We start from the raw sequence: 143449 nt of genomic DNA, 5'->3' as shown, positions 1-143449 counted from the left end.
GCCACCCGGCTGCTCAGGGAGCTGGAGCACAAGCACCGAAAATGGATGAAGGAGTGGACCTTGGAATGAGTCTGGAGGAGGCCACAAAGATCTGAGGACTGAGTCCCTCTGCTCTGGAGGCAGGCTGAGGGAGATGGAAGTGTTCACCTGGAGAAGAGAAGGTTTGAGGGAGACCTCAGAGCCCCTTCCAGTGCCTAAAGAGGCTCCAAGAGAGGTAGAAAGGGAATGTGGACAAGAAATGGAGTAGCAGGACAAGGGGGAATGGCTTCCCACTGCCAGAGGGCAGGGTTAGATGGGATATTGGAAAGGAATTCTTCCCTGTGAGGGTGGGGAGGCCCTGGCCCAGGTTGCCCAGAGAAGCTGTGGCTGTCCCATCCGTGGAAATGTCCAAGGCCAGGTTGGATGGAGCTTGGATTAACCTGGGACAGTGGAAGACGTCCCTGCCCATGGCAGGGGTTGGAATGGGATCATCTTGAAGATCCCTTCCAACCCAAACCATTCTGTTACTCTGTGATTCCTCTGGAGCTAAATTTCATGGGACCAGGGATGTCCATGGTCTCCTTGCTGTCCCCAGATCCTCAATCTTGCTTTTCTGGAAGGCATCACCAGAGCTGGGCATAAAGAAATGTGTGAGACCCCAAGTAAATGGCCACACCAAAGGTTTCCATGAGGACATCGTGGACTTCTCAACACAAACACAAAATCTTTGAGTTGAGCTCCAGAAAAAATGGCTTCTATTTGGAAAAGGGCAACAGATTCCAGGAGATTTTGATAAATAAAGCTCAGCAAAAGCCAGCTGGAGTTCCCTTAAGGAGATGATAATGCCAGTTGAAAAATGTTGATGTTGATTTTTGTTGATGAATAAGAACCTGTGACACTGCAGGAACTTCCTTAGGCTGCTGAGCTCTCTGGAAATTGAGCCACAGCCACAGCCCTGGCCAAGAACTCCCTTGGGAGAGCACTAATAAATTGTACAATCCACCACAAATTTATTCAGTTCCTGAGAAGTCCAGATAACAGCAAAGTGCTGACACAATTTATTTTTTTTCTTTCAGATTCTCGGTTTTATTGCAAATACGTTTCCTCTTTATTTTAGGAGAGTTTCAAGAGATAAAGGCAATCCCAAACTTCACTTTGGGAAGTCATCTTGACACAAAAAAAGTATCTGCAGGCTGATCTGTCCTCTTGTTCTACTGAACAACACATTTTTGCACTTTTGAGTGAAAAGAGAACTGATTTTGGGATAAAATTCACAGAACTTCAATACCCCGAAATGCTTAAATCACTGGAGAGACCTTGCTTTATTATAGTTTGTGTGTGGGACATGATTCTTAATTTTCACCTGCTTTGTGCTCCGAAATACCCCAGAGCCCATTGAACCAGGCTGAAATTTTGCAATGGCAATAAAGTAACATAATAATAAAAAAGGTGCTGTTTCAAATGATAAAATAATTAAATACAGCTAAATTTGAAGCGGCTCTGGCAAAGTGTAATAGCAAAAGGCCATTAAATGAGCTGTCCATTTATAGAAAACATAAGCTATAAAATTCATTTTTAATGGACTGTTTCCATGGAAATGTTCTTTAGGAGGGCCGTTTTATAGGATATTAAGCAGCACAAGGAGTTGAGCTGAGTGGAGTGGTGACTGTAATGCAGGGTCTATGGTTTGTAAAAAATTGAAGCTGTTAAAAGGTTTATGGCTAAGAGAGTGAGGAATAATTCAGAGCCGTTTATCACTCACCCGGCAAAATTAAGTGCTGAAGCTCAGCACACCTGAAGTGGAATCCCCTCATTAGCTCCTTACCCAAATGTCTTGGAAAGAGAGGGAAAATCTGTTCCCTGATTATGGAGGCAATAATAATTATAGGTAATTTGTACATCCTCGTTCCGTTAATTGATGGAATCTTGAGGTGTTTTTTAAATATTAATTAAATAACTCGCTCTGCACGATGAAATCACTCTGCACAATAAACCCTTGCTTTTATTTGCAGCCTGCTCCTTATGCCCAGGCCTAATGGCTGTCATTTAATGTTGGAATTTCATTAACGTGCTGCTGAGCCTGTGGTCTAGGCAGAAATCCATGGCTGAGGTCCAGAAGCAACTTGCTCCCTGTTCTAGGGACTGGAAAATCCAGGTAAAAATGAAAAAGGCTGGGAGGAAATAAAACCCAGAGGCTCAGAAGGGAAGATGTTTACCTGTAATTTTGAGGCATTTCTAGACAAAGAAGATCCCCCAGATACGTTCGGTCAGTATTTATTTTTTGGTGAGTCAGAAAGCTGAAATGGGTTGAGCTGGGAGGGATCATGTCATTTTAGACATCTCAGACTGCGAAACTGGGATTGTCCCATCCCTGGAAGTGTTCAAGACCAGGTTGGATGAGGCTTGGAGCAACCTGGTCCAGGGGGTAGTGTCCCTGCCCATGGAAGGGTTGGAATAAGATGATCTTGAAGGTCCCTTCCAACCCAAACCATTCCGTGATTCCATGATTGAATTCCCCCTCCATGTTAGGGCAGAAGGTGCAGAACTGAGGAAAAAAAAAAAAAAAAACAAACCAAAAACCAAAAAAGCAAACCCCTCAAAAAAAAACCCCAAAAAACCCCAAAACCAAAACTAAAAAAAATGCCTAAGTGACAGAAATGCATTTAAAATGCAGCCTGGCTACATCTGACTGTACAGGCACGAATCAAATCTGGAGAAGCTTTTCATTGATTCTCCAGTAAGGCCTAGCCATTACAACATTTTGGAAATACTCTGAAACACTCAAATTCTGGCACAGCAGGAGCATCCCCTCCTGTTCTGTCTGAATATGGATGAGGGCAACCTCAGCTGAGGGTCTGTGGGTTATTTCAGCCTCTCACACATGGGTGAGAGCTTTTCCTTTCTCCATGGCCACCAGCACACTCCTTTGACACAGCTGTCCCCAACCAGCACAGCAGGAATTTAATCCAGATGTCAAACTGCTGGGAGTTTGGCAAGCAAAGGATCGTCTGGAAATCCACAGGGAGGCTGCATCCAAAGCCACATTTATCCAGAACCTTCCAGCCTGTTCCACAGGGAGCCACTGTTCTGGAAAGATCTGTGACAAATGACCCTGCTCCTTCCTCCACACAGCAATGGGAAGGATTTATCTGGCAGCCAGCTGGCCCTGGTTAGTGAAAGATTCTTACCAGTGACCCCAAGGGGTGCTCAGACAATTCTCTGATTTTGTTTTTGCTGTTGTTTTCCCTCTCTGGCGCTCAGAGAAGCAGAAGAAAGTTGCTTTAATGGGAAGTGACAACTCACAACTGAGACCATTTCTTTCCATCAATGGAGGTAAACGGCCAGGGAGAGCCTTCAGGTCTGCAGATGTCCAGCCACAGGAGTTTGCTCTAATGTCACTTCTTGTCCCTTCTCTGAGAGTCAATTTGCAGAGTTCAAGTGATGCCCCAGCCACCCCCATCCTCCCTGAACCATTCCTGCACAGCCAATTGTGTCTTGAAGCTTTAATCACTTCAAATCTGGGCTTTCATTCTGCTCCAGCAGCATTTTAACCTCTCTTTTAACCAGCTCTTCAAGGATTTTGAGCACTTTAGTATAAACAAACACAAGGTTTTATCATGAAGGGTTTAAAAGAGCTTCCTTCATCTGTTTCGTTTCCCTTTTCATTTAAAAATGCTACAAATTGTTTTTGGTGGTGGGGTTTGTGTCAGCCAGTGATATTCCATGAATTTGTGCTTAATTCTGGATGAAAAGTTTTGGGACTAAACACTGGATTTCTTTTTGGTGGAGATTTTTTTTTGTTTTCGTTTGGTTCTTTTTAGTTTTTTGGGGGGGTTTTTTTGTGTGTGGGGATTCACAAGCATAAATGCAGACCAATCTCTTGCAAAAATTTTCAAGAGGCATGACCCAACTTCTAAAACATCACACACCCTGTGGGTAGAAAAAGTTTCCCAAAATAGCAGAATAGCAGTGAACACATTGCAGCGCTCCCTTTATTAACACCATTACATTAATTTCCCTTCAATATTTGCTCTTTCTGTGGACAAATGGCATTGTTTATGGGTTTAATCTTTCTTTTTTTAGGAGGTTGATGCTGTAGTTTGGCCGCTGAGATACATTTAAATGTCTTTTCCTCCTCTCCTTGACCCTGGTTGTGATTCCAGACAGGACATCTAAGACCCTTGTCCATTAAAAAAAAAGGAGGGAAAAACACATGGCTAATCAGATTACCTCAAAATAAATAAAAGAAAAAAAATTAGGAGGTGAGACAGTATTTTCAATAATACAGGATGCAAAAATATTAGGAAGGGAAGAAAATGGCTTCAGAATGTGATTCTTTGGCCTGGATCCTGGATATTGAATTTGTTTGGTGGGGATAAATCAGAAAGAAATGGAAATAAAGTATCAGGAAGGGCAGAAAATGGCTTTGGAGAATTTATGTCCCACTGGAGAACCAGGAATTGTGAAGGGAGAGCCAAAGGTGGGGAATTAAAATGAGCCCAGGACTGGAGGGCCAGAAAGATGTTCCATCCCTGTTCATTAGAGAGATGAACTCCTAAGGGATCAGAATTAAACACTTGGAACCACTGGGATCATCTGTGGAATTGAAACTGTTGCCTGGTAATGACTTCTAACAGAACCAGTTTTTCTTTTTGACTCTATTTTTTCTTCTCATGTACGCATTGACTTTTATCTAACACGGCAAAATTTACATAAAACAAACAAACCCAAACAAAAAAGACAAACAAAACCACAAACAAACAAACCAAACCCAAATCCAAACCATAAAAACATTAAAAACCCCAACAAAGCATACAAAAATACTCCCATAAAAACACTTAGCATATGGAAACTGCCCACTCAACATACTCGGGGCCACAGACTCCCAAAAGGAAGGCTTAGATCTGAATAAACCCACCCAAGGCACAGTTGCACCATCTAAAACCAGTTAGAAAGAGAAGAGTTTGTGCAATTCTGCCTCTAGGAAGGAAAAATCACCTGAGGAGAGGGGAAAATGGGAAGGTCAGGCTTTAGGCAGACTGTCAGGCACAATCAGGGTTATCATCCTACAGCCCTGCTTTTTCCTCAGTCTCTGTGGAATGCCTTGGATAAAAGGCTGAGAATGGAAGAGATTCAGAGTAAAAGAGGAGGTAGATTGGATATTAGGAAGAAATTCTTCCCTGTGAGGGTGGTGAGGCCCTGGCACAGCTTTCCCAGGGAAGCTGTGGTTGCCCCATCCCTGGAATTGTCCAAGGCCAGGTTGGACAGGGCTTGGAGCAGTGTGGGGGATGTGAGAGAGGTTGAAACGAGATGATGGAACTGGAAATCCGGTAAGGAGAAGTGAAGCAGAACCATCCCTTTCCCTCCTTTGGCCTATAAAAGCATGGATGGCTTTGGGCCAAAGTGAGCCCCAGCACTGAGCAGATATTTAACACCCAATAAATCTTTACCTGCAGCAGGAAAAACTCCAGATTTGAAACTTTCCCCTGCTCAATTTAGCAAAGCTTTGCAGTGACCAGACTTGGAACAGCTTCAGGGTTTGCCAAGTCATTTGGCATCGTCTGCTGTCCTGTCTTTTATCTCAAGTACAGCCCTTTTTTAATAAAGGCTATAAAATATTCCTTTCTTTTATGGCTGCACAAATATACCTCAGCTATCAAAAAAAAACAACCCAAGAGCCTTTCCTCACAAAATCTGAGCATATGTGGGTGACTTGAAACCTCACTGTGAGAGATGATCCAGCCTTGACAGAAAGCAAAGATATTGAAAGAAAACTCTCCTTGGGCTGCCCATACGCCTAATGAGGCTTTTGCTTCCCTCTCCCATTTTATCTCTGCTGTCCCATTAATGTCCCTTCTTCTCCTGGTGGCTGCTCCTCACATGCTACCCATTAAGTACAGATTAAGCAGTGATGGATGGCAGCCTGATTCCCTGGAAGCATGGCTGGCATTTGGATGTGTGGCACAGGAATTCATTAGGAGCAAAACTGGGTTTGGGGATAATAAACACTTCAGCAAAGTGCTCAGAGAGTTCTGGGAATCCCCACCTTTCTCTTCTCTTGGGGCTGCAAACTGTTCTTCCAGGCAGAGACATGGAGGGTAAAATTGGAAAAGAAAAAAAAAGGGGAATAAAAAGGAAATACAGGACGAACTCAAACTGTTTGGTGGGTTTGAATGACAAAAAGATTAACACTGAGAGGAACTATGAGGGGAAGTAATGCAGTGCTCTGTTTAATGAGAAATCGGTGTTGTGGGATGGAAAATCATGGAATAGTTAAGGTTGGAAAAGACCTCCAAGTTCATCAAGTCCAACCTTTGACCAAATGCCACCATATCCGATGAACCACATGGCAAAGTGCCAGGTCTACTCCTTTTCCAAGCACTTCCAGGAGTAGTGACTCCACCACTGTCCTGAGGGTCCTGTTCCAATGCTTACCCACTCTTCCAGTGAAGAAATGATCCCTTATATCCAACCTGAACCTTCCCTGGATAAACTTGACGCTATTTCCTCTTGTCCTGTTTGTTCCCTGTGAGAAGAGACCAACTCCCATCTGGCTGCACTCTCCTGTCAGAGAGTTGTGGGGAGTGATAAAGTCCCCCCTGATCCTCTTTTTCCATGCTGAACATCCCCAGCTCCCTCAGCTGCTTTCATCACTTATGTTCCAGATCGATCTCCAGATCTGGGAATTCCCATGGGAAGTACAAAACTGTGTGACTTCCAAAGGCTATTTCTTCTGCTCAAGCCTAGGACTGACCCTGAAAGGTCTCTCTCCAAGGAATAATCCCACCAACTTAAAGCAGGACTGGGAGGAAACTGTTTGCTCCACTGGGGATCCACCTTTAATTCCCATAAGGATTAGTTTGTTTTCCTGATGTTGAAAAAGAAAATTGGAGGTGTGGAAGGGGATGAAGCACTAATTAACCTTGCCTGGGATGGAGAATTAGTGCAATTATTTCCCAACACGACTCCAAAGAGGGGAGCACTGGTTTTGCACATCCTGCATCTCCATGATTACAAACTGGAGTAGCCCTGGTGTGGTGTGGGATTATCCCACTCATGGTGTGCGGAATGTTCCAAGAAGGAAAAACAGCTGGAGACACAGAGAGGGCACTGAGCTCTCCCTGCAGCAGGGCTGCCAGAATCCAAATCGCCTCTGCAAACTACATTTATTTTTAACCAGGGGCTCCAAGGAGCAGCCACGAGCCGTCTTCAGGGAAGTCTCAGGTGGGAAAGAAAAGGAACAAGCATTCACCCCCCGGCAAAAGTTGAAAAGTTGAGCAAAGGGAAGCGGCTTCCATTGGAAGATGAGGATTTGTTCCAATCCAAAGGCTGTGCTCATTTTTCTTTCTTGTTTTCTACCACTGGAAAATGCCAGAGGGCAAATGGCAGCCAAGAGCTCCTTCCTTTATTGTACCCAGACAAAAAGGTTTCTCCATCAACAGCTTTCTTTCTGATTTATCATCAAAAAGAAAAAAGTCAAATTAACCTTGGATACCAGCTCACATCAAATGACTGGGAAGGGAGGGAATGTTTCCAGCTCCAAGGACAAATCTTGTGTGTTGGCTCAAACCAAAGGCAGATTGGAGAGAAACTGAAGGCTTTGGAGATGGGAATAAAGAGAATTTATAATGGCTTGACCTCCTCAAACTCCTGGGACAGTTGCACCTGTAACATCTTGTTGGGAAAATCTTCCTTTCCTAAGGATCAAAGCTCAAGCGCAGGCTGGAGTTATCCCACACAAGCCCTTGCTGTGCATCACCTGGGCTTAGGCAACCCCTCAGCCCAGAGCAAAGGCAGGATGTTGATGCTCCCTAAATAACTCCATGTGACTCCAAGTTAGTCCCAGCATTTATTTAAACCCTTGAAAACACAGGGAGAAAGTATTTATTTTCCTAGGAAATGCAACGGAACTAATTGAATGTTCCCAAGCCATGTGGGTAACTCCAGTGCCTTAAGTTTTCCTATTGTCTCCATTTCATTTGGCATTTTCAAAGTTTTGGTTGAAAAACCAAACCACCTTCCCACTTTTCCTGATCTGTTTAAAGCCCAACTTCAGCATTTTTTAAGTGTCAAAAAATATTTTTCATTGCTAGATTTCCTCAAACACACAAATATTTGATGGTGTCTTAGATCTCTTGGTGGAGTTCAGAATGCAATTCTCAGGAGGAATTTCTCCATGGAAAGCATTGTTAAACATTGGAATGGGCTGCCCGGGGAGGTGGTGGAGTCCCCGTCCCTGGAGGTGTTTAATAAATGACTCCATGTGGCACTCACTGTCTTATTGACAAGAAGGTGATGGATTAGACCTCAATGATCCCACGGGTCTTTTCCAACCTTAATAATTCCATGATTCTGTGCTGAAATAACCACTCTGAAGAGGAGACTGATTTAAGGAGGATGGCAGAGGTCTTTGAGGAGCTGTATTGAAAATCTCCCATTGTCTGTGAGGCTTTTTACCCTCTCTTCTGTCATTTTCCTAAACAATTCTTCTCATTTTCCACTCCTTTTCCTGGAATCATTTGCTCTCCCTTTGCATCCTTGGTCAGCAGACAGCCATGGTTTTCACATCAATCATTTGAGGGACTGAGGTGCAGGGCCAAAAACCAAATTCCTGTGGGGAAAAAGAAATTCAACTTCCTTCCCCTTTGAACTGTGGGAGAAGATGGTACAGCATTTCAAAATTCAGGTGAGGAAATGACTCAAATTTTATTCAGGAGAGGTTTAAATTGGATATTAGGAAAAAGTTCTTCATGGAAAGGGTTGTCAAATATTGGAACAAGATGCCCAGGGAAGTGATGAACTCACCACCTCTGTAAGTGTTCATAAAAAGTGTGGGTATTGCACTTGAGGACATCTTTTCCATCTTTTTCTATGTGACACAGACAAATCCATGCAAAATATGGGAGTTGGGAAGAATTTCAGCAGAACTGTGTCAGCTCAAGGACCTTGTGAATAGGTCAAAGGCATAAACTCCTAACTCAGCTCTCTTTTTCCTTTGCAGGTGTAATTTCAATAACATCAGAATTATGAAGCTGATGAACAAATCCATCATCTTCTCCCTCAAGTGTAGATGACAACTGTGGTTGCAACAAGCCACGTCCTGAAGGACATTCAAGGAGGAAACATGTTCCACATTTTCCAAACTCCAGTGCTGCCTGCAGTGGAAAGGGATTTCCAGTGGTTTGATGGCTTGAGAAAATAAGGACATTAATGGTGAAGAATTCACCGCCTCCAGCTCAGTCCCAGAGGATCTGCCTTGTGCACAAACCCCTCTCTACAAATTCCTTAGTTTTTCCCACCTTGTAGTGGAAATTCCGGCTGTGCTCTCAGTTAGGAAATGCTTTTCCTCTGAATTTCAAAAGGATGGGAAAAAAAAAAAAAAACTACAGGAGAAGAATGAGCCCCACAATCCCATCCCTGAAAAATCCAAGCAGCTTTGGAGTGAGGACATCTGCTGTGCAGGATAAACCATTAAAACAGTGCTGGGATTTGCAGCAAATGTTGGGACTTTTCCACTAAACTGATCAGGGTTTAGTATTTGGTTTAACATTACATTGAATAGCTTATATTCTAAAAAAACACATTCATTGAGTTATTAATAATTTGACTTCTTTTTCACCAGAAAGGAAAATGAGCTCAACAAGTGTTTGGGCAACACTTCAGCCACAGGTTGGGATTCTTGGGCTTATCTGTGCAGGGACAGGAGTTGAACTTGATGATCCTTGTGGGTCCTTTCCAGACATAATTCCATGAAATACTGCTTGCACAAGTTGCTCACCAAATACCTTTAGGCCTCTAAACAGAGGAAAATACATAAAACGATGAGCTATAGATAAAGCAGGAAAGTATTTACTCCTTGAGGGATTTGGTTCCTCAAAATCCTATCCAGATATCTGAACTGCTGTGGTTAAAGATCATGGAATCACAGTTTGGGTTTGAATGGACCTTCAAATTCATCTCGTTCCCACCCCCTGCCATGGGCAGGGATAACTTCACTATCCCAGGTTGCTCCAAATCCCATCCAATCTGGCCTTGGATGCTTCTCTGGACAACTGAGCCAGGGCCTCACCACCCTCAGGGAATAATTCCTCTCTCATATCCAATCTAAACCCATTCCTTTTCACTTTAAAGCTGTCAGGGATTTAGATTTATGCAACCAGACACCATCTGATCCTTCTCAAGTCTTGAACTGCTTCGGGGTCTTAAAACCCAGAGTCTTGCTGACACTCTCAGAGAAGGGTTTTGGGGGACGTTATTTCAGGATACTGGCCACACTCTCTTTTATCCAATGTCTTTTGATTCCCAGTGGAAAGCTGCTTAATAAAATGTGGCAGGAGCCTGTTGACTCTCTTTGCACCTTTATGAGAAGATCAATGTCTGATGGATCAGTGATGCAATGGAAGAAGGGTGAGAGAAAAAAAGAGAGCGGATTAAAAAAAAAGGAAAAAGACGAGAATGAAGTGATGAATCTCTTACGAATCCCCCAAGCTCCGGGCAGCCAATAATTTGACATGAGCTGTGCCTAGGGCAGGCTCATATTTTCAGACAGGATATTAAGACATGCAAGGAGGAAAAAAAGAGGCATAAGTGAGTTCTGCAGATCCCATTGGATGGTGGGGAAGTCCCAAACACATTTTTGTCTCTCCTTCCCCTTTCCCTTTCTCCCTCAGATCAGATAAACCCCTTCCTCATTAAGACTGGGAATATTTGAGTCTGCTTTGAATTTTCTGTCACTCAAGAAATAAATCTGTCATCCAAACTCAGGAGAAGAGGGGCAAGGAAGACACACAGCTGCAAAATTTATTTGCACAAGAGTCTGAGCAGCAAGAAAACTTGCCTTGGGGCTGCTCATTAGCCAGGCTGATGACAAAGGGAAAATAAAAAGAAGGTGAGTTTTAAGGCATCTTTCCAGCCAAGGCACTCAAACATCCATTTCCATCTGCCCAGGATGAGGAACTTTGCATGAATTAGGCTCATGTGCACCATATGTCTCTTTATTTCCATCTTTATCCTCTTTGCAAAGCTGTTTGAAGAAAAGATGCCAGGTTGGTGTTTTAGAGGTTCAGAAAGTTCAGTGCAGAGAAGAAAAAAGCAACAAGCTCAAAAAGCCCTCAAAAAGCCTCCTAGAACAAAATAAAAATGAGACAACCCCCCCTGCCTAATCACTCTCACTAAAGAATTTGCATAATTTGCCTCCACTTTTGCTATTTCTACTGGCAGTACAATTATTTCAGCAAAGCAAGAGATAATTAATTACCAATATTCACTTTAACTGAGTTTAAATAACAATTAGAAATGCATCAATTATCAGCAGACGTGGGGGTATAAACCAGAAACCAAGGGCTGGGTAAACCAGGTCAGTGAGTCCTGAGTGTGTGGGCCTGAAGGCAGGAACAGCTGTTTCCAAGCCATAAAAGACAATGTTTGTCTGCTCCTTTCCTGGAGATTTCTGTTCCTGGCTGGCATTTGGCTCTTGGGAGGCAGCTTTGAGGCACCATCATCACTTCACTGGAAGTGAAATAGAGCACAAACGAGCCCTGTGCACTTTATCTCTTCACCCTGAACTTTGGAAGATAAGTCACGCGTGGATCTTCTTCGAAGTAACAACTTTTGTTTGTGATGAAATCGAGGAATCCAGGCAGGAAAGTGTCCTGGAGTGAAAGAACCCACTCAGAAAAGTGTCCTGAGCATCTGCTTTGGGATAGAAAAATAGAAAGGAAAGTCATGGCAAAGATTTGGACATTGTGAGTCCTTGGAGGGTTGAGATCTGGTCCCTCACAAGTTTAAATGTGAGTTTTGTGCCATGAGGAGAAACAAGCAGAGGAAGCAGAGGTTTCCTAGAAAAATCCACAGGTAATATTTAGATTCTGCATTTTGTTTCCTTCTTTTCACTAAAGAGAAGGAAGAAGAAAACTTCCCTAATTAGCTTTGGTTTTGGGATCATCATGGAATGGTTTGGGTTGGAAAAGACCTTCAAGATCATCTTGTTCCAACTCCCTGCCATGGGCAGGGACACCTTCCACTATCCCAGGTTGCTCCAAGTCCTCTCCAAGTTGGCCTTGGTTGGACACTTCCAGGCATGGAGCAGCCACAGCTTCTCTGGGAAAACCTATGTCAGGGCCTGACCATCCTGAATTTCTTTCTGATATCCAATCTAAATCCACACTCCATCAGTTTGAAGCCATTCCCCCTTGTCCTGTCAATCCACACTCCAATAAATGGTCTCTCCACATCTTTCTTGTCAGCGCCCTTCAGGATCTGGAAGGAATTTGGATAAATTGAGCCTCATTTCTTGGTTCTGAATACAAAATTTTTGCATTCAGGTGGACTGACTTGGCTCATCTTGGTCCCGTTTCCCCCAACATTCAAGTCTCTCTGTAGAATCCCTCTGCCCTACTCAGAGGCAATCATCATCTTTTAGAAATGCTGTCAGCAGTGATTTTATTCTTCTTCCCAAATCACTGACAACAATGCTGAAAATGTCTTGCAGAACCTGATGATCTTCCATTGACAAATTCTTCCTGAAATCTGTTATTTGTTGACCTTTAATTAATTTGATATTTAAATTTCTCTTTTTTTTTTTTTTTTTTGCTTTTAATAGGACTGTTGGAAATGAATCAAACCTGTTAGAAAAGTCTCACACTGAGGCTGTTCCCAGTATCACCAATCTTTTATCTCCTCAGAAACATAATCAGACTGGCTTGACAAGGCTCCCTTCCATAAATCACTTTGACTGACATTAATTGTGCTCTGACCCTCTGGTTTTTTATTGATTGCATCATTTAGCTTCCTTTTTTTCTTTTTTCCCCCACAATTTTGTGTAGAATTGATTCTCAGGCTTAGAAACTGATAATTGCCATCAGCAGCTGATAATTGCCATCAGCAGCTGATAATTGCCATCTAATTTCTTCTGTCCCATGTGACATCAGTTTGAGACTTTCATGGACCTTCTTGCCTGAACTGTGGCACTCTGATGAGCTTTATTTGTTTATTTATTTAATAGGTCATGGAACTAAAAGGTCTTTAAGCCCCTCCCAACCCAAACCATTCCATATTGCCATGATTTAGCAATTGAATGAACACTGAGAGGTGAGGCCCTTCCTCTGCTCCCTGTCCCCATGAGGAAAGTGCTCCTGGAAAGCCAAATCCTGAGTGAAGAGCAGGGAGTGCTGAGTTCCTGCCTAGAAATTCCCCCTCATTCCATGAAATCTGATATGTTGCTGTCTCAAATTTGGTTTTGTTTTGTTTTTTTTTTTTTTTTTTTGTTTGTTTGGTTTTTTTTTGCTTATTTACAAGAAAAGATCTTCCTTTGGGCTTCCCTGTCAAATTCTCCCAGGATAAATCTGGGATATTTCTGTTTGACTGCCCTGAACTAGTAGGAGTTCACAAAATCCCATTTGTGGGCACTCTCGGAGGTGACTGCAGCTGTGTTTTTCCCAGTGGAGGACGGGTGAGAATTTTTGATGGCCTGTAAGGTCCTTTCCAACCCATTCCATGTTTCTGTGTTAAACTGCTGCAGTCTGAGCTCAGCGGAGTGCAGGAGGATGTGAGAGCACAGATCAGCTGCTGGAATTTCTGCAGGGGCTTGTTAACAGCACAGCTGGCCCGTGACTGGGAAAGGGCCACCCCAGGACATGCCCAATGAATTATCTCCTATTTTACTCAACAGGAGAGATTTTTTTTGTTTATTTCCAGGGCACTGGAGATGAGGTTTAATGTTAGGAGTCGCAGAACCCTGTAAAACAGGGAGCTGCCCAGAGATCAGTAATCCCAGAAATATGCACTCCTGAGTGCTGAGCCTGCAAGAAGCAGCTGGGTGGGGGCTTGTTTGAAATTGTTTTATTTTAATTCATGGGGCTTATTTGAAATTGTTTTATTGAAATTCATGTGTTCAACCACTCACTCAGTCCATTACAAAGCATCACTCATGACTGGCTGCATTTCGCATCACTCATGACTGGCTGCATTTCCAAACTGGTTTCCCAAGGAAATGGAATATATGGGATACACCTTAGGAGGTGTTTGTCTCATCCCTTGTACCTTTCTAGCCTCTTCACTGACCCAGAACAGGAAATGGAATTTTTTGGCCAAAGAAACTGTGGCTGGGCCACCCCTGGAGTTGTTCAAGGCCAGGCTGGGCAGGAGCAACCTGGTCTCGTGCAAGGTGTCCCTGCCCATGGCAGAGGGGTGTAATGAGATGATTTTTAATGTCCTTTCCAACCTAAACCATTCTGGGATTTTATGAAGAGGAGTTTGAAGGCTTTAATGTGTGAGTCGCTTGGTGAAATACCTGAGAGAGGAGAGCTCTTGTCTGCATTGCAGGGAGGCAGAGCAGGCTGCCATGGGATGGAGGTGGAGGGAGGACGGAAAGAAAGGAAGAGCTGGCAAGACACAAAAAGTCACAGGGAGATAGATTTGGGTGAATTTTGGATCACACTGGACTGGGAGGATTGTGGAATGGCCTTGGAGAACCAAAACCTGAGCTCTGGTACCCAAGTTGCAGCTCTGGGGCGTTGGGAGGATGGTCAGTGGCCTCTTTGCACCATTAACAACTTGCCCAACTGCCCTCTGGATTCTCATCCCTGATTTTCCACAGTCATTAACACCGGTTCACTTCCAGCATCTCCTTTGGGTGTAGGATCTGACGCGCACTTTTCCAGGTGCATCCCTATTTCCTCAAAAAAGCCACACTTTTCCTTAAATCCACTCACTCTGGACTTGCACACCACTAACAGAGGTCTCTGAGCACTCAGTTTTCTGTGGATGAGTCTGAATCTTCATATTTAATATGCACTTCTGGCAGCTGATTTTTTCCAGGCAGGTGACATTTCCCTTATTTCCCCATTTTTTGCCTTTTCCAGCAGTGCATGCTGGTCAAACTGGGATTGGTTATTAGGAATGATCTCAAGAGGGAGTGAAGGTTGGGAGTATGAATATTCATATTTAATATAAAATTTACTATGAAATCATAGAATCACAGAATGGTTTGGGCTGGAAGGGACCTGAAAGTTCATATTGTTCCACCTTGTCATGGACAGGGAGCCTTCCACTAGACCACGTTGCTCCCAGAACACTTTGAGGGATGGAGCATCTCTGGAAAACCTAAAATAAACTGAAAATATAATTTAAATATAGATGCTGCATTAATTTTCAAAGAAGCATTAGGTATTTCCACAAACCTTGCCTAGTTTTAAGTTCAGCAGACAAAGAAAACACAGGCAGATGCCCCAAAATACACTCTCCAGGCATCTGCACACAACACAGTTCCTGTGTGGGTGTATATGTGAGGAAAAATCAATTTTCTGGAGGTTTCCTGTGGTGCCTGTCACCCCCTCAGCTTAATTAAACACGAAAAATCCATGCTCCACGTCCCATCCATCAGCCTAAAGTCACAGTCATCAAGCTGGCACTCCCCACACCTCCATCCTGTGGGTCAGGGAGGGCTGGAGGGATAAATTGCTCCGTGGTGACATCCTGATTTGGACACACATGATCTCCCTGCATCCAGCTGAACAATATTCCCTGCTCCTCTCTGGATCTTTGCAATTCCCTTTATTTTGAGACTCATATTTGCTCCTGTCTGTGTTTCTTAAACTGGCTGTTTTTTTTCCTCTCTCACATTTCAGGTCCAGACACGGGTTGTTGTCTTCTGACCCATCCTGGCTCCCAGCATCCCAAATACGCGTTCATGCCAGGGATGTCAGGAGGTCTGGAAAGGTCGGACAACCGCGCTGTTCCCATCAATTTTCTTGCTTCTGAGGCTCAAAAGCAGCACAAACAAAAGACCTTTTCAAGTGCTGCTGTAAGAAAATCCTGCAAAGCTTCCAGAGCAGGGGAGGGATGGAGCAGCTCAGCAGGCACTGAGGGAGAAATGAGGTTATCCAGGAGTGAAGTGCTGTGATCCAGGAGAGCTGAATACCTCTCCTGGCTGGGTATTGATTTCTGTGCTCCCACTCAAATCCAGGCTTGTCTGGAGGAGCTCTGAGGGCAGCGTGGGGTTCTCCACTCCCCCAAGCCCTGGGCTGTGGTGAATGTGACCATGGCCAGGTGGGGAGAGCTCAGATGTCCCTCTTTTGGTGGAACTGGTTCTCTATGGGCAGGCAAAAATAGCCAGGGTGTAGCCATGATATTTTCTGAAAAATCCCTTTGCCAGGATTTTTCTCCTGAGAAGCTGAGAGGCCTCAGAGGAAAAGAAAAACAATAATTATCTGCTGCTGTGGAATGCAACAGGTGCATCTTTGATTGGTGTCATGTGGTTGTTTCTAATTAGTGGCCAATCACAGTCCAGCTGTCTCGGACTGTCTGGTCAGTCACAAGATTTTATTATCATTCCAATTCCATTCCTTTCCTTGCTAGCCTTCTGATGAAATCCTTTCTTCTATTCTTTTAGTACAGTTTTAGTATATAATTTTCTTTTAATGTAATAGATATATAATAATATATATAATAAAATAATATTTATAATAAAATATATAATTAAATTTTAATATAATATATATATAATAATAAATATAATAAATTTTATTTATTATAAATAAATCAGCCTTCTGAAACATGGAGTCAAGATTCTCGCCTCTTCCCTCATCCTGGGACCCCTGTGAACACCACCACATCAGGGCTCCTTGTCTGCCTTGGCGATGAGGGAGACATTGCTCCATCCACAGGACAGTCCCTCCTCACTTGGGATACAAAATAGTTTTCCCCATCTGCTGATTTGCTGGACCACAACCCCCTGAAATCAGAGGAGTGCAGGCCAGGTGTGTGTGAAGGGACAAGGTGACATTTTATCAGAGGCAGGGCAGACTGTGAGGCTTTTGTCCCTGGGTTCCAGCATGTCAGAAAGGAATGAGCCTTTCAGTGGGTAGCAAGTCAATAACATAGATAAAAAACAAGTGAATCACCACGCTTGGAGATAAAAGCTCATTTCAAGCCTCCTTTTCATCTTCCAGAGGAGGATTGGACCGGGCAGGGCTGACCACTGACCACATGTCTGTCCCTTCTCTAAAGTAACAAGTGATGGGACAACAGGAAATGGCCTCAGGTTGCCCCAGGGGAGGTTTGGATTGGTTATTCAGAAAAACTTCTTCCCAAAATGGTTGCTAGGCTGCCCAGGGAAGTGGCTGAATCACCATACCTGGAGGGATTTAAAAGATGTGGAGATGTGACACTTGGGGACATGACTGAGTAGTGGGCTCGGCTGTGCTGGGGCAACAGTTGGATTCAATCATCTTAGAGGGATTTTGGAAAAAAATGCTTCACCAAAATGGTTGTCAAGCCCTGGAACAGGCTGCCCGGGGAAGTGGCTGAATCACTATACCTAGAGGGATTTAAAATGGGTGTGGGTGTGACATTTGGGGACGTGGTTTTGTGGTGGCCTTGGCTGTGCTGGGTTTTACTGACCCTCAAAGCTGGCTCAAGGTGATTTGGCCTTCTGGCCACCTCCTCTGATGCCAAATTTCTCTGTGTTCTCACTCTGAGTGTCACCACTCAGTGCCCAGCCAATTCAGCAGAGTCCGGAGACTGTGGGAGAAGGAGGCAGGGATGGGTTCATCACCCCTGGACAACCCCAAAAAGTGGAAAGGTGCAGGATTTGTACCAAAATGGATCATCTCAGAACAAAGGAAGAGCCAAACAAGCGGGAGTAGCTCGAGGCCAAAATGTGCCATCAGATGTAAGAACAATGCAGCAGGGAAGGAGAGAGGGGAGCAGTGAGGGATCAGAGTCATTTTTGGAGAGATAGGGAAAAGCAGGAGAAGGATTGCAAAGAAAGCTTATCTTGTTCCTGCCTGTTCTCCCACTGCCTTCGGGATTATGCAAATGAGCCATTCAAGTAGATTTCCCTGGTAATTAAAAACTCTGCTCTTTTTAATTAAACTTTCCCTCCAGAGTGAGGGGTTTTTTGTTTTTAGTTCCCCCTTGAGAAACTAATCTTTACAAGGCTTCTTTTCTTTCCCCTCCTCTTCTTTTCTTCTTTCTCTTTCTTTCCCTTCTCCCTCAAACTTGTCAAGGCCTGTCACAAGCTGATCTGAGCACTGAGTTAAACTAGAATTTGCTGGAGAAAGCAACAGGAGAAAACTTTGAATCTGGGTTGAGGCAGCAAGTGGGAGTCGGACTTCAGAGCATGGGAATGACTTTAAGGGCTTGTGCACAGAAGTAGAAAGAAAATATCAGAGGAAATCCAAAGAAAGGTAGGATGGAAAAAAAAATTACACGTTTGAGTGCTTCCAGCTCCTGAGATTTAGCTGGTAGGAGGTCTGCAAGGAGATATAATTAGTAGGAAAGCTGTAATGAACTCGAGGTGCTGGAATATTTAACTGCAGGTCATGAGAAATTGGCAGGGTTAAACCAGATGAACAATTACTGCACAATATCACTTCAGAGAGGTTTTTTTTTTTTTTTTTTTTTTTGCATTCCCAGCAGCTGATGGAATCACAGAATCATGGAATATCCTGAGGTGGAAGGGACCCACAAGGATCATCAAAGTCCAACTCCTTCCCTGCACAGGGGATCCCAGGAATTCCACCATGGAGACAAAGTCTGCATCAAACAGGCTCAAATTCAATGCTGGATTCATGTTCTCCTTTATCCATTGTCTTAGGATGTGGTGTTTCAATGCAGGACACAGGTGCCAGTGCTGCTGTCGCTGTCACCACCATGTCCCAGCCCTCTGAGGGATTTTTTCTCCTTCCCTTCACTGGACCAGACTCTTTGGAAACTGGAAGGCTGGGAGAAGAAAACAAAACAAGGAAAGCAAAGAAAACTCACAGGGCTCTGAGGGACCTGGCCTAGTGGAAAATCAGCCCATGGTAAGGGCTTGGAATGAGATGATCTTTAAAGGTCCCTTGCGACCCAAACCATTCTGAGATTCTGTGATTTGCCACCAGGAGTCATCTGAGCTTTCAATGCCCATGAGGATCTGGTGAATGATGCAAGGCCTGATATAACTTGCCAAGACCCTGATGCTGTGAGGACAGCTCACTTTGTCAGCCTCTGATTCTGGAGTTTGGAGCCAGGTTTTGCTCCTTGTACCCCTGTGAGCACCTTGGATGTCAGGGGAGAGATAAGCAGAACCATCTAATTTGGGTGTTCTCCTTTGAGTACAGTCCAGTGAAGAGGAATCCAGAGGTGGTCAGGGCTGGGTGGATCTCACCCCAAATAAGATTCCTGGATTGGTTTGGGTTGGAAGGGACCTTTAAATATCACCCAGTTCCAAGCCCTTTCCATGGGCAGGGACACCTTCCACTGTCTCAGGTTGCTCCAAGCTCTGTCCAACCTGGCCTTGGACACTTCCAGGGCTGGGGCAGCCACAGCTTCTCTGGAAAACCTGGTCCAAGGTGAGCCCCACACTCACAGAGAAGAATTCCTTCCTAATAACCCATCTAAACCTCCCATCTTTCAAGCAGCTTGCCCAGAAGTCTTCATCTTGTGATGGATTGGTGATTGTCCCCTTGGCTTTAAAACATACCCAGGGACTTGGCACAATTCCCTGCTGCCTAAACCCGGGCTCAGGTCTGCTGCCGCAGCTCAGGTTGGTGTAAAATCTCTCTCCACACAAATTCCTGAGGCCCAGGTGACCTCCATGAGTCTCTGCAGCCCTCGAGGGCAGCACATGGGGTGGGGATGAGGCGCTGGGTGGGCCATAACTCAACACATGACCCTGAACAGGGCAAGACCTCCTTGCAAATGTCCTGAGCTCTGCTCTGTGCTTGGAAATTACAGCCTCTCTCCAGTGCCAAAGGAAGATCTATGGATCCCCTAAGGAAAATTCAGCATTTCCATTCACCACCTCTTTGAATCTGCATCCGTTCCCCATCACAAGGAGGTAATTTTAGCCTTGATGCTTTATCTTCACAACACAAAGGTTCTTGGTTTTAAGTGCTGCACTTTTTTTTTTTCCCTTTTTGGCAAGGAATTTTCTGGTTTAATTTAATTTAGGTTTTTCAATCAATGCCTTAAACAGGCAGATGAGGCAGATCAGGGAGTGTCTAAATGCACACAGACATGATGGGAAGTGGCAGATAAAGACCAGTGGAGATCTGTGCTCCATGAAAAAAATGTATTTTCAGGATCAATCATAAAATCCTAGACTGGTTTAGGATGAAGGGACCTTAAATATCATCTCACCCACACCCCAGCCATTGGCAGAAACAACTTCTACTAGATCAGGTTGCTCAGAGCCCCATCCAGCCTGGATCATCAAATACTTTCCAAAAGTTTGGAGCTGTCAAGTGTAAGAAAGCAAAGGAAAGAGGTGGGAGGTTAGAGTGAGATCATATTTTTAGTGTGGTGCAGAAAATCTTCAGCAGACTTCAGGATGAAGTGAAATTCTGCTCCAGTCAAAGTCAAACAACAGAATGAACACCATTTTCAGCAACAAATGTCAGGTATTGAAAAATTTCTTTACAATGTTGAAAAGGACAGAATGTTTCAGTCCTTCATCTGAAATTGCCTGTTTGGAATTTCTCCTGTTCTTTTATCTGAAAAATTTATTTTAAGAACTGAAAAAAAAAACCAAAAAACCCAACACAGAAATAAACCTCAGAAAGCAAAACACTGTGTTCTGATGTCACTGAAACAAACCTTTGCTTTCAGCTGAAGTTTTTTGTTCTGGTGCCTTTGTTTGAAGCTTTCAGCATTTCAGGGGCTGTTCAATTTCAAAATGGAAAAACCCCGTAAGTTCTGGAATTTCCCAGTAATCAGAAAGTCTGGTCCACTTTTAACGAAATCACTTCCAAGTTGTCAGTTTTGTTTTCATCCACATCATGGTTTATTTGTTCTGAACAAGTTTCCATTGGGATTAATTAAACGGGGATTATTTAAAAAAAAAGAGGGAGAGTGACATTTTTCACAGACAAAGAGTGACAGGACAAGGGGAATTGTTTTTAAATGAAAGAGGAAAACGTTGGGTGGGAAACTGGGGAGAAATTCCTCCCTGGCACAGGTTTCCCAGAGAAGCTGTGGCTGCCTCATCCCTGGAAGTGTCCAAGGCCAGCTTGGATGGGGCTTGGAGCAACCTGGTCCAGTGGAAGGTGTCCCTGTCCATGACCATGATAAAATGATAAAATTGAATGATTTTTACGTCCCTTCCAACCCAAACCAACCCAGAATTTTTTCTCTGTTGATCTCATGTCACCTCCCTGAGTCCAGACGTCAAGAAAAAAAATAATTCCCTATTTTTTTTTTTTTTTTGGGTTCTTCTGGCCTCTCTTGATTAACTCTTGTACATGATGTTCTCTGAGAGGTACCTGCTACTTTCATGAGAAATGAACTGGAATAATTTATTCATTTGCATTCCGACACTGCAGTGGAGACCGGAAAGGCTGACAAATGGGTTCACACCAGCTGGTTAAATCTAGCATGGGAAAAGGAGAAACCCAGGAAAGGTTATTTTGCCAAGGGATCAGAAGAGATGAGGTCCAAGAGAGGAATCTGCTTTAAAAAGAGTGAAACCCCCTGTTCGTGTGTGACAGTAAATAACCAAAATAATTATTCTGTGTGCAAAATAGGTGGAAAGGTTTTTCCCTTCTTGCCAAGAAGAAATCTTGGGTTTCCCTGTGGAAGCCACTGACCCTTGGGAAAGGGGGAATGTCACCATGTCCTCTTTAACAAGGTCATGCCTGGTTCTGAAGGTCGTGGCTGCCAGGGTTGCTGATGGCAGGAGAGCTAAAGCTGATTATTTTGGGAGATTTTTTACTTTCAAACCTGCAATGCTGCCTTTCTATCCCATGAATGATTTAGGTTTTTGGATTTTAATTTGGTTCTTTTCTTTCTTCCCAGTTTAAAGATTCAGGACCAGAGGCAGAGACAAATAATCAGCTGATTAATCTCACAGAAAATCTGAAGATTTTCTCTTTTTTTCTTGTGACAAAATTAATGCATGCTGTGAGTGAGCCAGAACCCAAAGTCTGGCAAGGCACTGACTTGGAAACTCATGAAAAAAGGGGATAATTTCAGGTGTGACCTTCAGAGTTTGGGTCCCAGAGGAGAGCCCAGAGTGGATGAGAATGAAGAATGTCCAGCTGGGAATGTCCATCCTGGAGAAGAGAAGGCTCCAGGGAGACCTTTGAGCCCCTTCCAGTGCCTAAAGAGGCTCCAGGAGAGCTGGAGAGGGACTTGGGACCAGGGATGGATGGACAGAACAAGGGGGAATGGCTTCCCTTCCCCAGAGGGCAGAGATAGATGGGATTTTGGGAAGGAATTCTTCTCTGTGAGGGTGCTGAGGCCCAGGTTTCTCAGAAATCCATGGCTGCCCCATCCCTGGAAGTGTCCAAGGCCAGGCTGGACAGAGCTTGGAGCAACCTGGGATACTGAAAGTTGTCTCTGCCCATGGCATGGGTGTGGAATGGGATGAACTTTTAGATCCTTTTCAATCAAACCATTCCATGATTCCATGATTTCCTGATCCATCTGTTACCCACAGCTTGTGGGCCCTCAAATGTCTCTTTCTTGTACCTTTGATTTCCTGGGATAAATGATGTCTGGTGCTCCTCTGCTGCTTTCTAACAGCTCCAACCCCAGGATTCCCACTGGCAAAATTCAAATTATAAATAGAATTATAGGATGGTTTTTATGTTATCCTGCAGAATTTTTGTCATCTTTAATTTCGTGTGGTTACCCTTAGTTACGTTAATAAAGTTATTTTTTCCCATAGAAATGCCATGTATTTCTATTAATGAATCTTTTGCTCTTCCTCTTGGGGAGAATCAAACAGATGGGATTTATTTTTTGAGCATTAAAACGTTATCAAATTTTCATAACAAATAATTGCTTCATATTTAAACAGTGTTGGAACAAAAAAAACAGGTACTGGGGCCTTCCATCCTCCAAACACAACAGTGGGACTTTAAGTCCTCATCTTCTTGCAAGGTCACACTACAGACACACATTACTTAAATTAGTGGGTCCTGAGGGTACTTTTAAGATGCTGGATTGGTGGCATTTGAGCTTGGAAAATGAATGTAAGAGGAGGGTCAGGAAGTGCTTCTCCATTCCCTGCTAGATGGTGACACCTCATTTTTCTTTTCTAAAAGCCTTTTCTGGAAATCAATGAGCTCGAGCTCCCCATTAGGAACTTCTGTGGGGTCGCAAAAGCTGTGACTGCAAAGTCCAGCTTCTCCCGGGGACTGAGGGAAGGTGAAAGCTGAGAACTTGCCCTTGGCAGTGACTGGGATCAGGCACTGAGGGACTGGAATGAAAGGGGAATATTCCTGGTTGGGAAGGACTTTGGTGGAGGGAGGGAGGAGGACTCAAGCCTTTTGTCTCTCATAAGAAAATACGTTGCAATAAGAAACAAAACCCTGTCACTTTTGTCAAGCCATCTCCTTCTTTCTCTTCCTTTCTCCTCCTTTCTCTTCCTTTCTCCTTCTCCTTCTCTTTTTTCCTTCTCCTTTCCCTTTTTCCTTTCCCCCTCCTTTTCCCCTTCCCTTTCCTCTCTTCCCCCTTTCCTCATCCCTTCCTTCTTTCTCCTCCATTCTCTTTCTCCTTCTCCTTCTCCTTCTCCTTCTCCTTCTCCTTCTCCTTCTCCTTCTCCTTCTCCTTCTCCTTCTCCTTCTCCTTCTCCTTCTCCTTCTCCTTCTCCTTCTCCTTCTCCTTCTCTTTTTCCTTCTCCTTTCCCTTTTCCTTCTCCTTTTTCCTTCTCCTTTCCCTTTTCCCTCTCTTTTCTCTTGCTCCTTTCTTTCCCTCTTCTTCTCTTTCCTCTTCCCCTTTTTTCTCTTCCCTCCCCCTTCCACTTCTGCTCCTCCTTCTCTTCCTTCTCCTTTTTTCCCTTCCCTCTTTCTCTCCCTTTCTCTTCCTTCCTTGGACTCCTCTCCCAGCAGGAGCAAAGAGGACAATTGACAACAGATTGGTTTTTTTCCCCCTTGTTTTCTTTAGAAAGAAATTATTTATCCAGAATTAATCTTCATCTGTGAACTTTCCTCAACAATTACTGGGAGAAGATGAAAACTGGTTCCTCACAGACTCAGTACCATGGTCAAGTGAGATGTTTCAAAGTGGTTTATGTTGCTAAATTTTTGGGTGATTTCACTTTTAGTTTTCATTATTGGGAAGAAACAGCTGCAGAAAAAGGGAATCCAGCTGTTTCCTCCCTGTGCCTGGTTCTCCCTTTTATTTAGATTAGCTCTGAAGTCCTGCACTGAATTCAGCAGCTCCTTTAAGTGTGTGCTTCTTTAATACTCATTTTTAAAGAGGTCTCTCATTTTTCTCCCCAGAAAAAGCTCTTGGGCTGATCTCTGTGGAAATTTTATCTTCTCTGTGCTGCTTGGCATCAGGTCTGATATCAATAACTCAGAGCTGGACACTCCTTGGGTTCAAGGAGTCACTGCTTGAATAACAGCTGCGCCTAGCTCTGATGTTACATCCCAGATGTGACATGGATAAAATCCACTCTGGGCTTGGATGAATCACTGGCTTTTATTGAGGAAACCAGTAGAAGAGAGGTGGGAGAAGTCTTTATGTGCTACAGAGAGCAAAGCCTTACTCACTGCAGATCCTCTGGCTGAACAAATGAATGAAACAGCCAGAAGTCAAATAATTTACAGCCACAAGCCCTGCCCTGACTTGTCCTTGCAGTGAGTTTGACTTTGGCTCTCTCTGGGCAATTCCACGAAGTTTTGTGCTGGAAAAACATTCCCACTGTGGAATAATTGAGATGGCAGTGGGTAAATCTGCTCTGTGGGGATTTTACGCAGCTGCTCTGAAGGATCCTCCCAGCTCCCATCCCATCTGTGTCCTGCCAATCAGTGGGGTGGGCACTGCCCAAAGCAGATGCTGGTGCTCCCATCCCCTGTGGAATTAGTGACAACGCTGTCCTAGGAAGGTGATAAATCAATAATGTCCTCTCTAGCAGTAGGGAAAACAATTTGGAGTGGAATTTGGTCTGTGCCGTGGGAAGCAGGGTGCAGTCTGAGCAAAGCACAGATGATGGCAGCAAAGTATAAACCCAGGAAAATATCAGTCCTATTTAATAAAGAGCTGAGGAACTTATTAAGAAGTTTCTGGGAAGCTGATCTTTGGGATCCCTACTGGAAATAAATCCTTACGAATACACCTGCCTGCAGGAACACCAAATTTCTGTCATTACAACAGAACCAAGAAAAATATTTTACAAGAAAAATATTTGCTTGTAACAGGAGCTCACAGTGGATAGAGAGGTGTAATTGCTCCCATGTTAATTAATACAGTTCTAACACAGTCCCCAAGGAACTCATTCCCGTTTTCTTTTCTTTTGCTAAAAGCTTGTGATTGTCAAAATCCGCTTGCTTTCAGACAAGTTACAACTTTGGGAATACATCTGGGATCACTGGGAATGCGTTTATTCATGGACAGCAGAGTGAATTGGTGTTATTTCTCGCCTGGGTAACTTCTCCTGAGTTCCCCTGCATTGGAAGTGTTCAAGGCCAGACTGGATAGGGTTTGGAGCATCCTGGTCTCATGGAAAGTGTCCCGGCCCATAGCAGGGAGCTGGAACTGGATGTTCTTTAAGGATTTTTTGGGTTGGAAGGGATCTTAAAAAGCATCTTGTTCCACCCCTCTGCCATGGGCAGGGAAATCTACCACTATCCCAAGCCCCATCCAACTTGGCCTAAAACACTTCCAGGGATGGGACATCTACAATTTCTCTGGGATACCCGTGCCAGGGCCTCACCACCCTCACAGGGAAGAATTTCTTCCTAATGTCCAATCTAAACTTACCCTCCTTCAGCTTAAGGCCATTCCCCTTCTCCTATCACTTCATGTCCTTATCCAAAGTCCCTCTCCTGGTTTTTAGGAGCCCTTTAAGCACTGGAAAGGGCTTTAAGGTCTTCCTGAAGCCCTCTCTTCTCCAGGCTGAATATCCCTGACTCTCCCAGCCTGCGAGAATCAAAGGAACTCTGCTCCTCCAGCAGCACAGCCTGACTTTTTTTGGGGGACAATTTTCCAGAGATGCAGAGCCTTTGGTGCATTTATTCCTTGCTGGATGAGCAGTCCTGTGGCTCAGCAACCTGCACCAACTTCTCGAGCTCCACTAACAGATGTAACAGAGCCGCCCTGGAGCTGTCAAGTCACTTTTTTGCCATCTCCAGGATGTGGAATCATCCGAGAGCTTGCTCAGTGCCTGGCAACCACAATAGGTGTTAAGAGCTGCAGTGAAAGGGCTGCTTAACTTGACAACCAACAACACCCCCTGGCCTTTCTGTGTCTGTCACTGTCTGAATAAAACATTTTGTCAACAGCCTGATTTCTCTCGGAACAAGTTGCCGCTGTCACCTGCTCGGAGGCAAAGCCGAGGGGAAGCGCTGGGAGACAGAGAAAACTCCTGCTGGAACAGGAGCTTAGTCAGCTTTAATTCTGACAAGACAGGGAAAAATCCCTGTGAGAGTGAAAGCTTTTGGCAAAACATGAGAGTTGTGTTGGTATGGGATGGATGGATGGATGGATGGATGGATGGATGGATGGATGGATGGATGGATGGATGGGTGGATGGATGGAGGGATGGATGGAAAAAGGCATGGGCTGGTCCAAGGAGAGGAGCAGAGGGCACCACTTTTCAGAGGAACAGATGGGTGCCATCAGTGATGCCACAGTGGGAGGGTGGCACTGGCAGTGGGATGCTCAGCCCACCCTGTCCTCCCACACTGGATCATTCCTGGGGTGCCTCAGATCTGAGCTGCTCTGGCTGCTCCAAGAGATGCCTTGTGAAGGCTCACCTAGAACAGAGACTGGACAGAGCTAAAGAATAAAGTAGGGATTTATTAGAAGGCCTCGTTGGATCCACCTTGGGCAGCACAAGAGCCCAGCCAGGGCTACACCCAAGATGAATCCAAAATGGTCACAAAATGCACGACTGATCATGAGGTCTCTCATTTTTAGAAGTTCTGCTCCATTTGCATATTGGAGTTAATTGTGCAATTACAGCTTTAGCCCATGAAGTCCCATCCTTCTTGTTTTATCTCTTCAGTCCACATTATTTATACTCTTGGGCCTGAGATTTGGATCATTTGTCCTTGGTCCCCAGCTAGAAAAGGAATTGTTTTGTCTCCCTACTCTGTGAGGAGAGCTCACCATCCCCTAATATGAAGCCCAGACCCACACAGTAAAGCAGCACAAAATCTGAAAAATATAAAAGATGAAACCTGAGGTATCACAAGGACCTCAGGGATTACCCCAGACCAGTCCAGATCCATGGTTCAACATATCAGGGGCCGAGACTACGATGAGAAGAGTTCATGTTTCTTATCTCCATTGACACCAGACAATGAAATCCAGCTGAAGGCCACCCTCAGTCCCAGGTGAAGGCAGTCCTGGATTTAAAGTTGGTCTTGGGTCCCGCATTTATTTCAAGGCAACAGTTGAAAACTAAGCCAGAGCAACTTTCCAACAGCCCTCTGGGTTCCTCATGGAAGGAAAAAAAGCAGAGTTCCTGATGGGACAATTGCACACTGCTGGAAATGGGGCCAGCTGAGCATCATGTTCCCAGCAAGCCAGAGCCACACAACAGTTTGTGCTGGAAGAGCTCTAAAAGATCATCTTGTTCTAAGATCCTGCTGTGGGCAGGGATGTCTTCCACTATCCCAGGTTGCTCCAAGCTCCATCCACCCTGGCTTTGGACACTTCCAGGGATGGGGCAGCCATGGATTTCTGAGAAACCTGGGCCTCAGCACCCTCACAGAGAAGAATTCCTTCCCAAAATCCCATCTATCTCTGCCCTCTGGGGAAGGGAAGCCATTCCCCCTTGTCCTGTCCATCCATCCCTGGTCCCAAGTCCCTCTCCAGCTCTCCTGGAGCCTCTTTAGGCAATGGAAGGGGCTCTGAGGTCTCCCTGGAGCCTTCTTTTCTCCAGGCTGGACATTCCCAGCTCTCCCAGCCTGGCTCCAGAGCAGAGGGGCTCCAGCCCTCGGAGCATCTCCAGAGACTCCTCTGGACTTGCTCCAGCAGCTCCACATCCCTCTGCTGTTGAAGACCTCAGGGATGGATGCTGTACTCTATGTGGAACACCTCCAGAGCGAGCAGGAGAATCTCCTCCCTCACCCAGCTGGTCCCAGGTCCTTTAGTGCAGCCCCTGACACGGCTGGAGTTGGGTTGACTCCCATTCCAGCTGTCTCTGGGCTGCTGCAGGACATCTGCAGCCTCCCTGCCCGGAAAATAGTGACACCCTGCTGGAGCCCTGGTTGCTGAGAATTTTAGACTTTCTGTGCTGACAGACACTGACCCCCAAGAGAACACTGCATTTGACCTGAGGCCGTAGAGAAGACTTTCAAAATTAAATAATAGAACTGGGACTATGGGTGTGTAGTTTTAATAAAAAGGTGTAATATCACATAGCAGAAAAAATTACAAGTTTAAAGTTTTAAAATATAGTAGTAGATATAAAACAAGATAAAAGTTTTAGAGCAGAAGTTAGTCCTTCTTACCTTCCTCTTCACCTTCTTCTTCATGAGTTTAAGTAGTATTGTATGATTAGATAAAAAAACCCTCATTGCGGAACAAGAGCAGTTAGTTATTAGGTTAAAAGTAAAAATAATTATAGTGTAATTTCTTAATTAGACAGTTTATTCTTAAAAGGCCTTGTAGAGAGAGAGATACAACTCCATTTTCACCTTATTACAGAGGTACTGTAGAACTCACAGCTTGTAAGATTGTAATATAAATAAGAACTAATAAACATCTGAGTCGGAACAAGAAATTAAATCTTGTGATTTAGTCCCAACCTTAACAAAAAAGAAGCAAAACACTTGACATTAATGGTGCCCTATGTGAGGATTGAAGAAAAGCAAAGGAATTGACAATATCCATACTCCTTGGCTACGTTCAGGTTGTAATCATTCCAAGGGAAAGGTTTTTCCTCCTGACAGCTCCTCACCTCAATCCCAGCTGACGTTTCCAGTTTGTAAAAATACTGCTCAGGAAGTGTCAGAAAAAGGTAGAGCTGTGCTTAGGATTTGAAGTTTGCATGGAACCACAAGCAGTGGTTAAAGCTGAAGACTCTACAAGTCCTGCCTGGATAATTCCAGCACTGCAAATGCTCCCCAGCTGTTCAGGAATCTCCATCTCCTCCAAGGACATAGATTTCCATAATACTGGAGAAGGAGATAAGAAAAATCTGTCTGAAGAGATTTTATCCCAACCCTTAGAAGAAGAGAGGAAAAGAGACTCGAGGCCTTCTCGTTTCCATGATGCTGAGAAAGCTGATCTGTGGCAGAGGAGCAGGGAAAGCACGCTTGGAATGAAGAACTTTCTGCTTCAGAAGAGGCCTTTGTCCCAAAATTCTGACTGGAGCAGGACTTGCCTCTTGTCACTTAGGGGAGTAATTTCTGGGGGTTTACAGTGAGCCATCTCTTCTCAGTTTTAGCAGTGTGACTGCTTCCAGCTGAGCTGGCTGGGGTGGAAGGTTGGGCTGCAGATTGTCCAGAGAAATTGTGGATGCTCCACCTCTGGAAGTGTTCAAGGCTGGCTTGGACAGGATTTAGAGGAGTCTAGTAGAAGGTGGCCCTGCCCATCGCAGAGGGGTGGAACGAGATGATTTCAAAGTCCCTTCAAACCCAAACCATTCCACAATTTTATGATTCTCTACAAAGCCAAGGTGTTTCTCAGAGCACCAGGAGCACTTTCTCACCTTGAGATCCAGAATGCCAGAGGGGCAGCTCCTCTGTAGATCCAGCTTTGGAACCCTGGGCAGGAGAGGAGCTGCACCTGGGTCACAGCTCTCCTCCTGCTGTGGATGGGATCCACATTCCTTCCTTTCCCTGTCACATTTCCACAACTCACCATGGAAGGGATTTTCATGGCTGGGAGATGGGAAAGAACCAAGTTAGACTTGCTGCTGATGCTGTGAGTGTGTCCTCACCATTTCCTGAGGTGGAAATTCATGGAAATAAGAGATGGAAACACCATCACCTTTGCTGAAATTGTATCTTTGGACTCATATTTAGGCCCCAGTGTCATTCCAACAGTTTTAACTCTGAACAGCTCTCAACAAGCAAAGCAAGAATTTCCAAGATACCTAATCCCCCTTTTTGTATGGCCAGGAAACACTCACGGCTTTTCAAATCACTCCAAATACTCCTTTCTTTCATTATTTTCCACAAAAAGCCTGTGCTGAGAAACCAATGTGTTACAGGGATCTGATGGATGGCCGAGTGTTTATGGAATGTCACCTAAAATAACTCACAGCAAAGAGGTGTTTGCCTGCTCCTGGGATGCAGCAGGAATCACTTCCACACTATTGCACTGCTAGGAGATACAAATGACAATCATTTAAACCAAATAAAGGCCTTAAATTACATAATACATTTTCTTTTAATCCTTTGCAATATTTTTAAAGGCAAAAATGTCTGAAACATCCAGACTGGATTGGTTGCTCATTATTCCTGAGGAATAATCTTCAAGGCCAGGCTGGATGGGCTTATGGAGGGTGTCCCTGTCCATGGCAGGGGGTTGGAATGGGACGATCTTGAAGGTCCTTTCCAAGATAAACCACCCCATGAATCTATGCAGAGCTTACCTTAAGCATTTCCATAAATTTAAACACACACACAAAAAGAGAAAAATTTAATAATAATAATAATAATAATAATAATAATAATAATAATAATAATAATAATAATAATAATAGAATAATTTGGAAATAATTTTGGGACAATTTGCTCAGATCTTGCCTTCTAGAAACACCAAGTGATGTCAAAGGGGAAGCCTGGGAAAGCCAGATTTCAGGGAAGGGAAGATGAAGTTGAGAATGGGGTCATCAAAGACAGGCTCTTGGTGTTCCCAAGGCTATGGAAAAAGGTTTGTTGGATCAGGCACCAGATTTGGTCAGATCAGGAAGGACTCTCCCCTTATAATTTCAGTCATCTATGTCAAACTGACTTTTATTTTCACGTTCCATCCTGCCCAACTAAAAATATTACAAAAGACAAATAATAAAATTGTCCTTAAGTGCAAACGCAGATTTAATCGGCGACCTCTTGCTTCATTTAGTAATGGTGATATTTAACTTATATAAAATCTCTGACTAAACTGGGGTTGTTAAAATATAGAGGAAAAAAAAATCTCTCTGCATTCCTCCTCCTTTCCCAGCACTGAGTTTGAGTCACAAGACCATTTCAAAGTCATTTTTAGGTTCGTAGCCTGGAGTGTTCCTGGCTCCTGGCGGAGTTTGGTGCATCTGTGAGAGGATAATTTTGCACCCCCAGAGAGGGATGTGATGAAGAGCAGAGCCCTGGTTCTTCTCACAGTGCCAGCAACAGATGGAACCCCCTTGTGAAGGACTCCAAACCTGAGTGATCCACGTGGATGGGGAGCTGGGATCACCGTGTTCTGCAGGAGAGGCTTTGTCACTGTCATGTTTTCTGAAAAATCCTCTTTGCCCAGGATTTTCTCCTATGTTTGCTGCTCTGGAATGTGGTCTGGAGATTGTTTATCCAACATGTGAATTGTTTTGACGTAATGGCCAATCAGAGCCAGCTGTGTTGAGGCTCTGAGGAGCCATGAGTTTTTATTATTCATTCTTGTTAAGCCTTCTGTCTGTATCCTTTCTCTTCCTTTGGTAAAGTTTTAGTATAGCATAATATAATGTAATGTAATATAATGTAATGTAATATAATATAATATAATATAATATAATATAATATAATATAATATAATATAATATAATATAATATAATATAATATAATATAATATAATATAATATAATATAATATAATATAATATAATATAATATAATATAATATAATATAATATAATATAATGTAATATAATATTATATAATATAATATAACATAACAATCAGCCTTCTGAGAACATGGACTCAAATTCTCAATTCCTCCTTCATCCTGGGGACCTCACAAATACCACAAGCCTTGGCTGCTCTGGCAGCATGGTGGCTTCTTGTTGGAATCCTGGATGCTGAGAATTTCAAACTTTCTGTGCTGAAGGGCACAGACCCACAAAAAATTACTGTATTTGACCTGAGGCCATGGAGAAGGCCTCCAAAATTGATTGGTAGCACTGGGATTATGGGTGTGGGGTTTGATTAGAAGTGTGTAATATCACTAGGTGGAGTGAGACAAGACTTAGAGTTTAAGGTTTTAGAATATAGCAATATATGTGAGGCAAGATGGAGGTTTTAGGGCAGTGGCTGGTTGTTCTTCACCTTCTTCTTCATGGGTTTATGTGATATTTTGTAATTGGACAAAAAAGTCTGCATTGCGGACTTTGAGTGATTAGCTATTGGGTTAAAAGTGAAAATAATTTAGGTGCCATTTCTTAATTGGGTAGTTTAGCCTTAAAGGACCTTGTAACAAGAGATAGTCATTAGCCATTTTGTGTCTTGTAAGCGAAAGACTGCAGAACTCACTGCTGTGGAACTGTAACATAGATAAGAAAAAATAAACATCTAAGCCTGAATGCAAACTGTTGTCTCAGGTGCCTTCAATCCCAATCTCAACAGAGGTAGTAAAAAGAAACAAAAAAAACCCAGCAGCTTCTGTTGGGACAGGATTGAATCGTTCCAGGAATGGACCAGGAGGTGGCACAAACACAGAGTGATGAGGTTCCAGCTCTCCAAGTGCCACGGTGCAGGTGCAAGATGAGACGGAAGAGGTAGCAATGACAAAAAAAACCAAAAACCTGAACAAGCCCAAAAAAATCCAAAAAAAAGAAAAAAAAAAACAAAAAGGAAAACCAGAGGGACACCACAAGGAATCCCAGTTAGGCTCTCTTGAACATCATCAGTCACTGCAGGAGTTTGTGGTTGGCTCATCTTTAGAGATTTGGGGTTGGAAGTGATATGAATATAAGGGGACAGTGACAAAATTTTTAAAAAGGAAGAAATTGAGGGGTTGGAGCATGTCCAGAGAAGGGAATGGAGCTGGGGAAGGGTCTGGAGCACCAGGAGTGGCTGAGGGACCTGGGAGGGCTCAGTCTGGAGAAAAAAGAGGCTCGGGGGGACCTTTTTGCTCTCTACAAGTCCCTGAAATGAGGTTGTATGGTCTCTTCTCCCAAGTAACAAGCAACAGGACAAGAGGAAATGGCGTCAAGTTGTGCCAGGAGAGGTTTAGTTGGATATCAAGAAAAATTTCTTCATCAAAAGGGTGTTATAATGATTTGAGGGTGCCAGGATATCTACTTGGGCACCTTGAAATAAAAAGAAATGGAAAAAGCCCCTAAACCTGGTTTATACATTCCCAGATAGAAATGCTTGAATTTAGGTCTCTGTAGATCCAGGATAAAACATTTCCATTTTAAGTGGAAGTGAAACTGTTTCGGAGTGAATTACCTGAAGAAAAAAAAAACAAACCTATTTTTTCAAGTCCCATTGCCCCTAATTTCCCTTCTGCTCCCCACAGTTATTGCTCCCCATGGTGGCTTCTCCCTGAGTCACTGCAATCTTCCAGGAGATCTGTGGTTCCACATGTGAGCTTAAAATAATTCAGGGAGAGCCTCACTAAGCACATCTCGGGCTTGGTACAGAAATATTCCTTCTCCTGGTATTTCTGCTCACTCCCTATCATCCCAAAACTTGGGCTGAGGATGGAATTCATTGTGAGATTTTTCTGTTCAGGCCTTTTCTGTTCAGACTTGTCCATCAAAATCCACGTTAATGATGGGTTTAATTTTGTAAAAATTGTGTGGCTGAGTGTTCGAGACATCTGAGAGAGGGAAGAGCCCATTCCAACTCCCAGTGCTGGGATTTCACAAATTTTGTATGAAAACCTTCATCGCCCACCCCCTCCACCTGTTTCTCTGGATCCATCCCAAAGGAAACCCTCTAGCAGACCTAAGGATTAGGGCAAGGCCAGAAAGCAAAAGGATTTGTCAATTCTTTGACATCAAAGCACTGAGATATCAAAGGAACTAAAGCACTTACAGACACAGAAACAATTTTTGAAGAAGCCTCCTGGGTCTACATATTTATCTTGGCTTCTTTGTTTCTTTTGATAAAAAAGGTGAGTTGTGATCCCCCATAACCCAAAGCTGATCTCCAGAATTTTAATTCAGATTACCAGCCTCTACAAAGAGTTGTCTGGTGGTGGAGATAACCCCAAACCCCCTGGAAAACCAGGGATGGGAAAGTTTGTCTGTGGGTTTGATCTGTGCCGTCTGCAAGTCAGGAGTAACCAGAGGGATTTAAATAAGAATATCTGGACAGGGTCAGGATAAAGTCCCTGTAAAATGACATCAAATATTCACAGGAAATAAGAGAATGTGCATAAGAAAAGCTGTCGCAGGGTGAGTACCACTGAACACCAAAATGGTTTGGGATGGAAGGGACCTTCAAGATCATCCAGTTCCACCCCCCTGCCATGGGCAGGGACATCTTCCCCTGGACCAGGCTGCTCCAAACCCATCCAGCCTGGCCTTGAACACTTCCAGGGACGGGGACGTAGTGATCTATTCCCCTAAAGTGCTTGTCCTATGTCAGGACATCACAGTCCAGAGTCTTTGGACACAGACATGGGATTTTTGTGATGTATATTCCAGTATTAATAGCTCCTCCCTTCCTTCCCCAGGAATTTGTCCTGTTTTTGACCACTTTAAGTGGACACAATATCCTGTGGGAAGAATTTCACATCTTCCCTGTGTGTTGTGTCAGGAAATGGGCACTTTGTGCCAGGGGAATTACCTTTGTGTCATAAGTCTGGGTAAGATTTTAGGTCACAGGGATCATCCACAATAAAATACAAGCAATGCTTGGATATTCCTTATTTATTCCACAGCCTGGATGCTTAACCACAGATCAAAGCCCTGTTGTGCTGAGCACTGTGGAAAAACAAAAATTTCTCCTGCAGAAGGACAGAACACCAGAATGTCTGCAGGGCTTCTCCTTGGCACTGCTCCAAAGGCTGGACAAAGGAGCCGTCTTTGCAGAAAACCATGGAATCATCTGCTCCAGGTCATGATGGTAGAGAGAGGAATGGACCTGGGGACCTTCCTCTCCACCACCCTTTGCTATCCCTGCTGAGAGATCATGGATGTTCCTTATAAATAAGGAACCATAAAGGCTGGAAGCTCTCAGCTCTCACCTTGCGCTCTCAGAGCTCCTCAGCATTTCCCACAGTCCGGGTGGGTTATTTATATTGACATCCCAATTAACAAATAAGACCCAGAATTAAATAATAAATGGGGAAAAATAAAGAATTTGTTATCTGTTTACCTTCCTTCAATCAGACACTTGGGATCAGATGCTTGGGACATGGATTATTATTGGATTATTATTGTGTGTTAAAATCAACCAGAACTGGAGGAGACTCTACAGGAGAATCAAGAAAAATTGTTATTTAATGTGAACCTGGTCAGTTTGGGTAGATTCACCTCAGAGACAGAGAACAGACCCTGCACTGATTTATTTCATATCACAGACAGAGACTTGTTAAGAAACCATGGAATCATGGAATGGTTTGGGCTGAAAGAGAACTTAAAGATCATCAATTTCCAACCCCTGCCATGGGCAGGGACACCTTCCACTATCCCAGGGTGCTCCAAGCCCCATCCAACCTGGCCTTGGACACTTCCAGGGATGGGGCAGCCACAGCTTCTCTGGGCAACCTGTGCCAGAGTCTCACCACCCTCACAGGGAAGGATTTCTTCCCAATATCCCATCTAAGCCCATCCTCTGCAAGTTTAAAGACATTCCCTGTGTCCTGTCACTCCATCCCTTACCCAAAGTCCTCCTCCAGTTCTCTTGGAGACCCTTTAGGCACTGGAAGCTCTCCCTGGAGCCTTCCCTTCTCCAGGCTGGACATTCCCAGCTCTCCCAGCCTGGCTCCAGAGCAGAGGGGCTCCAGCCCTTGCAGCATCTCCAAGGCCTCCTCTGGACTCACTCCAGCAGCTCCACATCCCTTTGCTGTTAGACCCCAGAGCTGGATTCTGTGCTTCAAGTGGGGTCTCATGAGTGTGGAGTAGAAGGGAAGAATCTTCTAATCGATGGCAAAGAATTTTGTGGATCAGGAACATTCCTTGCATCTAAACTTTCCACACCTAAGATGAAGACAAGGATCCTCTTGGGTAGATAAATTCCTTGATAATTGTCGCATCCTTCTATTCTACAGAGCAGGAGATGCCTGAAAGTGGATTTTTTTTTTCTAGTTTCTAAGTTAAAGAAAAGTACTGTGTAATATTGGCAGTGTGTGGGGTATAAAGCCATGGACACAGACATTGGCTTCTCCAAGAGATTTATGGCAGAATTCCAGACTAAAGCTGACTCACATCTGTCTGGATCTGAGGACAAGTGGCAAACTCCTCCTTTGGCTGCATCTGTCACAGCAGGACACCTTTCCCAGGCAGAAAAACTTCCAAACAACACCTGCCAAGTTGGAGCAGGGGAAGTCTCCATTTGTTTTTGGGTGATTTACCAGAGGAATAAAATGCAGACATGACTTGTTTGACTCTGGTGCAGAGTTAGCAAGAAATGAATGGAAAATAGGATGGAACTGTGCTGTAAAACCACACACTGTGGACTCCCTTTTCCCTACAGGGTTTATTCCAAAAGAGAAAGTGCACAGCAGAATCTTCCTGGCATTTTTAATGGGCAGTGGTCATTAGAGCCTTTCTCCTTGGGTGGACAATTAACCTCTCATTTTATGGAAGGTGAAAATGGTCATTCTTGATTTCAAGCATAAAATTTGCCTTGCATTAAGGGGGAAAAATAAATCCTCCAGAGCACAGAACAAAATAATAATGATGAATAAGGATCTGTGAGGAATTGCTCTGCCAAATGATGATGGGACTTCACCAAAGATTTCTAAATGAGTTGAAAAGAAAATCAGTTTTAATTCCTTTCCCAACTCTCAGCACTGTCTGCTGCATATTTGAGTCCTGAATACTCAGAAACAAAGCTCCTTAATTTAGCTGTTTCCCAATTTTTGGTAGATTACAGGTAGAAAACTGCAATGTCAGGTTAAGTTGCTCTGCATCTGTGACTGCAAAGCAGCAGTGGTCAATGAGCATCACCTAATGACAGAGCTGATGATGGAAATCTAAAATCCCTTCCAAAAAAAGGAGCTCACATTCACAGTGGCTCCCTAAAACACCAAAATTTGGGCTTTCCTGCAGAGAAGGGAGGCAAATTTGCCAGGCAAGGTGGCTCTGGAAGTCCTCTGAGGCCAATTTCTCTGGAAGGCTAAAAATGAGCTGATGGTTTATCTCCTCCAGAGATTCCCTTCCTAATCCTTTCCCTTATCAGGAACAAGTTTTCCTTTCAGGTCCCTACAGGGACATTAGTAAAGAGAGACAACAGAGCTCAGCTCTCCAAACAATCCATGCTGGAAATGCATTTTATGCATCCCTTAGAGGCCAAACTGCACCTTCCTCCAAGATATAATTAAGGCTTTCTTTCTCTTTCTTTGCCTTCCTTCCTTCCTTCCTTCCTTCCTTCCTTCCTTCCTTCCTTCCTTCCTTCCTTCCTTCCTTCCTTCCTTCCTTCCTTCCTTCCTTCCTTCCTTCCTTCCTTCCTTCCTTCCTTCCTTCCTTCCTTCCTTCCTTCCTTCCTTCCTTCCTTTTTCTTTTCTCCTCCAGAGAAAACAAAAACAAGGCTGGAGCATGATTACATTTTCATATCTGTACACCACTTCCTCCCTTCTCACTTCTGTAAATTTCCTGGAAGCATGGAATGGTTTGGGTTGGAAGATCACCTCATTCCATGGGCAGGGACACCTCCCACTATCCCAGGTTGTTCCAAGGCCCATCCAATTTGGCCTTGGACACCTCCAGGGTTGGGGCAGCTGCAGCTTACCTGGAAAACCTGTGCCAGGGCCTTACCACCCTCTCAGAGAACAACTCCTTCCCAATATCCCATGTAAGCCCATCCTCTGTGAGTTTAAAGCTGTTCTCCTTTGTCCTGCCCCTCCATCCCTTGTCCCAAGTCCCTCTCCAGCTCTCCTGGAGCCCTTCAGGCCCTGGAAGGGGCTCTGAGGTCTCCCTGGAGCCTTCTCTTCTCCAGGCTGGACATTCCCAGCTCTCCCAGCCTGGCTCCAGAGCAGAGGGGCTCCAGCCCTCAGAGCATGTCCACAGCCTCCTCTGGACTTGCTCCAAGAAATATACATGATATTTCCAACCGAGATACATGAAACCCTGAGACAGTCTTGGCTGAATTTGTGGCCAAAGGTGGAAATCCTGGATTATTTTGGTTGCTCTGTGGTGTGATAGCAGGCTGGGCCATTCCTTGTGGGGCAAAATGCCCTTCGTTCCATGAAAGAAATTTTCAGTTCCACAGTTCCTGGTGTGAACAGCTCAGTGCCAGGATGGTGTGACTAAGAGCTGCTCCCTCCCTTTCACAGTACGTATATTTAGATCTCTGTGTGCATCTCTATCTATACCATATAGATCAGTATCTATAGCTACATCTATCTATATCTATATGACAGAATCTTAGAATGGTTTGGGTTGGAAGGGATCTTAAAATCAACCACGTCCAGCATGTTCCACTATCCCAGGTTGTTCCAAACCCCATCCAATCTGGCCTGGAACACTTCCAGGGATGCGGCAGCCACAGCTTCTCTGGGAAACCTGTGCCAGGGCTTCAGGACCCTCACAGGGATGAGTTTTTTCCTAATATCTGATCTAAACCTATTTTCTGTCAGTTTGAAGCCATTCCCCCTCATCCTGGCACTCCATGTTCTTGTAAATAATCTCCCTCCATCTTCCTTATCATCTCTTTCAGGTCCTGGAAGGCCACAAATAGTTCACACAGATTCTCTTTTCTGGGCTGAACATTCCCAGTTCTCTCAGCCTTCCCTCAGAGCAGAGCTGCTCCATCCCTCTGATCACCTTGGTGCCTCCTCTGGAGTCACTCCAGCAGCTCCAGGTCCTTCCCGTGCTGGGTCCCAGGGCTGAGGCAGCTCTGCAGGTGGGGTCTCACCTGAATGGGGCAGAGGGACAGAATTCCCCCCTCTCCTGCTGCCCAGACTGTGGGATGAGCCCAGGACACTTTTGAATTTCTGGGGACTGGAGCACACATGGCTGGGTCATGTCTGGCCTCTCACCCACCAGCACTTCCAAATCCTTTTCCCCACGGCTGCTCCATCTGCTCATCCCCAGCCTGGATTTAGGCTGGGATTACCCTGGAGTGGCACCAACACTTGGTCTTGTTAACAAAAGCTTAATACAAACACAATATTAATACAATTAATATATTAATATTGGTACAATAGACAAAATACTAATTTTTTAATGCATGCCTATTTCCCACTCTCCTCTTTTTTTGTACTGGGAATGGAGATAAAATCCTCTTAAATCCTTTTATGCTTCTGGACCCTCTTTTTGCAGCAGCTCCAGAGCAGAAAATTAGAAATTTTCTCCCAGTTCCCCCTGTATCTCCTGTAAACCATGACTTGGAAGGCATCCCCTGACACAGCAAATACAAAACAGCATTTTCTTCTCTGTCCAAACTGCTATCCCAGAGATTTGGAGAGTGAAAATCCTGTCTACAGCCGACCTCAGAAAAGGTTTCTCAGCAGGACGTCTAGCTTTCTCCTACAAGCTTCACTTCATAAATTATCTTTTGACAGAAATAATTTGAAACAAAAACAAAACAACAACAACAAAAAGCAACTTTAAAACCAATGAATTGTGTGAATAATGAGAGACGCAAATGTCCTTGAACAGGCTGTCACCTGCCTGTACCTTGCTGAGGCTTTAGCAGGAGTCAGTGTGGGTTTAATTAACACCTTCCTTGTCCCAAAATCACCTCATTGCTCTCAAACAAGGAGTGACACCTGGGTGAGAGCCTCCAGGTTTTTGCTATTTGTTTACTTTTTTGTTATTTGTTATTTGTTGTGAGCCTTGGTTAATCCAGGTTTTGTTCCATTTCCTGGGACAGAAGGCTTGCAGCAGAGTACCTGGTGACAGCCCTTGTCACACCAGGGCCTCCCAGATGTGCCCGGAGTCTCGGGAAGCCCAGGACACGACTGTGCTTGCAAACAGCATCCAGTGGCTTTGCTGGATCTGTGCCTCTGCTCCTCCTCAAGTGCCAGCAACACAGGAGGGAATTTCTCCTCTGGATGCCCTCACAGAATTTTAGTGACAAGAGTGATGCCTCAGGTTTTAGCTTTTATTTTTTTCAGATTTTGTTTTTCAGATTTTGTTCTGCTTTAGAGTGTGGGTCTGGGCTTCATATTAGGGGATGTTAAGCTCTCTTCACAGAGTGGGGAGAAAATTCCTTCTCTATCTGGGGACCAAGGACAGCCAATCCAGATCTCAGGCCCAAGAGCATAAACAATGTGGACCAAAGAGAGAAAACATGAAGGATGGGCCTTCATAACTTAAAGCTGTAATTGGACAATTAGCTCCGATATGCAAATGGACCATAACTTATAAAAGTGTGAGATGCCGTGACCGGTCGTCCATTTTGTGACCATTTTGTGTTGTGCTGTCCAAGGTGGATCTATTTGAGGCCTCTTAATAAATCCCTGCTTTATTCTTTAGCTCCATCTAGTCTCTGTTCTAGGTCAGCCTTCACGAGGTTGAGCACAAAGTTTGCAACACTGGAGCGGAATTGGAGCCTTTTGGAAAGCGAGGGAGGGCAGCAAGGTCCAGATGCTGGGGGAGCCTTGGCTGAACTCTGAGAGCTTTTCCTTTAAACAAATCCTCTTCTTATCTCCCGTTTTCCTGCAAGGTCTGGAAGGGGATTAGACTTTTGATGTTGGCCCACCTGGGAGCAGTCTCACCCCTTATCCATTTTGGTCCATGCTGTAGGATTTGACTTTGCTGTAAGATTCATCCCCTGACTCCCTGCCCTACTTTCTGGGGTCATGGGAAGGACATTGGACACTGGATGGTCCTTCCTGGCTGTGCACAGGATTTTAAACAGATTTAACATCTGCAGTCCCTGAGATCCAGGCTGGATCATTCATTTCTAGACAGGAAAAAATGAAAAAATGGGATTTGAACTAAATTATCCTTAACGTCCCTCCTAACACAATCCAATCCCTGCTACTACAATTCTTAATTGTTTTCAGACCTTTCAGGAATCTGCCTTCCATCACAATTTCCATAGGAGACAAGTTCAGACTGTGTCTTCCAACAAGTCCAAAACATTTTAAGGCAGAAACTTTGCCTTTTTTTAAGGGCAATGTATGTTTTGCCATTTATTTTCAGAGGATGCAGGATTTTACCCGCTGATTTCAGCTTCCAGCAGACTGAGTCATCTCCTCAAGATCATCTTAGAGATTATAATTTCTGAAGGGTGAAAAACTGAGATAAACAGGGAGTCTTGGAAGCCAGATGTTGCATTAAAATTGTGGAATTAACCCAGGCGCAGTCACCTTAACTCTGACCCTTTCCCATTTCTCACAGTCTTGTAGATTTTGTATTTAAGAACCAAGCTCTAGGATGTCATTTTTGGTACAGATGACTGCAAGTCCAAGTGTGCTGTGCTATCTTTATGGCATTTTTAGCATAATAATATATTCTGTTCAAAACTGGTGATGTATGAACATAAATATATCTTATTTGCCTATTAATGTTAGACAGGAAAAGTCATTCTTTGTGCAACATCTGTAATGTGATCATTTCAATTTTATCTTCTCCTTTTAGGTGTCTGAGCAATAAACCTTGCAAGACATTATTTATGGAATTTGGTGCAATACCATCACTGTTATTACAGAATAAGAATTTTTCTACTCAAAAGAAGTTCTAAAGGTTGTTTTTTTTTTTTTATTATTTTTTTCTTGTCCCTCTAGAATTCTGATGTGGGATGATTGTGGTATGTATCAGAGAATGCTGGAATGGTTTGGGTTGAAGGGACCTCAAGGATCATCGAGTTCCACCCCCTGCCAAGGGCAGAGGCTCTCTGGGACACTTTCCACTACCCCAGGTTGCTCCAAACCTCTTCCAACATGACCTTGGACATTTCCAGGGATGGGGCAGCCACAGCTTCTCTGGGAAACCTCTGCCAGGGGCTCACCCCCCTCACAGGGCAGAATTTTTTCCCAATAGCCAATTTAAACCTATTTTCTGTCATTTTGAAGCCATTCCCCCTTATCCTGTCACTCCAGACTCCTGCAAAGAGCCTCCCTCTTTTTTCAAAGAGAAACCTTGCTGCAAGAGAGAGGGAAGGCGTCACTTCCATGATTTTAGGTTGCATTTTTGAACGAATGGGCACCATGGCTTTGAGCATCATGAACAGAAATTAAAACTTTACTAACAAAGAGGAGACTCGTCCTGGTTGGAGACAGCAGCAAACCCAGCCCTAAAAAAATGTACACACTACATTGGGATGAATAAATAAAATATATTTGAGGGGATTTTTTGGCTCCAGGACCCCCTGAAGCAGCATAAATTGCATCCAGGTGTGTGACCTCTCATCCTCATCCCCCTGAAAGAGGGAACACTGCTCCTTGGACTTGCTGGGAAGAACTCCTGGCTTGTGTTGTGTCCAGATCATGACAATTTTTTTTTTTTTTAATCTGAACCTTGAAGAAGGAATTCTTGACTAAGAGGGCTGTGAAACACTGGAACTGGCTGCCCAGAGAAGCTGTGGATGCCCCATTCCTGGGAATGTTCAAGGCCAGGTTGGACAGGGCTTGGAGCACCCTGGGATAGTGGGAGATGTCTCTGCCCATGGCAAGGGGTGGAATAAAATGGGCTTTAAGGTCCCTTTCCAACCCAAACCATTCCATGACTCCACCCTCAGTAGGTTTGATCATTTAATTATTAGTAGACAGATCACCTGTGACGTTCTCACCACACCTGAAGGTTTTTATCTGCTCTCCATGTCCTGTGCAGCTGCACAGCCCAGTCACCAAAAAATCAATGTTTAAGTGGAAATGAATATGAAAATTATTGCTACTGTGAGGCAGGGAATAAAAGACAGAGGAGGAATGTCTTTTCTAGTGATAACATGTGAATAAATCCCTGTGGCTTATTTTGATATCGCTGACATTTTTCATAAAGACATTCTCCAAGGAGCCAAAGACATCTGTCAGCACAGAGTGAAGTGTGTACAAATGAAGCGCAAATCCACCCTCCTGAGGTATGACAGAGGTGTCGATAATTTCAGTAGCTGGGAGGGAGCAGTTCTGATGCAAAACCTGGAGGAGTGAATCCCAGCTCGAGGGGTTCTTAGCTCAAAATGTGATCACAGTGACGCAATCGTGAAACGGCATCACCCTGCCCAAGGAAAGCTGCAATCCCCGAAAATGCACCAGGCGTGTGGAAAAGAGAGGAGAATTCAGGACATGGCATCATGCCTGGCTTCTGCTGTGTTTCTAAAAATTTGTCTTGCAGGTCTCTTTTGGGAAAATAATAATTTTGAAAAGTTTTGGGTTTTTTTTTAAATATGACAGAATTCAGTGAAGCTGCCGAGAGTACCTGGTTCCTGGTGTAGTGAAAAGTAAGGGAACCATAAGGAATCAATCAAAGGAAATTCCAGGGGGACCAGGGCAGGGGTTGTCCCTCTGTGCTGAAGTGTCCAGTTCTGGCCCCTCATGACAAGAAGGACATTGAGAGGTTGGAGCGTGTCCAGAGAAGGGAATGGAGCTGGGGAAGGGTCTGGAGCACCAGGACAGCCTGAGGGATCTGGAGGGGCTCAGCCTGAAGAAAGGGAGGTTCAGGGGGGGCCCTCTCACTGTCCACAACTCCCTGACGAGAAGGTGCAGCCAGGTGGGGCTCAGGCACTGCTTGCAGGGAACAAGGGACAGGAGGAGAGGAAACGGCCTTAAATTGCATTCAGGTCGGACATCAGGAGGAATTTCTTCATGGAAAGGGCTGTTAAGCATTGGAAGGGGCTGCCCAGGGTGGTTTGGAGTCCTCATTCCTGGAGGTGTCCAAGGAAGGCCTGGACATGGCACTCAGAGTTCTGGGCTGCTGACAAGGTGGGGATCGGTCACAGCTTGACCTTGATGGTCTTAAAGGTCCTTTTCAATCTAAATAATTCAATTCTCTGATACTCAATTCTCTGATAATTAAATGTCTCTGTGAACTTGTCTCTTCCTTTGGCACTTACAGCAGTGATTTTTAGCCTGTCTGCCCATCTATTTTTCTGAAGCAGAAAGAAAAGCTCCAGGACAGTGACCTTGACTGCAAACATCAGCTGCAAAATATTTAAGGGCTGTAAACTGGGAAATATTAAACTGCCCCGGGGCAGCGTTGGAGGTGAACAATGCCCTCACATTAACCCAAGAGCAGTGCTGAGTCACACCTGGAGGACTGCAAAACTCAGATTATCTTTTACATCCTCCAGAAAATACTTGGGAATTTTGTTTCCTTTAGAGCAAATCCCAGCACAAACGTGCCAGGCAGTGAAACTCCCACTAGAACCCTTGGGAGATTTTATTGTGGTGTAGAAGGTTCCTTTATCCTTCTGATAAGTCAGAATTTGGGGCTCTGAGTGGCTGGGGACAGCTGCATCCTGCAGGGATGTGTCTCCCAGGGCAGAGCATCCATTGGGGATAACTGAGGGAAATGGGAAATGCTGATGTTCAGCCACCAAAACTGATCCTGTGCTTCCCAAAGCTGCAGGAGAGTTTCACTGGCTACAGGGGAAGGGCTCCAGGATAGTGTTGGTTTCCCAGCTCGTATACCTTGGACATGTTTGGTTTTCAGGGATTAACCACCATGCAGGGATCACAGTGGGAATACAGGCAGCTTCCAGGCTTTCTTCAAAGGAGAAACTTCTTTTCTTGATCTTGGCATCGAGATCTTCAGCCAAGGAATGGAAAATGTTTGGGCAGCTGGGAGAAGTCACCAGCAGGTCCCAACAGGCACCAACTCTAAGGAAGCGAAGTGCAAGAGAGGGATCTCAGGGTTAGAATTGTGCTTTTGTCTGGTTCACTTCACTCTTTTCCATATTATTGTTCTCTCCTTTCCTTTAAAATCAACCCCATCCTGGCACACTATGGGTAATATCCATTTAATTCACCTTTTATGGAGAATCTGCATCAAAAAGGGACACAGGATAGCTTGAAAAGATCATTTAACCCCTATTTCATATAACCATGGGACATTATGCAGCAAAAGGAACCCCTGTGGATAAAAAAACTATATGAAATTTCCTTAAAAAATCTTGGAATTATGTAAATAGCATCGTTCACATGGGAGACCACAAGAATTCAGATGCATTTTTGCATTTCTAAAGGCAACTTTCTTAAAGACCCCTCAAATATAAAGAAGCCTGGGGAAAAAAGGAAAAGTCAAATGTTTATCATTCCAAGCCCAATCCAGCCTGGCCTTGGACACTTCCAGGGATGGGGCAGCCACAGCTTACCTGGGAAACCTGTGCCAGGGCTTCCCCACCCTCATAGCCAAGAATTCCTTCCCAATATCCCATCAAACCCTGCCCTCTGCAGTAGGAATCCATTCCCTGTGTCCAAAGTTCCTCTCCAGCTCTCCTGGAGTCCCCTCAGGTACCAAAAAGCCACAATAAGGTCACCCCAGAGCCTTAAAATAAACTCTATCCCTATTTTTTTCATCTGAACATTAGAGTTGTGGGGTTTTATGATGTGAGGATTGATTGATCGTGGAATCATAGAGGAGCATCATGGAATTGTTATGGTTGGAAAAGACCTTCAAGATCAAGTCCAACCTTTGACTGTCACCACCACTAACCCATGTCCTCAAGGGTCACATCCACAGGTTTTTTAACAATTCCAGGTGATTCCACCCCTGCCCTAGGTGGCCTGTTCCAATGATTTACAAACCTTTTAGTGAAAAAAATTCCTCATATCCAACCCAAACCTTTCATGGTGCAACTTGAGGCCATTTCCACTTATCCTATCCCTTGTTCCCTGGGAGAAGAGACTGATCCCACCTCACCACCGCCTCATTCCAGGGAGCTCTGGAGTGTGATGAGACCTCCCCATGCCAGGTGTGATGCTCAAATTGTTTTTGAAGTTCTGCTTTGCCTCCATTGTGTTGCTCCCCAGGACCATGAAGGAATTCTGGAGTGGCTGGTTGGATGAAAATGTTCTTATCACCCAAGGAAAATCCAGGGATTAACTGAGCACTGTCTTGGAAGTTTTACTTTCCTGCTTTCTTTTTCTTTTTTTCAAACCTCTCATCAGGATCAGCTCTCCCCAGCAGCTCCAGGCTGATGCAAGTTCCAAGCACGCTGGGATTTATCCTTTTTTTAAAGCTCCAGTTTTAGGAAGTGGAGAGGGGCGGCTTTTGCAATTCCTGAATCATTGTGGAATTCAGTCCTGCCTACACACGTAAAAGCTTCTCCTATTTTCCATCAGGGCTTGGCTCCCCTTTTTTTTTTCCAAAGAGTTTGCATGATAATGTGATTGTTATTTTCTCAAGGTTCTCTGTACTGAGATGAATCTCAGACAGAGAGAGGAGAATGGTTAATTAGCCAGACTAATGAGACCTGAGATCCCCAGTTTCAGTGCAGAGTTACAGAGGGCTCATTAAAGCAGAAACCTCATGGAATGAGCCAGCTCCAACAAAAAGGAAGAAGGAGGAAAAGCGTTAACCCTTAAGGAGGCTTTGATTTCCATCCAACATGGATGGAAGAAGGAAATAACACAGGGAATGGCTAATTCCATCCTGAAATGGATTTTCTGGGCTGCTGAATGGGCAGGTTTCCCATGGAAAATAAACCAGCACTGTTCTAGTGACAGTTTTCCCATGGGAAAAGAGGGAGAGGGACAAAGTGCAGGAGGCTGGGTAAGAATCCATTGGGGTTTTTGGAAGGGTACAGAGAGGAGCCCACATACATCAAATGCCAACAAAAAAGGAAAAAAAAATAAGGGTTATCCTTTCCCTGTGAAATTCAGGGAGGCAAGGAGGTCATTCCTGGTCAGCTGGGAATAATTTCTCCAGTGTTCAACCAAATAAATGATGAGACACAAGCCAGTCATGGAGGTTGTGCTTTTCTCTCCTCTTTGCTGCCTTGGTCATTGCAACCTTTGGCACATTTGGGTGGTGATCTCCAGGTTCAGGTTAAATATTAGGAAAAATTTCTTCAGTGAAAGAGTGGTTAAGCATGGAACAGCCTTCCCAGGGAATGGTGGAGTCACCGTCCTTGGAAGTGTCCCAAAATTGAGTAGACCTGGCATTTCACCATCTGGTTTAGTGGGAATGGTGGCACGTGGTTGAAGGTTGGACTTGATGTTCTTGGAGGACTTATCCAACCTTAATAATTCTATGATTCTGTGATTCATTGTCTTCATTTCTGTGGCTCTCAAGCCCTTTTGCTGACATAAACTCCCAGCTCTAAGGGAGCAGTTTTTATGTATTTTATATATATATATAAAATTTTTAAATCTACTCTACTATGTACTAAAGTACCAAGGGAACAACAAATTGATTTACACAAAGCCCAGGAATTCACAGAGCAAAATAAACAGACTGAACCTTTGCCTTGCACTTTTGGTTGTTACACTGGTATTTTCTTTTCTTTTCTATTTATTAATCCCTGTTTTGAAAAACAGAAGGGGTAAGAAAGGAGGGGGAAAGCTGTCCAGAAGTTAATGAAGTGTTTTGTTTTGCTGCTCTTGCATCTTTTTTTCTCATCTGCTTACCAAAAAAAAAAAAAAGAGAGAGAAACACAAAGGGGAGCTGGTCTTTATACACTTTATCCTTTGGAAAATATTCCATAAGCTGTGTGCAAAGCCAAGCTAAGCCTAATTTTTAATTCTGCCCTCATTTACAGGGACACATCTCATTGACGTAAATCCTCGGTGGTGTAGAATCCTTTTCTCTGGGGGCCCTGGAGGATTGGATTCAGCTCTGGGGAAGTGGGTGGGAGCTGCTTGGATCAGCACAGCAACAAAGCCTGAGTGCTAAAGAAGATGCAAAAACATTTGAAGGAGGCAAAACTGGAGGAGGGAAATTGAGGAGTTTTAGAATTCCTGGGAAATTGGGGAGTTCTAGAATTCCTGGGACTACCATTCCTGGGCAGCCAGGGCTGGACATGGTGGTGAATGGCCCTATTTAGGTTAAATGTGATGATAATGGCACAAATTATGCATCTTTTTCTCCTTTTCTGCTGTCACTGGGTGAGAATCAGTAATGGGCAACTCAACTGTGTTAATTGCAGTGTTAATTAATAACACCCTCCCCGTGTAGATCACCTCATGAGGTAGAAATGGTTTTGGTCGTTTCTCCAACTTAAAAGATGGAAAATATTGATATGGGAGTTAAAACCAGCAGCTCTGCTCCACTCAGCCGATGGAATTTCTGTGATGGATGGGATAAAAATGTTATTAATGAGGCTTTTTGAAAGGACAGCACATCTTCAGAGCATCAACACACAGAGGAGCAACAATGATGAACACAAAAGGGATTCCAGTGAGAGATGATGGAAACCACCAAGAATCTCACACCGAGGGATGCTCATGTGCTTGGGGAATGTTAATGATCCAAAATGAGATGGAAAAGTCCTGTTTTGTTATATTACAATATCCTTAAATGTTATATTAAGGAAACTGAGGCAAGGAGCCAAATGGTTTATCTGGCACCCAACAGATCCTTTTGGAGGGGAAAATAATTGGTGGATGTGACCATTAATAAAATACATCTTAGTTTTCAAGAGCTAGGGAATATGTTTGGAAACCTCACAGATTAGAGAAACTCAAATATAATCAAGAAATAGAGAGATTTTATAATGTAAAAGTAGATCTGCCCTGTCTCACTTTATTCATGGATATGAGGATTGTTTGATCATGTTTATTGTTATTGGCCAACTCCAATAACAATTTTCCTTATAAAAAACACAATTGTTGAGTGCCTTCTTTCCAGTTCCGTACTACAGTTTAACATCCAGTAAAATATTTAGATTTGAGTAAATTATTCTGTCCCGAGAGATCTTGTGGATTCCCCATCCCTGGAAGAGTTCAAGGTCAGTTCGGACAGGGCTTGGAGCAACCTGGGATAGTTAAAGGTGTTGGAAGGGGTTGGAACTGCGTGATCTTTAGGGTCCCTTCCAAACCACACCATCCCATAATTCTGTGATTCCCAAAGACAGAGAATCAATGAACATCATAAATAAACTCAACTTCTTGATGTGTTGACCTTTTGCTTTTATTTTTAACAAGTTTTTTCTTGATTCAATTTCAGTGAATTGCTGGTTTTTATACCTTTGTAAAACTAAAAACCCATAGTATTCCCATTTTCTGTCTTCCTTCCTGTTAAATAAGTACTGGAGAATGGGAATTTTTGGCTTCACAGGGAACAGAGTGGGGACAAGGGACAGGAATTGTTAACAGTATAGGGTGGACACCCACTACACCTTTCTTGATCTCTTCCCAAAAATCCCATTAATTCAATGCTAACAGGATGATTTATCCTCTTCAGGTTTTTATGGAAAACTAAGTGCAACCCAATATTGAGCAGATATAAGCCCATTTCAGCCCAGTTTGAAATGGTGCTGAGTTAGCATGCAAATGAGTCACTAAAATTCAACAGGAAATTACAGCCTGGAATATGAATCATCCATCGATCCCACAGCCGTTTGCCAGGGATAAGTGAGAAATTTTGGAGAACAGTGTGGATCCAAGGGAATGATGTCAGAGAAAGATGAAATTGCTGGAAAAGATAATCAGAGTAGTTAAGGACATAATTTTTTTTTTTTTGATGTGCACAGCATGGAAAAAATCATACTTCAACCTGCAGAAATGGTCTCTTGCCTGCTTTTCCCAGGAAAAATGGGAAAAAAAATGGAGATGGGTTAAATACCAATGGTGCTGCCTCCCAGCCAGGCAAAAATCCATATATCCTGAGGAAGTGTCCATCTCTATAGAGGCAATTAAGTTTTTGCTTTATAATTCAGGCTTATCAATAGCTCACGTCAAGACTGCTGCAGCACTATTTAAAACCCTGATTTGTAGATGGGATAAGACATCAGGAAATGTGTTGTAATTTCAGGGCAAGGAATAAAACAAGATGAAAAATAAGCTTTTTTTTTTTTTCCTAAATCTTGTTACTTCAAGAGTAACAGAAAATTGAACAAACTCAAGAAGTAATTAGCAGGTGATTGGGGGAAAATTATTCATTTTGCTTCCTATTTATTTTCAAGGGGAAAAGAGAAATAATTCTTTCTCTGTTTAAAAAAAAAAAAACCCTGTTATTTTGATGGAAAAATTTTAGGAGAAATTAGATATTAATAAATGCAGCCCTAATATACCTATCTCCAAAGGTAGGGTGATGCTACTTTATCTTGGCAGAAGAGTTGAAGGAATATCAGTTCTTCAGGAGACTTAAATATGCCTCAGATCTTGTGTCCAGTTCTGAGCCCCTCATCCACAAAAAAAAAGATATTGAAGGGCTGGAGCATGTCCAGGGAAGAGAATGGAGTTGGAGAAGGGTTTGGAGCACCAGGAGCAGCTGAAGGAGCTGGGAAATGGGCTCAGCCTGGGGAAAAGGAGGCTCAGGGGAGACCAGAACTCCCTGATAGGAGGGTGGAGCAGGATGGGCGTCCGGCTCTGAGAGGACAAGAGGAAATGGCCTCAAGTTGTGTCAAGGGATTGGGTATTCAGAAAAAATTCCTCAGGGAAAGGTTGCAAAGCTTTGGAACAGGCTACCCACGGAGGTGGTGGAATCACCACCCCTGGAAGTGTTCAAAAACCAGGTGGGTGTGGCATTTGAGGACGTGGTTTGATGGTGAGCATGGTGGTGGTGCTTGGCTGAAGGTTGGGTTTGCTCTTAGAGGTTTTTTCAAAATGTAACCATTCTGTGATTTTCTGATTTTCTCACTCACAGCCAATTGTTTCTTGTCCTGGTGTGGGTGACAAGTGCACAAAACCTCAACAGCAAAGAGCTGGGATGCAGTGGTTTGGTTTTTGTCCAAGGTAATGAAGCCAGGTGTGGGCAAATTAACTCAGCTGTAGTGAGAAGGATTTTGATTTCATCTTGGCCTGGCTGGTTGATGGAGCAGTGCAGGAACAACGAGGCTTTCAGAGCTGCTTTAGGTATTTTTACACTTGATTTTCACCTTGCTGTGCCCGACAACCCAACTCAACCAAGCAAACCACTGGAAAATGCAGCAACAGGCTGCATATTGGGTTCAAAATAGTTATCAAACCATCTGTAAAAAGCGAGTAAATACATTTCCAAATAAACAGGATCAGATAAGGAGTTCATATTTATATTGCAGCAGTGTTCCAGCTAAGAAAAAATAAAGATCATCAATGATTTACCAGTAGTAGCTGAGTACAGAAGGAGATAAGGTTCATGGCATGACTTCAGGGCTTTGGAATAACCTGTCCTGGCACAATTAAGAATTTTAGAACTCCAGCATGGGTTTGTTTTTGCTTTTCAGTATCCTAGAGTGTTATTTCTGCCCTTCAGATTGTCAGTATCCCAAAGGAAGACTGCTAACCAAAATCACCACTTTTATCTTAATTAAGACATGCCATGAAAATGAATTACCTGTGTAAATGGGTAAAAAGGAAACAAACCTATTAGAAAAGCTTTTAAGATATTTGTTCTACATCAGAATAGAGCTGAATGAAGATATGAGGGAAATGGATCAGTGGAGCAACTCACAGGGGTGATATGAGCCAACAATGGGTCTAAAAACTTATTTTAGTGAATATATTCCTGATGAAGCCAATAGAGACAGCAGGATTTGAGGCCCTGAATTTTATATTTTTATAGATCCATTAATAAAGGGGATTGAGCACATTTGATGAGGAGCAGCTCAGGGAGCTGGGGGGCTCAGCCTGGAGAAAAGGAGGTTCAGGGGGGACCTCCTGGCTCTCCACAACTCCCTGACAGGACGGGAGAGCCAGGTGGGGTTTGGGCTCTGCTCCCAGAGGACAAGGGACAGGAGGGGAGGAAATGGTCTCAGGTTGCACCAGGAAAAGTTCAGGTTGGATATTTGGACAAAATTATTCACTGGAAGAGTGGTCAAGCATTGGAACAGGAACCCCAGGGAACCAGTGGAGTCACCATCCTTGGAAGTGTCCAAAATGAGCAGATGTGGCACTTGGTGACGTGGTTTAGTGGGAGTGGTGATAATCAAACGTTGGACTTGATGGTTTTGGAGATCTGCTCCAAACTTAATGATTCCATGATTCCCTAAATGCCACTGAGGTCACTCACCAGTGACAGGACTGGGAGTTTACATTGCTCATATCAATTAATCTATACCTTAACCTCCTGCTGATTTCACCCTCAAGGCTCTAATAAAAAATTTAAATGGGTATTAACCACTTCCTTATCTGACTCACACTTTCAAATCAATGTACCACAACTTTTAACCTACAAATGGAACGAACTGATAAACCACACAGCTGAGTATTCTGCAATTATACTTTTTATTCTACTTCTACTCTCTTTGCAGACACCTTGTTCCAGCATTCCCCAAGGGATGCACGGCCTCTCAGTGGGCCTGGGATGCTGCTAGCAATAATTTAAAAAATACAACTATTATTGTAATTTTCTCTTGAGATATAACCTGCCTGCACTGGCTGCGTCTGTCAGACTTTTTCATGTTGGACTATTATTTTCCACAGCATGGAATTATTAAACAAAACACAGGTTTTCCATGGAAAATGAGGGGATCAGTTTAATTGAATATTGTGGCAAGAGCAGATTAAAGGGTCAAGAGCCTTTAGAACAGAAATTGTCTGTTCCTAACAGAGATTTTAGAGTAGACCAAGTGAACTATACCAGAAAATTGCCTGATTTTTGTTAACTGTGAAAGAGCCAAGGAGTGATCTGACAGGCATCTAAAGTGGTACAAACCTCCAATATTTCCCCCAGTTTGGAATTATCTTTTTATCTGTTTCCACTGGCAAGGGGAATGTAAAATTTATGGGGAAGTGTTGAGCCCCCCAGCCCCCCCCCAGCCCAGGGAATGCTCCCCTCTGCTTGGGCAGGGGTTAATGAATGCTTTGTGCACAACTTCCCGTTATTTTCCTGATTTTCCTGTGAGTGGGAACGTGGAGTTAAGCCACTTACTCTCGTGTCTGATAGTGTCAGTCAGGGAAGATAAGCAGTGTGGAACGTGATGAGGTTGTAGGAGTGGTGCACCTGAGTGCAATAACAGGTGGGGTTTGCTGGGATGCTCCTCTGCCAGGATACAGGGAAAATCCAGGGAGCTGCACTGCAGGAAGTTGTCCTTGCCCTACAAATGTTGCTTTATAAGTAAATATATTAATGCTTTATTTTCCTCTCTTTTAATATCAAACAATTAAAAATTGCTGTCTAATTTCCACTTAGGATGCAGCAACAGGGGGTGAAGAGAGAGCAGGGTTTTGTTAATTAGGGGACGCATAATTTTTGGAATTGATGAAGTTTGGAGAACAGTCTGTGCTAGAGATATTGAGTGTCCTGTAAATACAGAATGGATTCAGTTTCCAGCTTTTTCAGGATCATGGAACCACAGAATGGTTTGGGTTGGGGGGGAACTTCAAAATCATCCAGTTCCAACCTATTCCATTGGACCAGGTTGCTGAGGACCCCAAACTGGAGGCTTTTGGGACACTTTATGGCACCTTCCAGCACCTAAAGGGGGCCTGAAGGCTGGAGAAGGACTCTGGATAAGAACATGTACTGACAGGACAAGGAGAAATGTCTCAAACTGGCAGAGGGCAGATTTAGACTGGATATTAGGAAGAAATCCCAATGATAAGGCACTGGAACAAACTTCCCAGAGAAGCTGCGGCTGCCCCATCCCTGGAAGTTTCCAAGGCCAGGCTGGATGAGTCTTGGATCAACTTGGCTTAGTGGAAGGTGTCCCTGACCATGGCAGTGGGGTGGAACTGTATTATCTTTAAGGTCACTTCAAGCCCAAAGTATTATATGAGCCATTTAAAAACAAATAAAATACAAAAAATCAAAAACTTGATGGTTGCTCAAACCAACCCCTGAGGTCGTTATGAGTGAAACCTGCTGCTCAGTTGGGTAGGAAGGAAGCTTCTGGAAGAAAAGCTTCTGGATTTTGATGGATCCCTGCTGGTCAGATCCATAGATTGCTCCTGATCCCAGATCTGGGATCTCAGAGAATAAAGAACAGCTCCAGTCTGACAAAATGCAGTCTCCCAGCACCAATGTCTGAGTATTTCATTACAAGTATGTTTTAGTATTCCAACTGCCTGGTCCCATAAGCTTCAGAGAAGTTAGAGCTACTTGGGATTCCAGAGGAATACTCCCAGACTTAATAAAACTGTCTTGGGGACTAATGAATTATTTAAAGACTGCATAAAGAAAATGTAACCTATGCATTTAAAGTAGGAAAATCCACTTTAAAGTCATCATTCTTCTGTCTTTATCAATCTTACAACGTTTTTTCTTCATATATTGGTATTTTGTTTGTCTAGGATGGATGAATTCCGAATGGGAAGTATTGTCATTTAATTTAGGCCAATACTTGGCTCTGCATAAATGTATACTGATAATAAAGTCTTTTGCTTTATTTAGGTATTTGCCATATTAAACAATAAAAAGTGCTTCATACAAAATTGGAAGGAATAACACAGAGGAATCACACACTCAGGTGTAACTTCCTTCGGGGTGTGGATGTTTTTATCCTGGAGCTCACCTTGACCATGAGGATCGAAGATCTTTTTCTTTTTGCAGAATAATGGGCTTGAATTTCAAGTGGTGAGAAATAGAAGTGTCTGGAGAGAAAACCAAGTAGCTCAATAGCACCTTGAGAGGTCAGAAACCTCCAGTGAGATGAATGTGGAGGACTGAATAGGGAAGAGGGGAAAAAAATAGAAGGCAAAGAAAAACCTCTGAATAATGTGATAGGCATGAAAACTGGAAAATCTGGGCTCTGATCAGGTGCTGAGCCTGCTCAAAGAAATGAGGAGAAAGTGCTGGAAAGGAAGGGAAAGAGATAAAATTCCATACTGGGGTCTGAGATGAAATCGGGAGAGGCCAGAAAGTACAAGCAGCGATGGCATCCCTTCAGCTGGAGCTTTTGAAGCTTTTATTATTTGCAAAACCTTTGGAGATTAAACACAACCTCCCCCATGAAGCAGCTAAAGAGGGTGGTAATGTCCCTGGAGCTGGAGATGTTTGGCATTCTTACATCCCCTATGGATCATGGAATCACTGAATCATTGATTTTGGAAAAGACCCCCAAGATCAACAAGTCCAACTTTTGACCAAACACCTCCATCCCCAATAAAGAACATCATGAGAGCCAAATGAAATCTTTCCTTGAACAATTCCAAGGATGGTGGCTCCACCACTTCCCTGGGGAATCTGGGCACTGGGGATAGAAAAAGAGGGGGGGAAAAAAGTGAGGCAGGTAAAGTAGGAAGCTGAGAAAGAAAGTATATTGTGCGTTATGCACAATTTTCAGCTGTGAGTCCTTCCTGAAGCAGGATTGATTTGGTTTATCCAAAGTTTTTGTTCCTGTGATGGAAACTGCCATGTCCCACTCCAACAGGAACAATCCACTGGGAAACTTTTGCTTGGCAAATCCCCTTGAGGAGGCAAAAACATGAGGAATAGCAGATATTGCATTTCTTCAGCAGGTAAAGGTTTGTTTTTCCAGGTTTTCCAATGCTGGATTGGGAACAAACAGCACACTTGGCAAAGAGCTTTCCCATTCAAGTCTATTAATCCTCAGTGTTTAAGATCTCCAGGAATTACTCCCACGACATCCCTGGAACGGGATGGAATGGGAAGCTTCACCTTTGCTGAACAGAGAATGACTGTATGAGGATAGAACTCCTTCAGGTGATGTCCTGCTCCCCAGAGAGAAATCCCAGGGGGGATTTCTGGAGAATTCAGGATGTTTGGAAACGATGAGCCTCGCTGTCATTTCAAATCCAGCCAGCTGATGGCTGTGTCGGGCAGGAAATGAGCTCCCAAAAGCAGTGGAAACTGCAGTTTCATCCCTGTAGGGAAACTGGGAGGGCGTCTGAACTTTCAGAAACTCAGATTGAAGCTCCAAAGAGCACCCAGAGCCTCTGCTTGGCTCCAAGGGGAGCACGGAATGAGATCTGGGGAAAGGTGAGGAGGGGACCGTCAGGGGAATTTGGGAAAAGGAAGAGAGGGGACAGAGGGAGCATCTGTTTGGGAAAGAGCAGCAGGGATTAGTCCCAAAAGGAAAGCTGCTGAAAGCCTGGGAATGTTCTGGGAAGAAAAGGATTTGCTTGCACTTCTCCCTAATGATGTACAGGACCTTCTAGCGGCAGATTCCCTGCCTGTGGAAGGGGGGGGTGGAACTGGATGTTCTTTGAGCTCCCTTCCAATCCAAACCACTCCATAATTCCCTGATAATTCTGTGATATAAACCACCAGCCCCTCTGCTTCCCACAGCTGTTCCTCTTCTGCTCAGGAAAACTTTTGATTTTGGATTTTTTTTTTTTTATCCTGTCAGAACTCACCCAAAGGTGTCAGTTTTACTGAAATGTGTTCAGAACCACTCCTCCTCCTCCCTGCAATACAGGATTTTGATAATACTGTCAACAACTTTTTTTTGAGCTGGTGCAATTGGATTTTGGGATCGCTTTTTTTTTCTCTAAGAAAAATTAGTGGTTATTTTTGTTACTTTTAAGAGCTAAAATGCAGAAAGAAATAATTTCTACTCAGACTTTTTTTTCTGTTTGCCTAATTTTTAACTTTGTTTTTGTTGATTTTTTTTTAATATTTCTTCTAGTTCTTTCTGTCCAACACATATTCTCTTAATCTTGGAAGAGAAATCACCTTCAAACTGCACCATTTCCCACATTCTGGAAAGTCCTTGATAAACTCAACTGCAATTTAGTGTTAAGGACCTCTAATCGTGGGTGCTGGATTTTTTTCTGTGTGAATTCCAGGAGTAATTCCCTCAACTTGCATGGGTAACAGAGTTGTCTTTCCCTGCATCACTTCTTCCTACAGAGAGAACACTTATTATTTATTTATTTATTTATTTATTTATTTAATTATTCCCCACCTCTGGAAGTGTCCATGGCCAGGTTGGATGGAGCTTGGAGCAACCTGGGATAGGGAAATTGTCCTTGCCCATGGCAGGGAGGTTGGATATGGATGATGTCTAAGATCCCCTCCAACCCAAACCATTCCATTATTCCCTGATAAATGCAAAAATAAGGACTTGGGTGGATTTGGCCAAGTTTTTGCTGCCTTTTAAGAGAAATTTTTTTTACAGCATTCACACTGGATATTCCCTCAAAACCCTGTGATATCTTTATTTGTTGTATTTATTTGGGATAATTTCCTGACGCAAAGCCCTGTTGACCAAAGAGCTCATCCCCAGCAGGAAGCCAACAATTTGCTCTATTGCCATCTCATTCCTCCCCTTCTCCCCAGTCCCAGAGAACAAATGAAATCATCAGGGATTTCAATCTGGAAACATCCCCTCCAGATAATAATACAGATTTCTCTGTGAGTGTTTTATCAGTTCTTCCAGCACGCTCCATCACCACAGGAATACACAGCTTGTGTCTATCTTTATAGATATCACTATATATCAACTTCTTCTTGAATATATATTCATAAACATTATTGAACATATATGCAGATTTATATAAGGATCCTTAAATCAACTTTTCTTTTGATGGCAATTTCGATTTGGCAATAAAAAGTCAATGTGATGGATGTGGCTCTCTTTTCCGTGCAAAAGCTCAATATAGATCTTTCAGTATCAATAATTCCAGCTGTAAAATATGTATCTATAAAACACTCCAGTGCTTAAAACTGGATTAAATTAGTGAGATTAATTCTGATACCTATGAAAATAAGTTAAAAGGAGTTAACTGTAAATTTGGCTCCTGTTTTCCCCTCTCTCCTTGCCCTGGCAAAGAGAGACACATTTCATTTCCCACTGATCCAGCAGCCAGCAGTAATTGGTCTGCAATTTATTGTGAGCGGAATAAGAAAGGCAGGAGAAAGGAACTGCAGAGGAGAGCTGCTCCTGGTTTGCCAAGAAATGTTCCAGGCAGCCTCACACAGCTGGAATTATTTCCTTTCACCTCCTCCAAGCACTTGGAGGATATGGGAATAGAGGAATCCCCTCCCTAAGCCCTGCTGTTGATCCCAGCCAAGGGAAGTCCTACACTCAGATCTATGTAGGATTGGAGAGATGATGCCAAACATGTCCAGAGAAAAGCAAGGAACTGGGAAAGGGTCTGGAGGAGAAATTGGTGGAGCTGGGGGTGTCTCAGCCTGGAGAAAAGGAGGCTCAGGTGCCTTCTCACGCTCTACAACTCCCTGGCAGGAGGCTGTGTTGAGGTGGGCATTGGTCTCTTCTCCCAGGAAAAAAGCAACAGGACAAGAGGAAACCACCTCAAGCTGTGCCAGGGAAAGTTCAGGCTGGATTTTAGGAGGAATTTATTCACTGAAAGGGTTGTCAATCGCTGGAGCAGGCTGTCCAGGGCAGTGGTGGAGTCACCATGCCTGAAGGGACTTCCAGGATGTGCAGGTGTGTCACTTGGCGACATGGTTTAGTGGTGGCCTTGGCAGTGCTGGGTGAACTTGATGACCTTAGAAGTTTTTTCCAGCTGAAATGATTACAGGATTCTCTGGAATTTGCTTTACACAGCCTCTCTTTCAATGCCTCTATCTTTGTGTTTCACAGACAAATCCATCAGGCCAAGCCTGAGACAACAGGACATGACACCAATGGGAAATGACCCACCTGAGCTTGGTGAAAATTGGGCAAGAACCAAAACCTGACTTATTGTACAATTTCCAAGCAGGAGAGGAAAGGGAATTTTAGGGAGTTGTAGCCTCTACAGCCACATATCCTGATGCCATCATCACCAGAGGATAGGGATCTCTCTGGAGAAGTCAAGAAGGTGTTTGTCCTCCCAGGAACTCAGAATCCACCTGCAAAGGGCACTGAGAGACCATGGCTTGGCTCCAGGGCAGGCACAGGAAGAAAACTGGTGGATTTGGGAAACTGGAGTGGGAGAAGAGGAGATCAACAGGAGCGTTTGGGGGGAGGAACAGTCTGCCAGGTGGAGAAGGGATGAAAAGAGCACCTGCAGCACCACTGCCCACATCTAGAGCTGTTCTTTCTCTGAGCAGAAGAAAGCCACAGTGGCCAGGGCAGGCCCGTTTCACATTCCTGGAAAGTTAACATCTTAAAAACCTGAATAATTAACACTGTTTAATCAACAAAAATTTTGGTTTCTGCTCAGGATAGGTGAGGATAGCTCCGCAAGGTGATCCCAGCATAGGAGGGCAGAGGCACTTTGCACAAAAAGGGAATAGAACTCAACCTCCAGGTGTGCTGAAAACAAATTGACAACAGAAGCTGAAAACAGCAGAATCCAATAATTTTATATCTTGGAAATCTGTCCCATGCTCTTCATGAGTCCTGATCCACATCTGTGTTCAAATTCCCATGTCAGTTCTGCCACCCCACAAACCTTCAGCCTCTGGTGTCACATTGCACCAAAGCCATGGATGGGATCTACCCGAGATTCAGCCGCTTCTGCCTCGTGCTGAGCCCTGGGTTTCCTTTCATGGCTCATTACAATAAGTTAGATTAGAACTACAGCTAATTGCTGTTGCTGTAATAGTTTACAGGAGATGTTGTTACTGTTTGTACATCATGGAGTTGGCATAATGACATGTTGTCTTTCCTAATTATATCAGCCAAATAATTCCCGCTAAGCGCTGGCATAGTGTTTTAATTAATATTATTACCCCTGGAACTGTCACAAAGCTCAAAAGTCTGGATCTGGGAAATGACTTCTTTTGTTTTCCTTTGTACCTTGAAGAAAGTTGAGTGGAAACCTGGAGGTCTTGGATCTTTTCTCCAAGCAAGAGTGAGCTGGGTTTGATTGTTATCTTTGCCAAGGGCATAACCATGGGTAAATGAGGCAGAATTTCACTGTCTCTGTGAAAAGGAGAGAGAATATTTAAATTTTTTTTTTTTTTTTGTCTTCAGCATATGGGATTTGAAGGAAGTCTTGACTTAGAAACTGAGGCTTTAGTGAGTTGGAATTAGACAGAAAATGAGCTTGTGCTTCAGGCCTAGGCTCACCTACACTTAGGTGTTTAAATTAACAGTTAGCAATTAGTGATTGGATAAATTAGGATTCAGTTACCCAGGCTGTTTGCAGGTGAAGGGAAGCAGGAAAGCATCTCTGGAGGTGACCTTGATCATTAGTTTGCTGTTTTTCCTTTAAATAGGATTTAAAGTTATTCTATGACACTGTTAAGTGGCTAAAACAAGGTGGGATGAGGTGGAGATCTGAGGAACTTGTGGTCAGAGGTCCAGGACCCATCCACATCCACATTTCTTGTCTCAGGTACCCTCAGGTGGGATTTGTGTTCCTGTTCTGGGAATTCCACTGATGTCCAGACCAACCTTCTACACAGAAATTGTGTAACTGAACCATCAGACATGGATGAGCAACCTGGTGTGGTGGAAAGCGTCCCTGCCCATGGCAGGGGGTTGGAATGAGGTGATTTGAAGGTCCCTTCCAACCCAAACCGTTCTGTGATTCTGGGATTTCGTGATTCGCAAAGTCACTGAGTGGGTCAGGCTGGAAGGGACCACAGTGGAGTCATCTGGTGCCACCTCCCTGCTCAAACAGGGCCATCCCAGAGCACCTGGGACAAGGATTGTGTCTAGAGGGTTCTGGAATGTCTCCAGTGAGGGAGACTCCCACTCTCTCTGATCTCTGCTCAGGGCTTGGTCACTGCACAGGGAAGAAGTTCTGCCTCATGTCCAGGTGGAATTTCCTGGGATCAGTCCCTGCTGTTCCTCTTGTGTCATTGCTGTGACACCCAGAGCAGAGCCTGGTCCATGCTCTGAGCAGACAGGGATGAGGTCCCCTCTCAGCTGTGTCTCCTCTCGAGGCTGAACAGCCCCAGCTTCCTCAGCCTTTCCTTATCAGAGATGCTCCAGTCCCTTCATCATTTTCAAAACCCTCCTCTGGACTGCTCCAGGAGCTCCATGGCCCTCCTGTCCCGAGGAGCCCAGAAGTGGACACAGGACCCAGATGTGCCTCACTGAATGAGTATTTATTTCCCTTTGACTTGTTGGTGTAAGTTCAGCAGTGACAAAACTGGCCTCAAAACCAGAAGGGAACATCCCGAGTGCTGAGGCTGCTGTGACTCCCAGAGTGGAAATGCATTCCCTGAGTGATGGGAGCAGTCAGCTGCAGGAGCTTGGTTTTTCACAGCTTCACAATTATCTGCTCCATAAAAAGCTGCTGATGGTTTTGTCACGGTGTGAGCACTGCAAGATGTGCAGGGGACAGTTCGAGTTCAGGAATTTGTACTGTGGGGATGAAGCACCCCATGGGGCATTAAGGGGGGGGTTTTTAGAGCCAGTCAGATCTCTCTGAGCTTCTCTGGGAAAAGGTCTGTGTTGAAAGGGCTTTGTCACCTCTAAAATGGGGACATGGATACACTGAGAGGGGGAGGTAGAGCTGACATAAGGATGAGAAAAGGGATCTGGTGGGTCAGGCTGTCATGATCCCACTGCTGACACCAAAATAATGTTATGGTAACTGAAATAATGTTATTGTTAAAAGATGCCTCTGCCTGAATTAAGGTGCAAAGGATACCATAAAAATTAAGAGTACAGCTTTTATTTAACAGCAAGTGTGAGGTAAAGGGTGGGGGAGGAAGACAAAGAGAGGCAGATTAAATAAAAAGAGTCATCCCCACATGGGTCCCTGTGGTGTCCAACTGGCCCTTCTTCTTCTGGTCTTCTCAGTGTGGACATCCCCAAATATTCTTCTGGAGGTACCACTTTTAGACAGCCCAAGTCCCGGGTATCCAGAGGCATCCATTCCATTCCCACATCTTGGGATGGGCTGTGTGTAGGCAGTTACTTCCTTTTCCCACAGTTTGGTGGGAATTTTTGTCTGGGTCGCTTACCCAGATCTGCCTCACCAGCCCTGGAATCTTCCCATTGTTGCATCTGCACCGTGGAATTTCATCCAATAGGCAAAGCCCAAGCCCTCACCTCTGTTTAGATCTGTTATTAACACCCTCCCCTTTGACATCTGGGCCTACCTTAAGTTCCTCTTATGGTGGCTTTTCTTGGGGGATTTTCCTTCTTTGGCAGTGCTTTGGGATGAGTTGACTGAATTCTTTAAGTCCTGACAAAGGCACCAGTGGGAAGAAATTTGGGAGGATGCAGTGGCTTCATGCCTTTGCTGACTCAGGTACTGCCTTGGGTCAACACAGACCACATTAAAATAGATCTCTTGCCACACAGAACTCGTCCTCCCTGAGAATATAAATCATATTCTGTGACTGTTTTTTCCCATCTGTCAGAACAGGACAGACAACGGATTTTCTGTTTGTCTAGAATTCTTTTTCCAGTTCTTTTTGAAGCTGCCTGGAAGAGAACCAGGTAGTGGCAAGGTATCACATGATCTTTGGAAGCCAAAAGCTTCAGTTAAATCAAAACATTTCATTTAACCAAAGCAGAAATGGGCTCCTTTGATTTTTACTTTTTAATTTCACTCTTTATGACTTAACAGAATATACAGTCAGTGGAAGGGAAAAACTAAGAATAAAAGTAATTTGGAAATGAAGAATGAAAATGTTACGCGCTGGAAAGGTCAGAGAGGCAGTTTCAGCTTGATTGGAACATTTTACTCTTTTTTTTTTTTTTCAGTTTCCCAATAGATACTTAATCAAAATCCACAGAATGTTCCTTCACCAATGAATCAGCAGGGCAGTTCTAACCCATCTATTTAACAGGATCCACTTTCACACATTTCACACCTGTGCCATAGTCGTGCCACAGGAGGGGACAATGACCCCCTTCTGCCCAAGTGCTTTTAGAGAGGGCACTGCTAGGCCAGGCTGATAGAACAGCTGATTCAGCCAATTAACACTCATTAGTGTGCCTGGGTGAGGTGTTATCCTGACCCTGAAGACTGCTTGCATTTTCCACATTTGCCCTTCAAAATGTTGTGTGTTAAGAAGCCCAAAAACATCTCCCAGGTTGGTACCAGTCCAGATGGAAGCAACACTGGGGAACTTTTCATGGGATCATTTATGTAGGAAAAGGCCTCCAAAGTCATCAAGTCCAGCCCTCGACCAAACCCCACCATGCTTGTCATAAAGTGCCACATCCACTCATTTTTCAACACTTCCAGGGATTGTGATTCCATCATTTCCCCTGGACAGTCTATTCCAATGCTTGACCGTCCTTTCAGTGAGTAAATTTTTCCTAAAATCCAACCTGAACCTCCCCTGGTGGAACTTGAACCCATCTTGTGCCATTTCTTTGTGTGCAAGGTCTTTGATTGCGATGGGTGACTTCCAGTGAAATTGAGTTAATGCACAGTGTGATTTGATAAGAAAACTGCAGGAATGAAATTCTTGAGACTGATGTGTGTGTGCCCATTTACAGAGCTCTTGGAAGCCCATCCAAGAGAAGAGGGGTCTGCACTCGCTGTGGTTTCCAGCTGCAACCAGATGTTCAAAAAGCTGGCTGAAAAGTGAGTGGAGAAATTTGGTTTTTAACTCGATTCTTTACATCTCCATGTGGCTGTTGGACATGAAGATGGCCAGAAAATAATGGAATAATGGATTGGTCTGGGTTGGGAAGGATGTTAAAATTATCTACTCCATCCACCCTGCCTTGGGTCACTTCCCGCTATCTCAGGTTGCTCCAAGCCCCATCCAACCTGGCCTTGGACACTTCCAGGGGTGGGGCAGCCACAGCTTCTCTGGGCAATGTCTTTCAGAGCCTCAGCAACCTCAAAGGGAAGAATTTATTCCCATTATCCCATCTACATCTACTTTCATTCAGTTTGAACCCACTTCCCCTTGTCCTATTTCTCCAGGTCCTCGTAAATAATTTCTGTCCATAATTTCTTGTTGCCTCCTTCAGGTAATGGAAGGCAGCAATTAGATCATCCCAAATCTTTTCTTTTCCTGGCTGAACATCCCCAACACTCCCAATTTTTCCTCACGGGAAAGGTGCTCCATTCCTCTAATCTTGGTTGGTGACCACTGTGCCATTGCTGAGCTCCCCAGGACACCAATTCCCTGAACAACCAGCAAAGAGCTTGATGCCACTAGAAATTAGAAAGTGAAAACAGAATTTAGTTCTTCCTCGTTCTTTTTAACACCCCAAAATTTCTGTCACATTTTGTCCCGTGGGCCTGGGGGGAAACTTTAACCCACAGAGAATTCATACAGCTCATCAAAAACATTCTGGGATATCACAGGCACTATGCTGCAGTTGGAAAAATACTTATTTATGAGTCTTGCATACTGTTAACAAAATAACAGCTTTCATTTTGCTTTCATATCCCATGATTCAGGGTGTTTACAGAATAAGCTGAATCTCATTAAATTTCGAACTAAGAGCTGGCAAAAGCCCAGCTTGGCTGAGGTTCCACTCTGAACAAAAGCTGAGAATGCACCTCAGAGGTGAACAACAGGCCTTGACTTCAGAAAAAAAGAATGGGAAAATGGAATTCTTGCTGGGTTTAGGGGCCACAGATTTCAGCTGAACCAAACAAAGTTCAGTTTTACCCATTTGTGATGGTTTGGAATGATGGTACAACAGACACAGATTCGGAAGATCTGGATTTTATTCCTCAGCTTGTTGGAGATACTCTGTACAAAGCACTTCCCCTTAGCCCAGCCATTAACTGGAAGTGACAGCCCTGATTTTAATAGGGTCCTCTAAAAGCTGCTGTCAGGCAGCCTGGCACTGGGATCCTCCCTGCTGGAATAACTGCTCAGAAAAATAACAGCACCAGGCTCATTTGCCTAAAACAGGCTGAAGGCTTTTATCCCAGCGCCCGAGCCAGGAAATCAATCAGGAACTGATTTCCATCAGGCTGCAGTGAACAGGGGAGTTGATGGATCTGCCACCTGTGTGGGAAAATCCCAGGGATAAAGCTGTTCACAGCTCTTAGAATCATGGAATTATTTAGGTTGGAAAGGATCTTTAGGATCATTAAGCTCTGCTGTTAGCCCAGCATTGCTAAGTCCAGCACAAAACCGCATCCCCAAGTGCCAAGTTTTTAAACACCTCCAGAGGCTGTGACTCCACCACTGCCCTGAGGACTCTGTGCCAGGGCTTAAAAGCCATTTTAGGTCAAGAATTTTCCTAATATTTGACCTAAACTTCCCCTGGTACAACTTGAGGCCATTTCCTCTTGTCCAAGTGCTTGTTACTTGGGAAAACAGCCTGACCCCCACCTGGCTGCACCCTCCTGTCAGGAAATTGTGGAGAAGCAGAAGGTCCCCCCTGAGTCTCCTTTTCTCCAGGCTGAGCCCTCCCAGCTCTCTCAGCCACTTCTGGTGCTTCAGACCCTTCCCCAGCTCCATTCCCTTCTCTGGACACACTCCAGCCCCTCAATATTTTCCTTTTATTAAGAAACCCAGAACTGATCCCAGGATTTGAGCTGGGGCCTCAGAAGTGTCAGTACACAGGGGGACAATCCTTGCCCTGGTCCTGCTGGCCACAATTTTGCTGTCACAGGCCAGGATGTCATTGGTGTTTTGGATGCCTCCTCCATGTCCCTGTTACCCAATGCTCAGCCCTCAGGTGTCTCTACCAGAGCCATGGGGTTGGAATCACAGCACAAGGACCTGAAATTTCCTCATCTCGTTCATCCCAGGTTGGAAAAAAAACACCTGAAATCCTTGGCATGATCAGGATTGGTTTGAAAATGAAATTTGGAAAAGGGTGGGGAGATAATGAGGTTGGTGGGGTGGAGAAGGAGGAGGAGGAGAAGGAGAAGGAAAAAAGGAAGGGAGAAGGAGAAGGAGGAGGAGGAGGAGAAGGAGAAGGAGAAGGAGAAGGAGAAGGAGAAGGAGAAGGAGAAGGAGAAGGAGAAGGAGAAGGAGAAGGAGAAGGAGGAAGAGGAGGAGGAGGAGGAGAAGGAAAAAAGGAAGGGAGAAGGAGAAGAAGAAGGAGAAGGAGAAGGAGAAGGAGAAGGAGAAGGAGAAGGAGAAGGAGAAGGAGAAGGAGAAGGAGAAGGAGAAGGAGGAGAACAAGAACAAAAAGGACAACAAGGACAAAAGAAGAAGAACACGAGTAACAAGGACTTGTAGTGAGAAAATAGGGAAATACAAAAGAATTAAAAATACCAGTGAAGGAAAGAAAACAGCTGCGGGCAAAAGGATTTGCAGAACAAAATGGAGTAGACCAAAAGAAGGAAAAGTTTAACGTTTTTGTGGAGGTGAGAGGAAGGTGGAGAGCAATGGGTACAGGTGAAAGCAAACCAAAACCAAGCAGAGCAACCTTGACCAAATGAGGGAGAAAAAGTTTGGTGTCAGTCTAAAGGACTTTATTTCACCCCCAAATTATTGCTGTGCTTCAATGAGGGCTTTTTACACCCTCTATTTAACCTCTCCACCTTTTTCTTCACAGTAACACTTAAAGGACCAGTATAGAAATCAGAAATCAAAATGTACTCAAACACATTGAAAGGATCCAAACAAAATTTTTCAGCATTCATTAGAATTCATTGAAACACTGGAACACTTTATCCATTCCTCCAACTTTCACCCACCTGCATTTTCTTATGTTGCTTTGTAGAGGAAACCATTGATCCATGCAGGCATAATTACTCACTTAATTACAACCGTCCTGAGCATCCTGTCTTAAACCAAATATGTACAAATTTATTATTAATTTATTTATTTGTTATCAAGTAGAAATTGTGATGTTTTCACCCTCCATCCAAAGGGTTGGACTGGTCCTGTTTAAAGAGGGAGAAATGGGATGTTTCCAAACTGCTCTGTCAGGATGGTGTTGAGGGATACAGAGATTTATGGGTGTCACCTCAGCTGGTGTTAATTGCAGGGCAGGGTAAAATCCAGGTAAAACCCTCTGAACAATTTGGTTTAAAAACCTCTGAACCCTCTGGGATAAATGGGATGGAACTGGATTAAATGCCTGTATTGACACAGCCAAGTAAACAGGACCATGGAATGGGATGAAAAAAACCCAAACCAACAAAACCAGGTGTAGTTTAGGAGTTAAAACCAGGTGTAAACCTTCTGTAAAAGACAGTTGGGATTAATCCACTCTGCTTTATGGGGAAGGGGTGGGAGCATGGAATCAGGCTTCGTCATCCCAGTTGGAGTTCAGGCTGGAGAAGAGCTCCAGACCTTTAAATTTTCTTGTGCTGAATAACTCATGGAGCAGAGCTGACAACAGGAATCCTTCAGGGGCAGGATGTGTTTTTTTGGGGTTTTGGGTTTTTTTGGATTGTTTTTTCTGAGTCTCTATTGCAGACTCTCCAGCCCAGACTTAGCACACTTTGACCACATCCTGACACTGTCTGAAAGAACACAAGGGGAATACCTCCCTTAATATCCCTTGCCCTGCTTTCCTTAGGCAGGGAAATTATGGATATACCCTTGGGATGTCCTGGTGTGCACAACTGCAAGTGAGGCTGGACTGCTCTGTGGAATAATCTGGTGCTGCTGATGTTGAAACAGAACCCCTGGAGATGCTTTTAATGTGAGAACAGCAAAATACTGCGGGAAAAAATCTTGGTGGAGAGCCAGGACATGCACTCCAAACTCTGCTGCTCTTGCAGGAGGAGATGAAGCACAAGATGCCTTCTTTGAGGAATTGCCATCTGTTTTCCAGTGGTTTTTTGTCTGACCTTTGCTTTCAGTTCTTTGGTTTCAATCCTCACTTGTCCAAGCAGGTGCTGGCTTTGCTGACCCCTGGCGTTTCTGGAGAAGATGGCTTTCACCAGGATCATGTTTTCAATCTCTTCAGGGAGCACTGAGTGCAGGCCAGGAGTGGGAGGCTGAATTCCTGGTGGGAGTGAATAAGTGATCTCAATGATGCCAATTTATAGCCTTGGAAAAGCTGCATCAGGATGTGTGGCCCCATCTGGCCTGTGCAAGGTTTGCAGGGTTAGGAGGATGCACAGTCGATTGTCCTCCATCCAAAACCATGTCCAGACATATTGTGCACTTCCCGGGCACAATAAAATTTTAAAAATTCATTTTCTACTCTACTCAACCACTGTGTTTTAATTCTTTTTCAGTGCTTTATGGACTTCAGATATGATTCTGTGAAAGAACTTGTTTAGGAAACACCATCGGGCACTGAACTCACGTGGAAGCGTGACTTGGAAGTTTAGAATAACATTAAACAAGCAAATTGAGATCTCCTTATTCAGAGGGAATTCTGTCCTGATTTATTTTGATTCTCTCTCAGTTTGAACTGAGAAGGCTTGAGTTGAACTCACTAAACCTGTGAACATGAGCTGGTGGTCACAAAACCAATAAAAATAGTCATAGGTCCAGACCTAAGATCTGAGCTGGGTCCTAATTGAAAGACAGACTCTGCAGCCTAAGGAAGGTATTCCCAAGGTCTGGACTCCAATGAGTTATTAATCCATTGTTTCCCACATTTAAGCACCCAAAGTATAAAATCCATGTAGAGGCACTGAAATCTGGGTCATTTATCCTGGTGTTTATTCAAATTTTACCTAGCAGTAATAATGATTAATAGATTGTTTGATACATATTTCACCAGTGGTTCCTGAATTAATTCAACTTCTTATAACCAGGGAGAATAATTGAATACCCTTGTTACTCATGTGTTCACAACCCTCCCATTGTTGTAATTGGGTCACTCCAGTGCTCAGATGAAATCAGGTTTTAAAAATAAGCCATATTCAAATGGGTAAAAGGGAAATTGTGACATCAAACCTCAGCAGAAAGTGCTTGTTAACAATTCAATAAACAGCCTACGTGTCATGCTATTACCCAGTACCTGGATGAGGATGTAAGAAATTATTTTTTGGATCAGAATTCTGTTCTTCTGGCACAGGATTCCCGGTCCAGCACGGAAATTTGGAATTAGGGGGTTGAAAAACCTCATCCCCTTTCTGCAGTTTATTCCCTTGCACCCACAGCTGTTCTATTAGAGGGAACAGTTCAGCCAATTCCACTTTCTGACTGTTTTGAGTATCTCTTGCCCTTACATTTTGTTGTCTGACTCCAGTGCCATGGACAGCAGAGAGTCCCACGTTCTTTCTGTTCAATTAAGAAGCAATCTGGCCTTTTTTCTGTTCCTAATTTTGTTGAAAACCAGTCCCCATTTGGTTATCCCACTCTCTTAAAGATTTTTTAATTCCCAGCCCCATCCTCCACTTCCCCAGATTTCTTCTCTCCAGACTGAAGAGTCTCTGCAGCCTTGTCAGTCTCTCCTCTAAAAGCAGATACTCCACATTCCTGATTATTTTACTTTATCTGGGCTTTCTCTTCTCTCAACTGGGTCTTTTTTGAGAGACAGAGAACAGAACTGCACAGACAACTTAATGTGAGAGGACCTAAAAATTCAGTGTAACAGCAAAATCCCTCCCTCTGTCTGGTTGCCAAAAACCTCCTTGGTGATTCCCAGCTTTTTTGCCAGAATTTTTGGCTGTTGTGGCACAGGAAGCCAGGGATTTCAGGGTGCTCTCCCAGTGATAACCCCAGAATGTCTTTCCTGAGTTTTCACAGACACTTTGGAGCACAGCAGAGTGCAAGCATGGTTTAGATTGCATTTCCATGGACACAAAAAATATTTACTTGCAGTCATTTGTACCAGGTTATTTGGGAATCCATCCAACCTGGGCTCAACAGACGTTTTCCTATTAGTTTAATTCAAATCCCTGTGAGGTTCCTCTGGAGCTCCACTTGGAATTTCATCCCACTCTTCTATATCCTGAGATGCAACCATTCAGTCCTACTTTCCCTTTTAAACTCTCTCTCAAAGGATTGGAACCTCTTCCCCAATCCTCTAGCATGTTATATTTTTAAATGTTCCTTTTGGAAGGAATTTTTGGAAGAGATTTTGGCTTTTTGAAAGCCCAAACTGGATCTCCAGCAGACTCTTTCTCTCCCTGAACTGCTGCTCATCTGCCTTTACAGAGCCACACTGGCTCTTTCCCAACAATCCATATTTGCCATGAACTCATTCTTTCCTACAGAATACTGATTTTCCAGGGAACCAGGCAGGAATTTTCAAGGCATAAAGAGCATAATGCTAATTATCCCGTATTTTGTAGATGGGAATTAGATCAGTTGTTTCAGCCTCTGAGAGCTGTGGCCATTGGTAATGCCAGGTTTTATACCTCAGCCAAAATTTTATATGTGAGTTCCTTCAAGATTCCAGTCCAGAGGATACTTTGGCATTGAACTTGCTTTGTTTAATTTGTGGGTATCAGGAATTAACAGGCAATTACAGATGAGAAAGTGGGATTGATACAGATATTTTTTGGTACAAAGGCAAGAAGTTATTTAAGGGGAGGTTTGGGTTGGATATTAGGAATAGGTTTCTCATCCAGAGGGTTATGGGGCTCTGGAACAGGATCCCAGGGAATGGCCACAGTCCCAAATCAGAGCTCCAGGAGAATTTGGACAACTCTCTCAGGCACAGGGTGGGATTGTTGGGATGGCCTGGGCAGGGCCAGGAGTCGGACTGATCCTTGTGAGTCCCTTCCAACTCAGAATATTCCATGATTCTGTGATTTTTCAGTATCTTCTGGGCTGCTCAGCAGCCAGCCAAATGCAGCAGGACCCTCTGTTCTTAAACTGAATTATCAGTGCATCAAATCTTTGGTAGACAAACATAAAACTGATTATAAATTCATTTAGAGCAAACATGGGTATTTCTATTTTTCATTTCAGCACCAAACAGTCCCAAATAAAAATAAATTCTTACTGGCATGAAAATCTTTACTGAATTAGGCTGAATTTAGAGGCGTTTTCACCCAAAATTGCAAACCATTAATGTGGGAATATGTTTAAATGTCAGGGTAATTCCCCTATATATTTTCTAAAAGAAAAGTTTCACTTTGGAAATGCCAAATCCCTTTGTTTTGACATTTTTCTAAGTTAGACCTTTTCATCCTTAATTTAAAAATAGCAGCTTTTAATTTTGAAAAATTGACTTCAGTATATAATAAATGGTTGATTTTTTTATAGATGGACTAACTTGAAGAAGCACTTCTGAGTCAAAAGAAAGAGTTTAGCTTTATCTCAGGTGCTGTTTCACCTTTTGTTTTTCCCCCATTGTGAGGGAGGAAAGGTAATAGAGAGAATTTTTTTTTTTCCATGCTGATTTTTGTTTCAATTCTCAACTGCATCAATTGCTCTGTCCTATCTGCAATATCTAGGAGGCAGAGTTTGAGAGAAATCCTTCTGGAAAACTCATGTAATGTAATAATCACAGAATCCCAGAATAGTTTGTGTTGGAAGGGACCTAAAAATCATCCAGTTCCACCCCGCTGCCATGGGCAGGGACACTTCCCACTATCCCAGGTTGCTCCAAGACCTGTCCAACATGGCCTTGGACACTTCCAGGAATGGGGAATCAATGATAAATGATAAATGATAAATGATAAATGATAAATGATAAATGATAAATGATAAATGATAAATATCCCAGGTTGCTCCAAGACCTGTCCAACCTGGCCTTGGACACTTCCAGGGGTGGAGAATCAATAGTAAATAATAAATAGTAAGTAGTAAATAGTAAATGATAAATGATAAATGATAAATGATAAATTATTAAATAAATTATAAATATCCAAGATTGCTCCAAGCCCTGTCCAACCTGGCCTTGGACACTTCCAGGGATGGGACAGCTTCTCTGGGCAACCTTGTGCCTGGGTTTCACCTCCTGAGGCACCCTAACACTGCGTAATGTAATCCTTGCTCCTCTCCAAGAAGAGAATTATACCCAAAATTACCTTATTAGTGGCTCCAGGCTTCTATACAACAATTAGCAGGGCTGGAGGAGCTGTCAGAATCTTGCCTTCTCACCTACACCCATTTTTGGATCTCTCTCAGAGCAGGTGAACTGCTGGGAGCTGACGTAGCTCCCATTGTGAAGCCAGATCACCCTCTTAATTTCCTCTTTCTGAATCATTCGTCTGACAATTGTTAATTACAAGATTAATTACCTGTTGAGGTGCACAGGTAGCGACAGCAGCTCCTGTTACATCATCTCTCCAAACCGTTTCCTGCTCCTCTGCTCCCGTCAGCTCCCGGCAGAGTGGGGTACCTATAATTCTCCATGATTGTGATTTAACAATCACATACCTCCCACTCCCACCTCACTTCCAAAGGCATCCTGCAACTGCACCAGCTCCATTTCTGGGGGGATGGACCCTGATTCCAAACCCTGATTCCAAACCTTCTCCCTGCTGGTGAGTCAGAGAGCAGGAAGGGCTGGCAGAAGGGAGGGTGATTTGCTTCTCTTTGCCTCCAGGGAAGGGATGAAACAACAGAGGAATTGCTGAAAGGTGTAATTACAGGAGCGTGCTGTCAGGGAGGGGTGGTTTTGTTTGGATGTTTTGCTGGAAAGCACAGGCTTTGGAAGTACAAACCTCTGGTAATCCCTGATGGAATAAATTTCCTGCAATGTCCTCAAAAGGAAAACGGAACAGTTGGAAAGGCAGGAAAACGAGCTCAGAGATGGGTTTCTGTCACCTGATTTCAGATCTCATCTCCCCACACTGATTTCCTTTATTTTAATAATTAGAAAGAGTTGGTTTGTTCAGCCTGGAGAAAAGAAGGCTCCAGGGAGAACTTAGAGCTCCTTCCTGTTGGGATCTGAAATGCAGGGAATTCTCAGAACTTTGGGCCTGTAAACCAAAGCTTAGAATTGAACACAAGATTTGATTTGAGACCTTGAAAAAGGCTTCGAAACATAGGTGCCAGAAGCAAAAATATGGATTTATAGTTTAAAGAAGACACATGTTAAGTGGAAGAAAGTTTAGAATTTTAAAGATACAGAAAAAATAATAGTTACAAAGGTAAGCAAGAAGTCTAGAATGCAGTACTGTAGATTTGTGTATCATAACATGATTGGCTAAGAAAGCTTACACTGTAGCCTGAGTCCATAAGATGAAATATTTAAGGATTAGGTCAAAAACATAAATATCCTTGTTGGCAGTGTTTTATTAGTCAGTAAATCCTTAAAAAGTCTTGTAACTAGGGGTCTTGTGACCTTCTGAACCATGCAGTAAAGATGTGAGTCAATCTCACCCTTCCTGCCTATGTAGAAGAAAGGAAAAATAAATTGCATCATCAAAAACAATTCAGAGGCCTTGTCTCTAACTCATTCAAAAATCCTTCCAAAATCCTCATACTTCCAATGCCTAAAGTGGCTCCAAGGGAGCTGGAGAGGGGCTTGGACAAAGATCTGGAGTAGGAGGACACAGGGAATGGCCTCCTACTTCCAGAGGGCAGGGATAGGTGGGATATTAGGGATAAATCCTTCCCTGTGACAGCAAACTGGACTCCAGCACAGGTTTCCCAGAGAAGCTGTGGCTGCCCCATCCCTGGAAGTGTCCAAGGCCAGGCCTTGGAGCAACCTGCAATAGTGGGAATTGTCCCTGCCCATGGCAGAGGGGTTGGAACTGGGTGATCTTTAAGGCTCCTTTCAATCCAAACCATTCTATGGAAATAAAGAACCTCCAGAGAAGTTGTTTGTCTCCCCTCGTTCAGGTGCAGAGTAGAGATCACATCCCAAACTCCAACAATCCCATCGCCTTCCTCTCCAGGGGTGGAGCAAGGAACCTCCAGTGATATTTCCCAGCTGGAATCGCATTCATCAGAAACACCCACCCTAAATTGTAGAAAAACACAAAATCTCCAAATTATGGAATAGCCTGAGCTGGGAGGGACCCATGAGGATCATCAAATTCTCATTTCTTTCCCTGGACAGCACCGGACAGGCCCACTGTTGGTATCCTGAAAAAGGAAATATCCCTGGAGCTCAGGATCAATGCGGATCCTCTGATGACAAATCAGGGTGAAGGAATGACGCACCTCACACCTCTTTCTATTCTCCTTTCAAGCCACAGGCCTCACTGATGATATTGAAATTATTTGCTGGCTGTATAATTTATTCAGGAGGAACACAGGAAAAGGAAATAAAGAACAAAAGGAATACGAGGCAGTAAAACCACATCAGGTGATAATGAATAGTTTAAGTTTAGTTTTGTTTGGATTTCATGGAGAAAAAGCAAACAGAGAAAGGTTTTCTTTGAAGTGCCAGGTAGTTTAGCTTTTTCAGAGGGATTTAGTTCAAAGTTAGGCCATTAATTTTGTCTTAATTTTTAAATTAGCCCTTGTTATTTCTCTTGAAAAATGAATGGAATCGAAAGAAGTAGCATTGGCAAAACGTCGTGAAAATCATTTTCATTCCACTTCTTTTTCCTTGTGTTTCCACAGTAAGAAGATGGGAAGTGTGAAGTTAAAAAGTGAGAAATCCAACCTCTCAAAGAGAAGTGAAAATGTTCATCTCTTTAAAAGTCAAAACAAGCTGCAAAACTCTTCATTAAGTTGCTGGTTGGAATGTTTTTCATAACAACATTGAAAATGCCACTGAAACGGGTGTGATTTATCTGAATGTTTACATTTTAATGGAATTTGTCCTGTTTTTTTTTATGGTGAAAAAAATTCATTCTGTGGTTTTCCATTAGCAAGTGTAATACTAAAGACTAAACTCTCCTGAAATCCAGGAGTGGGAGTGGAACAGTCTGCTCTGAAGAAGATTTTACACATTGAAGGGGGAATTATGAGGTATTCCTCAATTTACACCATCTGCAGAATGTGGTTGCTTTTCATACTTTGCTGACAAAATAAGACTTGTTATAAATCTGGAAGAAGATAAAATGGCATAAAAAAATTACCTTTTCTATTTTTTTTCCTACAGGAAATTGGAAGGGAGAAAAACAGCCAAAACCAGACATGTGTTAGACAAAAAAATAGATATTTCACTCAGAAGATGCTGAGGAAAAACAAGTCTGTCAGCAGGGTTATGTCACCTCAAAGCTGTGCGATACAAAATACTTGAACCTGGATTTAAGCAAAGGTTCTGAAAGAGGCCAAAGTAAAGAAGAGTCTAAAAACTTTACTTTCAATTTTTTAATTATTTATTCTTTTCATTTTGTTGCTGAGATAGAAATGAAGATGGAGTGAAGAGAGAAATAAAATTCACCCAAGCTCCATCTGACAGTAACCGAAAGCATTGCAGCCACTGGAAATCAGGAGGAATTTCTTCATTAGGAGCAATTTCTGAATGGAAAGGGTGGTCAGGCACTGGAATGGGATGCTCAGGGAGGTGGTGGAGTCCCCATCCCTGGAGGTTTCCAAGGAATGACTGAACATTCAGTGCTCTGGGCTGGTCACAAGGTGGGGATCAGGCACGGCTTAGACTCGATGATCTTGGAGGTCTTCTCCAACCTCAATGACTCCGTGATTCTGGGAATTTCAACATTATCCAAGGAGAGAGGCATTTAGCAGGGAACGTGATTAAGCTGAGGTGATAGTTTAACATTAAATCCATCATTAATAATTTGATCTCGTGTTCTACATTTTTTTGTAACATATCCCCATGATGCAAATCATTGAGTGCCTGAGAAAGAGCTGTGAGACTCTGAAATCACTACAAGGGTCAGGAGTGACAGTAAAAGGGGGAATGGCTTCCCACTGAGAGAAGATTTAGATTGGATGTTGGGAATAAATTCCTCCCTGGAACGGTGCTGAGGCCCTGGCCCAGGTTTCCCAGAGAAGCTGTGGCTGCCCCATCCATGGAAGTGTTCAAGGCCAGGTTGGATGGGGCTTGGAGCAACCTGGGAGAGTGGAAGGTGCCCATGGCAGGGGTTTGGAACTGGGTGATCTTTAAGGTTTCTTCCAACCATTTTAGGATTCTACATCTCTTTAAAGCTGGTTTGAGTCACCTGACACACAAGGAATCCCTCACAAGAGTTTGGGGGAGATCTCAAGCACAATACGGAGGTGCTGCCTTTCCTCTCCTGATTCTTGAGGTCTCCACCTTCAGTTCTCTGCTCCAGTTCTAAAGGTTGAAAAGCAAAGCAGCATAATTTTGATTTTTCTTTCTTCCCCTCTGAGGAAACTCCCACCTTCCAGACCTGCTCCAGCATTTCCACTGCAATGTTGATGCTGAAAAATATAAACTGGCATTTTTAATTTTATAAGAGTTTATCTGACAGAGACCTTTGGGTGGAAAATTTGCTAGAGACATGGACTATCCATGCTGCAAATTATCAACTGTAAGAAATAGGATAAACTGGGATTAACAGGGATAAACTGGGCAGCTGAGCTAAGGGATCTGCTGGGGTAGAGAATCACAGAATCATGGAGTTAAGTTGGGACAGACCTCCAAGATTTTTTCCTCTTAGCATGAAGTTCCTGGATTCTTCAGCTCAGACCTCCATAGAAATGGAAACAAGGGGAAGGGAAAAGGTTTTGGGGTTTTAGTTTCTTCTCTCTGCTGTTTCAGAAGCTGCTAAAGGTATCTATTTCTTCCAAATATCTAACCACATTTTGGTGCTTTATGGGAACTTGTTGGCTGGAGCTGTAATTCATTCACATAAATCCATTTGCAATGGAAAATGAGATCCAGAAGTGAAAAAAAAATTCTCCTGCTTTATATTGGTTGTTAGGAAATTTCAGGAGAGTTGCTGCTTCCTCCATTGACTGTCAGTGCATAACCTGGGAAAAAAATCCCAAAACAGTTCTGCATCCTTGCTGCCTATCATTAAAATAGGGATAAAAACCTTCCTTTTTCCATATGCTTTATCTGACTTCTTTTCCTCATTTGTAAATGCTTGGACATACTGACTATCTTTGATTAAATATATATAAATAAATGGACAATGATCATAATTTTTCATTTTCTTTGCAGTGTTCCAGCTGCTTTTTAATTTTATTACAATCAGCACCACTGCAGTGATTTCTAGTTCAGTTTTGAAGAGACACAAAGAATTGTGATGGTCACTGATCTCTAATAAGGGTGGTGCTCACCTGAGAACAACTTTTACAGTGGAGGAAATCAATAGAATTTGGAAATTTTGCCTCCATGATATATACAGGTGACAACTGAGCAAATGGAAATTCCCATCTTTGCTCACATGTGCAAAAAACTTAATTTTCTGAGGAAATCAGGTTGGAAAAGCATCTCTTGAGGTGTTATTTAGCCTTCAGTCACTGACCTTGAGATTTCAGGAATTTCACTGGAGAATCATTGAGTTTTCTTAATGCTGACTAAAGTTCATTATTGGGCATTTTTTTTTGTCATTGACCAGGTTGTAGAAAGTGGTCTTGTATATATTGGTATTGATGGTGAGGATTAGAGATAAGCTAAAGTTAAAAGAAAAAACAGAATGAATCCAAAGAAACCTGGGCTGGATGTGAAATATCCCATCAGCTCTGTAAATGAGAACCATTAAAACAATAAAAATACCAATCTTTATGTTCTGAGGGGTTCTGGGCAATAAGGAAATCCATCAGAGGAGCTGCTTCCTCATCTCCTGCTGTCTTTTTCCACATAAAGTCATATTTCTCTTGGCTGGGGTTACATCCTGCCCAGCCTCCCGATGCCAGGAATGAAACTTCCAAATGTTTTCTCTTCTCTCTGTTAATGAATTGCAGTTTGGATAATTGCTCTTGTTTGTTGGATGGTAGAGGTGGTTTGTTTGAAGATTTTGTTGGATTTATCCTTTTAAATAATTATTTTCCAGATTTTTGGATGTGATTCTGTGTTTGGTTCTTTTTTTTTTGGCTGTTATTCAGGTTGTGGCATTTCCTTCTCATATGGATTTAGTGTCTGCCATCAATGAACTCACTCTCTCATGAGATATTTTCCAGTTTTATTGCTTAGGAAACCAAGGATTGGTAGATAGAAAGTAGGAAAATAGAGAAAAAAAAACCAGAATTGACATGAATAAACATAACTACATAGCTACAGCTGAGAAAAATAATTCAAGTACAACTGCAACCTCAGCTGGGAGAAAGCAGAAATGTCGCCCTGTGACTAAAGAAACCCTTGGATGCCCAGACAATTCAAACATTTAGATGGGATATTGGGAAGAGATTCTTCCCTGTGAGGATGGGGAGGCCCTGGCCCAGGTTGCCCAGAGAAGCTGCGGGTGCTCCCTCCCTGGAAGTGTCCAAGGACAGGTTGGACAGGGCTTGGAGAAACCTGGGATTGTGAAAATTGTCTCTACCCATATCAGGAGGTAGAACTCGATGATCTTCCAGTTTCCTTCCAACCCAAACCATTCTGGCATTTTATGAAATAAATCCTACAAGTGTGAAAAATCCCATTGCATGAGAGTGAAAAGAGGAGGTTGTCGATACGGAGATGTCATAGTTGTGGACAAAATCCCACTTTTACTGCGGAATGGTCACTGGCCTGTGACTTTAGGGGAACAAATCACCACTATTGTTATTTACAACCATGTCTTTCCCTTGTGCCTCACAGAAATCAGAGCATCAATGGGCCGTGAAAATCTCAGCATGATCTTCCACTGAGGAATGACTGAGCCAGCAAAAAAAGGGGGCAGGGAATAGATGGGGAATTAATTCTGGATGGGAAGTTTTGCTGTTCCTCCACATCTCAAGTGAGGAGAAACTCAGTCCTCAATGATCCCAGCCCGGCATTTTTAGCCAAACTTACTTGCTTTCAAAAGGATTTGTGCATTTGTTGCCCTATCACTGACATAACCCCCAGCCTGATGCGATACATGCAAATCTGCAGGCAGAGGGACCCTTTCTCAAGGCTGCCATTGCTGAAGGGTTGTTTTTCACTTCAGTGCTGTTTTTCTTCATTCCAATCCAGTGCCAGAGCTTTGCCAGGCATCTTCAGAACACCTCAGAACAGTGGTAAATAACAAGGAATGAAAGTTCCTGTCATGGCATTTTTCCTCAGAGCACCCTGGGAAGCAGCTGGTTGCCCACAGTAACAAAATGACATAAAAACCTTCTAGTAAAACACAAATGAGTCAAAAACAATGAGCCTGTTCTCCAGGAGATGAGATTGCTCCCCTTTTGTAAAAGGAGCTGTTGTTGTCCTCAGGAAAGTTTTGTCACACTGTTCTCAGGATAAGGGTAAGTGGTAGAGAATGACCTGAGCTGGGTTTAATATTCATATTTGTGAGTTTCATCTGCTCACAAATCAGGACCTGGTTCAGGATGCAGCTGAGCTGGAACTGGTGATGAAGAAAATCCCTCTTCTTTCCTCATCCTAAAGTAAAGGTGTGAATTTAATGTAAACACATTAAATATTCCAAACCTCCACTCACACCCAGACATCGCACCTTGATTCCTCTTGGCTTTTGTCATTGGAATTCAGCAACAACTTGGGGATGAATCTGAACTCTCAGAAGGCTTCAGTGAGGAAAATCTCTTCCTGTCAATCCTCCTTTGGGGTGTGAGGGAACACTGACCTTCAGGGGATGCTGAAAAGGACAACAAGGAAGGGTCTCCAGCACAGAAAGGATCTGGAGCTACTGGAGTGAGTCCAGAGGAACCACCAGGATGATCAGAGGATGGAGCAGCTCTGCCATGAGGAAAGGCTGAGAGAATTGGGATGGTTCTGCCTGGAAAAGGTTCTGGGATGACCTAACTGTGGCCTTCCAGTGCCTGAAGGGATCCTGCAAGAAGGAAGGAGAGAAATGTTTTACAAAGGCCTGGAGTGACTTGAAATGAAAGAGAGTAGGGTTAGGTCGGATATTAGACAGAATTTCTTTAGTGTGAAGGTGGTGAGGCCCTGGCACAGGGCACCCAGGGGAGCTGTGGCTGCCCCATCCCTGGAAGTGTCCAGGGCCAGGCTGGGTGGGGCTTGGAGTAACCTGGGAGAGTGGAAGGTGTCCCTGCCCATGGCAGAGGGGTGAAAAAAGGTGAGCTCTAAAGTCCCATCCAACCCAAGCCATCCTGTGATTCTATGGAAACAAAGAGGACACAGTTAATTAGAAGGAGCATAGATCATGGAATCATGGAAAAGCTTGGCTGAAAGGGACCTTAAAGATGATCCAATTCCAACACCTCCACCATGGGCAGGGATTCCCCCCACTAGACCAGGTTGCTCAGACTGGATATTCATGCTCTGACCACTGGCCTTCAGCAGAACACTGTCTTTATGAGACAGTTAATTATTTAAGAACTATTTCCAGTCTTTTAACCTTCAGATCAGAAATCTGTGTCCATTCACCACAGAGAAAAAGAAGGCCCAGATGGCTGGATGCAATAAATTCATTAATTTCATTAGTTCCTGAGGTGTTTTGTTGTTTTTTGGTTTTTTTTGTTTTTTTTTTTGCCAAGGTTTTGTTTTACTGCCAGAACAGATGAGTCGTAAATTGATGTTCAGGAAAACTTTGCTGCTACTTGAAACAAATATGGGATGCTGATAATCAGAACCATCATTTGATGGTGTTGGATATCTCTCAGCTGCTTTCCTCTGAAGAAAAAGAGGAGGTTGAGACATAGGATGGATTTAATGCCAGAGTCTCGGCAGAAATCTGTCACAGACCACTGTGGGGACAGAGTCTTCTTGCTGATGGGGCTTTGTCATCCCTCAGCACAAATTCCAGCTGCTTTAGAGGACAATACTTTCCTTTCTCTGGCTCACCTCACCTTCTCTCATCCCTGATGTGTTTACAATGAGCTTTAAATCCTCCTATAGCTCACCAAAGGATGCTTGCCTCACATGGATTCTCCAGGAGAAGGAACTCTCAGATGGTTACGTTGACATTTGTGCTAAGAAACAACTTCTCCCTACTTTTCCCATGGTGCTTCTGTTCATATTTGAGAATTCCCAGGAGTGGATTTGTTCACAAAAGGGCTCTTGAAGGGGACAAAGGAGGGATCAAGGCCTGTTGTTGAGGAGTGGGACCCATTGTACTTTTCCTGGGGCTGTAGAGGCTGAGTGTAAGATTATTCCTGGAAATTCTTCTGTACTGACGGAACAAATGGTTGTGCAAAACTTAAAAGAAGACTTGTTGGTTGTTTGGACCTAAATCCAGAAGATTTTTTACCTCAGCAGAGTGCTACACTATTTACTTGTGCTAGCTTTAGGATATCTCCAGAACACACTTTGACCATCCTTTGTCTGACCGACAAGAGGTTCCTGATCCTGCCTGGGCCTGGGATAAAAACCAGCCAATTCAGCCCCTTTTAGGGAATCCAAAGATGTTTTGCAACTCAAAAGTGTGCATTAATATGCAGACTTTTTGTGCATATTAATATGTGCAAGCAAGGCTTCTTGAAAACAACATCAGCAGAGCCATCACCTTTTGCCCCTCAGTGCAAGAAACTCCCAGATCTAATCAGTGTTCATATCCTTGGGAAGCAAAAAGAAGAGAGAGAAAAGGATGGATTAATGTGTAAAAGATTTGTCCAGTGTCTCAGACAGCAGCTGGAGCCTTACACTAGCCAAACTCAATTTCTTGCCAGAAGAAGTTTATGTGGTCAGAATCAATATTTATTATTTCAGGGTTCACCAGACAATCCCAATCCATTGATCAGGCACATTTTTACAGCTCCAATGAGTTGGAGTGGTCTGCTGGCACTGGGCCTGAGCAGGGCTTGACTTGAGCCAACCTCCCAGTTTGCTTTGAAATATTATGTTGTCTTTACTCAACCACATGAGTAAAATTCTGCTTTTTTTGGAGGCAACAGATGAGTTAACTCTGCAAGTCAAGCTAGAAATAAACCAACAAGTTTTGGGGTTTAGGGTTTTTTTTTTCCAGTCAGTGAAAGAACCATGAAGGTGGTAATTATCACTAGAAATTCTGTGTGGAATGGCAAGAAATCCTCTGATCACCTTTATGGATTAACCAATTCACCTAACCTTATATTTCCCTTGGAGAACCCTCTATGGGAGGCCCAAAATACATTGGCAGCTCTCTGCCAAAATTGCCCCAAAGCAGTTTCTACAGAAGGCACTGAAGTCTTTTAAAAGTCCTGAGTGTCAAGGTCAGATTTTGTATCAAGGGGGACAAGATGGGAACAAGATACTTCAGAATTAAATACACAAATCCTTAAGATGATTCCAAAGCCTAAACAAACAGTCAATGTTTTTATCTTCCTGCAGCATCCTTAGCAAGTGTTTCCATAGTGGAGTTTCCATACTACCACTGTATGACAAAATAAAAGGAAAAAAAGAATGGGCTGGATGCAATAAAATGGGTGGTTGATAGTGGAAAATCTTACAGGCTTAATAATACTTTCCCTCAATTCCTGAAAAAAATCAAAGGAAAACACAAGAAGATAATCAGCTAAAGTGAGCTGGTCTTCCTTCCTCTGGTCAGGAACCGGTACTCAGCACATCCCTCTGCTTTGGTGGTCTCAGTATTTCTGATATTCCTAAGCTTTCCTGATGTTTGTTCCATAACAAATCCTACAGGTTTAATAATTCCTCATTATTTGTGCATTTTGAGCTGTCACGTTGTGGAGCTGCCTCTGAGAAATTCCAGGTTTCAGCCCAAAAGGAACTCCAGTCTCCAACTTCTGTCCTGCCCCAGGTCTATCCCTGCTCTCCTGGATTCTTCATGAATTACCGTAGATCAACCATTTATTTCTACCAATCAACTGTTTAATTACTATAAATCAACTATTTAATTACAATAAATCAACCCTTGTCAATGGACATAAGGGTAAGAGCACTGCTTTCCTAAGGAATTCAGGAGGTCACTCAGATATTAACAATGATGTTCATTAATATAAGACTAATGAGTAGGACTAAGTTAATTGTTTTGCAGCACTTTTGGAATAAAGAAGGACAAGAAATCTAAGACTGAATTCCCAACCTAGTTTAATTTCCTACCCCTCTTCCCAAAAGAGTTCTCTGAAAATCCAAACTGCTGAGGGTGGAGTAACTTCTTGCAAACAAATATTGTGAATTATTTAAACAATCTGAGACAGCCAGCAGCCATCCCTCAAGGCTGCTCTGCCTGGGAGGGACCTGTGCACTGTAAGAGTTGAAGGATGGCTTAAATCTGGACAGATTTTTCAGGATCTGGTGTTTTCCTCAGGCAATCTTAAATGATAATTCAGTAAAAAATTAATTTCATTCTGTATAAAAAGTAGAACAAGAGGAGGAAATTCCAGAGAAAGCAAACATAGATAAAAGTACAATATTAACCCTTCATCACTGTAGATAACTCCATGACCATGGTGATGCTAAGGAATAAACTCTAGTGATGATTTTAAAAGATCTGGGTTAAGATAACACAATTTTGGGCAATTCATTTATGCTGAAGGCAACTATCACAAAAAAAAGAGTGGAATTCTGAACGAGAGAGAGCTGCACAAAGATTCATCTCAACTCCCGAAGAGGAGTTTTTCAGACATTTCCACCCAAGCAAAAAGAAATCTTGCAAACTTGTTCAAAGTTTGTGAAGGGGCACAGGATAATACTGAGTAATGTCATGGATTTATGGCTGAAAGGTGATGCCAACAATCTGCCTGCTCACATTTTATTTCCTCAAATATCTGGGGATGAATTTCCATTGTTTTTACCTTTTCTGTTACAGCCACGTATCAAGTGTGGTCAAAATAATTGGGATAAGGAAGCTGTTTCTCTTCTGGATGTCTTCAAAATGCCTTATTTTATCAGAATATTTAATCATTTTAATTCATATGCTTGAAATGACTGTGTTTATGAGCAGAATTCCATAAAGCATTGTGTACCTTGAGCATGGAATGTAGGGAAAATCAGGAAGGATATTGCTGTTATGTACAATGGGACCCAGGAGAGAGAAAAGAAATGGCCTGAAATTAAAAATATGATCACTTGAATAATTTTCTAACAAACTACTTATGCTGTTAAGTCCTTATCCAATCAATACATCACTGACTTCACTTTAAATGATGACATTTTTTTCTTATATGTTGTTAAGTCTAATTAAAAGGAATTAGTCATGAGAGTGACAAATTTGAAGCTCACTACAGAATTACTTCATGTGGCATTTATTAGATGTCAAACATGGAAAAAGTTTGAATCAAACTGGCAAATTCAGCAAAAGTTGTGTCTTGGCATCAAAATTCTTTCTAAAAATTAAGTATTTTGTTATTAGGGGGAGTCTTATTTTTTCTCAAATAACATCTTTTTCTGTACTTTCTTTTTGTTAGGACTGGAGAACACAGAAATTGTATAATAGTGAGTAATAAAATCCGTCATTCTCGTGAGTAATGCTTTGTAATTAGATGAAATCAAAGTAAAGTAAGTTGAATTGTGTGGAGTGCAGGGCTGGGGGTGGAGTGCTGCACTCAAAGGTTTTTGTATTATTAATGATGCTGAACTTTCAATGCTGGAAGGTTCTGTTGGAATTGACATCAAAATCTGGTTTATCTCTATATCTCTACTTTGGGTTCCCAATGCTGCCACAGTGACAAGAATTTGTCACACAGGGAGAATCAGGATGATCTTTCTTTGCTGCAAGCCACAGGTGTGAAAGTTTTGGGAAGAAAACCCCTGAAAGTCTGACTGGCTTTGCAATCCAGCCCCTCCATGGCTGAGTTCCCCTCTCAAAGGAACTCCAGGGCCTGCTCTGCCACAGGATTATAATTTCCCTCCTCCCAGAATCAACCTTGCTGCTCCCATTGTGCTCCTTTTGCCACAAAAACTCATGAAAATGACAGGACCTTTGAATGAAATATTTTATCTAAAATTTTCTTCAGGTTCACAGAATCACAGAATTTTGGAAGAGACCTCCAAGATCATCAAGTCCAACCTCTAGCTGGATCTCCACCACATCCACTAAACCACACCACAGAGTGCCAGGTCAGCCTGGTTTATTGAACACTTCCCAGGATGGTGACTCCAACCTTTCCCTGGGCAGCCTGTTCCAGTGTTTAGCCCCTCTTTTAGTGGAGATATTTTTCCAAATATCCAACCTGAGCCTCACCCGGTGCAACTTGAGGCTGTTCCCCCTTTTCCCATCTCTCGTTGCCCAGGAGAAGAGGTTGACCCTCACCACACCACAATCTCTTTTCAGGGAATTGTAAAGATGCAGAAGGTCCCCCCTGAGCCTCCTTTTCTCAAGGCTGAGCCTTTTTCCCAGCTGCTCCTGGTGTCCCAGTTCCTTTCCCAGCTCCATTCCCTTCTCTGGACACTCTCCAGCCCCTCAATGTCCTTCTTATCACGAGAGCCCCAAATTGACCCCAGGACTGGAGCTGCCTCACCACTGCCCAGTTCATTCCATGACCTTTAATCAAGCCCAGAGCTGTGTTTCTCAAAGCCAAGAACAACTTTCCTCACCTTGTGTTGGTCCTTTGCTGGATTTATCCAGAGCTGGGTGTTTTATCTGCTGTGCCCTCTCCAGCTCTGGAGCAGATGGCTCTGGCAGGGCTGTTCCAGAGCTGGGAATTTGGGGAGATGGATATTTCCCAGCCTTGGGCAGTGAGATGGAGGATCTGCCCCAGAACTGGAAGTGCTGGGAGCCACCTGCAGCTGCTCAGTGCAATTAGTATTCTCATTAACCAGCATTTAATGGGCTTCCTAATTGCCAGCTAGTAATGAAGTGTACAGGAGTGTCAGATTTACTGAGCAACTTCTAGGAGCTTGGGGATTCCAGTTTCATGGAAACGTGGATGATTTTTGCTTTTTTCCTCATTTAAAAGATGTCTTTCAAAAGGACCAAAAAAAGGTAAATTCTGATTTTCAGCAAATTCTGCTGTCTATTTCTGTCTCAGAGATTTCAGGGAATACTCAGTCTACTCTGTCCACTTTTAAACTCCAAGTGAATATAATTAATTCCACCTCTTGGAAATACTGTCTTATTTCAAGGCTAAATTCACATAAAATTCAATTTCCAACACTTTGATTCATGCAACTTCCTCTTGCATAGCTCAAAATTATAAAGTTTTCCCTCCTTGCTATCTCAGATATTGTGTTAAACACTGAAAATTTCGCAAGAAAACTGCTCCTTATCCACTTGAATGAACTGATGTGATTGTGCACCTTAAAATTAGTACAGGATCATGGAATCATGGAATGCTTTGGGTTGGAAGCATTATATAGTCATATATATATATATATATATATATATAAGTCCTTATATCATCCAGTTCCACCCCCCCTGCCATGGGCAGGGACACCTTCCACTATCCCAGGGTGCTCCAAGCCCCATCCAACCTGGCCTTGGACACTTCCAGGGATGGGGCAGCCACAGCTTCTCTGGGAAACCTTTGCCAGGGCCTCACCACCTTCAGAGTAAGGAATTTCTTCCCCAAAAGCCCATCTTTTTCAACCCATTTTCCCTTGTGATAAAAATATTGAACGATATTTGCTCAGAAGCCTCTCTTTAAGGTGATTGCAACGAAGATAAAAATCACTGCAAATCCTTCTCTCCCCGTTAAAATTAGAATTTGCTGGACTGAGACGGGTTTTAATTGATGTAAGATGGGTCTTTTTGTTCCTTTATTTGGCAGCATCCTCAATCCTGAAAGCACCTGGTTATAATCCAGTGGAACCAAAGTAGGTTTTATCATCATGACTTTCATTATCGCCCAGACATGAAATCTCCTTGAACAGATAACAGATTTCTTTGACGAGCCCTACTTTCCAGGGAACAAGGTCATCTGGTGCTGGAGAGATATTTTTAACTTTGAATTTTCTATTTTGGAGAACTTCTGAGCTAACAGGGATTTTGCTTGTTGAGGATCAGACTTTACAGCCCAGCATTTATCACATGGAATCACAGAATATACTGAGTTGGAAGGAGCCCTCAAGGACTTGATGAAATGTCCACAGGCCCCCACTTCTTTGGAAGGTCTCCAGTTTTTGAAAATGTGTTGAGAGGTATTCAATCCCAAAACAGCTTCTAAAAGTCTTTAAATTTTTCTAAGGAGTTGGAATATCAACTTCTATGCTGCTGAAATTCTCCAATATTTCATTGCAACACTTGTGGCCTCAGCTGGTAAAAATTTAGGTGGATTAGCCTCATCTAAGGAAAGGGTCCTTGCCTAGGAAAAGGTCCCTGCCCATGGCAGAAGGCTGGAATGAGATGATCTTGAAGAACCCAAACCCTTCAATGATTCTATAAATGTTTATAGGTTAAATCTATCGGATATTTACTGCCATAATTGCATTCACTAATCCAGGTGCACTGGGAATATTGCATCACTCAGCCAATGGATTTTCACTACAAGCTTGGGGCTCCCAAATGATGGGAGAATTTTGGTGCCTCCATGTGTTACAGCCCTTCTCCTTCTACATAAAAGAATTTACAGCTCCATTTTGTCAGCCCAAATGTGTGTTTAGGCAGCATGCTTAAACAGTGGCTCCCCTATCATGCCCAATAAAACTTAAAAGATAAAAATATGCTGTTATTTCTGTGATATGTTCTCTGCAGCCAGAACACTGCAATGTTCCCTGAAAATTCAGGAGAAAAGGGTTATTTTCTGCTTCCTTGTCCCCACCATCCACAAGGCAAGAGTGAAGGTTGACTGCTGTGCCACTTCCAGCCCCTGTTTCATCTCCGTGTGCAGAGAGAGATGCAATTTTCTTACTGGTACAGCAAAGTGCTGAATTCCTTAATCTGTTTGTCCTTTCTGCAGCAGCACCCTCCGCTTGGTAAATAACCCGGAGATGTGAGCAATCAGAGTAGTGAGGCAAAGCGAAGTTATTATGAACTTGTTGAAATGTATGAGGGATGTAAAATGTGAGACGGAGAGGAAAAGGGAAAAAAGAATGTCCCAGGGGCACATTTCATTGCTCAGGAGGCATCAGGTTGAATAAGTTACAAATAAGCTGTCATCTTAAAAGGTGCCAGACACTGACGCAAGAGGAAAGTTAAAACAGCAGCTCTTTGAGTATTGCAGGCAACAGCTTTTGGTGTTTTAGTGCAGTCCTCAAAATTGAATTGTGCATTGGGCATGGTGCATTGACAGTGACTTTGCTACTAGACAGCTCATATTTTGCTTTTCTTTGGGTTTTTTTTTTTAACTCTGGATGGTCTCTGTTCTGACTATACTGAAGATACTGACTATACTGAAGAATAAATGTCCAGAATGTTGTTGCTGGTAGGTTTGTGGCCTAGGAAGGTCAGTTTAACTTGTGGCGACCATCCCACTATTTGCACACAAGAAAATGTGGATTTATTCCAAGCTTTGAAAAGATTGAACGGAGCCTAAATCTGAGAGCCTAAATTTATGCAGATGCTTGTTTCTTCTCTCTTGTTTATGTGGCTTTCCTAATTCGTGGAACTACAGGTTGCAGGAGTATTTGTGGCTCCATCCCTGGAAATGTTCAAGGGATTGGATGTGGCTTGGAGCAGCCTGGGATAGTGGAAGATGTCCCGGCCCATGGTAGCGATTGAAACTGGATGATCTTTCAGGACCTTTTGCAAACCAAACCATTCTCTGATTCTTTGATTCTACTTTGAACCTTGTTTTAATACCTTTCCCTACACGGCCATTTTTCCAAATTTCCAGTCTTCACCAAAAGTTCCTCTGAAGTTTGCTGGCAAATATGGACAGAGGCATAAATCAGATTTAATCTAAAGCTTTTAAGTGCTGTCCTCTCTCAGCTCCCTTCAGGATTTGGCCAAGGGGTGAACTTTTCTCTTGGCTCTCTCAGGAACACACAGTTCGGTGTTCTCCAATCCCTTATGCTCTAATCCTTAACAACAGAGAGTTTGTTGTGTAAAACAACCCTTGCTCAAGTTTGGAACAAGTTTTGCAACCTGAATTTGGATGTAGAGGGACTGTGGCATTCATGGTTCCAAGGTTCTCTTCACTGAATTAGAATTACTGAACCCTGGAATGGAAAAAAAAATGGCAGAGATGGGTTTATTTCCAGACCTATAATGTGTGACCAGAAGGTTGACGGACCCCACCTGGAACAGTCTCCATCTTTGAGGACCCTGACATAAGAGGGATGTGGAGCTCCTGGAGTGAGTCCAAAGGAATCCATGGAGATGCTCCAACGGCTGGAGCCCTCTGCTCTGGAGCCAGGCTGGGAGAGCTGGGAATGTCCAGCCTGGAAAACAGAAAGCTCCAGGGAGACCTCAGAGCCCCTTCCAGGGCCTGAAGGGGCCCCAGAAGAGCTGGAGAGGGACCTGGGACAAGGGATGGAGGGACAGGACAAGGGAAATTACGTTAAATTGGCAGAAGGTGGGATTAGATGGCGTATTGGGAAAAAATTCTTCCCTGTGAGGGTGGTGAGGCCCTGTCCCTGGTTTCCCAGAGAAGCTGTGGCTGCCCCATCCCTGGAAGTGTGCAAGGCCAGGTTGGATGGGGCTTGGATCAACCTGGGATAGTGGAAGGTGTCCCTGCCCATGGCAGGGGGTTGGAATTCCATAACCTTTCTGGTCCCTTCCAGTCCAAACTATTCCATGATTCTGTGACTGTGGAAGGTACCACAAGAAGCCACAAGTTTGCCCTCCAGAAGAAAGTTGTGAAGAAACTTCCTAATGCTGAGATGAGTCAAACAGTGATATACATTTCCCAGGAATTTCAGGCCTCTTTGAATAGAATTCTTAAAATCATCTCAGACTGATTTTTCCAGGAATGAGGAAAGCCATGTAAACAAGACAGAAGGGACAAGTACCTTCATAAATTTAGGCCCTTGGATTTGGGCTCCATTCAGACGTGAACTGCTTCAGAAAATAGAGTCACATCTCACTTGTTATTTATTAAGGCTGAACTAAGAGACCAGATCAGTATCAAATAAAACCCTCAAGGTGAAGTTAAATGTTCCAGGCACCACTGAGTACAAAAAGATTATTTTTCCATTGTTTCGTAGTTCACAAATTTGATTTCTTGTTCTGCAGCACAGAGCAGAAGTTTCCCTTTTTGGCTATAAAAACCTCTTACGCAAGTTAGGGAAAGGAAAGAAAAAAAAGATTCTTCCCCCCAAACTCTGCTCTCAGGCTCATGAAGGCCAATCTGGGCAGCCCTCAGGAATCTGCTTTCCATTTCTGCAGTGGATACCTATTCTTAGCTACTTTCACATGAGTTTTTATATGAAAACAGCACCTTTCTCATCTCCTCAGCCAAGACTCTGACATTCCCCACTTTCCCTGTGAGCCGTGGATGTGTTTTCCCCCTCGTGTGGTGCAGGGATGGCTCGCGCTCTACATAGCAGGGAGGCAGAAATAGAGGTGTGCACACGCCTGTAAATCCCCTTTTAGAAGGCAGAAAATCCCAGTTCCTCCAGCACCTCCAAGTCCACTCCATAAATCTCAAGTGGGAATTTTGTCTCGGCAGGGCACAACTTTGGAAATTATGCACATATTGAGGAACTTTGCTGGAAAAGTGGGGCAACCCAGTGTTATTTTAAAATTATGTCTTCATAACTTGCTGACTTGCTATGATATTTTTCTGCAGCTTTAACACTGGCTGACCAATTTATAAAGGATTGTGTGTGGAATACTGAAATGAATTTCTACCCTCTCTGAATATTGATGTTCCATGGAGAAATAGGCTTCCAAATACTTTCTGGAAGTGGGAAACTTTATCAGGGCATTTATAAAAGTATCATGAAGTCCCTTCAGACCCTGCATCTTTATTTCTCATAAACACATTTTCCAACCCAGAAATGACCCCCCTTAACAGGAGACCTTGTGGAAAATGGATTTATTATTTTCCTTGTGGTCTGCAGCAGAAAGAAAGCCCAGTAGCCTATTTTGCATAAAGTCTGATCAAACATTGTTTTCCTCTGGTAGACTGGAAAGTTGATAATGCTTTCACTAGAAGGGAATGTTTCACTTCAGTGCCCAGATTTTGATTTATGTTCAAAAGTACTTCTGATGGAATAAATGTCATTTCCAATCAGAAAATCAAAATATTTTTTAAATGAGAGGCTGCATCTCCTACACATTTTCTGCTTCCTGCTGTTTTTTGTTTGTCTGTCTGAGACCGACTAATTTGTGAAACTAAGACAAACTCTGGAATAATTTTGAATTTACAAAACAGGCATTTTTCATCTGTTTTTAACATGAGAATTTAGGTTTAATGGAAACTTCTAGTGGCAAGAGTGACTCAGGGCTAACTAAATGTTCCTCAGAGCCGTGACCTCACATTAATGCGTCTGGCACATGATGCTGGGAATTTCAGAGCTACTATAGCATCAATTTAAAAACCCACAACACCCTTAATTACCATTTAAATATGACTTAGTTAAATTTCTTACCATATTAAATGGTAATGAGAGATGAAAATCTTCAATCAAAGCTCCGGTTTAAGTAAATTCCAGAAGGTCTCTGATTTCTACACAAGAACTCTGATAGAACGTGGCCTTCTCTCTCTGTGTCAAATGAGCTGAAGCCACAAAAAGGGGCATTTGGAGTTGCTTCTAAACGCAAATTATCCCCAATTCCAGCTTTAATAACAATCCTATCATCCGAATTAGTGGTTGATTGAATTAAACAGAATGGACTCAAATCCACCACCCCTTTCCCAAATCATCCCTACAAAAAACAGCCTTCAAGTTGTCTTTGAAATCCTTGGAATTCTTCTTTTTTAAACCCCTGGAATGTGTCCATTAGAGAAATAATGGCTATTGCTATTTTCTGGTAGGTTTGTACTGCGCCCTCTGGACAGAGAGGTCTTCTCCAGAGAAAGGAACATTTCTCCATGATTTTGGTGTCATGAAATGTGTCTGGACTTTTCCAGGCAAGTTTATTGGGAAGGAAGGCAGTTATTCATCATGGAATCACAGAATAGAATCATGGAATGGTTTGGGTTGGAAGGCGCCTTCAAGACCATCTCATTCCAACCAGGTGGCTCCAAGCCCTCCTCCAGCTTGGCCTTGGATGCTTCCAGGGAAAAGGGAAGTCACAGCTTCACTGGGCAACCTGTGCCAGAGCCTCATCACCCTCTGAGTATAGAACTTCCACCTAAAATCTAATTTAAATGTCTCCTCTTAGAGTTTGCTGGCACCTGCCTGGATGGAGCTGGGCACCCTGAGGGAGTGAGCTGAAGGTGTCTTTCAGGTATTTCCAGAAGAACTTGGAGTCGGACACCCAAATCATTGACAAGAACTCATCCATTGTGGGTGGGCTAAGGCACACCACGTCTCCTTGTGCCTGAGGATTCCCACCAACTCCATACTTGGGTGGTCCTTGGGATGGGACAGGGAGTTCCATAAGGAAAGGAAAAAAACTAGAAGTCATGACCTGGGCTGGGTAGACAGATGGGAAAGACCTAGGAACAAAAGCAGAAGTGCGATTCAAGGTGCAATCAACAAAGATATTTTATTATTATTTTCATTATTTTACTATTTATTATTTTTATATTTATATATGTTATTGATTTTTATTAATGATACTATTATTTATTATTATTTTTACTTTTCATTTATTTCAATTATTATTGCAATTTTAATTTTTTTAATTTTAATTTTTTTAATTTTTATTACAATTTTTAATTGTTTTTATTATTGTTGAGTTAAATTATAATCTTTAAATTCAGAAAGTTTCTTATTCAATAATGAACTCATTTTCAGGGACTTTATTATCTATTATTTTGTTTTAGAGCTCTGTTTCCAATACAGTGTCTGGGCTGGACTGTGGTGAATAAGAGAAATGAACATGTTCATGGGCAAAGGATCACATCAGGAATTTCACGCTCTTAATTTTACTATCAAACCCATCAGAATGATGGGACATTGCAGACTTTACCCTCTGCACAGGAGTTTTTAGCAGTTTGGACCTGTGGGGGTTTGTCACATCCAGCTGGAAGTTTTTAGGCCAGGCAGGGTTTAACCCACCTCAGTTTGCAGCAGCCAAAAAATGTTAACAGCAAAAATGTCTGGTCCTGTGAAAGAAATGGGGAGTGGGGGCACTTCTTCTTTAGGGAGCACCTTGGCTGCTTTCTTGGCAATCTAATGCAATTCAGGATGTGTGGAGGAATTTGGTTTGGGATCCATCTCATCTCATTTCAGAGAACTCCATCCCAGGTGGTCACATTCAGACCCCCTTACAACAGAATCATGGAGCAGTTTGGGTGGGAAATGAACTTTAAATGAACTTTTGGTCTTCTAGCCCAACCTCCTGCAATGATCAGGGACATCTTCAACCAGATCATGTTGCTCAGAGCCCCATCCCATCTGACCTTGAATGTTTCCTGGGATGGAAATTTCTCTGGATAACCCCATCTGGTGTTTAACCACTCTCACCACAAAATATTTCTTCCTCAGAGCCAGTCTAAATCTCCCCTCTTTCAGTTTAAAACCATAACCACTTGTCCTGTCCCTCCACACCCTTCAAAAACTCTGTTTCCCTCTTTCTTATAAACTCCCTTTAAGCATTGAAAGACTTCAACAAGTTTTTCCTGTATCCTTCTATTTTCCATGCTAAATAACCCCAACTCCCTCAGCTTTTCCTCACAGGAGCAGTGCTCCATCCCTCTGAAGGAATCAGATGAGTGAAACTTTCAGGATTCCTCCAGCATTAGAGCCTTTTCCGATGCACATATGGGAAAGGTTCAGGCTGTTTTCATGCTGAGAATCACAGGATCTTTCAGGTTGGAAAAGACCTTGAAGATCCTGGAGCCCAACCTTTGACTGATCCCCACCCTGTGACCCAGCACATGGTGCCACATCCAGGATTTTCTTGAACACCTCCTGAGATTGTGACTCCTCCACATCCTGACCCTGCAATGTTCTTGCCCCAGAACGAGCTGGGAAAAAAAAAAAAACCCAAACAACAAAAAACTATTTAGGTGGGAACTGTGAACTGCTCACCTTGCTCTAAATTCTCACCCAACTCTGAGTTTTACAGGCTCAACTCCTCTTTCTTGTCCTGAAATCCTGGGTGTCATCAGGCAGTGGCAGCGGTGGCGTCTGCCAGACTTGCTGGGGCTGCAGAGGGACACACTTGTCACTCGCCCAGCAGGAAGGTGGCCCTCAAAAAACAAAGCTTTTTGCCATGACCTACAATTGCCAGCACCCAACCCATCCCATGTGTGGGCTGTGCCTCCTCCTGGGGGAAGCCCAGCAGCTGCGTGGGGGTTTTATCCCAATTTGTTTTCACGTTGTCAGTGAGAGAAGGAGACATCCTGGTGTGTCCTGCGTGACAGAATCCTGCCAGCAACAGAGACTCCCACTGCTGCTGGGGAAAATATAATTTATTGGCAAGGCTGGCCACAGTTTTACAGATATTTGTGCTGTTTCGTGGAAAGAATAATTTTATTTTAAGAATTTATATCTGCCTCTAAGCCTGGGTATCTATAGCCCTCTCTACATACAATACTTGGCTGGCATTTCTCAAAGTCAGCCGTTTAATTAACAGAAGTTTGGGCTTTTTTTAATCCCTATGTGTTATCAGTTACAAGCCTGTACCCTTCCATCTTAGGGACTAAAGATGAAACTCCAGGCCCCTTCTCAGAGGTATAATCATCAGGAGATTGGATTCCACACGCCTGGAAGTGCTCAAGGCCAGGCTGGATAGGGTTTGGAGGAAGCTGGTTTAGTGGAAGGTGTCCCTGCCCTTGGATAGGGGGTCGGAATGAGAGGATCTTTCAGGTCTTTTCCCATCTGAACAATTCTGAGCCCTTTGCTGTTACTTTTGTGTTGCTGGAGCCAAGTGAAAGGGGAGAGTGGATTCCCACTGCCCACATGACCCAGAAGGAAAGGACAATATCCCAGAATCCACAAGATCCTCCCTAGGTGTGGTGGGTTGTACCTAGAGCTCCAAAAACATCACCTTGGTCAGGGTGGGGCCTGGAACCCCCCCAAAAAATGGTTCAGGTTTCAGTCTTAGGCTTCACCACCCATGGGAGATGCCAACAGCTGCTGTTCACATTCCCTGTCCTGTCCGAATGGACACAACAACCCCCTGCCACCCACTTCTGCTTCCATTAGGAAGGTGAGAAAATTATGGCCTTTCTGCATCTTGGAGAGATTCTGGGGAAAAAAAAAGAAGAAAGGTTGGTTAAAAATAACCAGGCTGTGGATTTACAGGCAGAACTCTGCAATTAGTTGGGGTCTGTTACTCAAGGCTGTGAGAACAGAGTGAAATGCAGCAGATGGGGGAAGACTCAGCAAACACAGTTTGTTGTCTTCAAAACTTTCCAACTTTTTTTTCCATTTTTTCCCCTTTTCCCTCTGGCTGTTACTTGATGACCATAGTTATATGTTTGGAATAAATCAAAAGCCTGATAAATGCACAGTTTATCAGCTGTTGGGAGTTTTTAGATGTGGTTTATCTCCACTCTACCTTGTTAACCATCAGGAGAAACTTTATTTGGATTATCACTGATCTTCACCCTTAATTTGGGGCAAAAAAAAAAAAAAAAGCTAAGGGAGGGTGGATTAAATTAGATTAAGTATTAGGAAGAAATGCCTCCCTGTAAGGGTGGGGAGGCCCTGGTATGGAATTCCCAGAGAAGCTTTGGCTGCCCCATCCCTGGAAGTGTTCCAGGCCAGGCTGGATGGAGCTTGGAGCAACCTGGGATAGTGGAAGATGTCCCTGCCCATGGCAGAGGAGTTGGAACTGGATGATCTTCCAGGTCCCTTCTACACTAAACCATTCTATGATTATCCAATTAAATTAAAGTCCTTTACTAAGAGAAATATAGGGTTTGGTGCTGAAATAATTTTAAAATTCACTGAGGGCCAAACATTTTTCCCCTTCAATTTCCTATATATTAACTAAAAAAGAAGCCCTTTGCTTCATAACCTTGAATTTAGATTTGTCTTCCTTTAAGTGGGAACCCTCAGTTCAATCATTTTTCATTTTTTAGGGAAAGGCTGAGGCTTTGAAATCCTAAGAAATACAAACCCCACCCTTTTCCACCAGCTCTGGGACATTTCCATGGGGGCAGCTCTCAGCCAGGGACAGAGGGATTAGAGAAGGCATTAAACAATCCAGGCAGCAATTGTGATGGACAAACATTATTCATAGATTTAATTATTCCCATTTGCATAATCACCCTCAGGGACACGGGTCTGTGGCTAAACCCCTGGAATCTCCCCCTCACGCAGCTCTTGTGCTGCTCATTGATCCTGAAGGATTTTTTTTCACAGGGGAAAGCTGTTGATGTGGCAGGAGGAGGTCTGACCACCCTCCCAAAAAAACTCAGCTCCGATTTCCACCCATCCCCCAAAAAAGATTCGGCACCACAGAACTCCCAGAGCCGCAAGGAGACCGATGGAGGCTTCACCCCTCCAAAACCATGCTGGGATAACATACCCTTTAATAAATGTCAGATGAGCAGGAGCTGGCAGGTGGCTTTACCTCCCTCCCTGGGGACATTTCTGACTCGGCAGGGTCTCCTGACTCACAGGCAGTGCCCGGGGGGCTGCACCAGCCCCCTCCTCGGCGGGGGAAGGCAGGTGGGCCAGGCAGAGCCCCAGCCCCACAGGGAGAGAGACGCTTTTAGCTCTGACTCATCCCTGGGCTGCCTTTGGAGGGAGGAAGAGGCAGCAGCTCCGCAGAGTGGGAGTTGCTCTGCTATTTTCTGTTTACCGGCTCTGCTGGCTGTCATTTCCCACCTGGGGGGACAATGGGTTTGAAAGCCCAGAGTGCAGCATTTTGTGGCTGGAACATTATTTTTTTTTTTTTTTCTCCTCTCATGGTGGAGGGTGAAAGTTTGGTGCTGGAGGGAGAAGCTGGAAAATGGAGAAGGGGAGAGGGGGAAGGAAAATCTTATTTTGGGCAGGGAGGGGATATCACTGTTATTTTGCACCTGTTAACTTGAGAAATATGTGGGGAAGGGGAAAAACGAGCTTTCCCTGCCCCCAAATCCTGGCTAGATGTTTGATCCAATGCCATTCCTGCCACACAGGACCCAGATCAGCTACCAAAAGTCCCTTTAGGTCAATATTTCTATGCCTCAGAGCTGTCAATCTTCCCATCAAACTTGGTGTCACTCGGGTCCATTTCCCGCTGGATGCATTATCCGTGGAGAATCAATTGCACGGCTTGGGGCTGGGTTATTGATGCCATTATCTTGTTTATGGCTTGTGGATGTTTCTGGATTTAAAGCAGTGCCCTTCTAACACCCGCGTCAAAGTCCAATTATTCCCATATTTCAGATGCCAAAATGGAGATGGATCCACTCAGGGTTTTTGCCCCACCAGGCTCGTGTTGTTTGCAGGGCTTGATCCTGTTCTGTGCTCTCTGGGAATGGCATAAAATGGTTTTGCTTGGAAGGGACCTTAATGATCAACCTGTTTTAACTCTCCTGCCATGGGCAGGGACATCTTCCACTATCCCAGGTTGCTCCAAGCCCTGTCCAACTTGGCCTTGAACAGTTCCAGTGATGGGGCAGCCACAGCAGCAGCCTGTGCCAGGGCATCACCACCCTCACAGGGAAGAATTTCTTTGTAATATCCCATCTAAATCTACCTTCCACTCCTAAAGCCGTCCCTCCTTGTCCTGTCACTGTTTGCATTGCAAAAAGCCCCTTTCCAGCTTTCCTGTATCCTCTTTTAGGTACTGGAAGGCCACAGTACAGTCTCCAGGATACCTGGTCAGCAAACTCTGAAAGTTCTTCTCAGACAGGTTGAAGACTTCAACCTCATCTCTTATCTAATTCCAAGAGCAAGATCCAGTTTATATCCTCACATGTCTCCAGCAGCAAACATTTATAGGAGTAGGTTGGCTTAGCCAGGAGAGATTTTCAGACCTGGATCCTAAATGGAGACCTCCCAACAGCCTGGTGTGGCCTGCCTGGCTTCCAAACAAATTAGGAAGCTCATACTTCCCCTTTCCCAACAAATCCTATGGAGCACCTCCAGCTGGCACTTGCAGTCTCAGATCTTGGCAGGGAATGTCTGTCTACCCAGGAAAGCTCATTGTGCATGGCTGGAGCTGCCAAATTCACAGCTGGAGCAGCCAAATTCACAGTTCATGCTTAGCCATAGTGCAGCAGTGGAATTTTGGAGGAGAAACCATGGGAAGCCACAACACAAACCCTATATCTGAAAGGGGTGAGTACCTGGAGGAGTTTCCCGAGGCTGGAAAAGAAATTCCCAGTGCTGAGACAGAGCTGCACACCAGGATTGGATCAGAGCTGTGATTTCCATGAAAACACAGAACCTCCCGTCCTCCACACATTTCACTGCCATGTGCCACAATCCTTTTCCATCTCTCACACCCAGGTTTTTCTCCTTGTTAGAGATTACTTGTTTTTTTACAGACAAATAATGAAGCTGAATCATTCACCCAAACTTAAGACTATGTAAAGATTTGGATCTCACTATTGAAGCAGCCACCTCTAATGGGAGAAGAGATTCTTGAATGCTGCACCCAGCTCTGAGTTCCAGCACAGGAAGGACATGGAGCTGTTGAAGCGAGTCCAGAGGAGGCACCAGGATGATCACAGGGATGGAGCATCTCTGCTGTGAGGGAAGGCTGGGGGAATTTGGATTGTTTGGCCTGGAAAAAAAGGCTTGGGGTGACTTAATTGTGGCCTTCCAGTACCTGAAGAAGGAGACAATGCTTCAAAATGAAAGTTGGTTTGGATAGGATATTAGGAAGAAATTCTTCCCTGTGAGGTTGGGAAGGCCCTGGCACAGGTTTCCCAGAGAAGCTGTGGCTGCTCCATCCCTGGAAGCATCCAAGGCCAGGTTGGACAGAGCTCAGAGCAACTTGGGATAGTGGAAGGTGTCCCTGCCCATGGCAGGAGGGTGGGAATGAAATGATCTTTGAGGTCCTTTCCAACCCAAACCATTCCACGTTTGCTTCTAATGTTTGATGCTTCTTGCATTGGAATGAAGCACGTGGGTGAACTGATGACCTTCAGCTGCAGGAGGTTGCTCTGGAGGGAGCTAAAGATGCTCCAGATTTTTCTTCCATCTCCACATGTTCTGGAGCCTTGCTGGATCCTGGTGTAAACTTAGGGAAACTTTGTGATTTCTCTGCTTTTCTTCTGAGCTGAGGGAAACCAGGAGGTGTCACCTCTTGGAGGTGTCCATTGCCTACATTCCCACATTTATCCTCACTCTGCACACAGATTTTGGATGAGGACCCTCTCCAGGTTCCCTCTGAAATCCCTGGCACAAGGAATGCTTGGGAATGCTCAAGAAATGGAGCTGGATTCCCAAGCAGCAGCACTACCAAAAAACATAGTCCTTGTTCTTTGCAGTTTTGGGGACTTTGATTATAAGTCAAGTTGTTAAACAACAACATTTAGAACATTTAGATGGGAAAATTTCTCTCATTTTTTGATCTCAAATAATTTACATTTAAGCACAAATTTACCCCCCAATCATTTCTAAATGGATTTCTTTTTAAGACAATTTAAGACAGGGAAAATTAGGTGTTATTGGATGCATACTGGGGAGCACAAGTCTTATTTATTGGAGAGGCAACAATGAACTGCATATGTTACATAATTATATAGAAGATAGCAGAATTGCGGTGTTCTGAAACAAAAAAGTGCCAGCATTTGGAAAAAAGAGGGATGATTTGAGGCAATTTATGTAGTTTAGAGTGATTTAAGTGTAGTTAAACAATTGCACATTTTGGTGCAATGTATGACATAATAGTCCAAGAGAACTGAAAGGTTTTCAAGTCTGTTTTCCATGTCAGCTTCCCAGCTGATCCGCCATAGGGAAAATTCTTATTTGTGGGGAGAGGCTGCTCCTGGCCTGGGTTTTCCTGAGATTTGTTCTCTCTTGTTTTGTTGTGTGCTCAGTCACACCATTCCAACACTGGAATGGGCTGCCCAGAGTAGCTGTGGCTGCCCCATCCCTGGAAATGTCCAAGGCCAGGTTGGATGGGGCTTGGATCAACCTGGGAGAGTGGGAGATGTCCCTGCCCATGGTAGGGAGTGAAATGAGGGGATGTTAAAGTTCCCTTCCAACCCAAACCATTCAATGATTCTTCTTGGAGAAGTGTTAGGCAAACTGCTTTGAATAGTAAAAGTTTGACATCTCATCATGTTCCAACAGATTTTGGGAAAAACTCAGCCTCAGCAGGGCTGAAGTAGCTCAGCTGGGAGAGCGTTAGACTGAAGATCTAAAGGTCCCTGGTTCAATCCCGGGCTTCAGCACACTTTTCCTGTGCTTTTCTCTGCCCACCCCTGCCCTCTGCACTTCAGGACAGACCTGGACACATCCAGGACAGAGCCCAGCCCGGCCCAGCAGCCCTGGCAGCCACTGCAGGGGACACGAGCAGCTCAGCTGTGGCCAAAGGAGGACAAACTGGGCCCAGTGGCCCTGACAGAGTGTGGAGCTCCCCTTCTCTGACATATTCCCATCTGGAGGCCCTCCTGCCCAAGGGGCTGCACGTCCTGCTCCAGCAGGGCTTTGGAGCAGGGACCTCATGGAGGAATTTTGGGAATATTTTGGATCAGGAATTCCAGAATTTGGCAATTCTGGGTTTTGGGAATTTGGGGAATATTTTGGATGGGAAATTCTGGGATTTTGGAATTCCTGGGAATATTTGGGATCCTAATTCCTGGGATTTGGGAATTCCGGGATTTGGGAATTTTGGGAATTTTTGGGATGGGGAATTCCAGGACTGGGGAATTTTGGGATTCTAATTTCTGGGATTTGGGAATTTTGGGACTATTTGGGCTCTGGAATTCCCGAATTTGGGAATTCCAGGATTTAGGAATTTGGGGAATATTTTGGATGGGAAATTCTGGGATTTGGGAATTTTGGGAATATTTGGGAATTTTGGGATTGGGGAATTTTGGGATTTGGGAATTCTGGGAGTGTTTGGGAATTCTCAGGAATCTTTGGGATCCTGATTGCTGGGATTTGGGAATTTTGGGATTCGGGAATTCCCGGATTTGGGAATTCTGGGATTTGGGAATATTTGGACCTCAACCAGTCAGAGCCTGTGAAAGAGGGACAGGGTTTTACAATTCAAGTATTTTACCAAAAATCGTGATAGAAAAAGATTTTTGTTCTTTCCACTGCCTGTTCCCAGTCCTGTGGCATGGACTGCCCTGAGAAGCAGCAGAAAGGTTGACCCACCTTTGGTGTATGGCCAAGCAGGAAACCAAAGGTGGGTTTGGGGAAATAGGAAAAACCCCTTATCCATGAAAGTGATTTTCAGCATCAATCACAACTGACCTTGAAGCAAGCCCTCTCCCTCAAACTTGTATTTTCCAGGCTGAGGGGCTCCAGTGTGTTTACCTGTTGTTTACAGGGGAAAAAATTTTGGTGCCAGGGCTGAAGTAGCTCAGCTGGGAGAGCGTTAGACTGAAGATCTAAAGGTCCCTGGTTCAATCCCGGGCTTCAGCACACTTTTCCTGTGCTTTTCTCTGCCCACCCCTGCCCTCTGCACTTCAGGACAGACCTGGACACATCCAGGACAGAGCCCAGCCCAGGCCCAGCAGCCCTGGCAGCCACTGCAGGGGACACGAGCAGCTCAGCTGTGGCCAAAGGAGGACAAACTGGGCCCAGTGGCCCTGACAGAGTGTGGAGCTCCCCTTCTCTGACATATTCCCATCTGGAGGTCCTCCTGCCCAAGGGGCTGCACGTCCTGCTCCAGCAGGGCTTTGGAGCAGGGACCTCATGGAGGAATTTTGGGAATATTTTGGATCAGGAATTCCAGAATTTGGCAATTCTGGGTTTTGGGAATTTGGGGAATATTTTGGATGGGAAATTCTGGGATTTTGGAATTCCTGGGAATATTTGGGAATTTTGGGATTGAAAAATTCTGGGATTTCAGAATTCTGGGATTTGGGAATATTTGGACCTCAACCAGTCTGAGCCTGTGGAAGAGGGATAGGGTTTTAGAATTCCAGTATTTTAGCAAAAATCGTGATATAAAGGGATTTTTGTTCTTTCCACTGCCTGCTCCCAGTCCTGTGGCAGGGGCTGCCCTGTAAATTTGGGGTAATTTTGAGCCACTGGTGTGGGGGGGCTGCTTAGTCTGGAGTGAGTCTGGAGGAAACCACAAAGATCATTAGAGAGAGAGAGAGCTCCTCTCTTATGAGGAAAGGCTGGGTTTGTCCAGCCTGGAGAAGAGAAGGCTTCCAGTGCCTAAAGGGGCTCCAAAAGAGCTGGAGAGGGACTCTGGAAGAAGGCCTGGAGTGTCAAGACAGGGGAGAATGGCTCCAAACTGACAGAGGGCAGCATTAGATGGGATATTAGGAAGAAATTCTTGGCTGTGAGGGTGGTAAAGCCCTGGCCCAGGTTTTCCAGAGAAGCTGTGGTTGCCCCTGGATCCCTGGAAGTATCCAAGGCCAGGTTGGACAGAGCTGGGAGCAACTTGGGATAGTGGAAGGTGTCCCTGCCCCATGGTGGGGGTGTTGGAACTCAGTAATCTTGAAGGTCCCTTCCAACCCAAACCATTCCATGATTTTATGATCCTTTGAGGACAATCACTGGTGCCCAACCACCTCTGCCAGGCACCTTTCCAGGCTTTGAGCAGCACCAGCCACAGCTGCAGAGTCATCATTGCCAGCAGAGCCCAGATCCTTGCTGGAATTAATGATCTGAGTCTGCTTGATTAAAGGTTTCTCCCTTTTGCCCTAAATGTCAATCCCTTCTCCAGCCATGGAACTGCACAGGGCCTCTGTGAGCTCAATTCTTGGTATTTTGTGTCAATGAGGCACTGAAAGAGGGACTGGATCCTCCTCCCTTCAGTGTTGCCCTCTCCCAGAAAAGCAGAAAGAATGCTTTGATATCACATTACATAATTTTCTTCTTATGAGCCCTTGCAAACACCTTTATCACAGAAAAAAAAAAAAAAGAATTAAATAACTTTTGAACTTCAGAGAAAAGGAAAAAGAGAAAACCTGGCTGAGACGGATTAAAACTCATGATTCATCAAGGGTAGAGCTGAGATGAGACCTGAGAAAGACCTGCTCTACCCCCTCTAACACATCTCTGAAAAATAAAGGTGGCAGGGATGCGGTGGTGAGTGATACAGCCACAGAAAAACAGGTGTGAGTGCTGGGCAGGCAACACAGCCAGGGAATACAACAATCCCTGGAGACCAGGAGAGGCTTGGCAGCTCATTCCTGCCCACTCTCATGGTTATGCATGATTTGGAGTGGCCGCAGGGGGCTGCCAGGTGGGAACTTTTGAGATATTTGAGATATTATCCCTTCTTTTGCAGAGCCACAGTGTGGATCCAGATGGATCTGAGTGTGGGTGCTGCAATGCAGAGAACTTGTCTCGTCCTTCATTTGCAAAATCTGCAACTAGACAAACCCCCCGAGTCCTGGTCCCTCCTGTGGCAGCCCCTTATTCCATCTCATTTCCTGCTTGGCTCTCCATGATCCCAAAATCTGGGATCATTTCCTCCCCAGACAGACTGAGCGCCAAGAAGGACAAAAACGCTTCAGGAGCTCCAGGGATTGCTGAGATTGGATTTAAGCAGGAAATAGAACAAATTTCCCAGGGCAATCTCCTGCTTGTGGCCCGGATGCCTGGGAAGAGGGAATGGATTGACGGAGGAATGGTCGTAAGACAGCAGAAAAGAGGGACTGACGTCAGAGCTCCTAATTTCCATTTCTACGTCACCTAGCAACACTCCAGTTAAGGACTGAACTTCCGAGACATGGATTCCCTGGGAATTTTCCCATTAGGTGGCACCACTGGCCTTGGGAAGGCTTTCATCTACTCTGGCTCCATCCAGCCAGATACACCTGGATCCAAATGTGTTGATCTCTCTCCCAAAAATTCAGAAACAGCTGAAAATGGATCAGATTTGTGAAGACCTAAAAGTGCTGTAGATCCAAATGTGTTCATCTCTCTCTCCCAAAAATTCAGAAACAGATGAAAATGGATCAGATTTGTGAAGACTTAAAAGCGATGTGGGTTGTTTGTTGTAATTAATTTGTAGAAAATATTTTGATAGGACCCAGCCTATCTTTAATAGATATTCTGGAAAACCCCATAGAGAAACAAAACCTGGCTGCTCTTGGCTTGAATTAAATGATCCTGAAGGTCCTTTCCAACCCCCCAAAAGTTTTATGATTGGGTCAATTGTAGAGATTTGTCTTTTTGGCCTCAGAGAAGTAGGTGAGATGAATCCCACCCCAGGAACCTTTTCAAAATTGCTGTGTTTTACAGAAGAAAATGTCATGCCAGATATTCTCTTGTGGTCTTCGCTCCCTGTCACATGGATGTGCCCACCTGGCCTTCCAGGAATTTGGAAATCATCACTGCTGGTAATGCCAAACAGCTCACAGCTGCTCAGGGAGGAACAAAACAGAACTATTTCGCAGAATTAGAGGCTCTGATGTTTCAAAATAGGCATTGGTCTGTTTTGATTTGCTTTCAAAGACAGAATCTTTGAAGAAAAATTAAGCCTGGAGCAAGTCCACACTCCAGACGTTAAAAACTCTTCAAAGCAAAGCTTTACATGTGAGTAAACACTTAGGATAGACTCCAAAATAATCAGCTAAGAAATCATCTGGCTGTGCAATTCTCACTTTCCTTCATCATCCAAGTGTGGAAAAAATATCATGAAGAGTGTTCTGTTCCTAAAATCTGATCCAAGATGTACTTGTAAGATCCACAGTCAATGAGCTCAAGAAATTGCTCCTTTAAAAACCTTCTGCAGATAAAAATAACCTGCTCTGAGCACACAGCCTTGGTTTGGGGATGACCTTGCAGAGGACGCAGTGCAAGAGTTTTTCCTCATCCTCTTTCATGGACAATAGGAAAAACTTACTGGGGTCAATGCCCAGCTTCCTTCCTCTTATGGATGCTGAGGTCCTGGTGGAGATGAGAGAGACACAACAAGAGTGGCTCATTCCCAGTTCAGGACTGAGGCCTCATTACCCTCCCGTGGCTCCAATTAATTCCTGGACAACACTGTAAATCCCTATCATATCAGCAGCTCTACCAGACACAAAATGGAATTGGTTTTGGGAATTTTTTTGGGGTTATGTTGTCTGTTGGCCGTGGTCTTTGTTGGCCCTGGATTTGTTACATTATTTTTGCACTTTTTTTTTGTAACTTTCAAAAGCTGGATCTGGAATGTTTTAGGTCACATAGAGGAGATCATTTGTAAGTCAAGAAGCTGAAATTCTGTAGCTCATCTGTCCAAAAATTGTCCACCTGTCAAGCACAAAGATGCTGAGACCCTCAGCCACCCATGACCAGTTCCTCAGTGACCATGGGTGGGAATCACCACTGGGATCCAGTGCTGGAACTGTTTTTGGAGAAAGAAAACCCACTTTGGGAATGATCCTGCAGCCTGGATATTTCAAAAGATTCCGTAGCCTAGTTTGGGAGCCCGAGATATCAGGAACTGTTATCTAATAAATGTCAGTGAGGAGATATCAGCTGCTGTCAAGCTGAACATTCAAACCCAGATTAAATATATTTCTGGCACCTTTCACTACCAGATTGTTAACAGACATGGAAAACTCGCTGCGCTTTCCACATATGTATTTTGGGAATACATATGTGAATCTGAAGCTGGTGAAAGATGGGAGATTGTCCTGGGAGTGAATAATTTGCAGGATAAGCTGGTGGGATGGGCAAACATCTCCCATATCACTGCATGAAGATGCCTGGCTCCCATTCCTTAGGTGGAGAGAGACAGATTGATGTGAAAAGATTAGCCAGGCTCCATGGATAATTCCAGATCCTTCCGTGGGATCTGTGAAAAGGTGTCAGGAAATTCTGTTCAATGCTACTGCTCCTGGCTGGTTCCCAAATCAGGGCTGCTGTTTAATTCCAGATTTAGCCATGTTTTATCACAGAATGCCAGAATGTTTCATGTTGGGAAGGGCCTTAAAAATCATCTCTTTCCAATCCCCTGGCATGGGCAGGGACACTTTCCACTGTCTCAGGTTGCTCCAAGCCCCATCCAAGCTGGCCTTGGACACTTCCATGTGTTTTGAGCCATTAATTCTGCTCTCAGTCTGTCTCTATCCTGTTCCCTGAAACAATTCTTTGGTTCCCAAGAAAAAGTCAACCAAAACTGCCTGAAAAGGCTGAAAAGTCATCATGTTTCAACAGGTTTGGGTAAAATCTCAGGTTCAGCAGGGCTGAAGTAGCTCAGCTGGGAGAGTGTTAGACTGAAGATCTAAAGGTCCCTGGTTCAATCCCGGGCTTCAGCACACTTTTCCTGCACTTTTGCCTGCCCAGTGCTGGGCTCTGCAGTGCAAGAGAGACCTGGAGAGATCCAGCCAAGGGTCAGGAAGGTGATCACAGCATCACAGAATGGGTCAGGCTGGAAGGGACCACAGTGGGGTCATCTGGTCCAACCTCTCTGCTCAAGCAGGGTCATCCCAGAGCACCTGGCACAGGATTGTGTCCAGAGTGTTCTGGAATGTCTCCAGTGAGGGAGACTCCACACCCTCTCTGATCTCTGCTCAGGGCTTGGTCACTGCACAGGGAAGAAGTTCTGCCTCATGTCCAGGTGGAATTTCCTGGGATCAGTCCCTGCTGTTCCTCTTGTGCCATTGCTGGGCCCCCCAGAGCAGAGCCTGGGCCCTGCTCTGAGCCCTCCCTGCAGACAGGGACAGACAGGGATGAGGTCCCCTCTCAGCTGTGTCTCCTCTCGAGGCTGAACAGCCCCAGCTGAACATAATGAAAGGACTGGAGCCTCTTTTTTATCACGAGAGGATGAGAGGGATTGGTTGCCCTGAGAGGTTGTGGAGTTTCCATTCTGAGAAATTTTAAAATGCCACCTAGCTGAGGCATTTCCCTGGGTGACTGGCTCTGTGTGGCCCTGCTGGAGCAGAGAGTTGCATTGGAAGATGTCCAGAAATCTCCTCCCACTCTTCAGCAAGTAGAGGACAAAGACAATTTTTTTTATGTATAGGGCAGGGAAAAGCCAGGGCAATGTCATCCTCAGGTTTTTCCATCAGCAGTGTCCACCTGGCCAATGTGCTCCATCATCCTGGCTGACCAACCAGCCAACAAAGAGCTGGGACCAAGATTAGGGTGTCAGAAGAACCAGACCTACACATGAATAAAACCAAATTTAAACACTCCTATCCTTAAAATATTATCAAGGTAAAGTTCTCCTCTTTTTATTTTTTTTCCTGTTTTTTTTTTTGGAGTCAAAATAATAACTCTAAAAGCACTAAAAGCATAAAGAGACTCCTTCAAATTGAACTCCTCACCCTCTCTGAAATCCCAGTGCCTGTCATCTGCTGCAGGATCTGCAGTGCAACGTCACACCCAGAGCCCCCAAATAAACTTCCGCTCTCGTTTCAGGCACCATCTGTGTCCCATTTCTGCAGTGCCTGGCAGAGATTGCTTCCCTTCTATGGAATGTTCCTTTCCCCTTGCCTGAGCTGCAGACTTCGGAGGTGGGGAAGTCGGCGGGTGGAACGGATCCCAGCTCCGCACGCTGCGCTGTCTGTCCTTGGGTGCTGGGATGATTTTGGTGCTTGTCCCTGGTCAGATGGCCTCAAACCAGGCTCCAGAGCAACCCAAAGAAGAAGTAAAGATAACATTTGGTCATCTGGCTGCAGGGAATGGGAGAGGCTTCACTGGGGTGTTAAGGAGGGTGGGAGTGGTGAGGTGAGGAAGAGCCAGGTGGAGGATAATCATGGAGGGGTCCAAATGCACTGGAACATGGAACTGCTCTGGGTCACAGAGTCACAGAACCACAGAACTACAGAACCACAAAATAACCTGAGTTGGACAGACCCCCAGGGATTGTCCAGTCCAACTCCTGGCCCTGCACAGGTCCATCTCACCTTGTGCCCAAGAGTGTTGTCCAAGCGCTCCTTGAGCTCTGTCAGGCTGGTTCTGTGACCACTGCCCTGGGGAGCTGTTCCAGTACCCAACCACCCTCTGGGGGAAGAACTTTTTCCTGAAATCCAACCTAAACCTCCCCTGACACAACTTCAGGCCTTTCCCTCGGGTCCTGTCACTGTCACCACAGAGCAGAGATCAGTGTCCACCCCTCCTCTTCCTCTCAGGAGGAAGTTTTAGACTGTGATGTGGTCTCCTCTTATTCTCCTCTTCTCCAGCTGAACAAACCAAGTGCCCTCAGCTGCTTCTCACACAGCTTCCCCAGGATGGAGTTCACAGTCTTGTCTTTCTCTTACGCAAATAAATTGAACTTTAATGCATAATTCAGGCAGCTGCAATCCAAACAGATAATGAAGAGCCTTGCCTTAGGCTCCCCAGCAAACCAGCTGAATCTCTGCCAATCCCTGTGCCTCAGTTTCCCTCTCTGCAGCACTGACACTTCCCTTCCTGAAGAATGGGAAGAGCCAGCTTGCAGGTGAAAGTACTCTGTGTTCCCAGCTTGTTTTCTTGTGTTATGCCAGCACGTGTCCCCAGGGATGATGCTGGATTACTCATACACCTCTCGAGTCCTCTGCTTCTCTAATTCCTTTTATTTGCAAGAATTAGGAACAGTCATGCTATCCAGGAAAACACAGCCCTCACAATGCCAGCACTGGCGTCACGGAGCTGTGCTTGGCAGGCTGTTCCTGAGAAACTCCTGGGACTTTCAGGTGGATTCACCTCCAAGTGGGGCAGAAATGAGGAGGAGGGAGTGATTAGAAAGGAGAGGACAGATCGTCTCAGAACACTGCAGGATGAGGTAAATAATTAGGAAACCATGTGGGAAAGCAGGTGATTCAGAATCCTGGGTCACCTTTGGTACAGAACTTTTCAAATAGCCAGGAAAGACTTTGGGATTCGTCTGGAAAGGGAGAGGCTGCTGGAGATAAGAAAAACTTGGAATGTTTTGCCTATCATGGCAAAGGTTAACCAGGTTGAGTGTTGATGGGGATCTGGAGTCTGTAAGGATGAGGAATTTGTGGCAGAGGCAGAGGTCAGCATTGTAAGGAAGGGGTTTAAATTGGTTAAGGAAGTGAAAATTCCAAGGCTCATACCAGTCAAAACAGGGCAGCTCTCAATAAGCTCTTTCCTGTCCTCCAGAAAGAGCAACAGATGCCAGAAGAGGCTCGTAGGGACTTTTAGGAAAAGGATTTTGCCATGTGGTTGCTGGGAGCCACTTTCTCATCCCTAATGTTCCTTTTGCTGCACTACCCTCTCTGTTGCCATTGTGGCTGATCCCTCTGAGGATGCTCAGGTCTCATTGGACAAAACAAAGTGGATGAAGAAGGTGTGATGAATCAAATCCCTCTCTTCACCATTCTCCTTCCACTATTAGTTTTTAGGTGTGAATTTTTTTGGTTTATTTTCTTCTTATTTTTTAGTGAAAAGCTGAGCCACAAAATTCAGGAGTTTAACCTACTTTTGAAATTGTATTGCCCTTTGACTTTGAGGGTTGTAGCCCCAAACTCTGACACAGGCAGCTGTGGTTCAGTCTTTATTTTGGTTCTCCCAGCTGCCAAAACAAGAGGTATTCAGATATCTGTTGCCTTGGTGCTACCATGTTTAATAACCCTGGTTATTAAATCGATAATCCTGGTTGTGAAGATTTTTTCTAAAAGTGTTAAAACACTTTCTTGATCATTTTGATAACTTTTTGTTCATGGGCTCCGCTTCTCATTGTGGACACTTGCACATTTTGGCAAGACAAGTGGCCATCACACAGAAGTAGGGAGAGGAAAAAGATACTCCTAAATCAATCTCCAGCAATTTTAATTGATTTAAAGCCCTATTTGTTCAATTCCTGTATTCACATGGAGACCCCCATTCCCTCAAATCCCAGTTATAAACGGGCTGACTGGAAACTTTTAATCATTAATTTTAATCATTATTAAATCATTATATCAGGAATAGTGTGGCCAGCAGGACCAGGGCAGTGATCATCCCCCTGTACCCAGCACCTCCAATCCTGGGTTCAGGTCTGGGTCCCTCATGATAAGAAAGACATTGAGGGGCTGGAGAGTGTCCGGGGGAGGGAATGGAGCTGTGGAAGGGTCTGGAGCACCGGGGGAAGCTGAGGGAGCTGGGAAAGGGGCTCAGCCTGGAGAAAAGGAGGCTCAGGGGGGACCTTCTCTCCACAATCCCTGTGACAGGAGGATGGAGGCAGGTGGGGATTGGTCTCTTCTCCTAAGAAAGGAGGAATGGGATAAGAGATAACAGCCTCAAGTTGCATCAGGGGAAGAATTAGGTTGGATATTAGGAAAAATTTCTCTGTAAGAGTTGTCAAGTGCTGGCACAGGCTGCCCAAGACAGTGGTGGAGTCCCCATCCTTGAAGGTATTTAAAAGCTGTGAGGATGTGGCACTTGGGGACATCGTTTAGGGGTGACCTTGGCAGTGCTGCATTGATGGTTGGACTCAGTGATCCTTTTCCAACCTAAATAATTCCATGATTTGAAGCACCCAGTTTCATAAAAAGCCATGGCAGAGAGGGAAAAAGATCAATAATCTCATTTTTCAGCCTATCCCAGCTGTTCTCCTATTCCTTACAGCATTCCAGGAAAGATGGGCATGGGAGGGATCTGGTGTCTCCTGGGAGTGACAGCAGAACCCTTCAAGGCCAGCAGAACCCTTCAAACAAGGAGTGGGAATAACTCGTAACACATTCCAGAGCCCTGCCCTGCTCAGTCTGTGCCTCCCACCCACCTCCCAGGGGGAGTGGGGAGGGAAAAGTTCACCTGGAAGGGAAAACAAGCAGTCCCTGGAGGAGGTGAGAGAGGAGGATCCTGTGAAATGCCACAGCTTCATTCTCAGGAGCTTTCTGGATTGAACCTGATCTGGGGGCATGAAAGGTGGGCAGCTGGGAGGGACAAAGGGTTCAAAGAGGTGTCCTAACATCTTTATCAATGTAGTCCAGAAAGTTTGTCTCGTTTGGATTAAGGAATCTCTTGTATATTCCTCTGGAAGTCTCTCTCTCACATTTTCAAACACTGTTTAATTTGCTGCAGTGTGTGAGACCGACTTTTAACAATTTATCTTGACAGCTGCCAGCCCTGGAATGGGGCAAATTCCTCAGCGCTGCTGGAGATACAGATTTATCTGTGCTGCAGATGGCTGCAGGCACATTTGCAGGTGTTTGTGGGGATTTAGCTCCTTCTCCTGACATCTTCTATCTAATTTCTCTCTCTCTTTATTTTCATAGTTTTTTTTTCCATCTCCTTCAAGAGAAGATGTTTGGCCCACGTGGGAAGTCATGGCTCACTTCCTTCTGCTGAGCTGAGGCTCTCAAAGGTCACTCTGGCCCCTGATTCATACAATCACAGAATCAGAGTTTGGGTTAGAAAACACCTTAAACATCATCCAGTTCCAACACTCCATGGGCAGGGGCAACTTTCACTTGACCAGGTCGCTCAGAACCCCATCAAGTCACTTGGATTCTCCATCAGCACATGCACAAGCTGATAAATCATAATTCTGGACATATTTTCTCTTGCTGTCAGGTTCTGCTCCTCTGAAAAGTCATCTTTAGGAAGGTGCTTGCATCAAGCTCCAACATCTTGTGTCACTGTGTTTCCAAAGTAGGAACCTTTAGAGGGCTGGCAGGGAAATTTTTTTCTATATTATTTCTATTTTCTACATTATTTCTATTTTTTATATTGCTTCTTTCTAAGTCAGACACTAAGAAGATTTGAGACAACAATCCCTGTATAGGCCATTCACTGAAGGGTTGGACTTGATCCTTGTGAGACCCTTCCAACTCAAAATATTCTGTGATTTTGTGAAATATCCAAAGCTATCCAAGGCTTGGACATTTTGCTGGATGACCACAGGCCATCCATAAAATTGGGCTGAGGTTCTGTGCAGGCCCCTCACCTTTACCCCAAAATTATCAGGCAGCTGAGAGGTGTTATTCTATTTTTTAGGGAAATCTGACCTCCCCTTCAAACCCTGAGCTAAAAGATTTTTCCCCAGAGAAGAACTAAAATTGCAAAGGTACTGAGTTTTTCATCTACTGCCTATATTGAGAGGCTGGAAAGGAAAAAAAAAAAAAGAAAAAAGAAAAAGTAAAGCATCTCAACTTAGAAACTTCAGCTCCAAGTTTCAAGTTAGAGGTGATGATCTGAGACCTTGGGCTGAAACAAAGTGCCCTCAGTGCATTTTCAAGCCTTCTACTCCTGGTTTTATGTACATCTGCTCTTGGTTTTTATTTAAAGGATTGGCTGCAAGAGTAGGGAGCTTGCAGGGCAAATCTGGAACTGAGGGAAAATCTGAGCTCCACTTTTGGGAGCTTTTAGGTGGCTGCAAACCCAGCTTCCTTCAGCACATCCATGGCCACCCTTCAGGATCTTTAATGACTTCAAAACCAGCCAGCTGGTGAAGCTCAGCCCAAGGAACAAAAAAGCTGCTGCCGTTTTCTATGCAGATTTTATGGTTTATCCAAAGCCCATTTCACTTCTCCTCCTCCTCCTCCTTAAAATTCTCCTTCTCTGAGGTGCCAAAGCCTCCTCCATCAATTTGTGAGAGCTTCTGCTTGAAAACTGGAGCAGAGCATCACCCACGGAACCAGGCTGGCATGAAAATACCGGAGGCAGAGGCTCGGATGAGAAACGACTCGAGGAGTTTCCCCGTGCCAGGGTGAAAGAAATGGGAACAACGGTGGAATCAACCCCACCGAAATTCCTGGGGGATGGGACACCTGCCCCAGCATCTTCTGACCATGGACAGGGATATAGCTCATTTTTTAATTTCCTCCTGCTGTCTTTTAATTCACAATTTTATCCTTTTGCTGCTTGTCTGGGGCTTGAAGTGTACCCAAATCTGCTATTTTTTTTTTCCCCCATGGAAAAAAAAATACCAATTTAGCAGGTGAAGCTTTCTCCTGAACATTTCCAATTGCTTGGAATGAGGGATTAGAAGGCAAAATTGAACTTCCAAAGCAGAAGAGAAGTTTCCAACCCATGTGGACAAGTCAAGGAGGTTAAAAAGCTGATCTAAGTGTAGTTTAAAGCCTTACATGCTGTAGAGTAATTAAAATCACTTCTCTACTGGATCGTCATATTTTTTACATTAAATACTTTCCTGAATTTGTCGAGTTTTGCCAAGGATGTTTTCAGTGCTGTAGATACTTGCTAGGAACCAAACTGAAATCCACCCACCTTTCTGCATGGAATTTCAAACTCTCCCCAAGCTGTCACCTCCTGGATGCTCCCAGAAGCTGCCAGAAGAGTTTTTACTCCTGTCCCAGCCTGAATCCCACCCTGGGCAGGAAAATAAAAAAAAAAATCTCCATATCTAATAAATGACAGCAGGAAGCTCCACAATCCTGTTTCTCTCTGCTTTTCTGAGCACAATTTGCATATTTAAATAGGCTACTTCCCCTTGGAATGAGCAGTGCTTCACTTTCTCTCCTTTTCCTCCACTTGCAGCCCACAGTCACAAATAAAATTAGGGTTTGCTATTCAAACCTAAGAGAAAGGAGAACCCAAAACCCCAAAATTTAACAGCCCCATTAATGACCTAAATAGTATTTAATTAAGCAGCCACACACAGTAAAGCCAAGACCCTTTAAAGGTATTTTGATTGTCTATTTACTTTAGTACCTGTGAGGGACTGAGTTGGGTCCAAAAAGTATTTTTTTATTCTCCAGTTTTAGTGTTTGATATTCAGAGCAAGTCCTGGACAGTTGCTGCCTTTGAGTATTCATCTTTTCTGTTTTTTTTTTTTGTTGTTGTTGTTGTTTTTTGTTTGTTTGTTTTTTGTTTGTTTTTTGTTTTTGTTTTGTTTTTAATTTGGGGGTGGGTTTTTTTTTTGCATGGCACATGTCCACACCCCATTTAAGACAGAGTTTAGACAGTGACAGAAATCCTAACTCAAATTTTTCTGGGGTTTCGTTGGATGACCTGAGTGAAAGAACCATTCTGATGCCCCCATGGAATAAATCATAGAATCCTGGGATGGTTTGGGTTGGAAGGGACCTCAAAGATCATCCAGTTCCACCTCCCTGCCATGGGCAGGGACACCTTCCACTATCCCAGGTTGCTCCAAGCCTTATCCAACCTGGCCTTGGACATTTCCAGGAATGGAGCAGCCACAGCTTCTCTGGGCAATCTGTGCCAGGGCCTCGCCACCACCACAGAGAATAATTTCTTCCCAATATCCAATCCATCCTGGTTCTCTGTCAATTTAATGCCACTCCCCTTTTTCCTGTCCCTCCATCCCTTTTCCCAAGTCCCTCTCCAGCTCTCCTGGAGCCCCTTTAGGCACTGGAAGGGGCTCTGAGGTCTCCCTGGAGCCTTCCCTTCTCCAGGCTGGACATTCCCAGCTCTCCCAGCCTGGCTCCAGAGCAAAGAGGCTCCAGATCATATTTGTTCCTTGCAATATCATCTTCACAGCTGAATTAAGACCCTGTGCTTTCCCAGAGATCCAGAGAACTCCCACTGCTAAAGGCAGGCAGGGATGGATTTCCAGCTCTAAGCTCAGATTTTGGAAAGGCTGAGCCCTTAGGAGCAGCTGGACTCCCCTCTGGAGGGTGCCGGGCCAGCTCCTAGGTCATGGATTTCTTCTTGAAGCTCCCTGAGGCAAAACTTCTCCTTAACAGTAAAAACCTTGGTATTCCCAGGATCCTTCTGAAGTAATTCAGAATATTTGGTGCCTCAGACCTTGACTCAGCCTTCAGCCACTGAAATGTTGGGGGCCAACCTGTGCTGCTCAGAGGGGATGAGAGAGGGCAAAGCTGAGCTTAAGCTGCTCTCAGAGGGTCTGGATGGCAGCTCCTGCCTCCCACTGCTGGATCCTTCTCCTGATGTGAGCAGGGGTGGGCTGCATCCCACAAAAGTGGGAATTTTCTCCCATGCTCCCAGCACAGCTCCAAGAGCTCCCTTAATGTCTTTGTGCCTGCAGCAGTAATCTCAGGATTATTGCTCCCAAGGCATGCAAATAATAATCCTCTCTTTTCCCTCACCTTGTAGCTGCCATGTAATTTAGGAAATTAATCTGCAGGGCTGGCAGCGCCTTTTTTTTGTCTGCATGTGCTGCCTCTGCCACGGTGAGATCCCTCTGGCACATCCCAGAGTGCTTTCCCAAGGATTCTGGAGAACTTTGCCCAGTTTTCTGAGGGGAAAAACTGAGACATGGGTTAGGAAATTGCCTTTTCCTCGTGCCAGCCATTGGCAGGACAAGGGACAAAGCAGACATGCAATCAACCCATATATTAAAGTAGCTCTGAGCCACCTGGTGGAGTGGAAGGTGCCCCTGACTGTGGCAGAGGGGCTGGAATAATGTGATATTTACAGTCCCTTCCAACTCAAACCACTCTATGATTCAATGAAAAACAAAGGAAAAGCAAAATCACTCTGTGGGAATGAGAACTGTCACAACAACAATCAGCAAAATCCAAATTCCCTGGGTTTTATGTTTTATTTGGGTTTCTTTTCTTTCTTTCTCTTTCTTTCTTTCTTTCTTTCTTTCTTTCTTTCTTTCTTTCTTTCTTTCTTTCTTTCTTTCTTTCTTTCTTTCTTTCTTTCTTTCTTTCTTTCTTTCTTTCTTTCTTTCTTTCTTTCTTTCTTTCTTTCTTTCTTTCTTTCTTTCTCCTTCTCTACCTCCCTTCCCTTCCTCCCTTTCTCTCTTTCTCTTTCTTTCTCTCTCTCTTTCTCTCTCTTTTTCTTTCTCTCTCTTTCTCTCTCTTTCCTCTCTTTATCTCTTTCTTTTTCTCTTTCTCTCTTTCTTTCTCTTTCTCTCCTTTTCTTTCTCTCTTTTTCTCTTTCTTTTTCTCTTTCTCTCCTTCTTTCTCTCTCTCTTTCTTTCTTTCTCTCTTTCTCGCTTTCTCTCTTTTTCTCTTTCTTTCTTTTCCTTCCTATCTGCAGTAAAATATTTTAGCCTCCTGCTGAGGGTTTCCCGTGTATTTATCCATCTGGTCTTTCCATTCACGCTCCTCATCGGCTCTGGAGCTGTGAGGTCAGGGTGGGTTTGTGAGGATCGATCCCTGCCCGAGCTCTTGGCAGCAAAGGTGGAGAGGGAAGTTCACGAGGATTGGGGAAAAGCAAACCAGGACTGAAAGCAGAGAGAAAGAAGCAGAAATCACCAGAACAAAAGGCAGAGAATCAGAGCTGAAGGGCACCGGCAGAGCTGTTTGTGGGGGAGAGCTGCGGGTTGGAGCGGGTACCCGGGGAAAGGTGGATTTTGGGATCTGCCGTGCTCTGATTGATCGGTGTGGGGGCTCTGGAGGGGTCTGAGCGGGGGTGAGAGGAGGGAGCTGAGTGCGAGGGGGCTGCAGAAGGTGCTGGCAGGGCAGCCGCCCCCGCGCTCCTGCCGCCCACCGCGGTTATTCATCCCGCTCCTTCCCTCGCAGCATCCCCGGGAGCACGGGCAGGTTTTAACCCTTCTCTCAGCCAAATCCAGGGAAACTTGGCAACTCCTGGCGCTGAGGTTTGAGTCAAAGCTGTTTCAGCCAGGAGGGGACTGAGTTGTCAGGAGAAGGAGGAAGGGGGAAAAAAAAACTTCTCTCATCTCCTCTCAGAGCTGCGTTGTGGTCTCTGGGATTTCTGGATTTCCTGAGTGCTGACAGCAGCGGGGATCTTTGCCTTCCCACAGCTGTGGGTCAGGCTTGAAACTGATCTCATAGGAGTTACCCACGTGTGTTGAGCTCATGTTTGAGGCCAACAAGCCCAGATGCCACTGTCACCTCCTCACGGGCACGGGAGTGCCAGCTCTGGCTGGGCATCCCCTGGTGCTGGCTGAGAGCAGAGACCAGGTCAGGAGGGGAAACAGGTCCCCTGTACTGGGTGTTACAGTGGTCAAAGGAAATGGAACTGCTCTGCCCTGTTTGTTGAGACTAAACCCATCTGGCAAGGCTAAAACATCTCCCTCTTTCTACCCCAGCAGAAGTAACAGAATCACAGATTCACGGAATGATTTGGGTTGGGAGGGACTGCAAAATCCTGTGGTCCCAACACCCTCCATCAACACCTTCCACTAGATCAAGTTGTTCAAGTTGCTCATCCAGCTTGGCCAAACATTTCCAGGGATGGGACAGCCACAGATTCCCTGGGAAACAGGTCCCATAATTTTACCACCACCACCACATGGAAAAATTTCTTCCCAATATCCCATCTAACCCCGCCTGCTGGCAGTGGGAAGCCATTCTCTGTGTTCTGTCTCTCCATCTTTTGTCCCCAGTCCCTCTCCAGCTCTCCTGGAGCCCCTTTAGGCTCTGGAAGGGGCTCTAAGATCTCCAAACCTTCTCTTCCCCAGTCTGAGCAATCACATCTCTCAGCAGTTCTTCAAAAATAGTCCTATTAAATCCAAATCACTTCCTGGGAATGGTTCCTGACTCCTGCTATGCAGGGAGCAGTGTCTGGGCATTGTCTGGGAGCACACAGATTGTCACATTTAAGCCATTTGGGTCACCATCAGGTCGGTGTCTCTGGTATGGGATTTGCCTCTCTCCTTGGGGCTCAGGGCTGCCTTTCTCCAGGGGGATAATGAGGTTGGAGCCCCTCAGCACAACCACAGTGTGTGAACTGTTCTCAAACCTGAGGGCAATATTTGGGATGTCCATAACACCTGAGCTCTGCTTTCATAACAAAACGAGGCCCAAGACATGCACAAAATTTGATATAATTTAATCCCACACATGGACCTTGCAGGGAGTTCTGACCTACTTTGATCCAATTTGGGGACCAGGAGGCTCCTGCCTCATTTAGATCCAGGCAAAGACAGCTGGAGTAAAGGCTGATTTCCAGCTGCTGCATCCTGAGACACATGATCCTGCCTGAGGGGATCAGGTCTGCAGAGGTCCAGCCTGGGTGAGCAGCTGCTGCATTTGTGGTGTTGTGTTTGTGGTGTTGTGTTTGTGGTGTTGCATTTGTGGCCTTGTGTTTGTGGTGTTGCATTTGTGGGTTTGTGTTTGTGATGTTTTGTTTGTGGTGCTGTGTTTTTGGTGTTGCATTTGTGGTGTTGTATTTGGGTGGTGGCTCTTGGCAGAGGTATTTGCCCAGCAGGACCCCCTGGTATCTCTTCATGGCTTAAGCAGGTGATGATGTTTTTGGTTTATACACCAAAGTTATTTTAAACACATCCTGGTGAGTGAAGTATTTTCTGGAATTTCTGGATATCAGACAGACCGATGTCCGTGACTTTTAGAGCACCACCAGAAGGAAAAGAGGAAAGAAGAGTCCCTGTCCTGCTATGAAGAAGAGATTGGATGAGCACTGGGGTTGATCTTGAGAAGGTCAAGGATTTGCTGCTTCTCACTTGTCTTTTTGGACAATTGTCATTTTGTGTTCTGTCTCTGGTGTTGGTCTCTCATCCATTCCTCCATGGAACAGGAATAAGAAAGGGACAAAGGAGCAAACACAAAGCAGAGTTACTCAGTTTGGTGGGGTGTCTGCACATTGAACACCATCACTTGGCAAGGGTCAGGGTAAAAATAGGAAACGGTCAGGAAAGAGTAGAAAACTTCATCAGAGAATCATAGAGTACCCTGAGCTGGAAGGACCCACAAAGGTAAAACCATAGAACCATTAAGATTGCAAAAGATTTCCAAGATAGAGTCCAAGCTTTGAGCCATCAACTAAGGAAGATGCCCGAATGTCATGTCCAGTCATTTCCTGGACATTTCCAGGGATGCATCATTGATTCCAAATTCCAAAAGTGTGCTGAAGCCCGGGGTTGAACCAGGGACCTTTAGATCTTCAGTCTAACGCTCTCCCAGCTGAGCTACTTCAGCCATGGCATCAACATTTGTTTCCCTGTAAACAACAGGTAAACACACTGGAGCCCTTCAGGAAAATACAAGTTTGAGGGAGAGGGCTTGCTTCAAGGTCAGTTGTGATTGATGCTGAAAATCACTTTCATGGATAAGGGGTTTTTCCTATTTCCCCAAACACACCTTTGGTTTCCTGCTTGGCCATACACCAAAGGCGGGTCAACCTTTCTGCTGCTTCTCAGGGCAGTCCATGCCACAGGACTGAGGCAGTGGAAGGAACAAAAATCCTTTTATATTACGATTTTTGGTAAAATACTTGAATTGTAAAACCCTGTCCCTCTTTCACAGGCTCTGACTGGTTGAGGTCCAAATATTCCCAAATTTGGGAATTCCCAAATCCAGGAATTCCCAAATTTGGGAATTCCCAAATTCAGGAATTCCCAAATGCCAACATTCCCAAATCCCAGAAATCGGGATCCCAAAGATTCCTGGGAATTCCCAAACACTCCCAGAATTCCCAAATCCCAAAATTCCCCAATCTCGGGAATTAGGATCCCAAATATTCCCAGGAATTCCAAAATCCCAGAATTTCCCATCCAAAATATTCCCCAAATTCCCAAAACCCAGAATTGCCAAATTCTGGAATTCCTGATCCAAAATATTCCCAAAATTCCTCCATGAGGTCCCTGCTCCAAAGCCCTGCTGGAGCAGGACGTGCAGCCCCTTGGGCAGGAGGGCCTCCAGATGGGAATATGTCAGAGAAGGGGAGCTCCACACTCTGTCAGGGCCACTGGGCCCAGTTTGTCCTCCTTTGGCCACAGCTGAGCTGCTCGTGTCCCCTGCAGTGGCTGCCAGGGCTGCTGGGCTGGGCTGGGCTCTGTCCTGGATGTGTCCAGGTCTGTCCTGAAGTGCAGAAGGCAGGGGTGGGCAGAGAAAAGCGCAGGAAAAGTGTGCTGAAGCCCGGGATTGAACCAGGGACCTTTAGATCTTCAGTCTAACGCTCTCCCAACTGAGCTACTTCAGCCCTGCTGGGGCTCAGATTTTTCCCAAAATCTGTTGGAACACAATGAGATATCAGACTTCTGCCACTCAAGCTGGCTCAGTGGACACTTGACTCTTCTTGATATATAAACACCTGGCCCAAACATCAACTTTCAGACCCCAGAAAGGTCAACAGTTATCAAAGGTCTTCAAATGAGCATGGCTGTGGTGGATAAACACCCAAGACTGGAATTGTTCTTAAAGCCACATCCGCAGTGGTAGCACCCAAACAAGCTGGTCTTCATGGAAACATCGAATGGTTTGGGAAAGAAAGGATTTGAAAGGACCAGTTCTACCTTCTGCCATGGGCTTGGACACATTCTGCTCGACCAGGCTGCTCCAAGTCTTATCCAACATGGCCTTGGACACTTCCAGGGATCCAGGGGCAGCCACACCTTGTCTGGGAAACCTGTGCCAGTGCCTCACCACCCTCACAGGGAAGAATTTCTTCCTAATATTCAGTCCAACCCTACCCTGTGTCAATTTAAAGCCATTCCTTGTTGTGTTGTTGTGAACCCCAGGACGAGGTGAGAGATGAGAATTTGACTCCAAGTTCTCAGAAGGCTGGTGTATTGTTTTATGATATGATATGAAAAGAAAATTATATACTAAAATGATACTAAAGAAAGAGAAAGTATATATCAGAAGGCTAAAACAAGAATGAATAATAAAAACCTGTGACTGACTAGAGTCCTGACACAGCTGGATTGGGATTGATCATTTAATTAAAACAATTCACATGCTGAATAAACAATTCTCCAAATCCCATTCCAAAGCAACAAAACTGGAAAAAGCTGAAGCTTCCCAGCCTCCCAAGAAAAGAAATCCTAGTGAAGGGATTTTTCATAAAATATCACAGTGACAATTCTCCCTTTTCCTGTCCCTCCATCCCTTGTCCCAAGTCCCTCTCCAGCTCTCCTGGAGCCCTTCAGGCCCTGGAAGGGGCTCTGAGGTCTCCCTGGAGCCTTCTCTTCTCCAAGCTGGACATTCCCAGCTCTCCCAGCCTGGCTCCAGAGCAGAGGAGCTCCAGCATTTGGGACTCAATGTCCTCCTTTGGATTCACTCCACATTCTTTTGAAGTTGGAGGCTCCAGAGTTTTCTCAGAGGCTGAACTAACCTGTCCCTCCACAGAGATGCCATCATCCCTGTCCTGATGGCTCCCAGTGGGTGACAAGGATCCATCTGCAGGTTCTCCCTAGGAAAGGGAAGATGTGGATGCCTGTCTCACTTGGACTTGGTTCTGCCTTTCCAGCTGTCCCACTTTTGCTTCAGCGGCTTTTTCCTTGTCAAGGAAAGTGGCTTCCCACCAGCTTTCCTCAGACAGGAAGAAATGATCCCAACATGGAAACTGTGGTATTTGACAGCCCACTCTTCCTCACTGGAAATACTGAATCTTCAGCTGGGCACAGAATTCCTGTGGAAAGCTGAGCTGCGCTGCCACTTTGCAAATGCTCAGCAGTGTTGGTGGAAAGGGAGAAGTGAACGATCTGATAAAGAACAAGCCTTGATGGAAGTGCTACATTGCAGTTAAATTAGAAGTTTGAGGAGCTGACTCACTGGGAACTTGGGTTTTTCAGCTGGTGGAACACCAGAACTGGAAATCTGTGGGCAAAGTCATCAGAAGTCAGACTTGTGGAGCCAGTTTGATGAGTCACGTGGAAGAAGTTGGAAGATCAGACTTTTTCTTATTTAAGAGGAAGAAATTAGAGCTGTTGCTCCAGCTCAGTTCAGACCTCAGGGTTGGAGCTCTGTAGGGAGAGAATGAAGTGGAAGGAGGAGTGAAACATTGGGATATCTCCTCTTGTCCTCTCTCCACTGTGCCATTCCCCCTGGAAAAAAAAAACTATTGTGTCATTCACATCTTGATTACTCTTTGGGGTGTTTTTTTGGTACCTTCATCCCATGAAGGATGTGACAAAAAGCCCTTAATAAGGTGCCTTCTGCACAGGGAGTTGCTGTGTAAACCTTGTTTATCCAATCAACAAAAAAAAAAAAAAAAAGGGAAGGATATTATAGGACCTAAAGAAAGAAATGGTATTTTAGAATCTAGAGATAAATCATTATGGGTTTGTGGCTAATTGATTCTTCTGATGCAGGAGCTAAAGGTTATCATTGGAAAAGAGCGAGTTCCAAGCTTGGAACAAAGAAAAAGAAGACATTTCCTCACACAGTGTCTGGTTATCTGTGCAAATCTCTGCCATTATAGATCCCCAAACTGTAAAAATATTTAAAAGATGACCAGGAAGATTTATGGAGGAAAAAAAAAAACTCTGCAAAGAACATAAAAATATAGAAATTCCTGCTTTGCTTCATGCAGGACCTGAGCCACAAATCTCTGGAGATCAGCAGAGCATCTGGTGATATAACACCCTGCTGTTTTTCCTTTTTTAGGCACTAACTCATGGAAAATGTTGCAGGCTGGGTTTGGAGCTGGATGTTCTTCTGTACATCTCCTCTGGCACCTCCTTGTCCTCATGCTCCGGCTTCTGGAGCCACAGGATGGTGTCAGCCTGTGAAACCCTGCTGGCACCTTGTGCAGAGCCGTGCTGGATGTGTCATTTCATGCCACCAGCCAAGTGTTTAATCACCACTCCCACGCGGGTGGCTCAGGCTCTGGCCATGACAAACAGATGACAGGCCATCCCTCTGTCCCTGCTTCTCCTCCTCCCTTTTGTTCCCAGTTTTCCTACCACTCCGGCCTGATCTGCCTGTGCTTTCTCATATATCCATCTGCCATCAGGCAGAAGAATCTTTCAAAGGTTGTGGAATTACATCCATAATTACATTTCCAGTCAGAAAGCTGATTTTCCTGGGCTGCATCCAAAGAACTGCAGGCAGCAAGTGAGGAAGGGGATTTTGTCCCTCTGCTCCAGCCTGGAGGGATCCCACCTGGAATGTTGCATCCAGCACATAAAGGACATGGAGATGTTGGAGGAGTCCAGAAGAGGCACCAAGGTGATGAGAGGGATGGACCACCTCTGCTGTGAGGAAAAAAATGACAGAATTGGGAATGTTCAGCCTGGAGAAGAGGAACCTGATTGTGGCCTTCCAGTACCTGACAGGAGCCCACAGAAACAAGGGCCTGGAGTGAGAGGAAAAGGGGGAATGGCTCTAAGATGAAGAAGAGTAAATTTAGATTAGAGATTAGGAAAAAATTCTTCCTGTGAGGGAGGTGAGGCCCTGGCACAGGTTGCCCAGAGAAGCTGTGGCTGCTCCATCCCTGGAAGTGTCCAAGTCCAGGTTGGACAGGGCTTGGAGCGATCTGGGATAGTGGAAGTTGTCCCTACCCATGGCAGGAGTGTTGGAACTGGATGATCCTTAAGGTCCTTTCCAACCCATTTCCAAGCCATTCTGTGATTCCATGATTTGCTGAGAGTTACCACCAAATTATCCCAACCTCCCTGCCCCCACCCAGAGCTGTGCTGGCCTTTGTGTTCCAGTCTGGATTCACCATCTCTTGTGGAATTCACTCTTTTTAGTTTGGGCAAGGGCATCACCCAGAAGGAGGCACAGAGAGGTGACCTTTTTCACCCAGCCCACCAAATTTGTCACCCTTGTTAGTTTTTCCTGCAGACATCCTGGCACCAAACTCTGCCCCTGATGGGATTTTGTCCCATTTCCTCTCTCTTTCCTCAACTCTGTACCAGGGGAGTGACATCCAGCTGCAGGGTTGGTATATGATTGCTTTTTACCCCCCTGACTTGGCTCTGATGTGTCATAAAAAACACATGTTCTTCCTTTAGGCTTCTTGAAATTTTTCTGTCTCATTACACCAAGAGGGCTCTTGGTTTACTTGAAAATCATTTTTGGTGATTATAGCTATTTTGCTGTCACTATTTTCTCTTTCTGCTCTCTCCCCAGACTTTTATGAAAATGATCTCATTAGGAATGTGGAACTCCTGTTTCTGAGAAAGGTTTCTTAAGGCTTGTAAAGGTCTCTCAGCAGGAAGTTTGCTCAGCTCCATTTTCCCCTCTGGTTGAACAGACCCCCAAGTGAGCCCATTAGGGGAAAATGGACTGCTTGAAAATAAAACTGTACCAAACATGCAACAGTGGCAGCACCTCTGAAGTGTAAGGCACCAATAAGCAACAAACCATATTTGCAAAACTCTTCTTTGATGGCAGTTTAATATGTTAGGGAAAGAAAGAGAAAATGGCCCAAAGGGCACTGGGGGTGCTTCCCACCACAATGGCTGTGAGGGGATGGAAGATGAGGCCTGGGATAACATCATTGTTATGCTGGAGACACAAATGCAGCTTTGAAAAACAGAGTTAATGAAGCCCAGCTGCCAAACTCTGCCAGTCACACAGCCATTTCCTCTCCCTCCTGAAGTCTGATGTCTAAAAGATGCTGAGATTGTCAGTCCATCATTCAGGGGGGGTGGCACTAGGGGTTCTTAAATTTTTGTTTTTTTCTTTTTAAAGTTAGGAATTCAGGCTATGAATAACAGCTGTGCTGTCCTGAGGTGCAGTATCCCTGTGCTGTAAACACAGAGCTTGGATGGAGGAATGCAGAAATAATCTGGGCCTGGGTGAGTATTTGCAATCTGCCCTGTGGTGAAGTATCCACAAACTCACTGCTAGGGAGGCCCAGTGAGAACAAAACCCAGACCTGGGATTTAAGTTGTTCCCAAGTTTAAACCCCCCTTTTTTTTTTTTCTGAGAAAAAAAAATGTTTTAGTGTTTTGTAGTTCCCAAAGGGAGAGACCTGAGAGATCTTAGAATTTTTGGATGGTTTGGGTTGGAAGGGACCTTAAAATTATCTCATTCCCATCTCCTTGCCATGGGTCTTCAATTATCCCAGGTTGCTCCAAGCCCTGCCCAACCTTGAACACTTCCAGGGATGGACAGCCCCAGCTTCTCTGGACAGCATTCTTGGATGCATTTCACTCAGAGTGGAAGAGAAAATTTGGAAAAGCAGAGGTCTGTGTTCACCAAATCGTAATTTCAGACAGAGGAATGTATTTAAGGCAGAACTTTCTGAGCTGGATGAGGGCACCTGAGCTCTGTGTGGAAAAAAGAGGGCAATGTCCATGTCCATGGTTGTGTCCTGCATGGACACAGCTGACCAGGCAGCAGGAGAAACCTCGTCTGAAAGTCTCGGAGCAAGTACTGGGAGACACAAGCCTTGCCCTAAATTCATTTTGTGCCAGCTCCTGAATATTGCAGTGCTGCAGTTCAGCTCAAGCCCTGCTGCTTTCCCCAGCCTTAATAACACTGGCAGATCCTGCTCTGCCCCCACAAACTCTCAGTGCCTGAGCCTTCCCCACGTCTTCCTTCCAATATGGATCACCCACTGCCATGTCAACCCAGCAAAACTTCATTTTCAGCAGAATAAACCAAACACACTCTGGAATCATTTATTTAATAACTGTCAGTAGACCAGAGGAATTAAATAGGTGCTAAAAAGACGGAAGAGCAGCACCAAGAAAATATTTGTAAAAAATAACAGGTGTTTTAAAGTGTGTAGGGGTGTGTAAATATATTTATAAGATATTAATACACAAACCAGGTGGCTCTGAACCTCATTAGGGAACCAATTGTTCTTGCCAAACATTCTTTGGTGAAGTTCCCTGAGAGATTTCCCAGAAACTCCTAAAATTAATAGTAAACAACCATTCCTGGGGGCTGGGAGATATTTTCTGCCTCTGCTTAACATCCCAGCCTCCCTCTGAAGTTTTTCATTGTTTTGCAAAACATCCAGAAGGTACAGGGGGAAAAAATAATGGAAGAAAAGGGGGGGGGAAAGATGAATATAAACAGAATGTACAAATAATGGGCTTCACATTGAAAAGCACAGAATGATGGCTTGGACAGTGATTGTGTCTTGATGTATAAACGGGTTTGTTACTTAACTCTGGTGATTCATGCTTCAGGCACAGGGATGAGGCAGCTGCCAAATTTCATGCTGGGAAGGAATTTTCACTCCCAGAACAGATTGGCAGGGAATTTGTAAAGATGAAAGGTCAGTCAACAGGGCCAGGTGTTGTCAGGATGAACATGTGGGCAAGAGGGGGGAACATCACAGAGGCCAACAATGTTGAGTTTTATCTCATGGTATACCAAGTATCCCCCAAAAATCAGTGCACAACCCTTTATCCCTTTCTTCCACACCTCCGCCAGACCTGCAATCCACAAAGGAATTACTTTGTTGGACACCCTCCAGTCTGCAATGGATGAATCCTGGAGCAACATAAAATATACTTCACAACATTTACTTCAACTGTGTTTCTAAAAAAAGCTGGGCTGAAGCTACATGAGATTTAGTTGTTGGGTGTTTGGGGTAGGGAGGGTTTTTATTTTTTTTCCTTTTGTCTTAAAGAGTGTCTAAAGAACATGTTCCAGCTGTCTGGAAGGAAAGAGCTAGAAAGGAAAAGAGAACAAAGGGAAAACGGTGGAGATATTTAATTGAGATAATTTTAGCTGCTCTAAATGTCACAGGCAATCTTGTACAAGTACTTGGGAAGAGGAGAGGAGGAAGAAAGTTCCATGCTGGTCATTCAGTGCCCAAATTAAGGAGAAGGGGGTGTCCTTTCAGAAATCAGGCAGGACCCTACCTGGAAGCTTTTGGGTAATTGCTTTTTGACCCTCAGGGGTCTCCCCTAAACCCACAAGACCTCAGTGCAAACCACAAATTCATCCAGACCCAACAGCCTGAGGGGAAACCCTCTGGTTTTTGGGCTGAGAAAGGAAATAAGGTGCTCTTAGGGGTGCTCTGTCTGGATGTGGTGAGCTCAGGTCCCTTCTTGGTCTGGACCTCTGTGCCTTGGGTGGACACTTATGGGTCAGAGCAAGGCTTGGTCACTCCTGGTGGCATCTCTGTGTGTTCTGCATGACCAAATGTGCACAGTCAGGGAAATGGATGTTGGAGCAGGCTGTCCATGGCAGTCATGGAGTCCCCACCCCTGGAGAGATTTAACAGATGTGCAGATGTGGCACTTGGGGACATTGGCAGGGCTGGTTTAATGGTGGGGCTTCATGAGCATAGAGGTGTTCTCCCACCTAAACAATTCTCTGGTGTTGGCTTTCCTGTGACATCTGGGATGCAGTGTCTGGGGCGTGTATTCCAAGATTTAAGACAGTCAAACCTTGATCTGGCCTGATGGATGTTTATTATTATCCAAAATGCAAAGCTCTTGCAGAGGTTGGGTACTTGCGGATGGGGGGGGGTCAGAATTCTTCAGCTGTGAAGAAATCACAATTCGTGTCCCAGTTAAAACAGACGTGCTCTGAACATGGTTTCCCAAAATTCCTGGGAAGGGAACCCTATCCCATGTCTGTTTTGGACAAAACCAGACTAATTTTTAATGATTTGAGGACATGGTTTAGTGGTGAACACAGTGGTGGTGCTGGCTTCATAGCTGGACTTGGTGATCATTGAATTGGATTGCTGATGATCATGGAATGGTTTGGGTTGGAAAGGACCTCAAAGATCATCCAGTTCCATCCCCTCCCATGGACAGGGACACCTTCCACTATCCCAGGTTGCTCCAAGCCCCATCCAACCTGGCCTTGGACAATTCCAGGGGTGGGGCAGCCACAGCTTCTCTGGACAACCTGTGCCAGTGATCTTAGAGGGATTTTCCAACAGTAACAATTCCATGATTCTATGTAAGTGTCAATCATGATTTTAATACAAGCTTCACCTCCTCATCCCCACTTAAACTCGAGCTTTGAGTAGAGATTTCATGTTCAGTACAATTCCTGCACGACCATTGACAGAAACCTGGGGGTACCCTGGCGAGATTGTGTCACCCTCACAGAACCTGGGGAGGGAGTTGAAGGATTTTGGAGAACCAGCAGTGGATGGGAAGGAAGGATCTGCCTGTGTGCATTGTGGAGGCCGTAAAACTCCAAATCTTAGGGTTTCCCCCTCCATCAACAATCTCACCAAACATTGCTCTGAGCAGCCTGGTCTAGAGCAAGGTGTCCCTGCCCATGGCAGGGGGTTGGAATGGGATTATTTTTATGTCAATTCCAACCTCAAATCCTAGGATTCTAGGATGGTATGATCCCTTCAGAGAGCCTTCCTGGTTCCCAGCAAAGCAGCACTGCAGGGACTCTCTCCCCCTCTCTGATGCATCTCTAAAAGAGGAGAAAACCTGGCTCTAACCCCCCCAGAGTAGGCACCACATTTGGGGGGAGCCGTGCCCACAGACTCCCTATTTTAGCAATGCCTTGGGGGTGCTGCCGTGGCTCATTTTCGCCCCCCCTGGAAAGCTCAGCCGGCATCTGGGTGTTGGCAGGCAGGTGGAAGAAAGGCAGGAGCGTGCGGCAGATCCCCCTGCACACAAACACACACACACACACACACACACACACACACACACACACAGAACTCATCCCTTTTGTCTGCCCCTCTCCCACTCCCCCCCTTCTCCCCCGCACTCCCGCCCACCGCCGGTGTCTCATCCCGGGATGGCTCATGGCTCTCCAGGTACCTGCAGGGATGGATGCGCTACCCTCGGCTTCTCCTCAAGGAACCCATTAACGCCGAGCTGCCGCTTCGCCTCGCCCTCCCCTCCCTCCCGCCCCTGCTGGAAAACGAAAAAAAAAAAAAAAAAAAAGAAAAAAAAACAAAAAAGAAGAAAAAAGGGGGAGAGAGGTGGGAAATCCAGGATAGCGCATCCTCCCCCCGCAGCGGGGGCTGAGGCTCCTCCGGGGAGGTCAGCGCTCTGTGTGAGAGGGGAGAGAGGGCAGCGATGGGCAGGGAAGGGTTGGCAGGGCTGTAAGAATTACCCTGCATCCCCCACTCCCCTCTCCCCCAAATTCCCTTTCTCTGTCGCAGCATTCCTGCGGGGATCCATGGAGAGCTCGATCCCATTGTGCTGGGAGCGAGCTGCCAGCGCCTCCCCGGCATCCGCCAGGCTGGGAGCAGGAGCAGAGCACCAGGGGAGTGCTGCCCATCCCATCCCGAGTGCTGCCCTACAGCGGGATCATCCCATTTTTGTTCATTTCTGAGGGACACGAACAAAAAATTCTGCAATCCTTAGGGATCTGTCACTAAAATCAGGCTCAAGTAACTCTGGCTGTCACTATACTGTTAGATTTTTTTTCCTTTTTTCCCCTATTTTCTTCCTTTTTTTTTTAATTCCCCTCTTTTTTTTTCTCTCTCTCTCTTTCCCTTTTTTCCCTCCCTCCCCCCCTCCTTGTTTTCTTTATTATTCCCTCCCCTTTTGGTCTTGCTAAGATTCAACAGATATACAGGGACAAAAATTTCCATCAGCAGCTTTTATTTTTTTCTCTAGATATGAACCAACCCTCTTGAAAGATAACCTGAGGAGAAGGGAGATGGAATAAATTCCTGTGATCTTGTGGGGACAAGGAACAGATTGGTGCCAGGATCACTCCTGTCCCAAGCTTATGCTTCTAATCCTGTGGATGTCCCATTCCTGGAAGTGTTCAAGGCCAGGTTGGATGGGGCTTGGAACAACCTGGACTAATGGAATGTGCCCATGGAAAAGGCAAAGGTCCCTTCCAACCCAAACCTTTCTAGGATTCTGTGACCTCCAGCCTGAGACCACCAAGGAGTTGTGTTCAGTGCTGGGGAAGTGATGTGCTGAGGAGTTGTGAGGGGTTTTTGGGGCAAGGAACTCCTGAAAAATCTTTCCACAGCAACTCACTCCCCAGCTCCTCCCACCTCTGTTTTAATAAAGCTTTTAGTGACGTCTGGGGCCTCCTAGATTTGGAAGGAAGAAATTAGCACAGTCTGCTGCTTGCTTCTCACGTTATTCTGTTTCCCTCAAGCTTCCCTGCTGGCCCTAATTACCCATCTCTCATTTACAGGTACTTAAATAAAGGAAATGGGAACGCTGGTAGAATCGGGCTGGGATGAGGATGTGCTGAATGAGGCTCCCTTTATTCCAGAAGTGACCTGGCATCACCCCTGCTGTTCCCAGCGATGCAGGATCCTCTTTGCAGGTGCTCTGTTGTTTTCTTGGGACAAGGGGACAATTTCTGCACTGACTCCAGCTGTGGCTCCCTGTGGATAAACAAGATTAGCGAGGATGCTTAGAGGAAATCTTTTGTTAACAGAGATGCTTGGTGGGGACAAAACCAGGGGAAACAGCTTAGAAGAAGGAGAAGCAATATGGAAAGGTGGAAAAAAGGTAAATTGAGTCACGACTTGGTGGCAGAAATGCTAAAAAGAGGAGAGCAGCGGCCTAGTTTGTGTCCTCAGGGTGGTGATGGCTGTGAGGGCAGGGAGCTGACAGAGCTCTGGGGACACAGATTGGGCTGGGAACAGCAGCCTTGTGTCCTGCTGTGATCATGGAAAGGCTTCATGTCCCCTTGGTGTCCCTTGGAATGCCCCAATGGAGCCCAATGCAGACAGACAGACAGACAGACATCCCTGTTCAGAGATAGGTACAAACCATGCCCATAAAATGAGTTATAATAAAGCACTGAGGTGCTTTCTTAGGAATGTCCCATCACTGAGGATGCTTGGGTTGAAACCCTGGTACCAAATTAGGCAGAGCATGGCTTTAAACCTGTCTGAGGTGTTGCCCAAGGACACCTCTGTGGCCAAATCCTGGACAGATTTGGAAATGCTTTGGGATTTCAGCCTGAATGAGGGAAAATAAAACATTTAGGGGGTGAGGGTTTAGGTGTTCCTGGAGAGAGAAAAACCATCCATCCATTCAGCAAGGCAGTATCTGATCAGTGGTTCAGGCAGGGAGGAAAATGTCTGGATGATGCCTTGGAGGACACCTGCAGTACCACATGCAAAGCCTTCCCTGAGCATTCCTAAGCTTCCTCAGGTGTATTCCCTCATGGAAGCAGAGGTGCTGAGCATTCCTTAGCTTCCCCAGGTGTATTCCCTCATGGAAGCAGAGGTGCTGCCACTCACAGGAGAGGCAGGGCTCTGTAATTTGATGTGGAAGAGGAGCTGTGGTGGATTCTCCATGGAATCGGGTCTTGCTGTTCACCACCCACAGGGCAGGATTTTCTGTTATGGCCACAGGACAATCCCATTTCCCCATCCTCCCCACAGCCCACAGCAGGGAGCCTGAAGACGGAAATCTTCCCATGAGCCAGTCTAACTTCACTGATGGAAAATGAGGCTCCCAGCACCCCTAGAGTCCTCCCCATGTGCTTTGGTCCAGGAGAAAAATCCAGGTAGCTGCTGAGAAAAGTGAAAGAGATACTTAACATGAGAACAGCAGGATGAGCAGGAGCAGGAAAGGTCTGGATCAGCCTGAGCCCCTCACTCCTCATCACCTGAGCAGCTGGTACAGCCAAAATCCTGTGGCTGCACAGCTTCCCTTGGCCACCACAGGAATCATCATCATCAAGGGTAGGATTTGATGCCCCCAGCAAGGACCATGCCCCATTTTCTCCATGTGGCTGTGACATCCCAGGGCTCCACCATCACCACCACCACCCCTCCTCTCACAGGGCCTTGGTGTGAAGCCCGGATTGAAATGGGATGCAGGGGAAGAGGGGACTGGCTCCATGGGCCACAAATTATCTGCAAATCTCCTTGGGATAAATGGCAGAGGATGAGGAGCAGAGGGAGCAGAGCTCTCCTGGCCTGGTGGGACTCTGTCAGCCAAGCCACACCAGCAGAGGAACCAGGTCTGCTCCTCACAGCCACCCCAGTGCTCTCCCTTTTTTTAGCAGACCTGTGATTTGCAGTGTTTGCTGCTGAGGAGGAGTAAAAAAAAAAAAAGCATTAAAATCAGAAACTTTTACTGGAGCACTTAGAGGGACACCCTGAAGGGGGGCAGGTGGGCGAGGAGTCAAGTGTGAGGCCCAAAGTGGGCCAGACTCAGCTGTAAAACGTGGCAGAAGAAATGTCACAAACCAGTTGTGAACCAGGCCCTTTGACAGGGCGACAAATGTGTTTTTCCAGCTTGTCAGGGCTGTGCAGGGGAGGAAAATGAAGTTTATTTGGAGATGTCTTTCTATTTGTGTTGACCTCGGGAGGGTCATAACAGCCAATGCCAGAGTGTGAAAAATGCTGATACCTCCTTTGTCTTCCTTGCTTTTAGCCTCAGGCAGGCTTGAGGAGGCAAAAAAGCAGCACAAGAAGAGACTCATTAACATTTCCTCTGCCCAGCAAGGAAACCAAAATAACAAACATCTCATTAAATAAGAAGAGGGGAGAATTACAAAACACGGGGGAGATATTTTTAGTTGGAAAACAAAGCACTTTATCGTCCCTCTCAAAGTAGGGCTTTCCAGATGAAAAGGAATTACAGAGAGAATTCTGCACCAGAAGGAGTGGCACTAATAACAATCATCATTATGGGGTAATATTGATAGCTGGATGCCCTCAGATTCCCAGTTGCTTCCACACCCTCCTAGTAAGTGACGTGGGCCTGGGGGACAATGGGTGGCCGGGAACAAAGGACCTACTGACGTGTGAGCCCGTGTTTTAAAAGCAAAACTCTGCATTGTGAGTGCCAGCTCCAGTGCAATAAAGTGTTCCAGGGCTGGAGATGGATGAATAGAAATGTATGGTGCAAATTAAGTGTGCTATTCTTTTCCCTCTTTCGTTCCCTGCGAGTTTAAAAGCCCAACACTTTGGTTCCTTCTTAATTTTATTTCCTTCTGAGGGTTTTGCTACCAAACAAATGACTGGGCAGCTTTGTCTGGTGAGCTGTAGGAGAATTATTAGGGATTGAAAGGATGTGGAGGCAGATGGGGGGAAAATGTGGTTTCTTATTTTCTTCTTTTTTCTTCTAGAAAGAGGAAGCAATTATGGAAGGGAAAGAGAAAATTCTAGCACAGGGAATATAGGATAATGCAGAAAATCCCTTGTTCACCACTAGAAGATATTAGTTCCTGCAAGAATATGGGATGAATTGCCCACATGGCTTCAGGCTTCCAATTTCAGGTGCTTCAAAGAGTCCTGGGTGAAAGAAAGGCTCCTCCAGACAGCGATTCCAAGGAGGAACACAATGAACATCTCAGTGCACAACTGGGGAGGGACCCTGGCAGCACAGGAGGGCACTTCAGCATCCACCAGAGCTCCTCAGAGCGTGTGCAGCACAAAATCAGCTGCACCAGAAACTTCCCCAAGTTTCCCTCGGGATCTCTCCCTTCTCACTCACCCACCCACCAGGTTCATCTGGCTCGCAGCTCAGGCTGCTCTCCAAGGAGTGACATCTCTTGCCATAAGGAGTTTCTGGGCAGAACACTCATCCAGATGAGGTGGCAAAGGCCTGTCAACCCCCCCAAAAAACCCCAAACCAAACACATTTGCTCTAAGGCAGAGAGAGCCCACAGCCTGAAGTGATGCCAAGGGGTGAGTGCCACCAGGCTCTGGTGTCCTCAGCAGACAGTGACAGCTCCAGGGAAGGTGCCAGTGACTCAGTGTCCCTTTATTCTGGTCCCACTCCCCTCAGGGGAAGACTCGGTAGCTGCTCACTGCCACATGCTCCTTTTACTGCCTTTAATTGGTCTGTTGGCTTTCCCCTTTCTCTCTCCTCATTTTTTTTTTTTTTGGATCTGATCCTAACCCCTGGTGCTTTAAAACTCTCCAGGAAGCTCTAGGGAGACAACCCACGTTGACACCATCCCTGCTGAGCTATGAGATGTGGCTTTTTTGCTATTTTCTCTCCTTCCCTTGCTTCAGCTGAGCTCTTTTGGAGCAAGCTTCTCGCCCTCATCCTCACTTCCCACTTTCCTTCCTGCTCTTCTTGCCCCTCTCTTTATCTTGGACACCCTGTGCCCACCCAGAAGACTTCTGCCTCCTCCCCATCCTGTCCCAATCCGCGGATCCTGTCCTTCCATGCCTGTCTGCCTCTCTGTGCCTGGAATCTGCCTGTCTGCCTCAAATTGCCTCTCTCCATCACCTCGTTCCACATCTCCCTCCTCCCTTGGCTTCCGGCTCCCCTCTCTCCTCCTCTTCTTCCCACGCACCTCGCTTTAATTAGAAATACAAAGAAAATGCTTATCACACATGTCTTAATCAGCAACTCAGTTCCCCAGCAGGTCCAGAAGGAAAACCCCCATTCGTCCTCGCTTCTCCCACCTCCCCCACCACCTCCACAAAATTAGGAGGAGAGTGATTAGGGGGAGAGCTCTGTGAAAAGAGGCTGAATGAGATTAACCCAGAGACCTGGAAAAGCTGGAGGGAAGAGCCAAGAGAAACGTGGTGATGTTCAGCAAGGGCTAATTCTGGAATTTCTGGGGGAAAAAGAGTCCCTGGGCAGCAAGGGACTGGGAGAAATGGACCTGGGAGTGCTCAGCAGGGTGAGGATGATACAGCGGTGTGTCCTGGTAGCAAAATAATTATCCTGGATTGTGGGAGCATAAATACAGCCAGGAGATCATGGAGGTGATTATCCCCCTCCAGTCAGAGCATTTTAGATCATATTTAGCTGCTGCAATCAAGTTTGGGCCTCTTAATACACAACACTGATCACAGGGAATGAGTCCAGGCCATTGGGATGGCCAGAGCTGGTGCCTGGTGTGGGATTAGACACTGGAGAAGTGATGGATTTGGGGGACCCAACAGCAGTGTCCTGTCTTTGGCGGGGGGGGGTTATCAAGGAGATAGAACCAGGATCTTCTGGTGGCTGGTAAGAGGACAAGGGGCAGCAGGTCCAAATTCCAACAGGACACAGTTTGGGTACAAGGAAAAATGTTTTCCCTCCGAGCAGTTGCCATCCCTGGAGTTTTCAGTGTCTGAAACCATCTCAGCTGACCCAGCAGCTGACTCAGCTCAGAGTAGGAGGTTGAGGTAGAAACCTCCTGAGTCCCCTTCATCCTTAATAATCCTGAGATCCTGCGCTGAGTGTCAAACGAGGTCGTTCAGATCCAGGATTCCTCCCCAGCTGAAAAGCAAGGGAGGAGCAAAGAGAGGCAGCAGGGCCTGGAAAGGGACTCATTTACTGGAGCAGGTTTAGGAGCCATTTCATCCCAGACTCTGGCATTTGATGGGACAAGGAGAGGCTGAACCCAGGTAATTTCAGAGAGTTAATGCCACTTTATATTGTCATTTCTGGGGTTCCTGGGTGAAAAAACTCTCTGGGGGATATCTTTGCACCAGTCCAGAGGTACAAAGGTTGCAGAGTCTCTCCCATTCCATGTTATCTCTTCCTGGCAGAGCAGGTTTGAGGCAGATTCTGGGGCGCTTAGACCACAGCATAAAAGGCTCCAGATCTCTCCCAACCCCTCAAGTGATTGATGTTTGACTTTTCCTGAACACAAACACAGCTGCCCCAAAATCTTCTGCTTAGGAAAACTGGGTGAAATTGGGAGAAGTAAGCAAGGCAGAGGGCAGTCAGAAGAAGTGGCACTGGGAGGGGTTGCTGGATTAGGAATTCTGTGTTACACCCTCAGGGTTTTGTCCCCTTCCCCTCTCACTGTGCTATTCTTTTCCTCCCCTCCCTTCAACCAAACCATGCAGCCCTTCTAGGTCAGTTGCTGCTGCCCTAAGCAACCCTCTTGTCCCCTGAGAGCCATCACCTGCTAGGGAACAGACATGGACCCTCCTGCACCACACAGATTTGAGGGAAAAACAGGAAATCCTGACCCCTGCCCCTCACACCTTTCAACTTAACCACCACCAGTTTGTGATTCTGCTTTAACCTCACCGGGACCTCCTTCCTGCAGGACTTCACTGAAACACCCTCTGCCTCCTCCTCCTCCTCTTTTTGCTCCTCTGGGATGGCTGAATTCCCACCAGGAAACACCGAGCCAGGAGCTTTGGGAGCGAGGACCCACCTTAAGCCTTGCTGGCATCCTGCCCACCATCCTGAGCACAGGCAGGGCACCCCCCACCTGCCAACAGGCTCAAACCCCCCTTTTGGGATTATCCTGATGGATCAGCATCCCACTGCCTCCGGCCACTGGCACTGGGAAGGGACGAGAAGGCCCCAGATGTCCTCAGCACCTCCCCGAGGGTGTTCCGGCAGGGAAACTCTCTCGGATTAGGGAATCCTTTATCTCTGGTTTATGTAAGACCCGGAGACTCCTTTTATGGTTGGCTTTTCCTGCCTTGTCAAGAGCGAAGAACAAATGTAGCTTCATCTGCGCTGGTGGGCCGGCTCACTGATTAAGCATCTGATTCAAAGCTAAGTACAGAACAGGCTTTTGATGGGCGGATTTAATTCGGTGTAAAAAAGCCAGGATGTCGTCCCCCTCCCTCACCCAAAATTCCCAAGATAGTGGATGGTCTGGTGCAATTAAGCCGCGGGGATGACTCCCACCTACCAAAGCCTGAGAAAGTCCAGAGCGCTCCAATTTGTGCTGAAGTGGCTCCTTTGAGTGTTTCCCCCTCTGCATCCCCCTCCCCCCCCCGCCCTTTGCTTTTCCTTTCTCTTCTCTCCCTTTTTTTTTCTTTTTTTTTTTTTCTTTTTTTTCCTGCTGCTGATTTACCACCATTCCCAGGCATTTGCATGAGGAGTGAGCTCACCCTGTGTGTGTGTGTGTGTGTGTGAGCTCAGGGGGTGTGCGGGGGCGTCTGACACACCGGATTCCTCCTCATCCCGCCCTCCCCGAGCCCTGCCAGGGGACGCATGTTAATGATGACCTTGCTGAGTAAAGAGTTGTGGAAGGAATAAGTGTTTTTCCTGCGCTCCGAGAGGCGGAAGGTGCGATTACTCATCCATCTCTCCAACTGTCTCTCCAGCACCTTTCAAGCGCTTCTCGCGTCGAGTCTGGGGGCGTGAGAGAGGGGGTGGCAAGCGAGGGGAGGCTGCCAAAATCTGGGTTGCCACAGACACCGGCTTCGCTTTTCCTCCAATGAACGCTGCGCTGAGAGTGCGGGAGGAGGCTGGGCACCACCCACATGTTGAGCTGCGTGGAGTATAAGTAGATGGAGGAGCCTGGACTAGTGGCAGTTCAGACAGGGAGGAGAAGCAGCTCTTTGCATCTCCAGTGAAAGCGGTTTTCGACTCACCTAGTTTGCCCGAGGAGAAATCACCCGGATTTTTGCTGCAGCTTCTTTGTGCATCTCTTGTGATTTTTCTCCAGCGGGGACTTTGCGGCGTTCCAGATTCCCAGCGGGATTGGACATCCTATCCAACTCCTCTCTCTCTCTGTTCCTGGAGGATCCTGGTTCTCTCTGGGACTCCCCTGAACACGTGAGACCGGCGTTTCCAGCTTGGCACCGGGAGAAATTTGCCTACAACTCTCTCTGGGATCCACGTGGACCGACCAGCTCGCTCTGCGGTGATATCTGATTGGGTTGTGTTTGTGTCCAAAAGTCCTTGGAGGGGGGTTTAGAAGTCTCTGTGTGTCTCTCAGGAAGTGTTGTGGTGGGGTTTTTTGGGATCCAGCTTTAGTGCCAGGGGCTTATAACCCAGTTCTTTCTGTGTTTGCCACTCGCACGGTCGGAGCCATGCAGCTGGACAATGTCACCAGCGCGGGCGTCCACTCCTTCCAGGGGCACCGTGGAGTTGCCAACAAGCCCAATGTAATCCTGCAGATAGGGAAGTGCAGGGCAGAAATGCTGGAGCATGTCCGGAGGACCCACAGGCACCTCCTGACAGAGGTCTCCAAGCAGGTGGAGCGGGAGCTGAAGGGGTTGCAGAAATCCGTGGGGAAGTTGGAGAACAACTTAGAGGACCATGTCCCAACCGAAAACCAGAGGTGGAAGAAGTCCATCAAGGCCTGCCTGATCAGATGCCAGGAGACAATTGCCCACCTGGAGAGGTGGGTCAAGAGGGAGATGAATGTTTGGAAGGAGGTCTTTTTCCGCCTGGAAAAGTGGGCTGACCGCCTGGAGTCCATGGGAGGCAAATACTGCCCTGGGGAGCAGGGCAAGCAGACGGTGTCCGTCGGGGTGGGAGGCCCGGAGATAAGGCCAAGTGAGGGGGAGATTTATGATTATGCCCTGGACATGAGCCAGATGTATGCCCTGACCCCTCCTCCCGGGGAGGTGCCTAGCATCCCCCAGGGCCACGATTCCTACCAGTGGGTCTCCGTGTCAGAGGATGCTCCAGCCTCCCCGGTGGAGACCCAGGTGTTTGAGGATCCCCGGGAGTTCTTGAGCCACTTGGAGGAATACTTAAAGCAGGTGGGTGGAACGGAGGAGTATTGGCTGTCTCAGATCCAAAACCACATGAACGGCCCAGCTAAAAAGTGGTGGGAGTACAAGCAGGACTCCGTCAAAAACTGGGTCGAGTTCAAGAAGGAGTTCCTGCAGTACAGCGAGGGAACTCTGACTAGGGATGCCATCAAAAGGGAGCTGGATTTGCCCCAGAAAGAGGGCGAGCCCCTGGATCAGTTCCTCTGGCGCAAGAGAGACCTGTACCAGACCCTCTATGTGGATGCAGATGAGGAGGAGATCATCCAGTACGTGGTAGGCACCCTCCAGCCCAAACTGAAGCGTTTCCTGAGCTACCCCCTGCCCAAGACCTTAGAGCAGCTGATCCAGAGGGGGAAGGAAGTCCAAGGCAACATGGAGCACTCTGAGGAGCCCAGCCCACAGAGGACCCCTGAGGTTCAGCCAGGAGACTCCGTGGAGACCGTGCCCCCCTCAACCACCGCCAGTCCCGTGCCGAGCAACGGGACTCAACCAGAGCCCCCCAGCCCCCCAGCCACTGTCATATGAGCTCCCCTCAGGGGGGTCTGGGTTCATTGGAAGGGAGAAAGGGGGCTTATTTAGGAAGCTTCTCCTTGGAGGGAAGTTCTGGCTGAGACCTGAGGAGCGCTCAGTCCAACAGCCCAGAGCAGAGGGATTGGCTTTGCTCCTGGGGGGAGGGAGGTGGTGGGGGAGAGGCGCCCCAGGATGGGGCTGCCCCCCTTGCCCAGGCCGTGCCATGCTGTGGTGCTGGGGACCCTGCTGGCACCACTGCGGGGAACAGCCAATTTTATGAGAATTCCCTGACAAGAAACTAGAGACAATCCCCAACTTGTGAAGCGGCCGCTCGGCACTGGCAGCTCTCAAGGACTTCACACGAGTGCAGCAGTTGGTGGAGGGTTCCTACCCATCTGGATCTCTCTTTTTCCTTCTCTCCTCCCTCCTCTGAGAGGGTGGCCCTGTCCTGGGGAGACAGCTTTCTTTTTGACCCTTGCCTGTTTTTGATTAACCTCTGGGTTTCTGTTCACTTGGCAATCTCCTGCTCTTACTTGCTCCAAAGGATTAAAGTAATTTTTTTGATTATTTTTTGGTTTAAGAAGAAAAAGAAATCCTATTATTTCAGGAACTGAAAGCTTTAAGAATCTGGATTATTTTCTGTGGTTTTCATTTCACTGCACCTAATACCTGCTTTAATGTGTTTCCTCTCAAGAGGCTCTTACTGGTTTACTTCTTGTCTTAGTTTCTGCTCACTCTAGTTCAAGGCCACTGCAGTGCAGAGGTAGATTTCATCCTTTCTCTGCACATTATCCTGTGCATTCAGCAGGAAACAGATTTTCTAATTAAATTCTGAGCTCATTTATTGAAGGAGCAGTCTCCTTCCTTTCAGAGAAAAGAGGGTGTTTAAGGTAGAGAGAGGAGACACCAGAGCTCTTTCGAGAGAGACTGGGGGAGGAGGGAAGGGAAAAAAACCCTTATTCTTTGAATGAAACAAACAAACACACCCTAAATTCAGAGCAAAATATCCCCAGAGCAGCAAATCGAGTCCATGCTGATGTGTGGAGACAACAGGAGCTTTTGCCATGTAAAAGCCAAAAGAAGTGAAGAGAGGATCTGTGTGCCCCAGCACAGTTTTAGCCTGTGCATCGCTGCAGGGAGTTTCTGCTCACACAGACAGACTCCAAATGCTCCTGGAAAGCCTGGCACCCCTGTCCTGGAGCACCTGAGGACAGAGTGTTGTCTGCTCACAGAGGAATTCCTGCAACATCTCGCCACAGATGGAGATGGACTTGGACTTTGTGACTTCTTCCATGCTGAGACAGGAAACGCTCAGCACTCACCTTTGGCCAGTGCTTGATGACAGGACTGAGAGAAGCAAGACGTTCCTGAAGTTTGGCTCTCCAAAGCTTCCCGAGGCTGGACACATCTTGGGCATCATCTGCATCCACCTCCAGACCAAATAAACAGCGGGGATGCAGCAGCAGGAGTGACCCTGGGATGCTCCTGGCACCGCCACAGCAGTGACGTGTGGCCCTGGTGGCTCGGAAGGCCTTTGCTGTGACTCCTTCCAAGAGGCTGAAGGTAAGGAAGCTCTCTGGCATTCTCTCCTCAGAGCTAAACTGGTCATATAGAATGTCCAGTAGAAAGTGGGATAAAAACTCAGCAGAAATGGGATATGAAGCATTGGGGTTGGGAGAAAGGAGAAGGGAGAGCCAGCCAAAGGGAAATACAGGAATGGAAAGTTTCAAAAGAGGGCAGTATCCTGCACTTTCTGATTAATATGGCAAAAGAATGGGAAGCTTCTTAATTAGCCCAGCCCCAGAACCTGCCTTGTCCTTCATGGAGAGCCTCTGGGCTTGAGTCCCCACCTGAGGCAGCACATCCCAGGTCCATGCACAGCCCAGAGGAGCTGCACATCTGCTCTGCATCCTTGCTGGGAGCTGGTCTCAGGAATGGTGGGAGCTCTCCTCTCACTCGTTCCCAGTTTGTCAACAGCTCTGTGTGCAGAGAAAGGGAGCATTTCTCACTAATGACCCGGGCTGAGTGATGGGGGAGTGGGAGTCACTGTGCTGAGGATGAGCTGGCCGTGTATTACAAGCTTTGTCTCCTCTTGCTTCCAGTGACTCACTCAGATCCTCCTCTGAGAAGGAATCACTTCACAGCATGCAGCATTTGGGAGGAAAGCCACAGAAAAAAGCTGCAAAACGAAGGCCTCAACATCAGACCTGCTCTCAGGACCCTCAGCCACCAACAGCCAGATCCACCACCTGAAGGAAAGACTGGCACAGGTAATTACATCCCATATTGCCTTGTGGGTCTGCCTTAATCCCCCCAGTGCTCTGACCTGAGATATTGAACAGCCCAAGTGCAAATAGCTGTGCTGGTGTTGAAACCTCAGTCCCAGGGGCTGCAGCAGCCTGGCACCACCTGAGAGGTGGGATTTCATCTCCTTGGTGTCAGAACCCAAGCACCAGCCCCAGTAATTGATGCTCCAGGGTCTGCACATTGTGGCTTTCCCATGGCTGGACCATAGGCAAATCCTTAAACCCCAACACCCGGTGGGTCCTCCAGGCTGCAAGCACAGCAAAATTTAATCCCAGCTCTTGAGAATTTCCCCTTTCTCTCCACTTCAAAAATCTAATGGGAGTTGGTGCATTTTTTTTTTTCTTTTCCAGCAATCCCTGCTGCTGTTGCTGAGATTCCTTCTCTGTGTCCAAGAGCTCTCCCAGGGGAGAAGAAAGTGCTGCAGGAAGACAGAAGGCAAACCATGCACCAAAGAGCCTCCCATGCAGTGCAATGCAAACATTCAAGGTGCTGAGAGCCAGAATGAAACTGGGAAGCTGCTTCCAGCAGGACAAAGAAAAGCCTGAGCTGGTCCAGGGAAAAGCCTGAGCTGGTCCAGGTACTCCAAGTGCTGAGAATGGAAAGAGAGGCCAGAACAGAAGAACCAAGTCCAGGCTTTGGGGACAGCAGGGATGCTGACTGTCTGTGGAGAGGATTCTGCACACCTCTGCAGTCTGGGGCCGCTGGGACTCACCTAAAGAAATCTTCATTAAGAAATGATCCTCACTGAAAAAAAAACAAACAAACTTTCCTGATTAACTTTGCCAGGGGGCTGATCCTGCCTTGGCTACGAACCCTCCCTGCTGGCCGTGCTGTAACTCACCTCTCCTGAGTCCTTTCATGCGGGTATCAGTTCCAAACCTCAAAGGGCTCCCGGAGTTTGGAGAAGCATCCCACGGTCCAGATGCTTGTCTGAACTGTTGGAGCCTGCACATGTGGGCCAGCTGTCTTGCCAGCAAGGAGCCTTGTGAGACAGCAGGTGCTCTCTGGGTCTGCATGGGCCAGAGTTACTGCAAGAACCGGGGTTCTTGTGCTGGCTTTGGAGTGACTGTTTCCATCCAGACCCAGGGAGCCCAAAAAGAGCTCGAGTGAGCTGGACAAGACAGTTTTGGTTCATCTCTCAGCCGAAGAGGTCCAGTTGGTTCCTCTCTCTTCCAGAGCCAACTGTCCTGTGTGTGGGTGTGGGTGTGGGTGTGCGTGTGGGTGTGGGGGGTGTGTGTGCGTTGAGCAAAAAAATCCACATTACTTAAATTCTGTGGTGTTTTGTTGCATTTGAATCAAGCCAGAGGGACATAAGGCACATTCCAACAAGGCTCAGCAAAAATGTCCAGGACTGGAAAATTCCATAAAACCATGTAAAGGCAGATTCCCGGGCATCATCTTAAGGTCTAAATTATATTTAATTTTGAGGTGCTTATTTTCACAGTCTCTTCCAAGGGACTAGACTGCCTCAATAGGCATTTTATTTTTTCTGCTTTTTTAGGGAATTAAGCCTGTCTGTGCTACTTGGTCATTTGGTCCTGAGTTTTTTTACATTTTCAGCTGGCTTTTTGGAGTGTGCAGAACTGAATTTCCTGGACTGATTTGATTTCAATTGCTGCTCCCAGCAAATTGGAGCTTTACTTGTAGCACCCTGGTTTTTATTACCAGCCTCTCCAGGAAGGACTGGTAGTTTATTCTCCTGGGGCAGAGTCACGTGAATGAGAAGTGTGTGGATGTGTTGTACCTCTGGAATTTTAGCAGATTTCAACCACTTCATTTTTTTTTTTCCTCCTTAGGCGATTTTGCATTTACCGATGAAACTACTTTAGAGGTTTTATTTTTACTAGAGATACTATTAATTCAAGCAACCTTGTGCAAAAGGCAAACGTGTTGAATCGCTGCAGGTTGTAGGGGTTGAAGCCAAAAGGTCTTTGTAAGCCAACATCACCTGCCCTGGATCTGACTGGAACAGGCAGTTTATTCCTCATGTGTCATGTTGGAGTTACAAGATCACACCAAGCCACTAGAGCCTGCCAGTAGAATAGTGCTACACTCGATTTGCTATTGTAGCAAAGCCTTTTGTAGATTTATACAATAAAACTTTGAAATATCTGCTTCAATTGCTTCCTGCCTCATTTTCTGCCCTTTCTTCCTTGGTTCATGGCTGACTCAAGTATCTACTACCCTCTGAAAATCTGGGTTTTTTGGGGTTACCTGGCTTATGGAAATCTTTTTTCTCAGCAAAAGCATGTGGTTGACATAAAAATGAAATGCACTGAGTTGTTCAGATCTTAAAACTGAGTCAGGTGTAGCCCGTGAGGTTGGGAGAAGCTGCCCTTTGTGGGACTGTGGATCCTGCAGGGCTCTGGTTGGGTACAGCTGAGACAAGAATCTTTGAAATGAGGACAATCACATTCCTACCCATGTTAGAGAAATTCACAGAAGAACTGAGGCAAGACAGGATGAGGTAAAGAAATTAAACCTCAAATCAGCTCCATTTGACCACCAAAGAGCCTTTGGGAGTGATAAACACCCTCACCCAGCAGAGATCCAGGAGCTGGGGCTTTGTTATCTGATGCATTCTCAATTCCTTGGGTTCATTACCTCTAAAACATCCAGGGGTTATCCAGGCTGGATTCAGGGAACACAGCAGGGAAAAGAGTTCAGAGTGTTTTAAACTAAAATGTTTATTTTTAGCAATAGATTGATTAGCCACAAAGATGTTCAGCTAAAGGACTTTGCCTCTGCAGATCCTTTTCCAGAAAATCTTTGCACTCAGATGGATTTAGCCCCATTCCCTGCTCCATGCCTGGTCTTTCTCCAATGAAGGAAAACAGTCCAGGGTGGGATGCGACTGGTAAAGGGTGGGTCAGCTGGAGAAACAAAAGGAGTAATTCTGTTTACAGCAGGGAATAAATGCCCAGTGGGCCTCCCAGAGATCCTTTTTGAGCTCAGGTTGGAGAGGCAGAGGTGATCTGAAGGCCAAAGATGCCTCAAGGAGAGCTGCTGACCTTGGAGTCTCCAGCTCTGCAACTCATTTAACCACAAACTCTTAGCAAGAGTGAGAAGGAAATTTTTGAAGGTGCCATTTGGTTCCACAACTGAACTCTGCCTTTGTTGTCAGAATCAGTAAAAAAGTGGGGGGAAAAAGCATTGAGGGGACAGACCAGTGACAAAAATCCTTCCGATGCCACCCCAACCTGTGACAGTGTAGAGAAGCTACAGGTGATCAGGTTTAGACTTCTCATGGTTTATGGACATGGCCAAAAGTGCCATGAGCAACCTGATCCTTGCAGAACAAACCAGCAAGAGCTGCACCAGCCCTGCCAGAGTTCAAGAAGCATTTGGACGATGCTCTCAGGCACCTGATGGGGTTTTGGGGGTGTTCTGTGCAGGGCCAGGAGCTGGATTCACGGATCCTTGTGGGTTCCTTCCAATTCAGGAATTTTGAGGGTACTGAGCTCAGCTGGAGGTGCTGAGCTCTTCCAGCAGAGGGGGGCAGAACTCCACTGTACACTGTGGGAATTAATACCAGGAAAAGCACTAAAGAGGGAAAAATCTGTCCTAGTCATCATCCATCCCCACACAGCCCATTCCCACAGGACACAAGATCAGGGGTGGCTTCAGTGAGGGAGGTCTGAGAGAATGGGAAAAGAGAGGTCATGTGGGGAAGGGATGAGGACTGATGGCCAAAACTGCACTGGAGGAACATGGACAGGATGGGGATAGGAGGTGGGAAATGAACCTGAGGCTGGAAG

The 143449-nt window shown here is 45.0% G+C and overlaps 1 protein-coding gene and 5 non-coding genes across 6 annotated transcripts; 4 read left to right on the top strand and 2 right to left on the bottom strand.

Annotated features, from left to right (window-relative positions):
* The first annotated feature begins 99396 nt into the window (after positions 1 to 99396).
* Positions 99397 to 99469, top strand: TRNAF-GAA (transfer RNA phenylalanine (anticodon GAA)). Its single transcript has one exon. It is a non-coding gene; the product is annotated as a tRNA-Phe (tRNA).
* Positions 99470 to 100597: 1128 nt separating this feature from the next.
* TRNAF-GAA (transfer RNA phenylalanine (anticodon GAA)) lies at positions 100598 to 100670 on the top strand. Its single transcript has one exon. It is a non-coding gene; the product is annotated as a tRNA-Phe (tRNA).
* A 4714-nt stretch (positions 100671 to 105384) lies between these two features.
* On the top strand, positions 105385 to 105457 carry TRNAF-GAA (transfer RNA phenylalanine (anticodon GAA)). The gene has a single exon. It is a non-coding gene; the product is annotated as a tRNA-Phe (tRNA).
* Positions 105458 to 117795: 12338 nt separating this feature from the next.
* TRNAF-GAA (transfer RNA phenylalanine (anticodon GAA)) lies at positions 117796 to 117868 on the bottom strand. Its single transcript has one exon. It is a non-coding gene; the product is annotated as a tRNA-Phe (tRNA).
* Positions 117869 to 118798: 930 nt separating this feature from the next.
* TRNAF-GAA (transfer RNA phenylalanine (anticodon GAA)) lies at positions 118799 to 118871 on the bottom strand. Its single transcript has one exon. It is a non-coding gene; the product is annotated as a tRNA-Phe (tRNA).
* Positions 118872 to 135702: 16831 nt separating this feature from the next.
* Positions 135703 to 141811, top strand: ARC (activity regulated cytoskeleton associated protein). The gene is made up of 3 exons (XM_066566980.1): positions 135703 to 138947; positions 139487 to 139654; positions 140042 to 141811. Exon 1 carries the CDS (start codon positions 136185 to 136187, stop codon positions 137397 to 137399), a length of 1215 nt encoding a protein of 404 aa, XP_066423077.1. The 5' UTR covers positions 135703 to 136184; the 3' UTR covers positions 137400 to 138947; positions 139487 to 139654; positions 140042 to 141811.
* Positions 141812 to 143449: the final 1638 nt, after the last annotated feature.

This window comes from Molothrus aeneus, chromosome 1 (assembly GCF_037042795.1).
Source record: "Molothrus aeneus isolate 106 chromosome 1, BPBGC_Maene_1.0, whole genome shotgun sequence".
In the NCBI taxonomy this organism is placed as follows: Eukaryota; Metazoa; Chordata; class Aves; order Passeriformes; family Icteridae; genus Molothrus; species Molothrus aeneus.
The sequence above is the reverse complement of the archived record's forward strand: the minus strand, read 5'-3'. Positions and strand labels throughout refer to the sequence as shown.

Bases quoted from the DNA above. Each gene is read 5' to 3' on its own strand.
- ARC (XM_066566980.1), top strand. From the start codon at position 136,185: ATGCAGCTGGACAATGTCACCAGCGCGGGCGTCCACTCCTTCCAGGGG.